Source organism: Alosa sapidissima, chromosome 1, assembly GCF_018492685.1.
Source record: "Alosa sapidissima isolate fAloSap1 chromosome 1, fAloSap1.pri, whole genome shotgun sequence".
NCBI lineage: Eukaryota > Metazoa > Chordata > Actinopteri > Clupeiformes > Clupeidae > Alosa > Alosa sapidissima.
Window position 1 is genome coordinate 35205043 of NC_055957.1, and position 144179 is coordinate 35349221.

The 144179-nt window shown below is 41.4% G+C and overlaps 4 protein-coding genes and 3 long non-coding RNA genes across 13 annotated transcripts in view; 5 read left to right on the top strand and 2 right to left on the bottom strand.

Moving 5' to 3' along the window:
- Positions 1–9667: 9667 nt before the first annotated feature.
- LOC121681455 lies at positions 9668–22465 on the top strand. Its single transcript, XR_006022149.1, has 3 exons — positions 9668–9680; positions 18755–18759; positions 22259–22465. It is a non-coding gene; the product is annotated as an uncharacterized LOC121681455 (long non-coding RNA).
- Positions 22466–26740: 4275 nt separating this feature from the next.
- LOC121681291 (DELTA-sagatoxin-Srs1a-like) lies at positions 26741–33113 on the top strand. Its single transcript, XM_042060984.1, has 3 exons — positions 26741–26843; positions 26967–27040; positions 32535–33113. Exons 2-3 carry the CDS (start codon positions 26976–26978, stop codon positions 32950–32952), a joined length of 483 nt encoding a protein of 160 aa, XP_041916918.1. The 5' UTR covers positions 26741–26843; positions 26967–26975; the 3' UTR covers positions 32953–33113.
- A 4593-nt stretch (positions 33114–37706) lies between these two features.
- Positions 37707–39728, top strand: LOC121717064. The gene is made up of 3 exons (XR_006033805.1): positions 37707–37928; positions 38056–38152; positions 39095–39728. It is a non-coding gene; the product is annotated as an uncharacterized LOC121717064 (long non-coding RNA).
- A 7136-nt stretch (positions 39729–46864) lies between these two features.
- On the bottom strand, positions 46865–81608 carry LOC121713528 (SLAM family member 7-like). 4 transcript variants are annotated; one of them, XM_042098209.1, is made up of 7 exons: positions 81541–81608; positions 49123–49428; positions 48461–48706; positions 48248–48367; positions 48127–48164; positions 47824–47907; positions 46865–47155 (listed from the first exon to the last, which is right to left on the bottom strand). In XM_042098209.1, exons 2-7 carry the CDS (start codon positions 49379–49381, stop codon positions 47048–47050), a joined length of 855 nt encoding a protein of 284 aa, XP_041954143.1. In that variant the 5' UTR covers positions 49382–49428; positions 81541–81608; the 3' UTR covers positions 46865–47047. The 4 variants fall into 4 exon arrangements, with proteins under 4 accessions (XP_041954143.1, XP_041954151.1, XP_041954130.1 ...); XM_042098217.1 differs by lacking the exon at positions 81541–81608 and adding an exon at positions 61866–62048 and having other exon boundaries at positions 48461–48535; XM_042098196.1 differs by lacking the exon at positions 81541–81608 and adding an exon at positions 61866–62043.
- On the top strand, positions 67357–69937 carry LOC121713555. Its single transcript, XR_006032851.1, has 3 exons — positions 67357–67435; positions 67859–67863; positions 69844–69937. It is a non-coding gene; the product is annotated as an uncharacterized LOC121713555 (long non-coding RNA).
- Positions 78505–109785, bottom strand: LOC121713543 (CD48 antigen-like). 4 transcript variants are annotated; one of them, XR_006032849.1, is made up of 9 exons: positions 109661–109782; positions 94487–94795; positions 84415–84678; positions 83517–83645; positions 83413–83441; positions 83255–83296; positions 83037–83129; positions 81505–81608; positions 78505–79890 (listed from the first exon to the last, which is right to left on the bottom strand). XR_006032849.1 is itself a non-coding variant. In XM_042098230.1 (8 exons), the coding sequence occupies exons 1-8, from the start codon at positions 109713–109715 to the stop codon at positions 79819–79821; spliced, it is 981 nt and encodes a 326-aa protein (XP_041954164.1). In that variant the 5' UTR covers positions 109716–109783; the 3' UTR covers positions 78505–79818. The 4 variants fall into 4 exon arrangements, 1 of the variants encoding a protein (XP_041954164.1); XR_006032848.1 differs by having other exon boundaries at positions 81501–81608; XM_042098230.1 differs by lacking the exon at positions 81505–81608 and having other exon boundaries at positions 83413–83450; positions 83538–83645; positions 109661–109783.
- A 25054-nt stretch (positions 109786–134839) lies between these two features.
- The window catches only part of prmt9 (protein arginine methyltransferase 9), a 14911-nt gene continuing 5571 nt past the window's right edge, over positions 134840–144179 (top strand). Inside the window, exons 1-9 of the mRNA XM_042077586.1 lie at positions 134840–135125; positions 135351–135550; positions 137413–137561; positions 137797–138033; positions 138270–138437; positions 138882–138984; positions 140153–140262; positions 140495–140687; positions 142042–142225. Coding sequence (XP_041933520.1) covers positions 135353–135550; positions 137413–137561; positions 137797–138033; positions 138270–138437; positions 138882–138984; positions 140153–140262; positions 140495–140687; positions 142042–142225 — 1342 coding nt within the window. The 5' untranslated portion in view covers positions 134840–135125; positions 135351–135352. The remainder of the gene's footprint in view (positions 135126–135350; positions 135551–137412; positions 137562–137796; positions 138034–138269; positions 138438–138881; positions 138985–140152; positions 140263–140494; positions 140688–142041; positions 142226–144179) is intronic.

The following is a 144179-nucleotide window of genomic DNA, read 5'->3' on the forward strand; positions in this document are numbered from 1 at the left end:
TTATAATGACAAGCGTGTAAACGTGCAGTAGAAAAGCATGCTTGTTGCATTTCAATTAAAGGAATGGACAACATTTCCAGTTTTTCGGTACTTACCTCCGAATACGGTGTATGTGCAATTTAAAGGGCCAGATTCGCGCAGATTGTTCCTCTCGATCGTTCACTCCCCCTTACCAAACACCACCCCCTCCGTTTACCACTGTCCACCCAATCTCCCTTCTCCCCACCACTTGTGACAGCGTTTTCACACACAAACTTGCTTTTCTCACACATCTGCGCAGAGAAAACCATTAATTTCACAAACCGCAATATGCAATATCTGGTATTGACCCAGGAGGGCGCCGTTACTCAATATCTGTTTCTCAGCAGCTTAGACAGTATGTGCCTCTGTAGGTGTTTTCGTGAGTATAGATGTAAAATGGGGTGGGTAAAAGACAGGCTCTAATACAGTATGTCATTCAGTTCATTAATAAATTATCTTACAATAGCCTTTTTAATGTGTCATATATGTTGACACAATTTCATGCATGATCAGAAGCCCTCTCACAGTTGAGTGTAGAGGTCCCATAGAATTTTCAGATGGCTTGTTGTAGGCCATCATATCAAAGTTATGACACTCTGTGCTTGGGAAATCTTTGCTTGACTAAAGCTGCTGTGTGGAGTATAATGTTGGTTGATCCACACTTTAAGGGGGAAAGTACTCTTTGGCACCTGATCAAACATCTCCTAAGACCTCCAGGAGGAACAGGGGCAGGATTTCTGTGATGTCTTGTGATAGACTGGAAATATACAGTGCTTCTACAGATGGAGCACTAGAAGATGTGTTAATCTGGTGGTCAATTTCATACAACTAAATATTATCACAGGTAACTCTTTCTGTATTATTAGCAAAACTATAATATTTGTCTTTGCCTCTTCTACAATAGATAATCCAGAGGTCACATTAAAGATGGCAATGTTTTGCTCGATGTCTTACAAATGCAAATGCATGATGTGTTCTTGCAGTTCTAACATGGGTGGTTAACTCGTGTGTCAAAGATTCTGTCCATTCTAATGTTCTGATGTTTCCATTCTTGAATTTCCCTTTGGGGATCAATCTATCTATGTATCTATCTATCATGTTCTCATAATCTGCTGCTCATTTAAGTTTAAGTTCATTTATGGTGATCAGAGGCACTATAGTGAGGGCAAAATCACAAAAACATGCGAGATGGCATTCTGACTTTTGTCGGACAACCGGCATCTCCACAGTAGATGTTATTTATAGCGAACACGAAGAGGAGAGAATAGCTTCTACTGCATTGGCCTAATTTCCTGTGGAGCATGATGAAATTATGCTGATGCCTATACATTTCTATTTCTCCCTCCCTTTGAAGTCCCTCTCACCAGCAGCAGCAGCAGTGCATCTCGCACAGGCTGAGGAGCTGCAGACACTGCATTAATGCTGACACAAAGCCCAGCTCACAACACAACACTCTGACAGAGACCCCCCCCCCCGCAAACAGAGTTTTTAAAATGTGATGAGGTGGAGATTTTGTTAGGCAGCCGACATCACAGTAGCCTATGCACAAACTTGCACCTGCGCCAAAAGTGTGACCTATGTTTACACTTTCATTTGGCTATGGTGATTATGGATGCATTCAGAGTACAGTAGCAGTCACATTTATGTTGGTGCAAACCCTTTTCGTCTGTTTGCATTTGCAGATACAGTTCACAGGTTTAGAAGAGAAAGAGGAAGTGATTTGTTGCTGTTGTTGCTATTTTCGGGATTGTGATTGGCTAACGTGGGCTTGAGCTTCTCGTTACACTGTTTGGCATGCTCTTGACGCCATATACCCGGGCCGGGTAAGTGTAAACGAAAACGTTTCTGGTGGTTTTTGTAGTCCAACGTTATGCAATCCAATCTTTTTATTATTTCATTACTCCCATTATGGTCAAGTAAAGTCCTTTCTAGAATGGGTCTCTCTCGCTCTAGTATATTCTTAAGAGGCACATTCCATACACTTTTGTCTTTATCTTCTGCCTGTCTGTATCTATATCCATTCTTTTTCACTACTGCTTTCTCTATGTGTTTGTTTCTCCCATTTTTTTTCTGTTACTCTATCCATAAATTCACTCTTTTCTTTATGCCTGCTTTCTAAGAGTTTCAATTTATATCCCTTCCATGTCCTCCATTCTGTTAATTGATTGTTCAACCTGTCCCCTTCTTCCTCCATGTCTTCTCTATCATGCATTTTCTATGTTCACTCCTCTCTTTCCCCAGAACCTCCCCCACTCTGTCTCTATGACATCAATCCTTCTCCAGCTTCTCTTGCTCACACTCAGCATCTCTGTATGATCTCTCTTTTTTCCTAACTCCAATATAGGACGAGTAGGTAACCAATAATGTTAGGCCTCAAGGCACAATGAAAGGAGGACTTAACCTCTATGCAGAGACTCCTGTGTTTTATCTTATTTTCAAATTGAAATGGGGAAATAATATGTGTTTATGGTTGTAAACACTACTGCTTTGTAAGCAGTGGACCTAGGTATGACTTCCAGTAAGGACACCTTTGTAAATCACTGAACAAAATATGGTAGATGATCTATATTCAATTCTATCTTTATTCCAGACTTACAGGAGGGTCCATAGCAATTAATGATTGAAATGATTACATAAGATAAAATCATGTCATAATACTAGTAAAATCATGTCATAATACTAGTAAAATTGCTAGTATGCAGATGTAACAGCCAATAGGTACATATACTGCAATCTGTTCTAGGGCAATCTCTGTTTCTCGAGGTTACTGAGTACTGTCGGTAGGGGAAAAAAAACAATCGGTACTACACTGAAAAAAAATAAATCGCTGGATTTACTTGATTTTATTGTGTAGTTCGGTTGCACATGAATGAAATATCTAGAATTAGTCCAGCATTTCTCTTTCGGTTTACAAAATTGATTCATGCTGTGATAACCCAATTTGATCAAGTAATTCCAATGAAATTGATATGTGAAACAGACTGTGGGAGGTGGAAGGGGTTTGAATGCTGTCCAGCAGTATGAGTGGAACGTCGGAGGGATAGAACCGGATCAGGGTTCAGACTCCTCCAGGGGGTACACGATTGGAAAATCTTCACCTGCTGCTATAGTGGGTGCTATTTCGAATTCGTCATTTCACTCACACTCAGCTTAAATCCGCTGCAGCCAGAGCCGTATATGGAGAGCCATATATGCGGCTCTGGCTGTGGCATCGCTGGTGTAGACTGCCCGTTCGGCGATCTGTTTGGCAGATAGCTAGATTATAAATAGTGAATAAAACAAATGAAAGCCTAATTTAAGGTTACTCTGATTTTTTTGATTATTTTGTTGTTTTTGGATTTGACATGGCTGATAGGCCTATATTAATTAATGACTGTTAATCAATGCCTTGGTGCACAGAGACAGCTATTAGGGATAATGTAGCCCAAGACCCTTGGGCTACAAAAAAAAACATTAGGCCTGATATTATTTGGAACTAAGTGTCAGACACACACACACATACACACACCCCTAGCCTACACATGTAAACATGTATATTATCTGTAACATGGGTAATTTATAGAACTTGTTTCAATTTATTTGAACTTGATTAGAACTTGTTTATTATTGACATTTTTTTCAACCTTAAGGTAATTAAATCATGGGGCAACAATATGGGCTGTTGCTGAGCGACACTCCCATTGAGATTGGGCAACATAATTTCTATCTGAACGATCTGGATACTTATGGGCAACAAGACCATCCAATCAGAGTGCTAGCAATGAATCACATGACCAACCATCTCTGAGCTTCTGAAATGTTCAATAAAGATATACCAGGGTCACGATAGTGAAGCGAGGGGAAAAGAGAAGCTTCTTATATCTTTTTACTCCACTAAGTGTTTATGTTGAAACCCAAAATGGACATTTTACTTCATCAAATGCTTAAAAAACCAACTAATATCTGTTTTACTTGCTAAAGTTGTTAAGAAGACATTGTTTTTTCCAGTAAACTGTTAGCTGCCATTACTCCATTTAGACTGAATAGGATTTAGCTAAATAGCGGTGGTTTTGCTAACAAAGTTGCTAGTTGTCTGCTGCCCTCATTGCACTGTGTTGCCTAAAAATTGCCCGGCCCCGGTGTATCATTAGCTATACAGTTAACAATCACAGCTTGAGTATGGATGCAATATCTCATAGCCTACCTAGAGGTTGTCTGACCCTGGTGAGTGGCACAGATTCTCCAGTGGATGGACGTCACTTCTTTTGGTTTTGACGCTAACTAAATGGTGCATGTTCCCACGGTGATCATGATTGCATGAAGACTCATATGTAGCCTATATGATATTTTATAAACGAATACAAATCATCTTTTCTACGTTCTGTTTATGTTTATGTAACCTATAATTTTTCTGAAGAGGGAAAAAAATAACCTGACTCTCGCCAGATGAATTTCGTTCCGCCTAGCTCCACTCATCCATCTGGGACCAATCCATTGGAGTGTTGCTTCAGAAGGCTGGGCCTAATAAAAAAATGCTTGCATATGATTGAATAAGCCACTTGTCCGTCATCTATTGACGTGCTACTTCAACCACTCACATCGAAGCCAACCCGTGACGCTGATAACAGTCTCACAGTCGCTTCTACGCTATGTCACATCTATGAAACTCCCGCCCTGCGTCCTGATTGGCTTTACCATAAAATCGGGTGCAGAATTCACTCTCAATGGAAGAGGTCCCAGATGGATGTGAGTGAAGCTAGGCGGAGCTAAGCGGAACGAAATTCATCTGGCGAGAGTCAGGTTAGAAGTTAAAAATGGTTAAAAATGCTTCAGATGAAATAATTTGGCGGACCCCCTGCAGTACCTCCACGGACCCCCGGTTGAATATCACTGATGTAGCCTATAACTTCATAAAAAGACATTACACAAAGTGTCTTTTCCCTCCGCTTCGCATCGGGGTCCAGTTCGTCCTGTTGGGGCTTATTTTCCCGATAATGACAGGCGTTCTATACATTATCCCACTTATTATACGGCTACTTGCCAAAATGAGAGAAGACGCTTCGTGTAATGTCTTTCTATATGTATTTGTTACCGTTTTCATTGGCTTATGTCGTGGAGGTGCGACTTCCCCCTGTATATTCACTCCAAGTGGGCCTACCAACTCGAGTAAACTGGCTATTTATATTTATTCATAAACTGGCTATTTATATGACCAAATGTATTTGTTCAACTTTATGAAGTAGAATTACGCACTGCTACTTGGAACGTAACACATTTTTGTTGGCAGGAGAGGGAATGACAGCGATTAACAAATTGCACTTGTTGCTGGTTACCAATAAATACTATATTTTTTTTTTGCAAACAACAAAAACAGAAAGAATGGAGACAGCAAAGCTAGAGATGGGCAGGAACAAGGTCAATTGGTAGAAATGCTTGTCAAAACGTTAGGAGCTGGATGTGTGGATGAATGAAGCACAAGTAGCCTTTGCTTTACTAGGTCATGCACACTGTTTAAAGTTAGGTAAACTACAAGTAAACCAAAGTTAAATTTAGCTTTTTTAGGGCTGGATAAAGTTGACCAAATGGATATAGGCTGTTAGGCGTGAATAAAGTAGGCTACTTTGTGGCTCCAACCCTTCCAACGTTAATGGGGACGAATGTTGACATTTTCCGTATTTTGCGTGACAAACCCGGGAAGTCTCTCTTATTTTCATTGCTCAATGTTGACAGAGCTATGGAATGAAAGAGAACGTTATATGGCGACAGAAATCAACAATCAAACAAGCCACTGATTTTTTTCTGTTTTCATTAATACAAAAGATGGGTGACCCCCTCCCCCCCCCCCCCTCCTAGACAAAAAAAGTTAGGTGACCCTCCCCTCAACAAAGAATAAAAAGACATGACTCTCCCCTATTTTCCTCCGGTGGCCCCGTTTATAAATAACGAACAGTCCCTTAACGAAATTGTTTTGTCATTTTTTTCATTAACAAAATTAACACAGCAGTGCAGCAGAAGGGCCTGACTGATACTGGTACACCGACAGTGCTTCTGGAACAGCCAGAAGCCGACACCCTCCTTCGACCAGTCCATGGCGAGGCACGTTGGCTTGGACTTGTCAAAGATGCAGACACCATGCTCGATCTCCTGGACAATCGCCTCCTTCGACTCGCGGAATATGTTCTCCAGCCCTGGGGACCACTCAAAGCGTACCCCACTCTGCAGGAGCTTACGGAATGGCTGCATACGTTCAGCCATACTGAAGGCGTAGGCCACCTGGTTGACCAGTTCGAACCACGACCTGACGTCAGTGTTGTTACGAGGTCGTGGAAAGTCATGGATCGCCTCCAGGTAACGGCTGCATGGCCGCAAGTCAGTCATGGTTATTGTGACGCCTGCAAAGTCTACCGTGGGTGCGCTGAAGACGGGTTGAGGATGATTCCGTTCCGGCCGCATACATCCAGCCATTGTATCACCTGGAAGTAACTTCTCGCTATCACCCGCACACCGCACTAAAATGACGTATTTAGCAGTCAAAATCCGAAACATGTCCGGGGGGGGTGGAGAAATCGTCGGACATCCATTATTTTTGTTATTCAGCACCCCTGGTCAAAAATAGGTTCCCGCGTGCCTGTGTACAAATACATTTGCAATTTGATTAAATGAATGAGAAATCCAATTCTGCTGTGAACAATTGCCAAGTAGTTTGGTCCGGTTTGGTGAGGTTTGTCCGTGTTATTATGACGCGCAGCGAAGCGGCGGTCATATAGGTTTAGTCAGATTTTTCTTTTTTTTTTTTTTTTCTTTTTCGCATGCCCAAATTTCCGTCAATGATTCCCGGGACACTGAAAGACCAGGGTACACGAAACTTGGTGGGCATGTAACCCCACATGGATAGCATGGAACCATCGTTTTTCGTTTTGATCTGTAGCCCCCCCGCTGGACTGGACCCCCCGAAAGGAGGGTAGGGCAGACACAGTTTTCTGTGAATATCTCAAAAACCGTAGGGTTTAGGAGGACCATTTTTTTTTTGTATGTTGATCTCAAGGGGCCATGTCAACCCATTCCATAACCACTCATTTCATGTATAGCGCCACCTAGTTAAACACAAAAAAGTAAAAATGAGGTGTTGTAATTGAAGGTATCTGTGACCTAACATAGTCAAAACTGCACGAAATTGGAAGTGTAGGATCATTATGACACCCTCTGTATGCACGCCAAGTTTTGTGGAATTCCGTTCATGGGGGGCCACACAATAAATTAATTTATGTTACTATACACCAACTGGCCTGTAGGTGGCCGGAGACAGTTTTCTGTGAATATCTCGAGAACCGTAGGGCCTAGGAGGTCCACCTTTTTTTATGTATGTTGGTCTTAAGGGGGCATGTCAACCCATCCCATTACCACTTATTTCATGTATAGCGCCACCTAGTTAAAAATTAAAAAGCAAAAAATTAGGTGTTTTCATCACAATATCTCTGGCTGACAAGGTCAAAACTGCACGAAATTAAAAGTGTAGGATCATTATGACACCCTCCAAATGCATGCCAAGTTTTGTGTACTTTCGTTCATGGGGGGCCTTACAATAAAATAATTTATGTGTACATTTAGTGACGTACACCAACAAGGATTCCCGGGACACTGAAAGACCGGGGTACACAAAACTTGGTGGGCATGTACCCCCACATGGATAGCATGGAACCGTCATTCTTCGTTTTGATCTGTAGCCCCCCCCCCCCCCCCCCCCCCCGCTGGACTGGACCCCCCGAAAGGAGGGTAGGGCAGACACAGTTCTCTGTGAATATCTTGAGAACTGTAGGGCCTAGGATGACCAATTTTTTCCGTATGTTTGCCTCCAGGGGTCATGTTAACCCATTCCATGTGCACACATGTGCATAAACAGATACACACGCACACACATACATTTACAGTAATCATACGTATGACCAGTGGTGGAATGTAACGAAGTACAAATACTTCGTTACTGTACTTAAGTACATTTTCCATGTATTTGTACTTTACTTAAGTAGAATTTATAGTGCATACTTTTGACTTTTACTTCGTTACATTTTACAGCAATTACCTGTACTTTTACTCCGCTACATTTCTACAACACCATCGTTCCTTTTTACGATACATTTCAGATTTTTTTTCTCTCTGACAAACACGTTTGTTTTACCAGGGGGCGGGGATGCTATTCTGCATTCGGTAGGCTATATTCACCAGACCCATGGCTACACTGGACATGCAACTGTGTTCTGTGCCTTTCTCTGTCTGTTATCTGCAGCGTTAGGGCCTCCTCTCCGATGAGATTGCTATCCGCGGATCAGCGATGTTACAGGCTATGCCCATGCTTCTGTCACACGTCTGATCATTTGCGGCACAAATGAATGGTAGACTATTATAGAACCGCTGGCCGAAGAAAACGTAGCATTTTCCAGATTAGGAAATATTTCTTAATTGTGTGTGATCAAATAAAGAGGCATAGCCTACAATTGGGGGGTAGAAATGTGAGCGCTCATTCAATGTCTATGTGCGTCTGCACAAGTGAAACTGAACCTAATCATAAAGACACCTTTCTAAGCAACTTTTCTGTTCAATCAGCAGAATTGGCCTTACGATCCACCAGACGTTTCCCTGGTCTACCCAGTTAAACTTCAGGTTCTCGTGTTTTGCTGAATGATATACTCAGCAGATCACCCTAGTAGATAACCAGAATTACAGTCTCTAGAATTGTAGGTCAGAATGTAAACTGGGCCACAGATGGTAAGCACAATTGCATTAGCTTAAAACTATCTAGTCGAGTATAACCTAAAACTAGCTTAATTGAAATGCCACAGCCCATACTAATTTTTCTTTTAGAATATAGATATTAAGAGAATACATCATTATGCAAATACTTTTACTTTTAATACTTAAAGTACATTTAAAAGCAGGTACTTTTTACTTTTACTTAAGTAGGGTTGTCATTGTGGTACTTTTACTTTTACTAAAGTAAATATTTCTCTGTGTATTTGTACTTTTACTTAAGTACTAAGATTCAGTACTCCCTCCACCACTGCGTATGACACATACTCACACAGTAGACATATGTACGCATGCATGCACATGCACAAACACACATACGCAGGCAAACACACAAGCACGCACATACACACACACACACACACCCACACACATAAACATAAATTTGTACACGCACACATGCACACAATTCAAGAATTTTTCCTGTCATCTACTCCCTGAATTTTTGGTCATTGATACCCGGGACACCGAACCACCGGGGTACATGAAATTTGGTGGGTATGTAGCCCCACTAGACTTTTACGGAAAATTTTCATTTCGTCCCCGGGGACCACCACCACCCCCCACCCCGCCCTACAAGGACTGTAATTTACCGCAGCGAACATCTAATAAGGATAGGACGATGTTCACATGAAGTGTAATTCCCATTTCTTCTTGAAGCCGAAATAAATCTGAGGATGTTTATCGGACATGCTTGGTTTTTACTGCAGGTACGTTAATCTTGTAATATCAATAAGGACCTAGGTAATGTTACCATTAGCGTTGGTTGAGTGATGGAGGCATTTGATTGATTGCATTTGTAGAAAACTATAAATGCGGTTATACCAAGCAAATGTATAGCAGCACTGTTTGTATCTTTCGACTGTCATTTATTGCACGTGCTACAAAATCATTCTGTGCAATGGAAGATTTACCAACGTTACACCGGTCTGATACAGTTTTGCCTATACATGCGTGAGACTGAGACGCCTGTTTATTTTGTTTTAAGTGCGTGCAGGGTGTGAGAGGGGAATCGATGTGCTTTGATTACAGCTTGGTAGTTGTAGTCTGTGAAATTAAAAAGCACGTGTGTGTGAAGTATCCAAACAATGACACCTTCATTTCATTATGGCTGCTTTAGCAAAACACCTTAAGCTACTGTGTAGTGGGTCCCATTTAGAAGTGGCTACTTCATTCGCGCTTTCCTTGACTCATGGAGCTGCGTGAATGTTATTATTACAACTTTTCGCCACGATATGACCGTTTAAGTCCGCTTGATACTGTAAGGCGTAAGCCATTGGTTTCCAAAGGAGATTTTATTTGTGTCGCCAGCATAGCCTATTGACAATTTATGTTGTAAATAGGCCTACCTTATAATCCTACCTGTAGCTTAGGGAAGCTAACAGCTTTCTATTAGGATCTAGTTTGTTAGTTACCGTTTTGTCATAACTCCCTGATGCATTTTTGCATTTAGAATAGCCAGAGCGTGTATATCTCAATCGGAAAATTAAACAATATCGGGTGCCTATGGACTAGGCTGGGTGAACCCAGCCTGATCTGCCCGCTATTTATTTTTTGATTTCTTAAAAGATTGAGCTTGGTCTGATGAAAGCCAGACTAGCCATGGACCTCAGTTAAACAATGCAAGGGAACATGAATCAGCCTATATTTGCACGAACAATAACGGACAAAAGCTCTTCAACTTTGGCCCGTTAAAATGTGTATGAACAGTCTAGCGACGCATTTCATCAAGGCCCATTTGGACATGTCAGTTATTTGCACCACTGGTTAGATGTAAAACAGCATTTCGTTTCAGACTAGGCTACTGTTACTTAATTTGTGCATTAACAATAACATTTCAGACTACTGTTACTTAATTTGTGCATTGACAATAAAGTATTACATGAACTAAAGATGACACAAATCTTATGTAGAAGAAGAAACATTCACAAAAAATCCATCCATCCAAAAATGACCTTTGTTTTTGATAGCTGTTGAAAACGGCATGGAACTGACAGAGATGTTTTTGTTTATAAATACATAAAAAATAAATAAATAAATAACATTATGCTGATACCTTTTGCTTTTCCCAAATACAATGTAGCCTACAGGTGTAAGTGACCTATTTCACCTATTTCATTGTCCCTATTTCACACAAAGCTCAGCCAAGGTTGTTGCCTACTACTAAACCAGGTAGTGGGGCAGTTAAGCACAAAAATGGATCACTTTATGATAAAATCATCAAATGCAGTGTTGGGCAAGTTACTTCAAAATCGTAATGTATTATGTATTATGTATTACTTATTACTGTCATTTCAAAGTAATTTGTTGCTTTATAATATTAATGCCTTACTGAATTGTAAGGCATTACACTACTATTGTATTACTTTTAAGTTACTTTTACCAAAATATCTAGAAATATGGATTTGGAAATGCAGTTTTATTATGCTCAATGCAGCTCATTGCACTTCTAATGGAGGGTGATGTGGTATAACATAATGACTGAGCTAGGCAAACAACAGTAGAATGCAATAGGCGCAGTGATGGCTCATGATGCAATACAAGGAACAATCATAGCCAGAATGTTGTTAAAAGCAGACAAAAGGTCGAAGTCTGGTCAATTGTGATAGAAATGCTGTAACTTTAGGCTTAGGCCTACTCATTAAAATCAACAGAGAGCCCACTACCTGTATATTGTAACCCAAAACTTAAAGACGTGTCAAGATAGGCTACACAGTGCCGCTGCTGGCCATTTTGGTGCCCTAACTGGTGAAATAAAGTATTAACCTAAGTATGTCATCATATGGCCAACTATAAAGATGTAATCTGCCTGTTCCCAGGGATGGGTAGTATTTCTGAAACATGTAATATGTATTTCAAATACAAAATAGTATTTTGTCATTTGTATTTTATTGGGTTGAAGGAAATGGCTCTGTATTTTGTATCAAAATACTTTATTGGTGTGTATGTATTTTAAAAATACTGCAAAATACTATATGTGAAACACTAAAAAAGCAGATACTACACACAGGTGTAATGAATAATTGGTAATTAGGCAACAATGGTTTATTTTTATCGCAATCAGCTAATGTGAGAACAGCTGTGTTCAAAGACACTCACAGCTTTTCAGTGACGGCTATTGTTGAAGCATCAGCTCTGGTCTGAAGCACTGGTGTGAAGTCATACGCAAGTAAAGATGAGCAAGTTTACTTGTGCAAGTTCACATAAGGACACCGACAAAGGCAACCATGTCCTATTGTCTCCATGCCAATCTTTAACAGAAAAAGTGTCAGATATCTCAATGAACCACAATGACATCAATAGATGGTAAGGTGTTGAGTGTGTTTGAATTCCCTTCCTTGTAGCATCCTTTTCTGCATTCCACAGTGGGAATTCCCTTCCTTGTAGCATCCTTTTCTGCATTCCACAGCTAATTAAATAACAATTATATTTCCTTATTAGCTGCATACTTGAGGTTGGAGATATTAAGGTATATCAAGTTTCTCACATACTGGAACTTCAAGATACATAGCCTTATGATTTTCTTATTCAGTTCTGCACTGGACATGAATTACGAAATTCGGCACAGATACACAATTATGATTTTGGCCTATTGATTATAATGTGGTTAATTGAAAGCTCTGTCAGTCGTTAAGCATCATCTAGATGACTAAATGTAAATGTAAATTCTTGAATTATTCTTCTGATCACACTGATGACGGGCCAAATTGTATTGTTTTTTACTGTTTTAATAGGCTAAATGTTTGGGATAAAAAAGCTTTTTTTGCAGTGCTTCCATACTTCCTTGAAAAAAGTATTTTGAGTATTTTCTAAAATACAAAAATACAGTATTTTATTTTGCTACATATGGTTACTGTATTTTGTAGTTTATTTTGATAAATTAAAAATGACGGTATTAGGTATTTTATTTTGAAATACATTCTGATGTATTTTTGCCCATCCCTGCCTGTTCCCAGCATTAGCACAACACTTTGCGATGGTTAGCTTGAATAGGCATAATTTATCCTGGTGCAACACACACCTTGCACGTAGCTGTTCGCTTATTTCCTCTGTGCACGAAGTTTTTGTAACCGAAAGTAATGATAAAAGGCACAACTCCGGGAGGACTTCTTGTTGCCATGGTCAATGTATTTATGTCTGTGAGTGTGCGCACATAGCGCATGTGTTACATTGCACATTAGCACAATGGAGAAGTTTGCCTCGAACGTCGACTACTAGGCTGCAGCCTTCCATGCCGCTTCATTGCTGGTTGCCTTTCCTTCCACTTACAGTGGTGTAGACTTAATGCAAATAGTTTGAGAATAATGGCTACGATCTTTGTCTGTAAAAGCAACATTTTAGTTATTCTCACTGCTTGAAATGAGAAGTATAGCCTAACCATGTTACAGTAGATCTGTTGCATGAATGGCAGAGATAACTCAAATTCCCTTTCTACAGTCATCTAAACATATCAAACATATATAACTAACATATCAAAAAGGCAGAGGTGTCTTTATAAGGAAGGAAAGGCAACCAGCAATGATGAGAACCATTTAAAGTCAACATACAATTTCACTATGGCTATATTTTACTATATTAAGTTGTGAGTGACCTTTGGCATTTGGGGCCTACATTGTCCCATGAGCCATAACTGCAACCATTATAGTGTTCTTTTAAGCCTAGCTCAGTCATTATGCCATACCACATCACCGCCTGCCGTGTAATGAGCTGCATTGAACACATGAAGATCTATTGAGAACACCAAATCCATATTTCCTGTTATTTTGGTGAAAGTAATGTAAATGTAGTGTAATGCCTTACAATTCAAGGACAGTAATATTGTAATGTAACAAATTACTTTGAGATGACAGTAACAAGTAATAAATAATGCATTACGCTTTTGAAGTAACTTGCCCAACACTGCTTACTGTATCTCCAATAAAGTTTGTTCATTTTGGACCATCTGATCTTTTTTCTGTGAGTGAAAGTGCTTAGTGTAATATCTTTAAGAAATTTGAAGAATAGCTAATAAGTGTCTTGCTGTGCACATAAACACTTACACAGCATTACATAATGTAGACCATTACTTCATAACCTAGTCTAGCCATTGTCCACTAGCTTGTGCTGCATTTCAAAGAAGAATTTCCATTAGGAATAGACAAACAATCAAGTTTCTTCGCCAATCCCAGTTCCACAGTTATTTATTTAGCCTTAATATTGATCAAAGATGAACCCATGGGCCACACAATATCAACACATAGGTAAGTAACATACAGGTAACGTCTGCACTTGTTCAGGCTACATTGACAAGTCAATTACCTTTTGAATGATGGTCAAATTAATCACTGCATTGATCTGGGTGTTCCGTTCCTGCAATTTACCTCAGAGTGACAATTTCACAGATTGAGTGACAAGAAAGATACGACATCATTATCACATCCAATTAGCATCGAATAAACAACTGCCCACCAATCAGACACATAAACATCCATGAAATTACGTTTTTTTTATCGTCTGTTTCTGAGGATATAACGTAACATTGATACAGCGCATTTCCATTGATCTAGTAGGCTAATAGGTTGTAAGATACATTAATACCAAACATCGGTGTACATGTGTAACTCTTTTATTGTCAAATCCTTGATTTTAGCACTGTTAGCTCCAAAGACGCCGGCTTTTACAGCGTCCAACCTCAAGTATCTTGTCGCTCTTTCAGACAAACTGTGGCGCTGTCAATGACGTTTACTGTTTGACGACGCTCATTGGAGGGATGGACCGCGGCATGGAAGGCTGCAGCCTAGTAGTCGACGTTCGAGGCAAACTTCTCCATTGTGCTGCACATTATGGCAAAGGGGCCATGCTGCTCGTTATATGTTTCACAAAGTATATGTAGCAGTAAAATAAAATAGAAATACATGAATAAATTTAGATTAAAAAGCAATAATTGCATGAAATACAGCTTGTTCAGGAGTCTCGAAGCTTGAGTCCGAGTCAAGTCTGAAGTCTTTTGAGTGGAGTCACAAGTCAAGTCTGAAGTCACTGTTTCTGCAACCTTAGTCCAAGTCCCCATCTTTTTTACATTTCTATCCCTTCTTTCTCTTTAATTCAAGTTCACAGCACGAAGCTGACATGAAGAGCATTTATGCTTTATCAAGAATCAAAAAGATTAGCGTGGCACCGCTCTAGATGTGTCATTAAATGAATTGTGCTATTTCACGATGTATAGAGATCGTTCGGTTTCAAACACAAAGTGCACTTAACTGTTCTTCACATCCTAGTTGTCTCTGACAAATTGAAAATAATGAGCGTATAGGCTTTTGTCCATCGAGTCAGTTGCAGCCAGCCACAGTCATCTTCAACCAGTAACAGGAGATACGTTCTGCTAGTTTGCGAATATGTATCAAAACATAACACCACTTAATTTCAGGTTAAAATGCATTGTAATGCGCATTACTGAAGTTTGTACTGAGTAAAATATTACCCAATTGTTTTTTGTAATGCCTTACATTACCGCGTTACAGCAAAAAGCAATATATTACAGTAATTACATTACTTTTGTAACTTGTTACTCCCAACACTGATCAAATGTGGTATGCAAAGTCACAAAGGGGTTCTGATCAGATTTAGAATCATAGTTGCCTCGGATTTGGCCCCAGCCAATTTTAATAAATGGCCAACAAATGGGTTTTGTTAGGTGAAAAAGGGATTGAAAGCAGGAACTAACAACGAATACGGTTACTTATTTGACCATACATCTTTGTCATTGTTCACACACTCATAAACATCAACATTATTTAAATATTATTTATATATTTAAATGATTAAAAATAACAAATGTATACAATTTGGCCCCTGCGATACCAAATAGTACTGGATGTAAGTTAATGTAGTGTGATCAGAATTTGTGTTCATTCGCCCTGTAACGAGTCATTTAACCATATACCGATTTACGAAGATGAGTAATTAACCCGAAAACGTTGCCTGGTGTCCCTTTAAGAATAATTCAAGAATTTACATTTAGTCATTTAGCTGACTTTTATCCAACACTTTCAATGAAGTATCTTAAGTTCCAGTATGTGAGAAACTTGATATGCCTAAATATCTTCAACCTCAAGTATGCAGCTAATAAGGAAATAGAAGCTGTTTAGACAAGCTGTCTAGATAAGGTGAACTTCTCCCCACAGTGGAATGTAGATGCTACAAGGACATGAAAACAAACACCCTCAAAGATTTACCATCTGTTGATCGTTGTGGTACATTGTGGTTCATTGACATATTTTTCTGTTAATTATTGGCATAGAGGCAGTAGGACTGGTTGCCATTGTCTGTGCCCTTTGCTCTGTGAACTTGCTCATCACTGCAATACCGTGAACCATTGATTCCTAATAAACAATTAATTGTAGTAGTTTTTCAGTGTGCTCACACTCCACACACTCACTACATTAACATGTGTTCTTAGACAATATGTTTCCCCACATCTCTGAAACCAGTTGGAGCAGTTTCATGTCTTGAGATTTCTTGAGATTGTTGAGATCCTGTTTGGGCTGTTTTTAAATTATTGGGCCAAGTTTCATTTTACATTTCAGTTGGACTAGACTGCCTGAAGCTATTTGGATAATTAATTTGGATACAGAGATAACATCATAAGTCTTTGGAAAAAAAAGACCTATCGCTTAGCTAATGCTAAGCCCTGTCCATCAAACACAGATTAGGCAATAACAGCAGCATGCAGACATCTTCAGCCTTTTTATTTGCCTCATTCACACAGCGACCATGTGTACACCAAAAGGAGGCTATGGGGTACAATGACTAACGTGTTCTCGGCAATTACTGGCAGATGCATAGAGCTCAATAATGAAATGGTTTGTGTACCACATAGCCTAGTTTTGGTCTACAATGGCCACTGTGTGAATAATGTGAATAGAGATGATTATATAGAGATGTAAGTTGAAAACAATGGCAAAACAATATGCATGGGATTAATGCAACACTGATATGTGGAATGTTTGCTTTCAGTCTTGTATGATCTCTCTGTAAATTAGGCCTATATTAAATTAAATTCCTTCCTCCAGACTCTCCCCTATTCTAAGCGCATTTCTGACTGCATGAAAACATTTACTGACATACTGTAACCTACACATGGGCATCGCCATAGGTAATCCATCTATCAGATTTTGTGTTGGTTCTTTTACAAAAATGCCAACACCCAAAGCCAACTGGAAAGAACAAAAGCTATTTTACCAGTTTTATAGACTTGCATGTATCCTATCATTATTTATAGGGTAAGGCTATTTGTACCCCTGGTACTATTAGCAGTGTATGCTATTCGTACCCTGGTGCAATTAGAAGTGAATTCTATTCGTACCCCGGTGCACACAGCAATGTGTCCTATTAGTACCCCGTCTGGTACAAATATCAATGTATGCTATCCGTATCCCGGTGCACACAGCAATGTGTTCTATTAATACCCCGCCTGGTACAAATATAAGTGTATGCTATTTGCACCCCTGTGCATTTATTCTGGCATATTGATCACAATGTAATAACAAGCAACATGTTTTTTTGTTGTTACGTAACAGGGTGTGAATACCTCAGCTGTGTAATAGACACTCTGAAAAAGGTATGCTGTTTGCATCAATGTATAGTTAGAAGTGGATGCTATTTGTACACTTGTATATATAGTACTGTATGCTTTTTTACACCCTGGTGCATGAACTAGCTAATTGTTGCAATCAAAACTTCCGTTTGAGAACTGATTTCTTGTTCAAATTGCAGGGCTTCTCTCCAGAGACGTTGGTACACACATGCACACTCACTCTGCCAAAATGCATTACACGAGAATTGAACCACGGTCTACCCACATGCTAACCCATGTCTGTGACCACTGCACCATCTTTATCCACAAGTAGATTGCGTTTGCAGGTAAACTTATAGTTCATAGGCTTGAATGTCATATTCACAAAATTTCTGTTAATTAACAAACTGACGGTTGCATGTGTTCACTGAACCAAGATAATGAAAATAAAACATAAATTTTCAATCTAAAACTTATTATTAGATATTAGTACCGAAACCTTTCAGAATTCTTCACTTTCTGCTGACGAAAAAACGAATGTCCGCGATGTTTTTTGTGTATGTGAGCAACGTCTTTTTGTTGTTATGTCAGGGGAGCTCCGCTGTGTAGCCAAGGCTATTCGTACCAGGGGTGTAAATAGACACTCCGTTATTTTTATATGGTGTTACATTAAATGTCCCATCAACAATTGATGGGAACATTAACGGATCCTAATATTATGCAATGGGCTCGTGTCTGAACCAGTCCTCCCCAAACTACACAAAACACATAATTAAGTAGTGATTTTTTATATGAAACAATTGAAATAGTAATTCTGGAAAACTACCAATGAAATGATCGGTTTCTCAGTCCCCACCAAGAACCACAGGAAGAAGAATCAGGACAAGAGGTAATTTAAATTATATATATATGCCCATAGCCATAGGCATTTCTTCCACAAAAGCAGGACACCTCCCGTGTGTTGATGACTCCAGCTTTTGTGAAAGTTATTTGATGTATTTTCATGGTTCCAGGAACAGTTTTCAGGTTGGGGGGAACTAATTCACAGCTGGTCTTTATTTTCTCCTCTGACACTTGGTACAGAGTCACTGATGATTTATTCTTCAGCTGCTCATACAGAGACTCTGCATCAGGAATACTGGTCCCATACGAAACGATTCTGTCCGCAACATTCTTCAAGGCCCCACCTACTCCATCTGGTGCACCTTTGCCATGTGATGCCTCAGTAAAGTTCCAGGTCACCATTGAAGTCCATGCATAAAGGGCAGAGTGGAGGCTAGATAGAAAGATGTTTTGTTTCTATACTGGGAAGTTGGGCCATCTGAAATGAAATGTACAGTAGGTTGTGGACTTCAGGATACTTTCCTCGTATGTATCTTAGCACTGGGTCAAGATGAGCCCAGGTTGCCACTGCATCGTGCTGTAAGCAGTCTGAGAGGGATGCAAAGGCTTCCACTCTGCCCCTACTGAGATAGTGTGGAGGGTTACCTGATCATTCCCAGTTCCAAAATGGGTGTCTTTGGCATATTTGCAGCTGTAATTTTCGCTGTAATCCACATGCACAGCAACAGCATCATCTGTCAGGGTATCTTTCATTGCTTTCAATGTCAAATATTGGTGCTTGACATTAAACATGTGAATGGCAAAACCTGGAAGGTGTTCTCTTGTTAGGGCCAGCAACCGCTCAATGGATGAGGTATGCTTTTCAAGGAAGGTTTTCTTTGTCTGCCTTTCCTCTGTAGATCCATCCTTGAGGGTCTTTGTTACAGTGATAGACCTTGTGATCCACTCTTGCCAGATGACAGTGTTCCCCTGAGTAGAGGATCTAAGAATGTAGGAAAGGTCTTTTCGATGCATTTTTGACATCTGCCATACATGCAGGACATGTTGCCAGTGTCACACACACTGGACTGCACAAGATCCTCTGGGCTTGATGTTTCAATGATTCCCAGTTGTTCCATTCTTTTTATTTTAAAGGCAATGTTCTCGTGCATTTTACATGCACACGTCTCTCTGTCTTTAACTTTCGGCCTAATAATCCAAAATGGCCTCAATCTAAAGAACTGAGCTTTGGACACTGTTTGCTCAGGATGTTCAGCAAGGAATCGTCGATGGAGTTTTGCCAAGGTGTCTGTGAGTGCTCTTTTTCTATAAATTTGTCCCTTGCGACGAATCTCTCCAGCCTTGCCATTTATGACAGTCGAGACATCATCCCGATGTAGGAACATGCTCACAACCTTGCCAAGTTGTTTCCGCTTGCTATTGATGGGCAGTCTCTTTTTAGCCTCTCTGATCCTGGCCCTTTGTGAAATCTTTGCTGGTAGAATTACACTTTTTGGTCTAGCCTCCAGCCTTCTAATTTTTCTGTTTAGTGACAGCAGTTGTGTTGTCTTTGCCCCAAGTTTCTCCTCAACATACCTTAACTTTGCTCTTAATTTGGCCATAATCTTTGATGCCCGCTCTCTGACTGGCCGTATGCCTCCATGACTGGCCGTATGCCTCCATTGGCCCTGTCAGGTCTAAACTTTCTTCTGCTGGTGTTCTGTTCAGATTTTCATTATTTGTTTCCAGTTCCTGTCTGTTGGTTTCTTCATTTGCAAAGGAATTTTCTGCCTCACTTAATGAAGATGCTGGGGTGAGATCAAAAAGTGCTTGCTCTTGCTTTTTTTTTTCTGCAATATTTTGTTGAATTTTTCTTCCATTGTATTTTTTTTCTCTCATGCTATCTACTGGTGAGGTCCTGAGTAGTCTTAATTTTACCGTCTTTACGCTTCCGATACCTGGAAAAGGAAAAATGAATGAAAGGTGAAATGCAGTAAGCCCTGACATAAATACAATAGTGTGTGATTGTAAACATGCGCAATGCGCATACACATGTCTGTGTGTGAAAGAGAGTGAGAGAGTATTTGACTGTGTGAAAGAGAGTGTATATACAATACATAATAATTATGTCAGCCTGTGTGTGTGTGTGTGTGTGTTAGGGCGGCACGATATTAGGAAAACATGCGATATGCGATAACATTATTGAGTCCTGCGATAACGATATAACTTATTAACGATATTTAATTTAAAAAAATAATAAAATCTCCATTCTACTTGCTGCTAGCATAGACTGTAGGGTTCGGGGGGGGTGGGGGTAAATGTATACATGGATTTCTATGCAACATCATGAAAACATGTGTGCGCAACTAAGAGGCAGAAAGCACCATAGAACAGCATAGAGCAGTGCTCTCCTTGAATAGAATAAAATGAGTTGTTATGCTGAAAACTGCACCAATTCGAAATCACGATGGTTAGAGAATGTTCAATATGTTCAATATCCCTAAAGGAATGCATGTCTTCACCAAAAATGACAAAATACAATGTTATATTAATAAAGCAAATGAACAGCAAACTCTGAAATATAGCCTGAAATTAAATGGTAAATCATTGAGACAACAGGGGTATACAAAAAATTCCGATTGTAGCTTACAGCAGCCGACTATTTAGGTTAAGTTTATAACATTGTGGACGGCCACCAAGAGTCTTCTGCCCCATGGCAGCGCGTGTATCTAGTTTTGTTGGTAAACGAGAATCCCGTGTATAATTACAGAAATAAATGTATAATTTTCTACATAAAAAATATAAAATATTATGTAGCCTAGGCTATATATGGCCTGATGAAAGTGGACAGGTAAGAGACCTACTGACTAGGCTATCGAAGTTGTGTGGAAAATCCTCCCAAAAGACGGATAGACAGCCAATCTGAACACTTGTGCACCAACCAGCGGAATATTCCACATTGCCAGCCTTCGCTGGGCCTAGCAAAAAAGCTACTTAGCATAAGCTGTATCGCGGCGGTCACTCATCTAAAATCTTAAGTATCCCAGTCTGTAACCTCATACGCTGCGCATCCCACGCTAGGCTACGAGGGCAGCGGAAAGTAAAAGTAAGGGGCTGCGATCGCACAGTCCAACGAAGTAGGCTAAACAACTTTTACAAATAACGAATCCTGATTACCTCTCTGCTGCTGTCTGGGGCTTTTGCTAAATGCAAATCATGAAATACAAGCCTTACAGACAGTGAAAGACATATCTTCTGATCCTATAACGATAACGAAAGATTGTTTATTTTAACACGGTGGAGAAGGACGCATTTGGCGCTGTGTTTGTAACACGTCATCCTTCATAAAACCAAAATATTTCCATATAACAGACGTGCTTTTCCTTTTAGTCACCAATCCCTCTTCACCCAAGTGTAACCTACCTTGCTCGACTCACTATCTTCAGCCATCACGACTTAGCTCCCACCAACACCTAAAACACCGCGCACCTAAACTGGTAGGGGATCAACGGGCTTCTCGGGCAGCATGACAGCATCGGTTTGGTAAAATATGTTGACATTCAAAAATGTAGAAAATGTATCGAAAATTAAGTAATCTTGGCGGTATGTCTATCGCAAGCATTGATATCGCAATAACGATAGATTTTAGATATATCATGCAGCCCTAGTGTGTGTGTGTGTGTGTGTGTGAGCCGTGGCCTACTGGTTAGCACTTCGGACCTGTAACCGGAGGGTTGCCGGTTTGAACTCCGACCAGTAGGCATGGCTGAAGTGCCCTTGAGCAAGGCACCTAACCCCTCACTGCTCCCCGAGCGCCGCTGTTGATGCAGGCAGCTCACTGCGCCGGGATTAGTGTGTGCTTCACCTCACTGTGTGTGTTTCACTAATTCACGGATTGGGATAAATGCAGAGATCAAATTTCCCTCACGGGATCAAAAGAGTATATATACACTTATACTAGCCTGTCTTTCGCTGATGCCCTTTTCTTTTCAACTGATGCTTGCCTGTAACAAAATACACAATAGCCATCTTGAATGTAACATTTCGTAAAAAGACATAGAAACACGTTGTTTCATACAGTGTTTCCCACAGAATTGAATTCTATTTGCTGTGGTAGGTTTGCAGAATTAACTCGAATGCAATAGTTTTTAGCAAATTAGTGCAGCGCTGTTATGATTTTAATCAGATTTAAGCACAATTTAGTAGAACCCGGAAATTCATTGTGTGGTGGTCAATGTTGATATTGTGGTGGGCCGCCACAAATAAGTCAATGTATGGGAAACACTCTCACAGTAAAATGATTTAATATTAAATTATATTACATTTATAGTAGGTGGCCTGTACTGCATTCACACAGTTTTTTGTGGAATCACTACATGAAAATGAAAAATTAGTGACCCCTGCTGGGGGGGTTGTAATAGCTATTTCGTTTACACAATCTGTTCAAGAAGTGTTTAAGGCAAATATCAACTTATATTGAAATGAGTTTCATGAGTCTTCATAAGTCTCATTACCATTAGTCTCATTCTCATTACCGAAACATTGAGTCTCTCCACCGCAACAGGCCCTCAATTGTTGCAGTGGATGAGTGACCTGCTGCAGTTACACCCATTCTCAAAAAACCTGACTCCGACCCCACATCACTAATAAACTACCGTCATATCTCCAACCTCCCCTTCCTGGCCAAGGTACTGGAAAGAGTGGTGGCCTCACAACTACACACCTTTCTTAACCACCTGTATGAGCCCTTTCAATCTGGCTTCCGCTCATGTCACAGTACAGAGACTGCCCTTCTACGCATAGTTAACGACCTCCTCCTGTCTGCTGACTCTGGTTCACTTAACATTCTCATTCTCCTTGACCTTAGTGCTGCTTTCGATACCATCAACCACAATGTTCTAATCTCCCGTCTGTCTGCTATTGGTGTTTCTGGCACAGCCCTCAATTGGTTTCAGTCATACCTCACCAACAGAAAGCAGTTTCTAACACTTGGTCCACATCAGTCCCCCAAGTCCCCTGTCACTCGTGGTGTCCCCCAGGGTTCTGTACTTGGGCCCCTCCTCTTTCTCATATACTGTACATCCTCCCTCTTGGCCAGATTATTCGCAGCCACGGTCTCAACTTCCACTGCTATGCAGATGACATCCAACTCTATCTTACCACTCCCTCTCCCTCTGACCCCCCACCACGCTCCCTCACTGAATGCCTCTCTGACTTAAAATTATGGATGCAAAACAATTTTCTCAAGCTCAACACAGACTAAACCGAAATTCTGCTGATTGGCCCTAAAAGCATCCTCACCAAATCTCCCCATCTCACTCTCAACATTGATGGCTCATCTGTCCACTCCACCCCTGTTGTTAAAAACCTTGGCATTCAGCTTGACTCCTAACCTGGCAATAGCCAGATGAATTTCGCTCCGCCTAGCTCCACTCATCCATCTGGAACCGATCCATTGAAGTGTTGCTTCAGAAGGCGGGGCCTAATCAAAAAATGCTTGCATATGATTGAATAAGCCACTTGTCCGTCATCTATTGACGTGCTACTTCAACCACTCACATCGAAGCCAACCCGTGATGCTAATAACAGACTCACAGTCGCTTCTACGCTATGTCACATCTATGAAACTCCCGCCCTGCGTCCTGATTGGCTAAACCATAAAGTTGGTTGGAGAAATCACTCTCAATGGAAGAGGTCCCAGATGGATGTGAGTGAAGCTAGGCGGAGCTAAGCGGAACAACATTCATCTGGCTAGGGTCAGGTTACTTGACTCCACCCTTAGCTTTGATCCTCATATCAAATCACTCACTAAGATTGCTTTTTTTCACCTCCGTAACATTGCACGCCTCCGACCCTTCCTCTCTGCTAGTGATGCACAGACTTTGGTTCACTCTTTCATTATGTCCCGTTTAGATTACTGCAACTCACTTTTCCTTGGTCTCCCCACTAAAACCCTTCAAAGACTACAATATATTCAAAACAGCTAGCTGCAGCTAGGCTCCTCACCCATACCAGACGATCAGCACACATCACCCCCATTCTCCATCAACTCCATTGGCTACCAGTTCCGTCCCGGATCAAATACAAAGTACTACTACTCACCTTCAAAGCCCTCCACAACCTTGCTCCCCCCTACATCTGCGACCTCTGACCAAAACCTCTTGGCTATCCCCCGCTCCAGACTCTCCACCCTGGGTGGCAGGTCCTTCAGTGCCTTGGCCCCCAAACTCTGGAACTCCCTCCCCCAACCCCTTCGTGCCTGTCCTTCTCTTCCTTTCTTCAAAGCACATCTCAAGACCTTTCTGTTTAATGATCACTTCTCCTCCACACCCAACACATAGTTCATACAGATAACTTGTCTTTGTTGTATTGTTTTGTTTGTTTGTATTGTATTTCCCTGCCTTTGTCTCTGTTGTATTGTTTGTTTGTTTGTTATTGTGTTTCCCTGCCTTCCTACTATGTAAAGCGACCTTGGGTTTGAGAAAGGCGCTATATAAAATAAACGTATTATTATTTATTATTATTAAACATTCTTGCTAACTGTGGAAGCACCATGAGGGTTAGCTAAACTTTCCCACACTTTTTACATTTAGACCATAATCGGGTATATAATATTACAAAATTAAAACGCCAAAATTTTTTAAAACTTCACAAACTCATGTTTCGGTAATGAGAACAAAAAAGGCGTGTAGGTACTATGACGAACAACATTTTAACTTTTACCTGGAGAGAAAAAATAAGAACTGCTTACCTGGTAGCCATCTTGAGTGTCACAGTCAATTATGTCCCTTCCAACAAAATTCCTTGAAAATGCAAGTTCCTTGAGGACTTAAATAATGATTGAAAATTGTTGCGGAGGATGAGAAAATTGGTCTTGGACACATTTATATTCCTTATTATTATCACAACATTTACCAATGATCACCAAATATCACGTTTCTTTACTGTAAATGTTTATAGAATAACATGCACTAAAGCTTTTTCTTTTTTATATTTTTTAATTATTAATATTTCCATCTCAAAGACCCCAAATCCAGTCATGGACATGTTGCGGTAATGAGAAATTTCCCCTTAAATGTGGAAAAAACAACAAAATTGGTATTTATGATAATACTTGAAATCATGTGCAAAATAGTACATGGAAAGATGTTTATAACCATATCCTTCTTATTTTGATAGCATTTACTTTTATCGTCAAAATGCTTCATGACACCTTATGAGTCTAATTTCGCGAGAATGACCCACACACCACACAAATGCACATACACATGCACACATAAACACACACACACACAGGCACGCATACGCATGTGTGCATGCACACACATAAACACACACACACACATTAGCCCCCTAACACACACAGACACACACTCTTACAGAAAAGCAAACTCACACATGCACACACTCATTTACATGCACATGAGTTGCAAGAGTAGGAGATGGAGACAAATTGGCAAGCATGATTTATTTTTGTGGAGAGTGTTTTTCTGAATGTGCAGGACTGAGCAGCGGTCATTTTTTAGTTATATTGTTTAGTTTAGTTTAGTTATAGTTTATTGCTGGCGTTACTCAAGTTCCTCTGTGGGTTTTAGCTACAGAGGATCTGACACAAATACTGACACATCGTGTTCAGAGCTCTAAATTAACTTTTTTGATCACCAGCTAATGTGACAATCAGAATTTCCAAAAAAATAAGAGCAATTATGAATGCCACTGAATGCATTTGATCTAGCAACAGCATAACAACCACCATAACTACCCTAGCAACCATGTCAAATACCCTAGCAACAGCCTAGCAACCACTTCCACTGTTACAACCTTGCAACCAACATAGCAACCAATGAGTCTAACCTAGCAACCAGCATAGCAACCACCACAAGTAACCTAGCATCAGCCTAGCAACCACCTCAAGTACCCTAGCAACAGCCTAGCAACCATGTCAAATATCCTAGCAACAGCCTAGCAACCATGTCAAATACCCTAGCAACAGCCTAGCAACCACCACAACTTCAACCTAGCAACCACCATAGCAACCAACAGGATTACCTAAGCAACCAGCATAGCAACCACTTCATTTGGCATAACAACCAACATATGTACCCTAGCAACACTATTGCAACTATATCGGCATTATTTGTTTTTACTCTGTATGATATTTTACATCATATTTTTTGCATTTTCATGCACAGTATTTCCTTCAGGAAATGCTTTTCTAGTTGATCATCACTACCCTTAGCAATGAAGGTGAAATTGATTTAAACAATCACTTTCAATACATAATAAGTTATTCAGGGAATTTCAGTGACACATTACTGGTCCTCTATTTATGTTTATGTCTAAGGGCTCATTACGTGAAGATAATCACTCACACTTACGCACTCACACTTACTGCACGCACACACACACACACACACACACACACACACACACACACACACTGGGTAATAAGACCCAAATACCTTGGACAAGGTACCATGGAATAAAACATTCCATGGTACCTTGTCCAAGTATGAGGTGGAGTCACACCCAATCATCAGAATATAAAACTTTCAGACTGTATACAGCTGTTGCAGTCTGCAGATCAGCTAGAGCTCAGAAACTCTCTTGACATCATCCCATAGACACAGATTGAAGACCTGAACCCCCACCCAAAAGGCCTGAAGTAAGTAACTCTTTGCTGTAATTCCTTGTGGGGTTGGTCCACTAGCATTGCAATAAATGAATGGATAAAACTACTTTGTGGAACAAAAACTTATTCTGAATGTTTGTGCTGTTTTTTGCACAGATTCAAAACATGGGTAATCGCCAGTGCAGTGTTGAGATTGAGAACACCTCTACTTTCACCCTGTGCAATGAGATGTAAGTACAGCTCAGTCTTTGGGCTAAACTAGGCTACAGCTCAGCCTGCATGCTAAACTACACCTCAGGCTGCATGCTAAACTAAAAACAAATATTTGAGGAAACTGATTATAAGTTATAAATGGTTATTGACATAATCAATTTAAACTAATAACTATTTGAGTTGAGTACTAGTGGAACAGGAATTCAATAAAGATAGATTCTGGGAGTCTACATTCTCCTGATGGTTGTTAAGGCTTAGGAGCTCACTATCCAGACTCCTGGGGGTATTCCAAGTACGTGGTTTAGTGATAAACCTGGATAAGTTAACTCAGAGTAAGTGGTAAACCTCCTACAACAAGAGCCCTATGGTCATACGGCTCTTCTATTAGGAGGTTTACCACCTACTCTGAGTTAACTAACCCAGGTTTGTCACTAAACCACATTGGAATACCCCCTGATGGTTGTTTATGTTGGGGTTTTTGTTGTAAACATTAGCTAAAGAGGTCTGATTCTAGTAAGGTAATACTAGTTCTCTAGTGTAACTTACATGTTGCTTCCATCTTTGCCCATTTAAAGAGATCCGGTATCTTGAGATTTTTCCTATGGGAATTTTGAATTATCACACTTGTTAAACTCTGGCGGGGACGAAGAAATCGGAAATGTATGTTTACTCTAGACTTTTGGGTAACACTCCATAATAAGGTGCCATAATAAATAGCAAACTAGTAATTACCTACCCCTTTGTTAATATTTGTTAATTGTTACTAACATATCTATTTGGCACAAGTTAATAGTTTTTTCATCATCAATTAAATATTTGTTGTTTGCATCTATTAACTAATATTGTATTAATATGTGTTAATAGTTAACTAAATGTCTTTTTGGCACTAATTAACAGTTATTTCTTACATCATTTAAATGTTAAATGTTTATTTACAAACTATATGTTAATAGAAAAGTTAATGACGGAGCTACCTTGACATGCCGCCACTCTTGTCAGTGCAGGAAACGCTTGCAATAAAGTTGGTTAAGCTTAATTAATATATTAGTAGTATATAGCTATAAGCGTGGGGCCCCTTATAATAAAGTTGGTTGAGCTTAGTTAATATATTAGTAATATATAGCTATCAGTATGGGGGACCCTTATAATAAAGTTGGTTAAGCTTAATTAATATATTAGTAGTATATAGCTATCAGTGTGGGGCCCCTTATAATAAAGTTGGTTAAGCTTAATTAATATATTAGTAATATATAAATATCAGTATGGGGGACCCTTATAATAAAGTTGGTTAAGCTTTATTAATATATTAGTAATATATAACTATTAGTCAGACGGTGAAGGGACTGAGACTAAAACTGGCTTATCACATTTATTCCTTTAGGAAAAGTTAAAACAAAACATGCCTTCAGGCACTGGCATACATAAAACAGCATCTGCACAAGCAAAATAAAAAGAAGTAGTTGAATGGGCTATATTACATGCATGATTCCTATACCATCACTGTCATTCCTACTAGCAAGGGAGACGTGCGACATGGAATGTTCAGGTGCACAGAACGAGTTTATTAATATTCTGAGACTCACTAAACACTCACAGACAGCGGCGCCGGAACGAGTTTGAAAGTGGGGGTGCAAAAAAAAAAGCTGGTTTCGGGCTGGGTTCCCCGAGACAATTTTGAAAATTCCAGAGGCCAACTATTCACGCACGTTTTCACGTGGGATTTTACGATATAAGATAGTCTAATAATAACTAGATGTAACGCAGAGCGGTACAAAATATGACCGCCGCCCAGTCCAGCACATTTTTTCCACAAAAATAAATCACGCTGAAAGGCCTATATGATTCTGTCTCAGTAAATTGCATTATCCACACTCAATTCTCATTGGTATCTGCTAGACAACAAGTACCAAAACATGAGTTCATAGATTTCACATGTAAAATTCATTTTATACAACCCCACCCCATCTTGCCTGTTCATAATTCTGAGAAATTCTTGTGTGCGTGATAGGCCTAATGATAATTTCAACTTTCTTTCATTAGACAGATGCAGTTTTGTTAAGTTCGTGGATGCATGCTTTAATGATCATTTTCAACTTTCTTTCATTAGACAGATTTCTGGTTCAGTTTATAAAAATGTAAAGTTTAGGAAACAGACAGATATCAAGGGTTTAAACCGATTGAACATGTCTGTGTCAATGTGTGTGTGTTTGCGCTCGCGCCCACCCGCGGAGAGAAAGAGAGAGAGAGAGTTCATGTTAGGCTACATGATGTAGCCTATTACTTGTGTTTTACCTTTAAATACATCAATAAAGAATTAAGGATATTTTTGTTTATTTATTTAGTAGGCCTAGCCTATGTCCATGAAGCTAGATTCAGATTCAATTAATCCAACATAGCGAGCCAAGCCTATATGTCAATATAAGTCAATATGAACTACAAAAGATAGCCTAGGCTATAGGCACATTGTTTGGTTTTTTTGTCGGGTCGGGTTCGGGTCGTTAATCAGCGCATATTTTTGAGGGTCGGGTGGGTGCGGATGTTAAAAAAACCTTAACCCGCGCAGTGCAGGGGTTCCCAAACTTTTCAACCCGCGACCCCCAAAATAACCATGCCAGAGACTGGCGACCCCCACTATCCCTGGATGTGACTCAAAAAATAAAATAAAATGTGCGCACCGGCCATACACAGTAGACTTATCCAAACACGGGCTTAACAACAACACAAAAGAACAGAGCAGCCTGTTATGATTTTACATATAGAAATTTCTATATGATAAAAGCAGAATACCTTAGTCAAAAAATAATATCCATGTAACATGAGTGCACATTATTGCTGTCGTGCAAACCTAACTTTGAAACATTACTTTAATTTCCATTTCCAGTTTAACAGAAGAATATCTCAGTCAGGGTAATATCCCCTGTTGTAAACATATGTACATTATTGCTGCGCAAATTTACATTTTGGCAACTATGTTTCAGCATTAATCTCATCTAATGAGATGGATGCGCGCTATGCGCGGAACACAGGAAGTCCATTCTTGGTTTAATTGTGGAGACGGCCACACGGAGATCATCCTCCACATTTAGACGCGATCTGTATTTGTTTTTAACATGTCAGTGCAGAGAAAGTCTTTTCGCACAGGTATGAGGAGCCAAACGCCGTCAGTACGTCCATCGCGGCCTTGAATAGCTGTGGATATTCCCTCTCGACTGAAATCCAGAACTCACCAAGTGTCTTGGAATTAAAATCTGTCTTTAAAGTGCAGTCAAGTGACAACTCTTTTATTTTCCCCAAATTTATTTGATTTATGGAAATCATTTCGCGACCCACCCCTCGGCGTCCCGCGACCCCCAATTTGGGAACCCATGCTCTAGTGCATAGACATAGAGTTGCTCGTAGGATAACCCTTTTCCTAGACCAGTCACCTTTGCAGGCGAAATATCCGATTGGCTGAGCATGACATCATGACCAAGAGGCCAGACTAGAGCAGGGGTAATTAAAGCTACAGCGCTGTAGATCTAGTTCATGCTCTAATCAATGCGATGCCGTGTTGGTGTTGTGGTCAACAACTGCGCTTTTTTTTTTTTACCCCCGAAAAGTGGGGGTGCTTCCGGCGCACTTGCTCACAGACGTAGACCATACGGAGGTAATGCATAAACATAATGCTAAACTAAATGTACATTCATTTTCTGCTAGACTGAATTGCAATTTCCATGAGCACTAAGCTAAACTACACTGAATGCATGGAAAGTTGCTAGCGGAGTTTACAGCTAGTCACGTTAGACTCGTGTGTATGAACTCGTGGTCATAATGACAACGTTAATACACGTTCTCTAAGTTGCTAGAATTGCACCCAAATCCTAACAATACATGTAAAGTAATATAATACAGGTGGTATATCGAAGTTTTCAACTTAAACAACATTTTACAGTTACAAAATTAAAACAAAGTGGAGAGTGCTTTATACAGTCAACCTACCCAATCTGTTACACCCCCTCCCCTGAATTTCACCAAAATCAAGCAGCAACCAAATAGTACTTCCAAAGGCAAAGAGTTTATCTAGCTTTTCTGATTAGCTTTCTGGAGAATTTTTGGAATATGGCTTTATTATCTTGTGGGGTGTATAAGGCACCCTACTGCCAGTGGTTGGTTGTGTGAGTTTGCACACCTCTTCTTCCACTTCATCCATATTGGATACCTTTGTGGTTGGCTGTCCTGTAATTGGTGACCCTCTGTCTAGTGTTTGAAAGTAGTGTACAATAATATGTCATTAACTTTTATATTAGTATATAGTTTGTAAATAAACATTTAACATTGAAATGATGTAAGAAATAACTGTTAATTAGTGCCAAAAAGACATTTAACTATTAACAAATATTAATACAATATTAGTTAATTGATTTGTTAAAACATTAACATACAGATTTTATGCAAACAACTAATATTTAATTAATGATGAAAAAACTATTAACTTGTGCCAAATAGATATTTTAGTAACAATTAAAAAAAAATATTAACAAAGGGTAATTACTAGTTTGCTATTTATTATGGCACCTTATTATGGAGTGTTACCGACTTTTGTCCTCTGCCTTCTAGTGGATACTGTGATCTTCGGTATGTTAAGGCAGCACACATGGATTTTTGCCACCCCAGAGCTAACATGCAATGCAACTTGTCTTACAGTAGGTAGTTAACCTAAATTAACACCCGGATCTCCTTATATGGGCAAAGATGGTAGCTTTGGTTCCTTTTTGCAGGCAAACTTCAGAGGTCTGTCAAATGCTTGTCACATGTCCAGGACTTGATTGATAATGGATTGTCTTGATTGATGAACTTCTATAATATATTGGATGAGTAACTTGTACCAGAAAAATAAATTGTTATACTCTGACCCACATAGCCTTTCTGCATTTATGGACATCATCCTACTTTATGTAACGGTGTTGTACCGCAATGGATGACTGGGATTAGTTATCACAGCAGTAGAAGCTAATCAACTGAAGTGGTGTCTGTGACAGCCGAACTGACTATTGTATTATATAGCGATGGGCAGTTTACCAACTGTGGTCTATACTAACCAGCCCCAAACCCATTGCTCTGTAGCTCAGGATTTGGATAAACTGTTTAGCACACTAGCAAGTTTAGCAGTTCAGGTCAGCACTGTAGCCTCTGGTCCACCAACATTACATTATTCCTAGTCACGGGTAAGTAAGCAGGTGATGTGAGGCATTTTCATAAGCTGTATTGTCGGTATATCAGCCACCTACGGATAGTAACATTGAAGTGAAACTTTTCCATATTAGGCAGAGTAGTATAATCAGTTACAGTATATATAACAGTATAATCAATTATATATTCAACATTCTCAAAAATATAAAAAAAATATTTTCAACAGTGCGTGGAGAGCTTCACCATTTTCTTCAACCACTTCCAATTCCTTCGTTGGTTCTGAAAAGTGGTGCTTACATTAGCCACAAATGTCTGTGATTTGGCTGTGTCTTTTTTGTCCAGGTCTCACTCTATCAGTGGATTCTGTGATGATCCTCTGCCTCCAAGAATCAACCAATCTGAAACAGGCAGTGCTCGCTTCGTCAAGACTCCCGACACAGCCTGTGGGGCTGTGGGCGTCTTCACCTATGACATCTATGATAAATCCAAAAATCAGAGCATCGGAAAAATAGCTGTGATGTTCTCTAATCCGCATGACTTTGGTTCCTACTCTAACTGGTACGCAGTGGGAGTGTTCAGCATGAAAAAGCCCTGTGACTATGAGCTGTATAACGAGATGTATTACGGGAGTCAGACGACATTTGTCAGGGGTCTAGCCTCTAGTGGCAGTCTCACTTACAGGAGCTCCTCAGTGACCATTACTGCCAATATGTCGGATAGCTACAAGCCTGTCCTCAAGATCAATGTCTACAACAACTGACACCAGGGGTGCATTGAAATTCTAGCATCAATGCAGTGTTGAAACACCTATGGCGGTAACAATAATTTCAGAGCAAATTAATTAAATGTATAGATGAAAATTAGCTATGGTGCTAACTCCAGCATATTTACATTGTGTACTTGTACTGATGCCCATCAATATGCACCGTCCCTATCTAAATAAACAATTAAAATAAATAACAAATACATTTGAATTCAGTACCAAACAAATAAATCCAATTTGAAATTATGCTGTTCAGATTCAGTTTTTCACTGCAATGAACCATTAGAGCCTATAGGCTATTTTCAGTGTAATTTTACTTTTACCTTTAATTTTAAGCTCTTATCTTAGTAATTGTGATGGCCATCTATATGCTGTATCTTGGGGGTTTTTTTTCAGGACAGTCTGGGCTAACCATATATGGGAAAGTATAATGTGATGATATTTGCATATGTCTTATGTCAGCCTTTATATCAAGAAAAAATAATTGGTGTGATTATTTTTTTTTTTCAAGTTATTGCATTCATTTCACCAGGAAGCATGCTGAAATCTTGTCACGGAACCATTGGATGAAGAATGTTATACTCGTCTGCATTTGTGACCTGAAGCAGGGCCGGAGTGGGTCCACTTTTCAGCCCGGGACTCTCAAGACTGACCCACTTTTTCCATGGTGGTGGAAATTGGATAAATGAAGCAACATTTGTTATTAATGCTATGGTTCAACAAATAATATAAAGGTTAAATAATAATTCACTTAAGCTGAGAAGTTAACAAAACAGATTCTACTATTCCACAAGGATAGGTTGATAAATTAACAAAAGCAGAAAGAAAGAAATAAAGCATTTGAAATGTATTCCACCCTTCCACAAAGAGGCATATTGAACTAGTTTACAGTTCAAGTACAATGTACAGTTACATTGTGAATAGCACCAACAGCATCTACAACATAGCCGCCAAAGCAGTGCACTGGTTTCAGCCACTTTATCTATGACTGTATCGTTTCTTGATAACATGAGGATTTCCTTCTCTGTGCACATTAACATGAAAGCCTGACTCAATAAGCTTTGTAGCCTATTCTTTACAAATTTTAAGTTTGAGAAGCTTCTCTCATATGCAACCTGCGTGATGGACAAAGTCAACCAAAATGCTTATATGCTAACCCAACGACATGATAAGCATCTGTGAGGAGGTTACTGTGAGAGTATTAAAGGGACACAAATGGCACAGCTTTTGCAGGAGGAACAGGTCCTGCTTTCAAGCTCCATCTCTGGTTCTTCCATATATGGCAGTCTGCCACTGTCCTTCTGACCTTCTTTTGTCACCTCACTACATGTCCTGACAGAATAACCTTCAAGAGAGGAATTTTTCAGTCTTGCACTGGTGTGCCAGTCTAGACAGCTCAGTTTGTAATGTGCTAACATTAGCTCTGTCATCAAACCTAAGCAGACATTTGCTGATTTCCTGGAGTGCTGAGTTAGGGACCCCATTTGTATCTGTATTTCAGGAAAGTTTTTAGGGTCAAGACAAGCAAAATCTGAGGCAAGTTTTGCATTTGCATATGCAACCTGCCACAGTGTCCAGAATAACATTATGGACTTTCGCTTCAAAGGCACATGAGCGTAGGTTTGGTTTGAAATGTGCTGGGGAGAAAGACGCATTCGGAAGTGTATTTTCAGAAGTGAAAAGTGCTGGGTACAATGACGCGCATTCATTCTTTCCCCCTTTCGCACAGGTCATGTTAATTAATAAAAATGTAGCCTATACAAAAATGTGATGATGTCCGACACGTTTTATGAAGAAGAAAGGCAAGCCTAAGTTTTCCAAAAGCATTTGACCAGGGGCATCACTAGACCTTATTCACTGGGGCACGTGCCTTAGTAAGTCTCCAGTGCCCCAGTAAAATTCTAGCGCTGCTCTCGCTGGAAACGGCATTCATAAGCGCATCTCGTGCCTGCTTTAGTCATGACTCGAGCCGGTCACTTACCAGCCAATAAATATAGGCCATAATAGCCAATCAGGAAATAGCACCTCTGTAGCTGGGTAAGATTGAACGCAACCACCAGTGAAAATCGTTCACATGATTCTTCCGAGTGTTTCATTGTACACACAGTGACGGACTGGACGGTCTGGCATTTGGGCAGATGCCAGAAGGGCTGCGGCCTCTCGTGGGCCGTCTGGGCTGGCCAACCACGGGGCGGCATACTTGTCAGGTTCGCGCGGCCCCTTCATTGCAAGGCCGGTTCCACATTATCTCTTGGCCCACTATCAAGCATCAATAGTGTTAAATGGCTTCAAATCAGCCATTTATTTCTAACTCTCTCTTCCTTCCTATGCAATGGGAAACTGATCAGTATTTATACCATATATGATCCTCTATACTACAGTCATGGTGACCCTCAATATTTACATCAGTCTACATTCTTTTGCAGCCTTATTCAATCAAATGTTTAAAAAGTGCATTGTTTGAAATTGAAATACAATAAATATGCCTGTATCTTTTATTTTATTATTGGTTTACAAAAGTTATATAAAGCAATGACTCCTGGGAATTTCAAAACCGAATGCGTCTACTTCCTTCAGCATGGGGAATTGTATGTCGATCTAGCATGCTTTGATCCTCGGAATTGTCCCCTTATAAAAGCTAATAAACTGCCCCCAAATGCACTTCGAAACATAAGTGAATGTCTGCTTAAATTTAGTGAAGATGCTACGGTCAAAATCTACAGTCGGAATTGACAACTCGACTTTGTTGATTGTCATTGTCAGACTTTGATGATGCTGCGGAGATAGAGGAAGATACAGAAATAAACCTGGTGAGCAAGAAATGTGCTACCTGCAAGAATTGTGCAATCTGTTGCTATTTCCTTCTCCAGCAGTTAAACCTCTTTACCTGTGCCTACAACAATATATGGTTAGCATATAAATTCCTACTAACATTGCCATGTACTCAAGTGGCATGCGAACAGAGTTTTTCCACTCTTAAATTCATCAAGAATTGCCTAAGGACACGATTGTCACAGGATAATTTGGAGGCCTTTATGCTGATGGCGACAGAGAAATAGGTTGTAATGAACTTGGATGCTGATGACGTGATAGACAGTGTTGCGGAGAAGAGCAAGCTCCTTCGCACCTTGTTAACTGCATGACGTTAATTAAGACACGTTTGTGGAGCGGCTGCTCTGATTATCTATTCTAGGCTATTCTTTTTTCATTTTCATATTGCATTCATTTTTTTGGAGTTGTGCCAGTTGTGCATGTTCTTGGTTCAGTCTTTATGTTTATTAAAGTTAGAGTTCATCACCAATGGCATGCATGTGAAGTTATATCTGTGTGTTGCGGGCACGTGCACGCGTGTGCGCGTCCCCGTGTGGGCCGCTGGTTGGTGAAAATGCCAGGGCCGTTTTTTAATCCCAGTCCGTCAATACAGAGTGGAAACCGCTGGTGCTTGTCACATCACTTTGAGCACAGAGTTAAGTCGTCCCCTGTTTTAATGTTACAACAAATTCACAACTTGTTTGACAGAAAAAATGACAAGTTGATCACTGTTAGAGAATGTTGTCCACATAATTAGCATCTGTTTTTCAATGCTTTTTCAAAGCGTCATAGTAGTAGCCTGGCTAACGTCAGACCACAAATCTCATTAACTCATTGAATGCCAAGCTGTTTTCAGGAGCTTTGTCCTAGAGTGCCAGCAATCTAGACCATTGTTGATGATTTTTGTTCAGCCACAGCATATTCTGTGTTATAGCTATGGACACATACAATGGCTCGTTTAAAAGGTGAGACTTTAAGCTCTCGGTGGGTGCAAACCGTGTATTTCTACACGCCTCTGTTCTTGAGAAATCCCAAGCTAAACAGTGGCTAGTTTTCATCAAAATCGTTTTTTTCTAGAAATGGAGATATAACGTCTTTCATGAAATATGAAGTGTTGCTACTTACTTGTGTAAACTTTCCGGGAAGTGATCAGCGAGACCTGGTGAGACTGCCACCAGATAGACCCACGAAAATGGCCTGGTTTTGACCTGACATGCATGCGTCACTGATTCGACCCAAAGCGGCAACCGAGTTATGATAAAATGTCCAGAATGTGCGTTTTCATGAGTTTTCGATCGTCATATATTTAATTTCCATTAATCACAGAGTGTCCAAAATCACATATAAGGTGTGTTAGAGTGTCTAGTTTCGTAATTTAAAAAAAGAGCTAAAAACTTAATATTACGTTTTTGGCACTCAACGCATGGGAAGGAAAAACGTAATATTACGTTTTTGGCACTAAATGAGTTAAGATGGGGTCTGGGAACTAGATATTCATTTTCTCGTATTTGAAACGTGGTTTACGAATGCCCAGAGCCGTTTATTTGCCACTCCGAATGTCTATCAAATCCGTCTGTACATAGCTCATAACGGCTTCGGTGTGTCGTCATCGTCTTGCTGCCCTCCCTCGGTTCAGTGATTGGTTCCTTCGTTGAGGTAAAAACGAAGTCCATAGAATCCAGGCTGCCTAGCAGCGTGAATAAAATAGTGCACGTAATGGCCTCCTTACACCAAAGAACTTTGACAAGATTTGGGAAAGATTCTTGAAAGATTGGAGTCTTTTGAGTAAAGCTTGAATGGGGGCAGGGCCGGAGTGGGGCCACTTTTCAGCCCGGGAGTTTCAGGCCCAAGACCGGCCCACTTTTTTAGTGGCGGTGGAAATTTGATAAATAAGGCAACATTTCAGCTCTTACTATCCTGTATAGTTTTTATTATACACAGTAAATTCACCAGTGTCAAATATGCAGTGTAAAAGTACATTTACTCTTTCCGAGCAATTACAACAACACATAGTGTAAGATACTTTACAGTGTCAGTGAAAAATCACTTAGTTGAAAGATGTAGTGTCAGAAGTGCTCTGGAGAGCTCCGCCTACTTTTTTCTCAGTTTTCAAATGAAGCAGAAGTTTTCCAGCGCCATTTTTTCCACCTGCAAGGATTTCGGTAAGTGTCTCCTAATCACATATTAAACGAAAAATTCACGTTATTTGAATAGAAGTCGCATGATATAATGACTTTGGATTAATGTTAATCTTATACTCCGGCTTTGTCTTTGGTCTTAAAATAACAGATTTTGAAGTGCTTAACGTTACCAATGCGACTTGATGGCTAACATTTGTTGAACGGTGCAACAGTCCACCACAGGAAAATTATCTAGAAGAGCTAATGTAAGATTATATGTGTTATGTTACATCACATGTAGCGACAAGTTAATGCAGCCTAATTTAATAGTCCTTCAATAAATCCCCCATGTTGTAATGTAATGTTGTAATATGAGGCAAGCTAGTTGCTAACTAGACAATGTTAGCATTAACGGTAGAGATAACGTGTAACGTTAGAGGGGTGATCAGATCCTGTTTGTTAACATTCATGGTTTAGCAAAGGCTGCACATGAAGGGAGTTAGTTAAAATAGCAAACGTTAGCTGTATTTTAAACTAAAAGCCCGGGCTGTCACGTAAGTTTAATGTTGAAGTAGTGTGACATTAGGCAAACTACGTCTTATTAGACCAAGCCAGTCGAGGTAATCATAACCTTGTGATCAAGGGCGTCAGTTTGTTTTTAGAAGTGGTGGGGACAATAACCATAAGCTTGAGTGTGGTTTGAAAAGTTCTGGGTACCCTTATGTAAGCTATTCATCCATTCAACGCTGCATTACAGTATGCTCTAGTGTTGCGGGGGTTAAGGTTTTTAACATCCGCACCCACCCGACCCGTCAGGAGAGACGATCCGCACCCACCCGACCCGATGCGCTGACTAACTACCCGAACCAACAAAAAAAACAACAACAATGTGCCTTTAGCCTAGGCTATCCTTTGTAGTTCATATTGAGGTAGGGACAAAGTTTCTTATTAACTAAACACTGAAACAAGAAGAATTTGCACTGTAGGCTATATGCTTCAACAAAGAGTTATTGCTCTAGGCTTGGCTCGCTAGCATGTTGGATTAATTGAATCTGAATCTAGCTTCATGGACATAGGCTAGGCCTAGGCTACTAAATAAATAAACAAACTGAAAGATCCTTAATTCGTTATTGATGTATTTAAAGGTACAAATCAAGTAATAGGCTACATCATGTAGCCTAACATGAACTCTCTTTCTCTCCCCGCAGACAAACACTGTGTGGGAGTGTTTTTCCCCCTATATTTGCAGGATCGACAGACACAGAGGAGGTATCAAGTCAGAACTGCAAAAGACACAGCGGCCGAGCCAGAGGTGGCCTACCCAGTCGGACACACAACCGGACACACAGCAGAGCAGTTCCAGGATTTCGGCATCCACGCAAAAGCTATATTCCGGGTGGCAGATTTGGTCTGCACCCGGCAATGTGAGTAGCTCCTTTTTTTGCTTCGAACAACAACGTGTATTAGCAGTGGTAGTTTGCTCCGTACTGCCAAAAGTCTCCTTTGTTTCAGCTGAGCGATTACATCGCTGCTGGTGGTCGGGTGGAGAACTGAGTAGCCTACGATCTGTGGAGGACTTACGGGAAGGTACCGAGCGATTGGAACATTTGTGGGTTGCCGTGCGGATGACTGCTTGGCTAGGCTAGGCCGGAGAACACTGAAGCTACTAACTCGCCTGCTGCTTGCTTGCTCATTTGTTTACTGCTGTGCTGTGCTGTGCTGTGCTGTGCTGTGCTGACTGGGGACTGCTGTGGGGCGTCTGGCGCTGCTGGTGGCGGTATTACTGGCTGTAGTCTCTTGTTTTATTACAGTGTTGTATTGATGTGCATTTTAACTGTGGATCCAATGTGATTGACTTTGTGTTTATTTATATTTAATTTAATAAATTTGTAATATGAGTCTGAGCCCCTTTGCCTCCCTGATTGATTGCACTGCCTACTGCTGTTTATCTACTGCTGTTTATAAAGTACTTAGGACAAAACCTATATTGCTGTCTGGTCACGGGCAGCCTTAAGGCTACTACTAGTCTGGTGACATACAGATCTTAAGAACTATTTCATTGTCTCTTTGGCATTTCACACACAAATCAGCCAAGGTTGTTGCCTACTACTAAAGCAGGTATTGGGACAGTCAAGCACAAAAATGGATCACTTTGTGATAAAATCATCAAATGTGGTATGAAAACTCACAAAGGGGGTCTGATCAGATTTAGAATCATAGTCGCCTCGGATTTGGCCCCAGCCAATTTTTAAAAATGGCCAACAAATATGGGTTTTGTTAAGTGAAAAAGGGATTGAAAGCAGAAACTAATACATTTACATATTTGACCATAAATCTTTGTCATTGTTCACACACATTGTTCACACATTATTTAAATATTATGTATATATTTAAATGATTAAAAATAACAAATGTAATGTAACAATTTGGCCCCTGCAATACCAAATAGCACTGGATGTAAGTGTGTAACATGTAAATGTTCATGTAGTGTGATCAGAATTTGTGTTGTCAGAATTAAAGGGACACCAGGCAAGCCTGATGCTTTTTATCTACGAAACTCCCCCTTCGCTCGGTCTGAAGCTCTTTTCCTTTTCTTTGCATCTTCCGTCAAGGGTTTTCGCTGCTTTTTCGCCGGCTCTGCCATTATACACACGTTTGCAACAATTGCTAGCGTTTAGTTAGCCTGCCTCTGTGCTGTGGATGCAGGATGTAATTGATCCTGCTTCAGTCGGCGGGTAGGATACACTGAACTTGCAAGCGGTATATTCTTCCTACAGGCAGTAGGGGCGGACGAGAGTCTTCATTCGCCCTGTAACGAGTCATTTAACCATATACCGATTTACGAAGATGAGCAATTAACCCGAAAACGTTGCCTGGTGTCCCTTTAAGAATAATTCAAGAATTTACATTTAGTCATTTAGCTGACTTTTATCCAACACTTTCAATGAAGTATCTTGAAGCTCCAGTATGTGAGAAACTTGATATGCCTAAATATCTTTAACCTCAAGTATGCAGCTACTGTAATAAGGAAATAGAATAGCTACAGTATTTAGACAAGGTGTACTTCTCCCCACTGTGGAATGTAGAAAGGGATGCTACAAGGGCAGGAAAACAAACACCCCCAAAGATTTACCATCTGTTGATCGTTGTGGAACATTGTGGTTCATTGACCTATATTTGTGTTAATTATTGGCATAGAGGCAATAGGACTGGTTGCCGTTGTCAGTGCCCTTTGCTCTGTGAACTTGCTCATCACTGCAATACCGTGGACCATTGATAATAAACAATTAATTGTAGTAGTATCTAGGCCTACTGTTTATTTTTTTCTCACTCACTACATTAACATGTGCTCTTACACAATATGTTTTCACACATCTCTGAGAACAGTCAGAGCAGTTTCATTTCTCTATTGTTGAAATTGTTGAAATTTTGAGTTTCGGGCATGAAGAATCACAACAATCTTGTTTGTGCTGTTTTTAATCATTCGGCTAGGCCCAAGTTTCACTTGACATTTCAGTTGGACTGCCTGAAGCTATTTGGATACAGAGCCAAGACTATCATAAGTCTTTGGGGAAAAAAGGCCTATCGCTAAGCCCTGTCCATCAAACTCAGATTAGCCAATAACAGCTGCATGCAGACATCTTCAGTCTTTTTATTTGCCTCATTCACGTAGTGGCCATGTGTACACCAAAAGGAGGCCATGGGGTGCACTGACTATCATTAATGTGTTCTCAGAAATTACTGGCAGATGCATATAACACAACAATGAAATGGTTTGCGTACCCCATAGCCTAGTTTTTGGTTCACAATGGCCGCTGCGTGTATAATGTGAATAGAGATGATTATATAGAGATGTAAATTGAAAATAATGGCAAAACAATATGCAGACTGAAATTAAGAGAGTTTCAGGAAAACGACCAAGTCCGAGTGAAAAATTTCAGGGGAGGAGAAGAGAAATGGACTGCCGCTACTGTCATAAAGCGCTTAGGTCCTGTGACATACCGTGTCTGGGAACGAAACAGACAACGATCCGTTCATGTCGACCTCATGCTGTGGAGAAGAGGAGAACTTGAGGAACTGGAGCCATGCACACTGTTTGAGGACCAAGACCTTACCCCAGTGGTTCCGCCAGCGCCTGACCCAGTATCATGTCTGGTCTATTATTAGGCCTACCTCTTTTCAATCCATTATTATTAGATATTTTTTTTGTAAAGAAATAGGCCTACATCTATCCCTTATGTTATGCCAACATATTTAATTCACCTGCATATAGGCTACAGTAGCCTAGATAGAGGATTATTGACATCTGCTGTTGTCAGTGTGCAGGCTATCCCTTAAAGGCAGTTTAAAGGGATAACCAAAGTGCAGTTTCCTACCCAAATCTAGAAAGTTGCTAGGTCGTCAATAGTCCAAAGAAGGCCCCTCAGACAATGGCAGAAGTGTTCGTCATGTTATATTTTTTACAATCTATGGTTATGAGTTGATGTGCCATCAAAATGTTTTTGGAGACGTAATGTTAAGGTCGAATAACTCTGTCACTTTAGCTGATGAGCTCTCACCCCTCGCTGCCGTTCGATGCTTTGCCCATGAATGAAACATGAATGAAAGAGAGATCAATGCAAATTCGCTGTAAACACGTTTGAGGCTAGAATAAACAAAATCCCGGACGACTTTGAATTAAATATGTTGGCATAACATAAGGGATAGATGTAGGCCTATTTCTTTACAAAAAAAATATCTAATAATAATGGATTGAAAAGAGGTAGGCCTAATAATAGACCAGACATGATTGAATAGATATACGAAAATGGACAACATATCCACATCAGTCCCCATCAACACAACTGTTTTCACAGGTCAGGATTATTAAGCTCCAAAACAGATTGTTCAAAATTATAGAGCTAGGCTACTGTAAAAGATTCAGTTTGTATTTTCAGAAACACCTTGGATCAAATTTAGAGATATGCAACATTAAAGATGGGTTGCCATCCAAATATATCTTGCGTGTATAGAGCTCGCTTTTATTGTGATTATTGTTTTTGCACATTGAAAACTTTCAAGTGTTCAAAATAGTCTTTTGAGGCAGTGTTTTTCTGTTAGTGTTGGGCCGGCCAATCAAGCTCATTATCATACATAGTCACCATGTCTGTTGACCCCCCCCACTGAAGTGTCCTCTTTTTCACAAACCCAAATCTGGTCACCCTAACAGCCTATTTGTTACCGTTTCATCGTGGTTTTTGCTGAGAAACAAATAGTTTGCAACAACACACGCTGAACTTGAATCAAACATTCTTTAGAACACAGCTGATCAACCATCTGCTTTCACTTTTTTTTCAGTAGTTGCGGAGTGAAAGACGTGAATTAGAAGCACAAAACCCATTTTCTTTGACAGCGGTCTGTTATCGAGAATTATCAGACCTCCAAACGTTGGGATGGCCCATTCAAGTGAATGGATCATCTGCAGCATTATAAATTAGTGTTATTAGTGTTAGCTGTTAAAGTTACCCCCCCCGCTTTGAAAAACACATTTCTGACGCAGGTGCCTATCTTGCTATTGGCCTTTGTTAAAGACATATTTGCATATTTGATTTTATTATGTTTGGGATCATTTCAAAGAGGACAATCTGGGCTTTCATTCAAGTCCTTTTGTGAAGACTTTTTTGTTCCCAGTGATGAAGACTCATAGGTAGCCTATATGTAATTTTATCAACGAATATAAAGCATCTTTTCTACGTTCTATTTATGCTTGTTGGACATTTTTAATTTTTGGAAGAGGATGCTGCACATGACATGTTCCCAGTGATGAAGACTCATAGGTAGCCTATATGTAATTTTATCAACGAATATAAAGCATCTTTTCTACGTTCTATTTATGCTTGTTGGACATTTTTAATTTTTGGAAGAGGATGCTGCACATGACATGTTCCCAGTGATGAAGACTCATAGGTAGCCTATATGTAATTTTATCAACGAATATAAAGCATCTTTTCTACGTTCTATTTATGCTTGTTGGACATTTTTTTTTTTTGGAAGAGGAATAAAATGCTTCAGATGAAATAATTGGAGGTGAATTGTTTGGTGGACCCCCCTGCAGTACCTCCGTGGACCCCCTATGGGTCGCAGACCCCAGGTTGAGTATCACTCGTGTAGGCTATGTCTATGTAGGCTATGCCCACCAAATCTGCCTCTTGGATGCTAGTTCAGTTAGTCCATAAAAAACACTGTATGGAAATCAGTGCTGCCACCTACTGTGCTGGAGTGTCACACACATAACTACCTTAGATGATATAGTCAAATAAAGTTTACCTGATTTGTTTAGATTCAGTTGACACTGAGTGCATTTACATTATGTTTATGTGTTTTGCATAAATACATGTTTTACTTAATGCATTTCAGTTACAAAACTGTTTCTTAATGTTTATTAGGACCAAGAATCTTTTTTTGAGTGTAGGGACAAGTTGTCCTGACTCTATGAATGCAAATAGCAAATTAATGAGTGTAAATATATTTATTTAATTTAAGACAACACTAAACATGTTCCATGATTGAGTACTGAGTGGAAGATGAGCATAAAGTAGGTTTTAATTGTTTTGAATTACAGTAAACCATAATCTGAGCAATGCTTAAAATCATGAAACATGCATGTAGCCAAAGTCCTTTTAGGCAAGTCCCTCCACTCGGCGGCCATATTGCAACGCTTTTTGGGCACTCATCGGGCATCCTATTCGGCAGAAATGCTTAACGACACCAATCTTGCTCCAATGGCGAGTTGACAACACATGATTGGCACGATGTCTTCACAACACACCATATGATTGGCTCAATGTATTCACATGTCGACGTTTTGCCTAGGAAGGGGTGTGATATGTGTAGACAACGACCATATTGGCGTTACAAACTAGCCCCATGCATTTCTATGGAGGATTTTTTGAGTGCTGTGTCTCCTCATTAGAAAGTCTCTGATGTAGCCAGCCAGGGAGAGTACAATAAGTACATAGCGCCTGTAGAGGGCAGTGCTGTCACAGACGTTCAATTCAGTTAACTCTCTTGACCTTCAGAAACCCAGTATATCTTTCAATATATGTCCATATATGTCAGAGACACATAGCATCAAAAACAAAAGTCAATAAATAAATGCATAATTTAAGATCAATAAAAATGTAGAATTTAGAAATGTGAAGGTACAGTAATATATAAATGTTGAAATATAAAACAATATATTAGCTTAAAATAGTCATAAATATTAACACAATGATTATTTAAAATGGTTACTCTGTATTCAGTATAATCATACCAGAAGGGATGACAGACTTGGAATGGATAGCAGAAGGGATGAAAGCCTGATGATTTGATTTTCTAAGAGGTGCATTACACCGCTGGCCCATGTTCCACCCGGATTCCAATATCTCCAAATGGCCTTTACATTACTCTTATAATGATCTCATTACATTAATGTACTCATTACATAACTGTCTTGTCCGTCACAGACGTCCTACTTAACCGGCAAATAAATGAAAGGGTTAAGAGACTTAAGGTGGTTAGATCAGTTAAAAAGAAGGCACACTGCCTCTTACACCACTTCCTCTTTGTGTGTGTGTGTGTGTGTGTGGGAGGGGGGCTATAAGACTGAACTGAGGTGGTTGAGGGAGCTGTGTCGCTAGTTTAGTACACCATAGTGGAGACAAAGGTCCAGCTAATGTAAATCAGGACAAAGGGGTCCTCTGGTCCGGGCTGGGCCCACTGAAGATGTGCAGTAAATACATATGAGTCTGTGAACATGTAATAGGCAGAGGCTGTGCTGTGACAAAATTGATCAAAAACATCATGCGTCTGAGGTCAATTACCAACTGAGTATTTGAGGGGAAAGGCTGAGCTGCAAAGAGGTGTTTAAACTGAAAGACAGAAACGGAACAGATGAGAACGGCTGCTGCTTATAGGTTTCACAGGAGGTGAACTTGTGAGACTGTCCTGTTCAGCTAACCAAAAGACAGAGCTGTGCACTTTTTACAGACACAGGTGTGAAGTGAAAGCGTTAGAAAAATAAGCCAAGCAGTAGACATCGTAAACAGTAGACACTGTTAACAGCCACCCGATTAAGATAATGGACATTGCTGTACCAAAGTCCTGCAGTACTCCAGACCCCTCTGAAAAGAACATATTTCAAAAAGTTCAATTGAATTAAAAAATGTCTCTCCTCAAGGCTTTTTCAATGCTTATCTGTACCCTAATGTTGGTGCAGAAATGTTTATCTGTGTCTGATGCACATCCTTGTTTACTGTTGGATACAGGATAATCCCCTCCCATTTTGTTATTTCTCCTGGAAAACTCCCGTAATTTGCATAACCATCAAACTTAATTTTAAAATCACTGATCCGTTCATTTTTTCTGTTAGTCTGACATTTCTCAGTTTGCCAGATGTATGTGTATGAAATACACCCTACACATACACAATCACACTTTCAACTTAAACCTTTGTGTCATAAAACCTGTCAACCCAAAACCCAAATAAGGAACCAGGTGCACAATGCGCAGCCACAGAGTTTCGCAAGTAAATTTTGTGATTAACACATCACCCCCCCCCCCCCCCTTTTTTTTTCATATGCAGGACAGCTCAATGTGCTTTGCAGTCTCAAGCTTGGCATGGGGTACTTTCCATAAGATCATCTCTCAGTGCAAATCAAACAAGCTATTAGGCTAACTGAAATAAAACCATGCCAATCTCTAGGTATGGTGAAGGATATGTGATGATGTGGGGCTATTTTAATTCCAGGGAAGGCCAAGGGAACTTTATCAAGATGCATAGTATCCTGGATCCATGAAATAACTGGCCTTTAAAAATAAAAATCTGCCTGCCCTTATGGGAATTTAACATAGGGGTGTGAATACTTATGACCCCTGTATTTTAAGGAAGAACATTTATTTACGATACATTATTCATTCACACAGAAAATTGGTATCCATAAAGGTTGGATATTTCCTAATTTTTTTACTTAAGGCATTAAGATCAATTTCCAAAACATGATTTTATATTCCTCTTTTTAGTCAACTTTAGCATCCATAGTAATAATACAACATATATAACTACATCCAATAGTATTAAACATTATGGAAATAGAATTGATTATGGTAAAAAGGCATTTAGATAAACACTGTTTTTACATCTAGTTCAAAGTAGCATAGAGGCTGGTAGGAGAGGTGTGGTAGGCATGATCAGCTGAGGCAATTTGTGGTGTCTGCTGCACAGTGCTGTAGATAGGGTTTGCTGCAGACTACAACACAAACACAACATCAGCAATGAGTAATTTAGACTACATGGCAATTCCACGCAAAACTGTCACATCTATAACGCCAACTAAATACCATGTGTATTGTATACACATGGTACAGTATAGTGGTATTGTATTGTGTATGTGCATTGTGTTGACGCTATGGATGTGACAGTTTTGCGTGGAATTGCCCTACAACACTCACAAACATCAGCAATGAGTAATATAGACTGCAACACTCACAAATATCAGTGATAAATATTTTAGACCACAACACACAACCATCAGCAATAGCTAATTTTTGCATAGGCTAAAGAGGTATTTTTTTAAATGCATCAACATCAGAGCTTCTTAATTAAAAACAGTTTTATGTAGTCAGAGATTTACTAATAAAATCACATATCCCAATCTGTGAAGCAGTGCATGACCACTCGTATGCATGGAAAAAATATAGGCATATGATAATTAACACCTGGCTAAGGCTTTACTAATGTGTGTGACAATCATCATAATCAGTAACTATAAGTTGTTGTGCCTTGGCATTTTGGTTTGACCTTTGGTGTGCCTTAGCCCCCAATATTTAGACAACGTCTGATTCATTGTGTTATTCTGAAAGTTGCATGAAAGTTATTCTGTTTCAGTGTGTTTGAAAGTTATTCTGTTTCCTGCACCTGAGAATAGGGGCTCTCCACGGCTGAGGCTGCCTGCACAGTGCTGTAGACAGTAGGATCTGCAGAGTGTGGAGGCAGAGGAGTCTGTACACACACAGGACACACACATACACAGTATTAGTGTGTGTTAGCACTGAGGGAGAGGTGCCAGAAATCAGGAACACAGGACACTTTAATGTAATGGCAGGAGATGGAATGACTTTCATGTCAATAACTCTTTTGCTATCAAAAGTAGGGCTAATTGTATTTTATACCTTGAGTCGAGAACAATGACATACTCTGTATGATTTACAGTTTGATTACCTGTACTGAGGCGTACTCTGATTGTATGTCAGCTTCAGCTGTAAGAACATGAACAAGGTATTCCCTTTATTTCTCTGTTTTCACATCCCAAATGAAAGTGCAAGTGATTGTTAAGCAATACCTGCTTTCTGTCGTCTCTTTATCCAGTGAACCAAAACAATGGCCGGCACAACAAGAACAAAGACACAGAGCACAATAAGCAGGATAACAGTTCCGATCTCAAACACTCTCACCGTCTGATCTGAGGGGGATATCAAATGTAGACATTGTCAATCATATGCACAGTAATTAGCCAGAGATGGCAAGAAATATTTAGACCGTGAACACATCCTACCACAGAGAGTCTTGATTTTCCTGGTAGCGTTTCTCCAGCTCACTTGATTGCTATGGTTACAGGTGATGGTGTCATCTGTCACAAAGAGGGTGAAGGTTGAGTCAGGGGAGGCTTCTTCCTCCGGCCAGCAGATATTGTTACTGCAGCTGATGTTCAGAGAGAGGTTGCGAACTCTACAGGTCAGTGTCACATTACAGAGGTCACTGCTGGACGTCTGAGACAGGATGGTCAGGACGGGAGCAGACACTGGATCGGAACAGCAAGCACACGCACAGGCACATATTTAAGTATACGTTTATATACTCTTTTGATCCCGTGAGGGAAATTTGGTCTCTGCATTTATCCCAATCTGTGAATTAGTGAAACACACTCAGCACACAGTGAGGTGAAGTACACACTAATTCCGACACAGTGAGCTGCCTGCTACAACAGCGGCGCTTGGGGAGCAGTGAGGGGTTAGTAGGTGCCTTGCTCAAGGGCACTTCAGCCGTTCCTACTCAGGGTTCGAACCGGCAACCCTCCGGTTACAAGTCCGAAGCGCTAACCAGTAGGCCACGGCTGCCCCATCTCTCAGTACTTACAGAGGCACATCCTGTTCATCAACACTCATTTAGGATATATTAGATACATATGCTGGAAGATGCAGAAAGTTTCAGTCTCACCCTGAACAAAGAGATGGAACTCGGCCTGAACTTCTGTCTCAGCACTGATCTCTCCTCTGTAGAGTCCACTGTCATTCTTATGCAGGTTCTTCAGCTCCAGAGAGAAGGTCCCTTTATTAAACACCACTCTGTCTTTATGGGTGAATACTGTAAGAGTGTCTTTGTGGGGTACATATTTCATTATTTTATGTTGGCCAAAGTGCCACTGAATGAAATCTATACTCTCCCTCTCCAGCTGCTGGTGTTGCTGGAACTCCATAGTGACAGATCCTCCAGTTTGTCTGAACACAGAAACAGGAGACCCAGCTGCGAAGGACAGAAACACTTTATTTGCTGTTTTCTGATGTGTGTGTTACGGTAAGACAAGGTTACAAATGCTAGACACATTGCTTCATGTATGGGTGGGGAGGTGGTAGCATAGTGGTTAGGGAGCTGGGCTAACTTGCAGTAGCCTAGCCTGAAAAGTTGTGAGTTCAATTTCCGGCTTTGCCGTTGTGCCTTTGTACGCGAGAGCACAATGAAATTGTCTCTGCGAGACACTCTGGCAAAGAGCAATGATGCACGTTACTTTTTCCCCTTGCATTCCGGGGAACCAGCTAAACTGATGAAGACAGCGCTGCAACGTTGGAGGACAGTACAAATTGGTCGTGTTATCCGATTGCGTCGAAGTCCGAAATCATTCAGAGTAAACATGGTCAAGGGTCTGGGCACTCACCGTTCGCAGTGCTCAGTCCGAGGGGCGGGATAATCAGTTGTCTTTCAAATTCCCTCTACATGCAATAGGACAGCGGCAGTCCCATGCGTTTCCCACCAGCGGAGCTAGTTGGCTAGTTCAAATGTTTGCCAACTTAATAAAAGCTTAACTCGTGTCACACTGTTCGCCAACAGCAACATCCATCTTATTTGTTTTCAAGTAGCAGGGAATTCAAGCCAAACCGTTGCAACTCTGCCATCAATCATTATGTTAAGCCCACCTAACGACTCTATACGCGATTTCATTGGCCTGATTAAGTTTCGACTTCTGGAGCTCACAAGCCAACGGAGAGTTGCTAGACTAGCCCTGGCTGCCGCTAGGGGCGCGTCTAGATTTCTAGGCTATTTGAGCAAGGCCTTGTAATATAATTGATATATCACTTTGGATTAAAAGTGTCTGTTAATGAATAAATTAACAGCTTCAATTAAAAAGAGTACAATGTAAGGATTGGTGCTTTCCCCCTTAGCAGTAGGTTCTCTGTGAGGCTGTCTGCTGCTTTCTGATACATCCGGCCAACAGCCTGTGTAGACCTGCTCTCCACCTGTTACCTGGATGGGATGAGGGTTTGGCTAACCTAAACAGGATCCTGAAAACTGGTGCCAGTGTTGGTGCCCCTTCAAAGTCCAGAGGAGGGCTAATCCTGTGACCTAACTGTCTACTACCACAATTCGTGGAGGTAAACCCCGTTTTTCATGTTTCCCATCTCCATCCTGTGTGCAGCTAGCCTAGAAATCTAGACGCACCCTAGCAGCAGCAAATTATATTTGCTAAATTATATTTGCTGCCAGGGCTAGTCTAGCATAGCCTGGCCTTGGCCTGTCTACGTACTTCCGGTCGATTTATTTTCCTTACAGTACTCTGTCTGGAATAGAGCTGGTAAGTCCCGCCCTTTCCGCTATCCCCGCTGGACCTCTAGATTGAAAAATCGTTAATGCAAGTGAATGTGAGAAAATAATTATTTTCTGGTCCCGTTTGAATTTTGCCATGAATGTGAACATATGTTGTCTCTGAATTTTTAATATAAATGTTCGTGTTTGGAATACATCAACGTAGGGAGCAAAAAGGGCTTATACTTATGCAATCTTTGAGCAAATGTGAATAATAGTTTAGCCTATTAACAGGAGTGTCACGAACGAAGTCACAGTGGAGTAGGATTATCCCCACTACCCGCCACTAAAATTATTAAAATGTGCTACTGTCCAACTACTATCGATGATTAAAATGTGCTACTGTCCAACTTGATCTAACTACACTGTGTAGCCTACATAATCTGTAGTTTTAATTTTAATATGTAGGCTACAGATATGTAGGCTATATTTAACATTTATTTTCTATTTGGTCTGTTATGAAATTATGCCCATTTAAACACAGCTCAGTTTTAGGAAACTTAAATACATGCATGCTTAGCATTTTGTGAAAAGAAATCATTAAGGCTACATTGACAAACTCTTAACCGTGAGCTGCCTGTATATTCTTTGATTCTAATATTTACAGATAGCGATGTAAGCACAGCTCAGTTTTAAGAAATGCAGCCGAAAGACCATGTTGAATTTTGCTATAATTTTTTTCAAAACCGGATTACTCAGGAACAGCTAACTATACACGGGAATGCATTACACCGTTGTGTTCGGTAAGGTCTGCTGTTTATTCTGATATATGGTTTGTCATGTGTTGGGTGAAGAGTGTGTAGGCCTAACTACGATATTCCACCGAGACGAATGGATGTGGAGATGGGCGCAGAGAATATTATTAAATCGTATGAAGTTATTTTTCTCGCAAACTGTTTATCACAGCAAACAGTGGCTAGCTAGCACCGTTTAAAAGCTGAGAAAAGGCTCTTTGTGTGATGAGTAGCCTACTTCTCGAGGAGTTCAACAGAGAAGAATGGGTGAATTTGGACGCACTTCATTAGTGAAGTAAAGCTGAAGCGCTGCATGCTGCGCAGGAGACTGCGGCTCACTGGTAGTTATTATAGGTAACTTCAAATCAGCGAGATTTACTCTTATAGGCTACTGCACATTACAAGATCTGTACGAGATGATCCGCAGCACTGAAGTGAGAAATGATTTATAACTCTTTGTGTAGCGCATGTGAGCGCTTTTCCCCCATTTCAACCTGAATATTGGTAGGGACATGCAAATCTACGCCCCTGGAGACACTGATGATGCTTCGATCAAAGTTTCATGTTGTGTCGAGCCTTCATGTTTGAAAAATAGCGATTTTGACGCGATTGTATCAAAAAAAGTAGTGGCCCTATAGGAATCCCATTCAAAAGGTAATTTCACCCGAAAACGACAACGCATACAAGCTTAAAAGTGGCGCGTACTTATGGAGTACTTATGCATTTACATGAAGGTTTGAATTGGGTACATTCACAAAACACTATGATGCATTTTGGCGAGAGTTAGGGACCGTTCGTTATTTATAAACGGGGCCACCGGAGGAAAATAGGGGAGGGTCATGTCTTTTTATTCTTTGTTGAGGGGAGGGTCACCTAACTTTTTTTTGTCTAGGAGGGGGGGTCACCCATCTTTTGTATTAATGAAAACAGCAAAAAATCAAAGTGGCTTTTTTGATTGTTGATTTCTGTCGCCATATAACGTTCTCTTTCATTCCATAGCTCTGTCAACATTGAACAATGAAAATAAGGGAGATTTCCCGGGTTTCTCACGCAAAATACGGAAAATGTCAACATCCCTCCCCATTAACGTTGGAAGGTTGGAGCAACAAAGTAGCCTACTTTATTCACGCCTAACAGCCTATATCCATTTGGTCAACTTTATCCAGCCCTAAAAAAGCTAAATTTAACTTTGGTTTACCTGTAGTTTACCGTGTAGCCTAGCCTAACTTTAAACAGTGTGCATGCTTATAAAGCATACTTGTGCTTCATTCATCCACACATCCAGCTCCTAACGTTTTGACTAGCATTTCTACCAATTGACCTTGTTCCTGCCCATCTCTAGCTTTGCTGAGCTCCATCCTTTCTGTTAAAATAGGCCCTATTTATTGGTAACCAGCAACAAGTGCAATTTGTTAATCGCTGTCATTCTCTCTCCAACAAAAATGTGTTACGTTCCAAGTAGCAGTGCGTAATTATGCTTCATAAAGTTGAACAAATACATTGGTCATATAAATAGCCAGTTTATGGTCTACAGTGTAGAGTTGGTAAGTTATGGTAGGCCAACTTGGAGTGAATATACAGGGGGATTTCTTTGGCTCTTAGCCTGGCAGGTGCGCACGTAGACATAGCCTACGGCCGAACACTGCAAGCGACAATGAATCGTGCTCTCACGACAACCACGTCGTTAACTTAAATAGGCCTACTGTAGGTTAACATCACTCTGAGTTCGCATTCAAGCAAGCAAAATGATGATTTGAATACATCAGTTTCTCTGGAAGGGCAAGGGTTAACAACAGGACAACACAGAGACAGGCCAGAATGCTAATGTTATGAGTATTACAGTAATATGGGATATTCCACGGGAAACTATTAAAACGGCAAGACAGCGGGGAAAAGTTAAAATGATAGGCCTAAACCCAGAAAAAGTTTTCATGTTAGGTATTTTTCGGTCCCTGTGATTATTTGTGAAATTGTGCAAACGGCCTTTTCAAGTCATTTGAGAAGGAAGGAGTGTAGCCTGCTCCCAAATTGACGCTCGTCTGAGAAATTGAGTTTTGGATAATGTTCAGCTTCGGCAGCTTTGCAATGACTGAGGAAGTCTAGAGACGAGTCCATAGCAACAAGTTCATGTGTTGAATTTGTTATTACCCAGTGTGCTTTGTTGAATGGTCTCAATGTTTTATTGTTTTATTTCATGTGAATACTTACTAGAGGAGTAACTTATTTCAAGTAGCCTAGGCTAATGCAGTTGCAGGAAGTGTGCATTTAGTTTCCATGCTTATTGTGTTTCCACAACAATGTTAGTGAATAAATCTACTGAAATGGCCACCATCTTGGTGAAGTGTGATGTGTAAGATCAGAAAGCAGAGGGTGAGTTTAGAACGATAGCTTACGTCGATGTGTTTTCATAGCGCTTTATTACGTGAGCGGAAGGTATCGACAATTGGCCGGGAAGGGTCATGTCTATTATTAAAACACTGCTGGAGGGTCGTTGAAAATTATTTTGCAGGCAGGTGAGGGTCATGCAACTTTTGATTGAAGCACTCAAAATCCCTCCGGTGACCCCGTTTATAAATTACGAACGGTCCCTTACGCAGATGAAACGTGTGATTATTTGCTGATAAGATGCACCTGTGCTTGTTATGGGCGTGCTGAAGAGAAACTTCTCTGTATAACGAAACGGCGGTTATTAGTGATTGGTTCAAACCGGTTCAAAGGAACTCCAATGATTTTAAACCTCAAACTGTGCCCTCCCACCCGAAAATAAACGTACGCCTATGGATCTAGGCCAGACTCTCTGCGAAGTCAGGTTTCCAGGCTAAGTCTAGCAACTCTCCATTGGCTTGTGAGCTCGACAAATTAAACTTCTATCAGGCCAATCAAATCGTTAGGGATGGGCAAAGCGAGGCTTTATGAAACACTGAAACGTTCGAAGCAATTGTGCCGAATTGTTCCGAAGCTTCGAAACAATTCCGACAACTCCGAGCTGTTTAGGGTGAAACAAATCTGTGAAATGCTTCATATTGGAGATGTAGTCTTTGAAGTTTGTGGCTTGCTGTGTTACCTGTGTTCAGTCTTTGTCAAAAGCTAAGCAGTCATGCCCTTGGTCAATTACTGGATGGGAGACCACATGAAGTGACAATAAAGAAATTCTTATTGCTGCCGCTAGTGTTCTCTAAATCACTTTCTTCTTATAAAAACTCTTGATTTTTGACCATTCTGAGAGTTTAGTTGAAACTGTGTGGTTAATGATGAAGTAAGAAAACATAAACAGGATCTGAACTACGATCTGAAACAATACCTTAAATCAAACGAGGATCGAACCACATTTGAGCAGCCTGGGCTAGGCCTACCGTGCAAAAAAACTCCCTCACTAACCACTACACCATCATGGTTATTGCTTAAGAAAAGTCTACACTGTTAATTGAATGCGCGGACACGCCTGCCGACACCGGTGAAATGCACCGAAGGTTCACTTAACTTTGGTCACATGACATGGGGATTTTGAACAATGTTTCGAAGTAGTGGTCACATGACATGGCTGTTTTGAACCACGTTTCGAAGCAGTGTTTCGAAACACTTCTGCTTCGAAGCCTCGACACTGATTCGAGACATCGGTTTCGAAAGTCACACCCATACAAATCGTGTATAGTCATTAGGCGGGCTTAACATAATGATTGATGGCAGATTTGCAACGGTTTGGCTTGAATACCCCGCTACTTGAAAACAAATAAGATGGATGTTGCTGTTGGCGAACAGTGTGACACAAGTTAAGCTTTTATTAAGTTGGCAATAGTTTGAACTAGCCAACTAGCTCCGCTGGTGGGAAACGCATGGGACTTATAGCGCTGTCCTATTGCGTGCAGAGGGAATTTGAAAGACAACCGATTATCCCGCCCCTCGGACTGAGCACTGCGAACGGTGAGTGCCCAGACCCTACATTTTAATGTGGGTCTGGCTCGTCAGGCTAGTGTGCAGCAGTCCTCTAGCCCCAGCCACTAGGCAACCCTAACCCAACCACACCCAAACCTGTACAGCTTCTGATGGATTCAGCATTTTGCAAACATACTTTGCATTTCTCACAACTGAACAACAGACAGTAGCAGAGAGCACTGCAATAAACTGCCATCAGAAGACATAGAAGTACAACGAAGTTGGGCTAATCAATGCTACTTGACCAAGTAATCAATTTCACATTGAGAGGACAGATCAATTATGAAAAGGGTCAATTTAGGTCTCTTAAAGGTGCTCTAAGCAATGTTGGTAACGTCACTTTTGCTGACATTCAAACAAAACAGAGCGCTAGCTCGCCCCTCCCTCCTCCTCCCTCCCATGCAACTGAAACTTTCCTGAATGTGCATCTCGTCGGTGATTGGCTGGAACAGTTTGTTATGTTTCCTGGACCAGGCTGTTTTTGTTGCCGTTTTTGGAGCCTGGGCTGTCCACAGAGACCACGTTTTTTTACAGTGTATTCAGGGGACAGGCAGCTAGCGGATGGTGAGGTGATGCTTGCTGTATGTGACAAAAAATGTTTTAGCTAAGAAATCACGTAACAAAATGTGAAGTGAAATATAAATAAAATGTGAAGTGAAAAATAAATAATGTAGGCTACCTCTTGCGGCCCACCTGCAACACCTTAATGGCCCACCAGTGGACCGCGGTGCACACTCTGGGAAACACTGAACTAGACATTGATAAGTCAGATGTACGAGGAGGAGATGGGGTGGATGTGGGTTCCAAGAAGGCTTGCCGGCAAAAGTAGGCAGGATAAGGCAACTTCAATAAGGCGCCCTGAATGATCTCCACTAATATATAATAGCAAGTGATCAGCTGGTCAATCCGCAGAACTAACGCTATGCTCCATTTGTTCCACTGGTGATCATTAAAAGCATCTCTGTTTGGGCATCTCTCCCATTATCGGAGTATTATCAGTCCAGATGCCGTTAACCTTTCATTACAGAACGGATATTACATTACTGGCCTACCAACTACCAGGCTATTCTCATTTTGTTACTAGAGGTTGAAATCATGCTGCTGAACATCGCGCTTGGATTGTCTGAATACCTTACATCCTCTATGCTCTAGTATTCTATTCTAGAATAGCCCTACTTGAAAGGTTCATAGAACAGCTGAGAGAAATGGTCCAGAGGAGCTAGGATTGTTTGGTTATCCTGTCTGAATTTAGCCTAGGCTGGGTAAACCCAGCCTGATCTGCCGGCGATTTCTTTTCGCCCTGCAGCTCAGGCTGGAAACCTGTACATCTTTCTCTCCTGTTTCCCTTACAATTTTGCGGGGACCAATGACAAACTGGCTTATCCACCTGGCGCGCTATTGATGGGTTTAACACGATGACGATAGAGAAGTGACGGCAAAGTCTCTCTCACGGCCGCCAATCCAATTCCTTTTAACCTCTTGAACGCTGATCAATGAATGCTATGGAACGTCACCTATTTCCAGTCTTTTATGTGCATGTGTCACTTAATATTCATTTCTATACAAACCAAGATGGCGGATCCCTAAAGAGACGCAAGCACCCACCCCATACGTGTATCTAAATTAGCTATGTACCAAAAACAACATTTTACCGTGACTCGAAGAGCTGTAAACAGTGTTGTAATGTTGCGTGTGTAAATCCTCTTGGACCTCCAGTGGAATTTTGATTTCACAATGAGAATTCTCTAGCCTGGAAAATCCAGACCCTGGTAATCTAGAAAAATTAAGGGTCTGGCCACGAATGATGAAAATGGCCCAACGGCACCAAGCATGCATTTGAAAATCTCACTGCACACAATTGGATAACACTACGGCCAATGTTTACTGACTGATTTCGGACTTCGACGCAATTGGATAACACTACGACCAATGTTTACTGACTGATTAATTGCAGCGCTGTCGTCATCTGTTTAGCTCGCTTCTGGCCCACCTATATCAGATACACCGATGTGATTGGTTCCTCGCGATGCAAGGGGTAAAAGTAACATGCATCATTACTCATTGCCAGAATGTCTCGCAGAGACAATGCAAATTGTGCTCTCGCGAGAACTCTGGATTTCCAGGGTAAGAATTCTCGGTCTAACCGCTGATGTGCCGAGTGAGTGGGCGGAAATAAGGCACCCACTAGCCCAGCATCAAACTCCGAGCACGGTAAACAAAATCGGATTTTTAAGGCAGTAAATGCTCCCGTTAAGAATCAAACCAGATTTTGTTGAAATCTACACACCTATGGCTACTGAAAAATGTTAGGTTAATTTACCAAATGTTATTTTGAAGTATTAAAAAAACTTTTCTTTTCTATTTCTTTCTTTTAGAATTTTTGAACGAAAGGGGCGGAAATTGGTACTTTTACAAACCACCAACATGTTTGTTGACAAGTTTCCTGCCTGAAGTTTTTGCGTCGCTCTGCAAACGTCACCCAGATCGTTGGTCTGATTGGTGAATCACTATCCAATTGTGTACAGAGTCATTTGAACTTTGCCTGTTGATCACGCCTCCTGTGCAGTAGAAAATACATAGCAGACTGCCCAGACCAATGTTCAATCTTAAAAGTTTAAGATTGTCAAGGTAAAGTCTAAATTTAGCCTTGACTTGGTTTCACAAAAGAGAAGGTACACAAGTTACCATGGGAATTTATTCTGTGCAGTGCACTTAGCCTGGTCCGGACCAGGCTAACAGCCAGCCTTAGTTAGTTCTAATGTTTATCGCTACGTGTTTTGGATCAGTGTCAACAAGTACTTGTCTTAAATATCTTTATAAAACAGACTTGCTGTGAACTGCAAAACGAATTGCATATAGTGTAGCCTTCAAAAATATGCTGCCCGTTGTTCCACTTGGCTGTCAAGTGTTTCAACGTATGCATGGTACAAATCGGGCAGGGAAGTTATTACCTTTTCAACTGCATAATTATGCACAGAACGGATCGGGTAGGCGGTATGAATCGGATACTGACAATGCCTACTCTCACTTTTTTACAGAAATAGCCCTGTTACCCCATTCAAAAAAGAAAAAAAAATGCATTGTTATAACTGTCATTGCATTGTTATAACTTGTCATTTCTGCCTGTTGAGCGTATTGCTGGGAGTTGTGTGGTTAACACATCCACTGTTTAAGCAAGACCAAAGGCCACAGTCATGCCAGCATGACAGTTCACTCCCCCTGCTACCCTGATTTGCATTTGTATAGCTCACAGCATTTTCATTTACATGTTAAAGCCTCCCCTAGAATTAGGAGGAGGGGGGTCATGGGGGGGGGGGGGGGGGCAACTGCCAAGCAAGGCCCACGTCAATTTCTGACAATTCATGGTAGTTTTCGGCATTGCCTGCAAACTGCCAGTGAACAGCCATTAACCTGAACTTCCACGACAATCTACAGTGCCGCATACTGACGAAAACCACACTTTTCATGCAGTGTTAGTCTATCAAAAGCGGTTGTTGACTTTGTGTGAAAGATGCTATTTTCCATGTCTTTTTTTATTTCAACTGTGGGTTCTTTGGAGGAAAAACGAGAATGCACATGTATCCTGAATTACCGTTACACCTGGCTTGACTTAGTCGCCCAGCTCGCCCCAGTCCTACTTCTGGATTGGTGTTAATGAAACCTGTTGAGCTAGGAATACTAGGTCAGGCCTGGCTTTATCACGTATCTTTCATTCAACCTTTATTCATTCTCGGAGGTTCATTGAGGGTAGTCCTCATTTTCAGTAAAGCCAAGATTACAGTAACAATGAAATAGCAAAAGATATAGTATAATAATTGTGGTAAAAAGTATAGGCCTAGGCCTATAAATAAAATAAAATAAATAATAGGATAACCTACATAACATTATAGACTAATCTTAGATATAAGATATAAAACTATTTATTAATTCTGCCTTTGTGAAATACCCCTCTGGGATGCTAATGATCTTGGTAACTCACAGCTGCCAAAAACTGACATTCAATAAAACATAGATATAGTTTGCATTCCATCAACTTGTAATGGATATCACTTAACAGCTTCTACAGGAGACTTTATTGTAATTTTTCCACTTTTCCCACTCTTGTAACAAACATACTAAGTCCAAATGTTCCTTCCATCTGTGCCAAGATGTAATACCCTGCCTCTAAATTGTGCAACTGTACGAAAAGCATGTGCATCTATTCTTGCAGGTAACACTTTGAGGTTTCTTGTGGACTATTTAGATTGTATGTCAGGTGTTCTGATATAGACTGACTACACAAAATATGGAATAATTACAAAAAAGTCTCTATTTTTGCATTTACTTTGTTGGTTCAATGAGTGTGAGATAGACTATACATCTGTACAACTAATATTGGATAATACAACATGAAGATTCAATTTCTATGGATTCTTGTGAATATTTCAGTACCCAATATGTTGCATCTACTTATTGTGCTGCAGCTACACTGCAGCCAGAAGTCAGGGTAGCACCAAAAGCGGAGGGAGGAGGGGGAGGGGGGCATTTTGGATCAAATTTAATTGAGACATAATAAGATTAATCTGAGAATGTAAAGCACTATACACTATACCAGTGGTTTTCAAAGTGGGGGCCGCGAGGCGGTGCCAGGGGGGCCTCAGCAAGTTGGAAGGAAAAATAAAAGCAACAAATAAATACATCTGAAAAATGTAAAATATACCTATTACTATGAGGGTTGTTACAATGTCATTATAATAATTTGTCACATTATCTGAACATTATATTTTCCATGATTATGACTGGGAATAATAGTAGATAACTCTCATATAGCAGAAAGCCCCAAATGCAATTTTTACACACTGTATGCTCCATCGCGAAGTGCTTGTGGCTAAAATAATTATTAGGATTTGCTTAATGTATTTTTACATTTGCTGTAGTATTGTCGATGGGTTTAATAACACATCAAGGCGGTCCTTGGCCAGAACCTAGTAGTATTTGGGGGGCCTTGTCATGGAAAAGTTTGGGAACCCCTGCACTATACAATCACTATACATTGTCATTTTTGGATTCCCAAGAGTCAAAGCTTGGAAATGGTGTATAACATTACTATGCTACATAGCAATATGGTGCATACAATTGATTTAGAATGTTGGGGGGAGGTGTGTGTGTGTGTGTGGGGGGGGGGGGAACCGTCCAGCCGGCGGGACACTGAAGATTATGTTTAAAGAAACACTTTTAGCTTGAAGCAGCAACTCCTTAGGAGATCTTGTATGGAAAAACTACAGGGAAATATGTATGAGTTTTGCCACATAGGAACTGAGAAACATGACTGATGCAGTGACCTTTTCTCCCAGTGGCCAAGGGAAGCCATGCTTCCTCTGTATTTATCAATAGCTGACATTTGAACAAAGTCCTCTTCAGGTGTTTGTTGACAGCGATGTCAACGGACAGGAAACTGGTTTACCGACTTAAAGTAAGCCAGAACACAGAGCCCATTTACCATCAAAAACAAAATCACAAATCACTAACAAAACTTCACCAACACAACAGCCTTCAAGAGCATTTCACTGGGTTGTCTAGCATGCACCTTCCTTGATAGGCGTTTCATTGAATTAGGCCCATGACACCTCCAAAAGGCTCAACGGTGATATCTGGCATCCCAGATCCACCCCTCTCCACACTCACAATGGGCTCTTTACCAACAAATACCGCCAAACTTTTTGGACAAGAATTGCTAGCTTCTTGGTCACCTCTGTACGTGCGAAAAATTAACTCACCATTTATTTTAACAATATCATCACGCTATATCATTGGTATGAAAGAATATATTTATTATTAATTTAGGCTATCCAGTTTAACTCTAACTGTTTATGATCCAATCAGCAACATGTACACACAAAATGCAAACCCTTGATCAGGGCATCCATGTAAATATTTATATACTGTATTTGACTTGTTAGGAAATGTATACCAACATCACAGTAGCATGTGGATAGATTTCCATTTAGTCATAGAACCAATCAACACAGGGGTGTGAACTATCATGTGAGTTAATAAGTTGAGTTGGGCTCTGCTAAATATTCTCTCAAATGAGGGTTTCCCCCAAAGTTGCTGTCACCTTTATTCATGCTATTAATACATTGAATTGAATTTGCTTATGAGATCTAGGCCTCTTGGGTTTAGTGCCTTGTGTTTACAATGTTAGAAAGCAAGCTAGGTACCGCAGAGTACATCAGTATTTTACTCTATATCTGAATACACTGATACAGCAGATTAGTTAAATATTGAGAATTGATTCACCCAATCCAAGTATAACCATTCTGATTACAGAAACATACATCTTAATGTGAATCTATACTAAACACTATTTGCAGTAGACCTAGGCTATCTTATTATGTAGGCCTACTAAATATAAATTCAAGCTAAATCAGCTGTAAATTAAAGTATTTTGTCTACCTGTGTGATGAAGAAAGACCGCCTGAACCACCAAAAACCAAGGTGATCTCATGCTTCTGCACACCATAGTGCAATGCAGTAAACTACAGAAATGATCAGTCCTCAACATGAGTTCTATTTCCTTCCTGTAACATTGTGGATTCACAGATCACTAAGGTGTTGTTTCAGGGCTCATATTTATTCTGAGAAAAAGGAATAACCCATAACGAAACACAAAACACATCAAAAGTACACAAAACACATCAACACAAAAACTTCTTTAACTCTCGCCAAAATGCAACCTAGGGTCTTTTTGTGCTCGCCGCCATCTTGCCAGTCAAGAAGTGAGTTGTTTAAAACCTTACTTTTTAGTAAACTGTACATAAACATTGTTCTCAATGCTTGAGTTCATGTGTAGAGACACTGGTGATCCTTCGATCAAAGTTTGATGTTGTGTCGAGCCTTCAAAATAGTCATGCATCAAAATAGTATTGCCCCTACAACTCCAATTCAAAAGGCCATTTGACCCGAAAATGACGATATGGTCAAGCTTAAAAGTGGTGCTTCCGACGTAATTATGCTTTTAAACGAAAGTTTGACTCGGGTACATTCACAAAAAGACCCTAGATTGCATTTTGGCGAGAGTCACGCTTTAAAGGTGCTCTAAGCGATGTTGGGTAGCGTCACTTCTGTTGATGTTCAAAAACAAAACAGAGAGCTAGCTCGCTACCCCCCCCCCCCCCTCCTGTGCAGTTAAAACTCAGTGTCTGTGTGTCTGTGAACTTTAAGTACAAGTTCTACTTTTTGTCTGACGACTCCCCCCAAAACATTGGCTAAGTCTTGTTCCCCCTTCTCTCCATATATGGCAAAATCTGGTTTCACTTTGGAAATTGTTGTGAGATAAGCAATCGAGGCAGAGGCAGAAAATGTCCACACCCCCAGTTTAAGAACCACTGCACTGCACGCACTGCACTGCATATGTAATAATATTGTGACACTGATATATACTAATAACGTGACTTAGCCAAACCCGATGAAGCACCCGGTTCGGTTCCCCTGGAAATCCTGTTTAATGTACGCCATTGTATTGAAGTTTACATTCATTCATTTAGCAGACAGTCCATGGGGGTAGGTTTAGATCGGGCCATGGTGGTCAGTATTTTGAGATGACAAAATTGTTCCCACCAATATTTTAGTGAACTTCTTTGTGCTATTTGGACCGATTCCGAGGCACAGACAGTAAAAGAAATGCTGTCATTTGATTGGCTGAAACCAAATGGGAGGTTATCTGGTTAATTTGCTTTGTGGTGGCACCATAGATATATATACTCAGGGTGCGATTTGTGTAAAAAACCAGAGGGGGGGATGATTTTGAATAAGTTTGTAAACCCCCCCCCCCCCCCCCCCCCCACCCAAAAACAAATAAAAAAGGAACGAACGATTCATAGCCTAGTAATGTCATGGCTAATAATACTACCCTATATTATTTTTGCACCTTTGTAACATTTTAGTTTACCGTGGTGTATGACTTTAAACAGCGAGTGTGCTTGGTATGATGATCAGCTCCTCTAATGCAGGGTAGGGACTACGTTTTGACAAGCATGCAAATTCACCTTGTTCTTGCCCCATCTCAAATGACTCCTCTACTTTTGCTGCCTCCATCCGTTCTGTATTTGTTGTGTAAAAAAACGTTGTATATGATGGCACTGAAGTCTTAAGTTAGTGAATTGGCTAACAGTGTTAGTTGGTAACCAAGTAGCCTACACATTGCGCTACACGCTGTGTAGGCTACGTGCATTCTCTCTCCTGCTGATTTGCATTCAGTAGCCAAGTGCGTAATATTGCAAAAGTTGAAAAAATAAATGTGTTTATTGTAGCCTACAGAAAATAAATAGCCTATCATACTGTCAGTTAATTGCCTACATTGCAGTGAAGAGTTTGGAGAGTAAAGTTATAGGGCAACTTGAAGTTTATGAAAATAATTTACGAACCAGAACATAAAGACCATGAAGCTTCTATTTCTTGCAGCTGTTAAAACACCCGCTAGATAGTTTAAATACCCACCAACATTCGTTTTTGCAGTACAGATTATTTCTAAAAGTTATTTGTCTACTAGGGCCTACTGGCTGATTTATCAAATGAGTGCTTTCTCGTTCGTCCTCCGCAAACTACAGGTATTTCGGTAGAGAGCCATTGAATAAGCGATGCCAAGCCATTTCTGTAACACTTTTTGTGACATTCAGCAAATATCTCCTCATTTAATGTAAGTTCTACCAGAAAGACTCAGTAGACAGAATAGAATCAGTTAACAATTTAATTAGTAAAGGAACGGCTTGGATGCAAGCATGATAGAGTCCTGAATAGGTAACAGTCTTTGGCGTAGGCCCCCGTCTCGGATCCGTCCAGCGATGAGCGGATCTCGTCTCCTGCCGATGGATGAAGGCAGGGGCGGGGAGCCTACCCCCCACGACGAGACGGGGACCAACTGGTGGCGGTGGCTGAAGGAAGATGATGTGGTAGGCAGACCGTGCCCGATGGACGTGGACTGCTGGCAGAGGTGGCTGGAGGGGAGGTGGAGGGGACGTCAAAGTCAGCGTACTGAGAAGCAGAAGCAGTGTTAGGTGGTACATATTTAAAGAGCCCACTGAATTCCTATAGGCTAGCGCTGATTGAATGAGTGAATGATCAGATTGCAGGGCTTTCCAAAAGTAGGCAACGCCAAGATTGGCTCCGTGTAAGCATGGGAGGAGTAAGCTACACTACGAGTCTTCCTAGTAGAACTTTCGCTGAAGCTATCATTTCTACCAGAAAGACTCAGTAGACAGAATAGAATCAGTTAACAATTTAATTAGTAAAGGAACGGCTTGGATGCAAGCATGATAGAGTCCTGAATAGGTAACAGTCTTTGGCGTAGGCCCCGTCTCGGATCCGTCCAGCGATGAGCGGATCTCGTCTCCTGCCGATGGATGAAGGCAGGGGCGGGGAGCCTACCCCCAAAAGGATGAGTGATGCCCGCCAGGGCGGTGACTCAGTAATCTGGTTCTGAGAGGAGCAGAGACATTAGTATACATACAAGATGAATTAAACAGCATGACTGGGCCGGGGTGAAGACGTTGTGCCAGGACGCCGACAGAATTTTAAAGTAGCTAGGTGTTAACCATAAACCTAGGGTTGTAGTGGGGCCCGCAGCATGCTTTCGCTTTAGTGGGATTTAGAAGCTTGACGAGCTGGGCAACCAGCGTCTAGGGCAACCTAGACCAATGCGGCAGCCGGGCAACCGGCATCCAGGGCAACCTGGACCATAAGCACTTCACGATCTGGGCGCCCAGTGACTAGCAAGCTAGTACATCGTGACGAGCCAGGCCACCGGCATCCAGAGCAACCTGGACTTTAGTGCTTATGCGAGCTGGGCAACCAGCATCTAGGGCAACCTAGACCACGAGACGTGCCGGGCTACCGGCGTCCAAGGCAACCTGGACCATTAGCTGGGCAACCAGCGTCTAGGGCAACCTAGACCAACGTGACGGCCGGGCGACCGGCATCCAGGGCAACCTGGACCGAACTGGGCAACCAGCGTCTAGGGCAACCTAGACGAGCGTCACGAGCCGGGCAACCGGCGTACGACGCGACCTGAACCATGAGCTGGGCAACCAGCGTCTAGGGCAACCTAGACAGACATGACGGCCGGGCAACCGGCATCCAGGGCCACCTGGACCAAACTGGGCAACCAGCGTCTAGGGCAACCTAGACGAGCGTCATGAGCCGGGCAACCGGCGTCCAAGGCAACCTGGACAGTGAGCTGGGCAACCAGCGTCTAGGGCAACCTAGACCAATGTGACGGCAAACAGGTTAAAGCTAAAACAATTCTCCCACAATGCCAGTGCAATTAAAAACAATTTAGAAGGTAGAGCACAATAACGAAAAGTGCATCAGTGAGTGCCGGTTTTACACAGTCAAGAGTCAGTTCTAGACAGGTGATAAGTGCTGGGATTAGGAAGGCTAGTTTTAAGCCGTGCTACAAGAGGAGATATCCTCGAAAGCGCTGGCCTTCGGGAGATTTGTGAAGACGGAGGGATGACCCCCCTCCAGTATGAACTGGAAACATGATCCACACGATTGCGTGATTCCTTGAACCGGCACTGCCATCCCTGTAAGAAAGTAAATGTTAGTGTGATATGTGGAACTGCTTCTCCATTGACGAACTGCATCCCCTCAACGGAAGAGGGGAGGCATGATGCACCTGCAGGGGTTAGCAAATTAAAGATTGGGAGGAGAATGTAAAAGGAACTTGCACGTCCTCCCTGGCGCGATCACTTCGGGTGAGCATATCTGCCAAAAACAAAACAGCCAAGGCAAAATAGGAGAATGGAAATTAGAGTATACATTATTTGCAGAGGATCCTGCTAAAACGGCAACTCGAGTCAGCAATCAATGTGACTGATGGCGTGACTAGATGGGCTGAAATCACATGGACACGCAGAGACCCGTTGTGTCTAAAGAGAGTGCATGAAGGGCGCGGCGTTGGCCTGAAGGAGACTTGAGTCTGCCAGTGATGATGGACCGCTCCGTTTGACCTGCTAGAAGGAAGGAGTGGTTAGACAGGCGACATGTAGCATCGTCATCGGTAAAACAGTCAGCCAACGGCTACGTTGGTAGTCGTGATCAATGAACTTCCAGCATAGGCCACCATTTAAACCACAACTAGCGAAATGTAAAATTGCCGACATAATCATGAACAGCCGGTAACCATTAACACCAATATATGGAGTGCTGAAGCGACCCACTGGTGGGCAGTGAGCAAAGTGAGGCCTGCCAAAGAATTCCTAGGAACCCAATACACGATACGGAATCAGAAAAGACATTTTAAACATACAAAAGACGCTAGAAGGATATGTTACATACACAAATGACACAGCTTCTTAATTAAAAGCTCAACCATGTGGGCATGAGCCCACTGTGGTGTCAGCTCATGAACACTGACATAATACGGGCATTGAAAAGAAAACACCTATTATTGCCTAGATAATAGCTTGTGTGACACTGGCAATTGATGACCATGGGCCAGCGTGCCGTCATTTTGGTTCGAGCTTTGGTGTAAGACCCCCCAAAATTGAGAGCCCAGATAGCTGAGAACGTCGGGGACGTCACGGCATACCTGGGACATCACAGATCAGCGGTAGCTGAGAGTAGTTTGAGCAACGGCAAGTGCATGCAGAGAATCACCCGAGGAAGGCCGTGTAGACTTCCTACCAGAAGGTATGGGACGCAATCCCAGATGATTAAACGAATGCAACGATGAACTGGCTTCCCGCAGCCATGCACAAGGAGTGATACCTGAACCGAAGGTCCAGCAGACGAGTAGCCTAGCCTAAAGCCTATGCAGCCCAACGAGCAGCGAGGCAAATTAAGAGGCTACACAAAAAGACAATTGGTTTGACGACGCTCAACCAAGGTAGACATCGAGATAACCACAGTGAGTGTAGAACATCAATTAAACAGGTCTCAATACAGGGTTGGGTTCAACGGCAGCGTGGTGCAGGCCAGCAATTTACAGCACAAATCGCAAGGATTATAAAATCAGCAGGAATTATGTAAGGATACAAGGATACAAGGAAGTTTATTGTCACATGCATATAGTTACTGGAAGTAAGAAATGCAGTGAAATTATGTCTGGTGTCAGCCTATTTGTGCATTAATGGGGGGGGGGGGGGGTAAAAAGTGCAGTAGAAGAGGGGTTTAGTAGATTAAGTGGCAAGGGCTGCATAAAAAAGGTGGGGGAGGATTGGGATTGGGTGGGGGGCACCAACAAGGAGCACCCAAGAGCAACAGGGGCAAGGAAAAACTCCCTTACCAAGGAAGAAACCTTGGGCAGATCCACGGCTCAAGGGGCTAACCCAACTGCCAGGGGTCTTGGTGTGTGTGTTGGGGGGATGACAGGGGAGATGGGATAGTGTGCTGTGTATGTGGGGAGAGGGCAGTGTGCAATATGTGTGTTGGGGAAGCTTCCTCATGAGACAATGTGCTGTGTATTTGGGGGGGGGGGGGGGGGGGGGCAGTGTGCTGTAAGTATGTTGGGGATGTGTGTTGGAGAAGCTTCCTGATGAAATGTGCTGTGTATGTAGGGGGGGGGGGGGGGCAGGGACTTACTATTGCAAGCAGAGTACTGTATGTATGATGTATGTGAGTGATGACAGTGAAGATGTGTGTGTGGGCGGGAGGGGAGTGGAGCAGTGACTGTGTGTGTGTGTGTGTGTGTGTGTGTGGGCAGTGTGCTGTAAGTATGTTGGGGATGTGTGTTGGAGAAGCTTCCTGATGAAATAATGTGCTGTGTATGTAGGGGGGGGGGGGGCAGGGACTTACTATTGCAAGCAGAGTACTGTATGTATGATGTATGTGAGTGATGACAGTGAAGATGTGTGTGTGGGCGGGAGGGGAGTGGAGCAGTGACTGTGTGTGTGTGTGTGTGTGTGTGTAGTGTGTAGGTGGGGGCAGTGTGCTGTAAGTATGTAGAGGATGTGTGTTGGAGAAGCTTCCTGATGAAATAATGTGCTGTGTATGTAGGGGGGGGGGCAGGGACTTACTATTGCAAGCAGAGTACTGTATGTATGATGTATGTGAGTGATGACAGTGAAGATGTGTGTGTGGGCGGGAGGGGAGTGGAGCAGTGACTGTGTGTGTGTAGTGTGTAGGTGGGGGCAGTGTGCTGTAAGTATGTAGAGGATGTGTGTTGGAGAAGATCCTGAAGACAATGTGCTGTGTATGTAGGGGGGGGGGGGCAGTGTGCAGCAAGTATGTAGAGGAGGCTTACTGTAGCAAGCAGTGTGCTGTATGTATGTGAGGTGATGACCGTGATGATGTAAGTGTGTGTGTTGGGGATGGGGGTGGGGGGGGGGGCAGAAAAGAAAGGCTAGGCAATCAAGGACATGGGTAGATGGAGGATAAATCAAAAATAATAAATAAAAAGTTCTATGGAGATGTACAAAAGTTGGAGAAAGTCAGATATGTGTGTGTGTGTGTGTGTGTGTGTGTGTGTGTGTGTGTTGAAATAAGAAAATAAATAAAAGGTCTGTAGCATAGGGAGAGGGATGTAAAAGTGCTAAAAGTCTTGTAGGTGTGTGTGTGTGGGGGGGGGGGGGGGGGGGGGGGGTCATGAGTGCTGAGTAGTGAATGAGTGCAAAGTCAGTATAGTGTGAGTTCAGAGTTGGGAAATGTTTGAGAGTTCTGAGGAGTGAATGTGTGCAAAGTCAGTATAGTGTGTTCAGAGTTCGGATGGCCTGGGGATAAAAACTTCTCCTGAGTCTCTCAGTTCTGGCTTTGTGACTACATAGGCGTCTTCTTGATTTCAGCGGTAGGAATAATCCATTGTTAGGATGAGAAGAGTCCTTCAGAATCTTTTGGGCTCTTAGGAGTACTCTTCTGGAATAGATATCTTGTAGAGCAGGGAGTTGAGTTCTTATAGTACGTTCAGCTGAGCGCACTACTCTCTGCAGAGTACTACAATCTCTAACTGTGGAGTTCCCATACCAGGTGATGATGCTACCAGTTAGAACACTCTCAACCGCTGAAGTGTAGAAGGCCTTCATGATGGATGTAGAAACTTTGAATTTCCTTAGCTGACGAAGGAAGTAGAGTCGTTGTCTGGACTTTTTCAGAACATATTGAGTGTTAACAGTCCATGTTAAGTCTTCAGTAATGTGGACACCAAGGTATTTAAAACTCTCTACAGGTTGCCCGCTGATCATTAGTGGGGTGTAACTGTAGTTCTGCTGCTGCCTTCTGTAATCCACTACCATTTCCTTGGTTTTATTGATATTCAGTGTCAAGCTGTTAGATTGACACCACTGTGCCACCTCATCAACCTGATCCAAGTACAGCTGTTCATTGTTGTTACTAATCAGGCCCAAGATCACTGTGTCATCAGCAAACTTGATGATGGAGGTATGACTACTGTTGGCTTTGCAGTCATGTGTGTATATGTTGTACAGCAGTGGACTGTAAGGAGGCTTAAGTGAAAGTTAAACCGTGTCAGACAAGTCAGTTTGTTTGCTGCCCGCCGAATATCGTTGGCAAGCAGGTTGCATGACTGTGGGTAGAGTGTAGCCCAGCTCGAGGAGCTTGGGAAGAGAGCACGATAACCTTACCAACCAGACGCTGAAGCTTGAGAAATTGTTGCCGAAAACGACATGGGCCTGCAACAGAGTTGCGCGAGGACGGCGACCCGGCAGTAGGCTAACGTGAATTGAAGGCTGCAACAGCGTGAGCATGACTGGCTCCGATATGCAGAGATTAGCGATGAAGCGACATGCAGTGGCCCTGACTGAAGGAGGCACAGGTCTGAACAGCGCAGCAAACGAGCGCGGTAGGATTGTAACAAGTAACGCCACTGAGGGCAGAAGGGGCGATTGTAAAAATGCAGAGAGCCCAGGTCCACGCGGAAGCCTGAGCTAGGACGTCAAAGTCTGCTTCTGAGAAGCAGAAGCAGTGTTAGGTGGTGTAGCGCTGGACATTTCTGCAGCAGTCTATCGCGTTGTCACAGTCACCAAAGTGGTTAACTAGCTAGCACTTAGTGGCTAATATTCACGGGAGAAAAAGACCACCATCCTCTCTTTGGTCTAGGAACTCATACACTCAGACCGTTTATTCTGCGCATGCTCACAATAACATCCCAGTGCACGCAGGCACGCACATCACTGCGTAGGCTACTTTAACATGGCTTTGCCACTTATATTATCAAATATACTTAACACTCCCACTCAAAGACATGTTTATAGCATTCTACAGTGGTAAACAAAAACCAACAATACATCATAACTCCAAAATAAAACATTTTGCATACTGACAGTACTCTAAAAACCTTCAAAAACATTTACATCTGCCAGTTCACATTATTCTCCAAACAAATATCCCTTGAAGTTCTCAAATTTAGCCTTTGTCACAGGCTTGGTAAGGACATCAGCTACCATGTCTGCAGTAGGGCAGTATTCTATAGATATTTTCCCCTCTGTGTGTGCAGACCGTACAAAGTGATATTTTATATCTACGTGTTTACTCCTCTGTCTGCATACAGGGTTCTTAGACAAAGCTATCGCCCCCTGGTTGTCCTCATATATTTTAACTGGTATATGCTTGTTACTACTATCTATTCCTTTAAGTAGTTGTACAAGGTACATACTCTCTTGAGTAGTGGCTGCTAGTGCCATATACTCAGCTTCACAGGTGGATAATGCCACCGTTGGCTGTTTCCTACTCTTCCACGATATAACTGGACCATTATCAGTTAAGCTGAAACAGTATCCAGTTGTGCTCCTCCTATCATTTTTATCAGCTGCCCAATCAGCATCACTGTATCCCTCAAGCTGTAGGCCTTTCTCACATTTCCGGTAGTGTAGCTCTTGATCTATAGTACCCTTTAAGTACCTCAGTAGGTGTTTTGCTGTAGCCCAATGCTGTTGCTTTGGTTCTGCTAGGTGTTGTGATAATTTACTAACAACCCAGCTCAGGTCAGGTCGAGTACATGTCATAATGTATATCAAGCTACCTACTATCTCTCTATATCCTGTTGAGTCAATAACTTCACCCTCATTGTCAAAGTTTAACTTTTGCTCACATGGGGTGGATCTCGGTTTGCATTCAGACATTCCAAATTTCGCCAACATCTTCTCTATGTGTCTCTTTTGAGTCATTTTGATCTCTCCCTCACTCTGTCTAAAGTCAATACCCAGGAAGTGTTTAATTGGACCCATATCTTTCATCTTAAACCTTCTCTTCAACATTTCTTTTACATCACTGAGTAAGGTGTTGTTACTCGCCGCTATGATTAAGTCATCTACCCATACTAACAAAATCACTTTCTCATTCTCAGATTCTCTGCTGTAGACACAATGATCAGCATCATTTTGTACAAAACCATTCTCTGTAAGGTGATCATGCAGTAACATGTTCCAGTTACGCCCGGACTGTTTTAAACCATACAATGACTTATTGAGTTTACACACTAAGTGTTCTCCTGCTTTAGACTTGATCTCAAAACCTTCCGGTTGCTCCATATATACCTCACAGTCCATTGGAGCATGGAGGTAAGCCGTTTTTACATCCATTTGGTGTAGGGTAAGATCCTCCTGTACAGCCACCTGCATCAATGCTCGGACAGAGGTCATGTTGGCTGTTGGTGAAAAGGTCTCTTTATAGTCAATTCCTTCCACTTGACCATACCCCTTTGCAACATATCTGGCTTTACAAGTCTCAGATCCATCTGGGCTTTCTTTCACTGCATATACGACCTCCCACTGCTTGTTTGCCTCTTGGCAGTGGTGTCAGAGTGAAAGTCTCGTTCTCTGTCAAAGAGTTCATCTCCTCTTTCATCGCTTCAGTCCACATTTTTGACTTCTTAGAGTCCATAGCCTCTTTAAATGTCTTGGGTACACCATAAGCCACTCTGTAGAAATAATCTATATTTTCACTTTCATCATTATTACACTCAGCTTTACACTGGTACTCCTTAAAGTATTCTGGAGCCTTTCTCTGTCTTGTAGGATACCTTCTTTCTCCCTGTTCACTCTCAGTACTATCTGTCTGGGTCGGGTATTCCTCAACAGTCCCCTCAACATTGGACTCTTTACTTTCCTTAGGCTGTCCCTTACTCTGGTTGACTATCTTTGGTGGTGTATCTCCATAACTCTCAATGTCGTCCCCTATGTCACAATCTGTCTGAGTCTGGCTATCTGCGCTACCTTTGGTGATGAATTTTACCAGCCTATGTTTTAGGACTTTTCCTGTCTCAGGATAATACACATTATATGCTGGACTATATTTATCATAGCCTACGAAGATCCCCTTTTCACATCTAGAATCCAGCTTCTTCTTATCCTGCTTATATACATAGCATTCAGAGCCAAATATCTTCATGTTGGATAGGTTAGGTGTTTTTCCTGTGAAAACACGGTAAGGTGTCTGCTCTGACAACGATTTGAGCTGCTGTCTGTACAGCATATGTCCATAATTGCTTTGGGAGGTTGCTCTCCAATAGCATGCATCGTGACATCTCAAATAAGGTTCTCCAACCTCTTTCGGCAGTTCCGTTCTGATGAGGTGAGTAGGGTGCACTAGTCTCGTGCCTTATCCCGTTACTCCTAAGTAGAGACTGGAACTCCTGCCCGGTAAATTCTGTACCGTTATCAGACCTTATGCACTTTATCTTTCCATATGGAGCTACGTCTGCAATGAATTTTTCTGTAGCTTTTGTCGTGTCACTCTTTGCTTTGATAAAGTATGGAAAAATCATCCCACTGTAATCATCAGTAAATGCTATTGCATACCTGTATCCATCTTTATCTGCTGGTTCTGTAGGGCCGCATAGATCTGTGTGTACTAGCTCTAGTACGGTTGTTGCTTTAGTGTCTGCCTGTCTATTTCTGCTTTGTGTAAACTTTCCCTGTGTGCATATTTCACAGTTTTGATTGGACTTGTCATGTTTCCCTTTTATAGTCATCCCTTTAACCACCTTTTCTAATCTTGCAACATCATCAAAATTACAATGACCAAGTATCCTATGCCACGTTTGAATGTCATGACAACCACACACTTCATCAACATTTTCATCTTCTACAGTGCTAAGGTAATACAGCCTACCATACACATCCATTTTGAACTTGGTACCGTCCTTGTTGACCAGCCAGTTATCACCGTCCTTGAAGTGCATCTCGGCTCCATTTGCTGTAGCTGATTTGACTGAAAAGATGTTTTGTGGAAACGATGGGATGTACAGTGCTTGCTTGAGCCTTGTTTTCACTTGTCGTCCCTCGCTGTCCAGCAAGTAGATTTCGGCATCTCCTCTCATCTTCGCCATCCCGCTCACCTTGGTTCCGTCGGCAGGCTCGATCATGTGATCCTCAGGCCTGAAGCTCTTGTCAACTGTTTTGAACTTTGTAGCGTCGTTGATCATGTGTGATGTGGCGCCACAGTCGACCATGAGGCCTTTCTTGTTTCCTCTTTGAGTAGGACAGTCACTCATCTTGAAGAAACAGAAAGATGTAGGCTCTGCCTCTGTCTCTCCATAGGCTTTCTTCACATGGTCACGGCCTCGTCCTCGACCACGTCCCCTTCCTCGCTGTGGTGTGTCCCACTTTCGATCATCTCTTCTCGCCTGGGATTCATCAGGGCACGTCCTGGCCATATGCCCCTTTTTACCACACGTGTAACACTCGATATCAGCCAAATCCATTTTCTTTCCTCTCCCTCTTCCACGTGACCTCGTTGCTCCGCTAGTCTTCATCACATTGTCTTCCTCTACACTTACGTCACTCTTCCCATATTTTTCAGTACTCTCATAACTTCGCAGTTTCGTTTTAAACTCGCTGAACGTCACAATGTCATTTGTCTGGGTGATGTGCACGACGAACGGCTTGTATGAATCAGGTAGCCCCTTTACTACCATGGCTATCTGAAGCCCATCACTAATATGCTCGTCTGCTCTTCACAATAACATCCCAGTGCACGCAGGCACGCACATCACTGCGTAGGCTACTTTAACATGGCTTTGCCACTTATATTATCAAATATGCTTAACAGGTGGTACATATTTAAAGAGCCCACTGAATTCCTATAGGCTAGCGCTGATTGAATGAGTGAATGATCAGATTGCAGGGCTTTCCAAAAGTAGGCAACGCCAAGATTGGCTCCGTGTAAGCATGGGAGGAGTAAGCTACACTACGAGTCTTCCTAGTAGAACTTTCGCTGAAGCTATCATTTCCTTCGGACAATAGGCCTACAGTACGTTCTACTCTACGTGCAGTACAGTCCTCCATATCAGTTGCATCAGTTTTCTAATTTTGAAGGTTCTAAAACATTATTATGCTTCACTGAATCCTTCTCGTTTTCTTTCATTTGTCCAGCTAACTTTTCCATTGAAACTAGCCATTTATGATGTATTACACACTCGACATTCTGAAATGTCCTGCACGATCAAGGCTAAATTAAGTTATCACGCAGCCACTTTGTCAGCAGCATGAGTGCTGACGGTGACGGTGCGTTTCTGATGTCAGATTATTATGTAGGCTAGCCTACTAGACTGTTCTCACGTTGCAGCGCTTTACTTATATGAAGTAGCATTAATCAATATGAGGGGCAGAGGGGGATAAATGTTGTCCCCACTGGGGATAAAAATAATTTAGCAGAGGTAGGGATAGGAAAACCAGAGGGGGGGAAATCCTCACCACCCCCCCCTACAAATCGCACCCTGTATATACTAGCTTCTATAATCTTTCAACCAAGGTGAGGCGACATGTTGATTGTCTTTCTCTGATGTTATGACCTGTTTTAACAGTATAAGTAAAGATCATTTTCTTGTAAACAGCAGTTGTTTGGTGGCGCAAGCAGGTAGATGCCAGGACCGCTGCATCCGGCAAAATATTCTTTGGTCACCGCTATTTACCGATTTACACCTCCCATTGACTTCCATTCAACACATCAAAACAATATGTCAATTATGTGCACCAGATTACACCAAATGTAGGTTATTATCAAAGTGAAATGGTTGCTGGCACAAGTCAGTGGTGTTAGTTTGAGCACATAATTGACATATTGTTTTGATGGCAGGTTAACATGCGAGTAGCTTAATTTACAGTATTAGCGGTCCAATTCCCACATGGATTTGATATTCCTGTAGCGATTGATGACACACATTGACAAGGCAATGCTTTTTTATTAAGTCAGAAGTTCATTACAAAGGGCAGGCAAATTGTTGGGTAGGGTACCACAAGGGTAGCCGCTAACACACACACACAATACATAACACTTGAATTGAATAAGATTAGACCGTTAGCATATAGCAGAGATGTGTGTGTTTCACTAATTCACGGATTGGGATAAATGCAGAGACCAAATTTCCCTCACCGGATCAAAAGAGTATATATACTTATATTTATATACTTATATACCTGCCAAATCCCACTTTAACCACTGATGATACAACACAATTTATAAAGGAACAAAGTTTAAAATGAAAAACACAATATGTCAGATAGATTAGATGAATAATTAGTGGGAACAACAAGATTTTCTACCATAATTTCCTGTTAAAATAAATATTTCATGGCGCTACTTTTGCCTTTTATCTATTGTGCTGCACACCCACCAGGTGGCGCCATTTCACTGCTTGCTTACATCCAAATAAGGATTGCACCGAAGTGCAGTGCCATGAATGCAGTGCAGTGAGGGGAGGTGGTTGAGGGAGCTGTGTCACTAGTTTAGTACACCATAGTGGACATGACACTCCAGCTAATGGGCTAATCTAAAGCAGGACAAAAGAGCCATTCGACAATCATTTAAATGTCAGTCAGCAACCGTAGGATGACATGCAGTGTATTTTTCATTTTTTCCAAGCTGTATCTGTGAACATGTAGCAGGCAGGGGCTGTGCTGTGGCAGAGTTGATAAAAAATATCATATGTCTGAGGTTTTTCTCTGGTAACACTGGATTACAAACTGAGTATTTCAGGGGAAAGGAAAGACACAAGAGCTGTGCAGCAACGAGGTTGTCAGTGCCTGATCCGCACCACCTGTCCGATTTATTCTGCGCATTCGCATAATTACGTATTAGGATGTTCAACAATTTGCCTGCCCGATTTGTACCACAAATGCAATTTTTAAACCATAGTAAAACATTTGGTGGCCATGTGGAACAACTGGCAGTTCACAACAAGAGTCTGTGTTACAAACTATTAACCTACTATTGTTTATGTAATTAGTGTCTACCCAGACCTGGTTGGGTGTTGCACTAGGGAATCAGCTTTTAACACGTATAAATCCTTCTTTACGGAGCAGAATATAATAGAAGATGCCATTACAATGCATTACAACGCTCCACAGGAAATGTGCACAGCCTTTCGTGCACGTAGTCTATTTCCTGTTACTAACCACTAGCTCGCCACAGTTCTTAAAAAAAGAGGTGTAGGCTGTTTACAGTCACAGTTCTGAAGGTGTGAAAGTCAGGTGTGGAAATGTGAGCAAATAAGCCAAGCAGCAGATACCATAAACAGTCACCCAATGAAATGTTTTTTGTAAGATTATGGACGTTGTTGTATTAAAGTCCTACAGTACGTAACACCAAACCCCTAGTTATGTCAAATAGGACCAAATAAAAATATAATACGGTTGAATTAAATTCAAAAGCGCTCACCTGAGGCATTATATGGTGTGATACTATATATTTAAAAGATATAAATGATTATGGTAAAAAGGCATACAGTAAATAAACACTGTTTTTACATCTAGTTCACAGCAGCATAGAGACTGGTAGGAGAGGAGGTGAGATAGGCGTGATCAGCTGAGGCTGTTTGTGGTGTCTGCTGCACAGAGCTATAGATAAGTAGATACATATAACTTTCATTGTGTACAGTTGGGATAAGTCACAAGAAGTTTGCTATTTACAACAGCAACATGAGGAGAGGGGAGGAGAAAAAAGCAACCCCCAGACTATGCTCCTGTGGGGAGTACAGTGTGGGAACAGGGAAAAATACTTCAGCAACATAAGCACATAGTCAGTACACTTTACAACATGAAAGACACACGGCTTGCAACAGGGGAGGGAAGTGGAGGGAGTCCAGTGCAGGCAAGCAGCCATCCGGTCCTGTAGCCATTTTCGGTGCTGGACACAGACCCGCTTGACAGACTGGGGGTACAAAGCGGCGAAGGCGAGGGATGGGGGGTAGTGGGGGGTGACTGCATGTCTGTATATATGTTTAGGAGTTCTTGTATGTGTAGGCCTGGAGAGTCACTCCGCCTGGCATCACAATCTCAGTGCCTCAGTCTGCAGGATTGTCATAGCGATAACACAGCAAGTTTCTATGGAGACAACCTTGATCAGGTCCCAGATAGACCACAATCAGCAGGAGTCTGTAAGAAGTGGAGGAAGGAACGCAAGAGCGTCTCACTGCAGTGCTCTTCCGGGGGAGTTGTTGTTCCAGCAGTGGCCTTGGCCGAGGCCAGTGCTGGTTGAGGGGGGCCGACAGCAGATAAGATTGTAGTTGTTTGGTCTTGGGGCATTCCAATTTACACGACTACCCTCTTAGTCCATTCTGGTCCAATTGCCTTTGTAAAGCAGTGAGCTTCTCCATGATGTTATCCAACCTAGTATCCATAAAATCCATCCTGGTAAACATCAACTGCTTGATAGTCCCAGTCTGGGTGCCGACAGCTCTGCCCACTGTTTCAATCATGACGGGCAGCCTTATGGGGCTTTGAACAGCTGTCACCGTTTTCTGAATTCCTTGATAAACCAGGACCATGCCTAATCCAATCAGCAAAAGACCTGTTATCATGGTTCCGAATAGGTAGATATCTTCAATGTCCTTCACAGAAAGAGCTGCCAGGCACATTACCCGCCACTTCTCCCACGCGTCCATCAAGTAGCCAGCTGCGAACGTTGCGGCAGGGCAGTCAGGTTCCCCCCAAACCCAAGCTTCTCGTCGAGAAGATGGTGTCAATTGCGTTGAGAGACCAGTTGATCAAATCCATGTTTTTAGTTTGGAGAGCAGTGAGAGTCTCTCAAAGTATGAGACAGTAGACTAGACAAGATATGGAGCAAACCAGGGAAGATTTAGGGGAGGAGAGGGAGAGAAAATGCGACCACCTTCGTTGAGAGCCAAGAGAAGCCTCAAGAGAAGCCAGGCCTAGAACTGTGAATCGAAACACTCCAACACCGGTATAAGTAACATTGTGTGTTAAGGGGGAACTCGTACAATTTAATGAAGCATTTGATAACACACTGGATAAACTTGAGGAACGTTCGATAGGCTACTTGCCGTTGCTCCATGACCTGGCAGTGTGTGCATCCATGGCAAGCAGATTTAACGTTAATAAGATAAGGCAAGCCATCTGCAATTAGAATTATGCTTAGAAGCAATGAAACTACAGACTACAGACTTTTCACTTATTGGTGCATGGAAAATATAAAATAAACAATAAACTCCACATTAATTATTTTCTTTTGGTTAAAGTTGTAGCAATTGTACGCTTAGCAATTATCTCCTCATGATCCGCTAGCTGCCCATTCCATGAGTAGGCCTACACTGTAAAAACAACCCAGTCTCTGTAGGCAGGTTCCAAAAACTGGGAACAAAGTGGGGGCAGCCTGTCCCCCAATGTTACACCCCACCTTTACGTTGCCCTTTAGCGGTGAACAAAAACCCACCACTGACCCCAAATCCTAATAAATAACAAGAACACCTTTTAAAATGTACCCAACCAGTGGGATTTATTACATCAAGATACACCATAACAAAACACTACATAGACATGACACAAAGTCCAAATCAAAAGACGAGACAATATCCCAGGCTGAGAGACAGCAAGACAGCCAGCAGTCCCCACACCAAAAGCCTCTCTTCGGGAACTGGATCCTGGAGCCTTTAACTCCCAATGAATCACCAAGCCAGGTGCTGCCAATCAAGGTCGTTACAAGCAGAGCACCGGAGCAGAGGTAGAGAGGAGGGGAGAAAACAGGGACAAACAGCACTGGAACAAACATACATCATACAACACATACAGCCGTAACACCCTAACAAAAAAAAACGAAACCCTGTGTGGAGTACCGAAGGAAGGGGTGAGCTAACTCTCTGGTGATCCTTGGTTAAAATATAATGTACGTTGTTTTGTACGAAACAGTCTGCTAACAAATTTAAATATAAACATAAAAAACAAGACTTCCTGCGTAATTGCTGACTGTACCTTCAAAGCACACACACACAGTGGGCACATACCTTCCTCATTTGACAAGACACAATTAGTTCAGAGATGAACACACATAGAAAAGGCAGATCACACAAGAAATTAAAATTATATCAATTATCAATATTATATCAATCGTGTGTTGCTCTAAGACATACTGTAGTTCTATGTTCCCTGAGAATTCATGTCCGTTATGAGCTTCATTTAAAAGAGTTAATTCCCAAATGAAGGCTTTATTGGATAAGTATGCTCTATTGGTGTAATCCGCTCAAGCTGTGTGTGGCCAAATGTTCCACTTGTCTGTAGATGGGGTTTACTACACACTGCAACACAAACATAAACAGCAGAAATTAAAAAAAGCATGTTTAGTAAGTATAAGTCAATTTTTGTTGATTCTTTTGAGTCAATTCTTTTGTTGATTTTGGCTTTTGACTTGCTTAAAATGAGTATTATAATTTAATTTTGAGATAGAAAAGTAAACATGAGTAAAAAGAAATGCTTTGGCTAGGGTAATTCACAAAGCAGTATTTACCTCTTTTAGAACTGTCCAAAAAAACAGCCATCCCCTAAGAAGATGGCATCATGTCATATGTTTCATATATGTGTCATATATTTTGGAATTCATATTAAGTTCATATCTTTTTAATAATTCATATTCTGTGATCTGCATAATTACTAATACCCAACTAAGTATTTCATAATTTCAATATTTCATATTGATTTGTAAACTAATAGGCTACACTTATCTTTAATGTCATTACATTGTATTGGTGGTGTGTAAGTCTAATTGAGTGCCTGTCACTTTAAGGACGTGAGAGTAACCTAATTACATTTCTGAGTGGATTGGAAGGCTTGCATCTCACTGTTTTCGGCTACGATTGGAAATATTTTTTTGCATAGTGCATTAGAATATGTGGATGCAATTAGGGATGTTTTCTATGTCATTAGTTAAAATAACACACACACAGAAGCGCACATATACATAAAAACAAACTATGCACACACTCATTTACATACACAAAAGTAGGGGATGGAGTACTGTAGGAGATGAGATGAATTGACGAGCGTGATTTATTTTTGCTAAGAGAATGTGCAGGACTGGCTGGCGATCATATTGTGTACAGCTCTCCCTTACATCTAGTTACTGTTTGCATAATGTCATTTGGGGTTATGGCCCTGTACTGGGAGCTCCTTGCCATTCCGTGTGCAAACATGGAAAGCCTAAGGCAGAGAGAGCAGCCAGATAAACCCCCCATAGGGTACAGAACAGACCAGACATCAATGTCAACAACTAGACATTGATAAGTCAGATGTATGAGGAGATGGGGTGGAGGTGGGTTGCAAAAAGGCTTGCAGAGAAAGAGTCAAAAGTAGGCAGGCTATGGCAGCTTAAAAAAGGTGCCCTGAAGGATCCCCACCATAATAACAGTGAGTGATCAGCTGATCAATCAGCTGGGCATGCCAGCTGAGCAGTTAGCCAGTTGTTGGGCGTGATTCCGTTGCCTGCCTGAACTACTGTAACACTATTCTCCATTTGAGCTTTTTGTTGTTGATGTAAAAATCTGCATGTATTACCTTATTACAATAATACCGTTATGAAGGAAGTAAAAGAAAATGTTCTCATATTCCCCAGCTTTCTAATTTGCTTTATCAGTATAGACACTTCCTGGACTCCATAGATTTATATCTGAAAATGTAAAACCGCTTAGTACACATAGACCTAAAACAAGATGCAAAACCAATAAAATAATACCTGGGCAATTCCACGCAAAACTGTCATATCCATAATGCCAACTAAATACCATGGCATTGTGTTGCCGTTATGGATGTGACCGTTTTGCGCGGAATTGCCCACCTTCAAATGTATATTTTGTGATGGTAAAAAAGAATGTTATTTTTTATATCCGAATCTATGTATATATTTTACACACACCTACAGTTTTTATGACACTGAGAAGTTATGTCTCCCTAACCACAGCATTAGTCTGATTCACTGTGCTGTACTGTAGATGGTGACATCAGACTCTTGAACTGGAAATTTCTGTAGCACAAGAGCACAGTAGCACTGTGAGTGATGTTTCTGAATGTTTACTATAGAACCAGAAATCATTCCCACTGCTCAATATTACAGTTTTTCTTGATTGCTTTGATGCAGCAGTCAACTCAAACTCCACATTTTCAAAACAGTTAACAGACTGGCCGAAACAGTGGCACTCATGGTCAAAATACTGCAAAAGACTCTAACACTCCCAAAACATTTAAAACACGCAGCAAAAGCAGATTTTGCCATCAAACGATCGTTTTGATACCTGTGTCAACTCTGACATCACATTCTCAAAACAGTTAACAAAAGCACTCTGGACAAAATGACAGATTTTGCTTGCAAAAGGCTGTTACTCTCTCAAAATACTTAAAACATGCAGCAAAAGCAAATCTTGCCTTCAAACACTACAACTTGTTGTCAATTCAAAAACACTCTTTAATCAATCATTACACACTGGACAATAAAATGCAAAATCTAGTTCTCAAAATGAGAGCATTTTTGCTACAGTATGTCTGTTCGATTACTTTCTCATTTTTCTGGTATCAGAAAAAAACTGTGAAAAGACTGTATGAATAAAAAAATTATGTATTCATTCCTCCCAAGATGTAACTGTCATTGACATGTAAGACATACAGTAAACACCAAGATACAGTAAATCCCATTAAACTACAACTTGTCATTTTTCATCCAAATAGACCTACAGTAAACACATTTTGTACTGTTTCTCCACCAAATAGGCAATACAGTACTTTGTCTAAATGTGCATTAGATCCATACTTGCAAATAGCAACACAGAACAGACATATCTTATGTACAGTATTATTCATCTGTATAATGAATGATTGCTGATTCAAGAATTGTGCAAAAGAGTTACACACAGGTGTATCAGAGATTCAGACTTATGCAAGGAATCTATACCACCTGTGAAAAGATGTTTTCCTTTTGTTTAGCATGGAAAAACCAATAGAGTTTGGGGCTTTTGAATGACGCCTGTGTTAACTGTTTAGCAAAAGGGTGTGAGAACTGTGTGAACCCAATGCAAATGTGTGAACACATTTGCAAGAGATGACTTATGCTGTGCAAAGAAAGTGTTCATGAAGACCAAGTGGGTCCCAGTTTCCTTAAGCAGGTCAAAGCAATTGAGAAAAACTGTAATCCGATGGAGTAGGGAGTCTTTGAAAAAGATCAAGTGGATCAGTTTCACTGGGAAGTGTATCAAAGCAATCGAGAAAAACTGTGATAATCCATTTGCTGGAGTTGCCCTTCTCCTGGTGCCTTTTGTTTACGTTTGATGTTTATGAACAACTATTACAAACCACTGATGATATTCTTCTTACCCGAGAAACTCTATTGGTGTTGTGGGCAAGAGAAAATTTCATAGTTTAACTTTAAGTTGTTCTGCACAGATCTGCAGCATGTCCTTACCTCTTGGTTCTCACCAGCTGAGACAGGCTTAAGGGGGTGCACTACAGTGCTGTAGAGTGTGTTGGGCAATGGCTTTGAGGTCAGAGGAGAACCCTGTAGCACACACATAGCAATATAGCTTATTGTGTTGTGGTAGGCCTATTACATGTACAGTATATGTGCATATGATATTACATACACTATTTACTAATTTATGTATTTGAACATTAGATATTAACCTGATGTGCTGCTTCTCCTCCACTGGGTGTTTTTTGTTGACGCTACAGATGGACAGACGGAATACAGAAATTGACAGCATGCAGCTCAATAATAGGAAAGAAGTCATATTTTAATTGGCAATGAATAATTGTATGGACCTGAGAAACATTTTTGTTACCTCAACCGTGGCATACGTGGTTTGTGAGGAATATTTTTCTGTAAGAACATGAGAATGTGATCAGTTCTCGTTCACAGCTGAGATGAAAGTCAAAGTTAAAGTAACTTCTATCTGCCTGCACGTACTTGATTTTCTCCACCTCCATACAGCCATAGAAAGAACACAGATGAGTGCACCAGGTACAACAATCCCAATAACCATGTTTGAGTTTTCTGAATGAGCCACAGTTTGTTCTGCGAAGAAAACAAATTATCATTATCATGTCCGTCTTCAACTTTGCCCTGACAGATGGTACAGCTGGTACATCAGTGTTTATACCGGATCTGTGTTTGCATATTTAATACGTTTCATACACATGTTTCAACACTGCATTTCGGTCGTTGCTTTTACCTTACCATTACCTTACGCATGCCAGTTATGTAGCCTATCCACCAGCTGCCTGCCTGCAGCCTAATTCCAAAACTCCAAAGCTGCTTGCTGTCAGATTTGGTTCCGAGGGCACAAGTTCAGTGTATCAACAACACTCAATAACAGTTTATGTGATGTGTTTCAATTAAATTCCCAACAATTTCACAACAGCTAGTTCTGGAGTAGGCCATTCAACTAGCCCGCTTGCTTACGACGAGACTCAGGCTGCGCAGTCGGCACCCGCTTCCTTATTTGGGTTTTGGGTTGCCAGGTTTTAGCCTATGACAAAACGGTTGAAATTGAAACTAAGTGATCGTGTATGTGTAGGGTGCATTTCATACACAATCTGGCAACCTGAATGGATCAATGATTTTAAAATGAAGTTTGATGGCCATGCAAATTACGGGAGTTTTCGGGAGAAATAACAAAACTGGAGGGTGCTGGGAGATGACCTTGAAATACGGGAAAAACGGGAGTGTTGACAGGTACTGTATGCTTTAGTGTGATATGATTATATAAAATAGCCCTCATTTTTACAGTGAGACTAAATTAAACATGTTCCCATGTCTAAAGTGTAATCCATCTCATGCTTACCTTCATAAAAAGGACACAGTAGTTCAATCTGTGTCTTGTCAGTTCTCCAGCTCACTGTGTTGCTATAGTTACAGCTGATAAGAGCATCTCTGACAGAGAGTGAGAGGGTGGAGTCTATGGAGTTCTCTTCCTTTATAGAGCAGGTTCTGATATCACAGGTGGAGTTCAGAGAGTGGTCACGACCTCTACAGGTCACTGTCACATTACATGAGTCACTGCTGGACCAGTTAGAGACAACAGACAGGACGGGGATCTCCACTGGATCTGAAACACACAAAAATGTGTACACACACATCCACACAGGCTAATTAGCAAACATTCAATTTCTCGAAATGATATATAGTTGTGCTCATAAGTTTACATCCTGTACATGCACATGCTAAAATTGACTAAATTCAACTTCACCATACCTAGAGATTGGCATGGTTAGTCAAGTTGAGGAAAACTGGAGACAGGCTATGATATGAAGCTTAAAGAATTATATAATCAGGCAGTATAGAATGCAACATGTTAGCCTAACTTAAACATGCTTAACTAGTGTCAATTTAAAAATCTAGGCAGTCTCTATGCTGTTTTCATTGACAGCAAGAATCCGCTTCGTTCGTTGTTTTAAATAGGCTACGTTGTTTGTTGCTGCTACCCACATTATCTCCAGTGGTTCAACAGTTTCACTTGCGCAGATGCGCACAGACATTGAATGAGCGCTCACACCACTACTGCCTAATGCTATGCCTCTTTATTATTAAATTAAGAAATATTTCCTGTTCTGGAAAATGTCCGCGGTTCAATTATACCATTCGACTGTGCCGCAAATTATCTGCGGACAAGCAATCTCCTTGTCGAGGAGGCCCTAACCCTGCAGATCATAGACAGAGAAAGCATGCTCTGGGAACAGCACACAGTTGCATGTGTAGCCATGGGTCTGTCTACACGGAAAATGACAAGTGTCTTGGTGCGACCGCACCCCCCACAGCTCAACTTCCAACGTCACTGATTCCGACAGATACGTCCGACACTTCTGCTTTTTCTCTGGTGGTGGTGGAGCTGACCAGACATCTGAGGCTTCAGGCGTTACCGATTTACCATCATCCATCGCATCTGGCCTCTGAAAAAAGCTTTTAAGGCTAGTCTGCCTGGGCCTGGCCATGTTTCAACTGTCTCACTCATTCATTCATTGTTTAACAGACGTTTTAAGCGTGCGCTGTATTTGAAATGCAGCATATGCATGTTGTTTAATAACTTTCAAATGGTAGAGCCTGTTCCTTTCAAGCAAATGTGGCCCCCGTAAGTCTAATGCAGTGCTGACTACGCCACCCCTTGGACAGAACTGGTGAGAGCAAGGGGACTCTATTTTACAAGGAAGCACACACAGGCTTGGTTTAACAAAGTAGAAAAGATACAATCTTTATTTTAGCTAAAAGTGAGTCGCTGTTGGTTGTCGATAAATGACACACAAATTCATTTAAAGTAGTGCTGTCAGTTAAACACGTTATTAACAGCGTTAACGTAAACCTATTTTAACGGCGTCAATTTTTTTATCGCGAGATTAACGTTCTTTTTGGTGTAACAAACGTTTTTTCACATGCTGTTGCAACAACTAGTAAAGTTAGAACAACTACAACACCACATCGGATCTAGCTAGACCGGAAACTAAACAATACGCACTGACAAATGGAATGGAACGTTGTATGTGCTGCACGTACACGCCCCCTTTTAGGGGAAAGATGACTGATATAATGGAAACCTATGCTGCATCAAAGTGAGGAGCGAAAAGGGCTTATAGTAAACGTACTAAATCTTGAAACAAACGTGAATAAAAGGCACAAAATAAGGTTGGTGTAAGAGTTATCTGTGTGTTTATGGGATTGATGTGACCATGTTCCTATGTTTTGCTCTTTCCAGTTTACTAACAGGAGTGTCACGAATGTATCGATAGCAGGGCTCTCAAGTGTCACGCATTGAGCGTGACAGTCACTCATTTCGGTCTTTTGTCACGCACTCCCGCCACACATTGTATTTCTCACACAGAAAAACGATTTATAATATTTAATATGCCGCAGCGCCCAAAAGGTCTCTGGTCGCGCCGCTCTCACTATGGAACTGGCAAGAATCAAGCACGTCCCACCTGGAGTTCTTAGTCGAGCCTGCCACTTATCAGCCAATCAAAAATAACGAAAGGGGCTACACAATAGCCAATCAGAAAAAAACACTATTGTATCTAAAAAATCGTATCGTATCCTGAATTGTTCACGTGAATCTGCTAGTTTCCAAAGTTTTGTTAATCTTCAGTAGGCGGGTCAATATAGGGTTCAACGTCAAAAAAAATGATACAAAAGGTTTTTTCATGGATTCTGGTACTGTTGGACATGCTAAATAACATACTAAAAATCTAGTGAAATCTGACCTTGGGAAAGGGGTCATTTTCAAAATGGCCGCCAAAATGGCTGTCAAGAGGTTAAAATGGCTATATCTCAATTACTATTCAGCCTACAGGGGTGAAATTGATGTCAAATTGTGATCATATTAAACAAGAATATGATTTTAAATGGTAATATACAGAGCAAATGCAATACAGCAGTGTTTCTTAAAGTGTGGTCCGCAAGCTAGCCCAAGTGGTCCGTGAGCAGACGTAGTAAAATATAATATAGATGAGTTGTTTGCAATATTGAACCAACTTGTATGTAAATCCAAACATTTCTGCAACACTGCCTATGTAAGCCATGCCAGTTTAAATCATATGAATTCTCTGACACAATAAGCAAGGTGCAAATACAATCAAAGTGGTTCAGTGAGTAGGCCTATTGTGTAATTTACTATTGAAGTAGGAGTAGGAGTTTTTTTTTAGCTAGGTGGTCCGTGAGCCTTTTTTTATTGATTAAGTGGTCCTTGGTCTGAAAAAGTTTGAGAAACACTGCAATACAGGATTATGAACCATCTCCATGGCATGAAGGAAGATAAGACATGTCTTAACTGGTGTTATATCTCATCTGGAGGTTATATGCTTTTAGAAAATATAGTTTTGGGTGTTTGATTTGTTTTGCCTGGACAATATAGGCTAAAATGTATCCCCTTTACACTAGTTTCGCCTATACAGAATAGAGGGCAATGCATTGTTCATGGCATGGAGGAAGATGGGACATGTCTTAACTGGTGTTTTATCTCATCTACAGGTTATATGCTTTCAGAAAATATATAGTTAAGGGTGTTTAATCTGTTTTCCCTGGACAATATAGGCCAACATGTATCCGCTTTACACTAGATTTGCCTATACAGAATAGAGGGCAATGTATTGTTCATGGCATGGAGGAAGATGGGACATGTCTTATCTGGTGTTATATCTCATCTGCAGGTTATATGCTTTCAGAAAATATATAGTTTAGGATGTTTAATTTGTTTCCCCTGGACATACCAAAATGTATCAGCTGCACACTAGATTCGCCTATACAGAATAGATTATGTATTATGCAAAATGTGGTGGAAGATGGGAATATAAGTTGATTGATGTTATATTTCATGTACAGGGTATATATGCTTTTATAATATATAGTTCTGGCTGTTCTATGACTTTGGTGAACCATAACCCATGCATAGGCATGCATTATATATGTGTGTGCATCAAATACATGTTGGCATCTATCATAAGGGGGGAGCTAATTAAACTTAATATTAAACTATATATATTAGTATATCAGAAATAATTACTATATCATTATTCATCATCCATCATCCTCCAGTCCTCTGAAAGGAAGTTGTGCAGATTGTCACATTGTTCATTTTGACATGTTCCACAAGCAGCAGTGAAGCGTAATCCGTATCTACATTAACAGAAGAGTGTCTTGCAGAAATGCACACAGTTACAGTGGATAACTTTCAAAAGCTGTGAAGCTTACTAGCAGATTCAGTTAGAGGGAGACGTTCTAGAGTCACAAATAATGACACAAAGACAAACTTCCTACTCAGGGTGTTGTGCCGTAATGTTGTAAGAGAGTCTGTGGACTTCCCACCAAAAAGTACAGCCATCACTTGGTATCTTAATTCACCAATCACCTCTGTTGTCTGATTGGGAGTAGTGAAGGTATAGTGAAGGCATAGTAAATACATGACTGAAGGAAAAAATCTCCTCTTCTGGAATGCTGTCTTTTGCTGACACCAAAGATCCTAGAGATTAAAGTTGACATGATATTTCAACTTTATTCTCAAAATGTTGTGTTTAATGTTGACATGTCGACTTTAAACGACATGTTGGGTTTGGCTTCTCATCATGGCAAAAATATTTGTCTTCTTCATGTGTGGCCCTAATAGTCTGTCGTATATATGTGACTGAACTGACAGAAAGTCGTGAGAAAAAAGTAGAATGAAATGATGTCTATCATTCTCTATGCTTTAAGTAGACTGAATTGGCAGCATGGTTGGAAAGTTGTGGAAAAGGAGGGACTAATTACAATTCAATAGATTATAATTAATTCATGACCTCTTGTTACGCCACAACCATCCGGTGGCGCATGATTTAATGAAGGATTGTGTGACCTCTAAATCTGATTAAACACGAAAAACACTTTCCTAGGCTGAATAATGCGTCAGATATAGCCAAAATTAGCTTCTGGTGGCCATCTTGGACGCCATCTTGAAAATTATAAGTCTTTAAAAATGATGAACGAATACTTTAGTGTGACATATGATTCAGTAACCACTAAATCTGATTAAACACGAAAAACACTTTCCTAGGCTGAATATGCTTCAGAGATATCCCAAATTAGCTTCTGGTGCCATCTTGGACGCCATCTTGAAAATGACCCCTTTACTGGGGTCAGATTTTACTAGATTTTAATATGTTATTAAGTAGGCTACATCTAAAGGTATTATAATCAGTTGAAAAAACTTTTGTATCAATTTTGCTTTTAACTTTGGTAACACTCCATAATAAGGTGCCATAATAAATAGCAAACTAGTAATTACCTAACCCTTTGTTAATATTTGTTAATTGTTACTAAAATATCTATTTGCCACAAGTTAATAGTTTTTTCATCATTAATTACATATTAGTTGTTTGCATAAAATCTGTATGTTAATGTTTTAACAAATCTATTAACTAATATTGTATTAATATGTGTTAACAGTTAACTAAATGTCTTTTTGGCACTAATTAACAGTTATTTCTTACATCATTTAAATGTTAAATATTTATTTACAAACTATATGTTAATAGAAAAGTTAATGACTTATTATTATTTAACTAATTGTTATTAAACTGTGCTTCTGCCTATCCCAATATGAACCACTCCCCATAGGACTCTTGCGATAGATAGATAGATAGATAGATAGATAGATACTTTATTGATCACAATTCAAGAAAAAAACACAGAGCTACCTTGACATGCTGTCAATCTTGTCAGTGCTGGAACCGCTTACAATAAAGTTGGTTAAGCTTAATTAATATATTAGTAGTATATAGCTATAAGCGTACATACATATAAGCCTACATACTTTGGCCAAATAACTTTCAGAAATAAGAAATAATACTTTTAGAATAACTGTGTGATGTACTGACACAGAGTTACAGAGGCTAGAATATTGTTTTCTTTTTCTACCGGATAACAAGCATCTCTGAACTGACCACATTTCAGCCCTTTAGGTCTTGACTTGATATGACTTACAAACACAACTGAGCCCTAGCATCAGGTCTGGTGAAGCTGTGTGCAAAAGTAGATCAATATAGAATGACAATATGAGTACTTTAGACCATTATTTGCCAAGGTATGCTCATGCGTTTTGTAAAATGCCCTATAGAAACTTTTTGGTTATCTAAAATGCATACTGACAATCAGATGCTTACTGCATATTAGAAGAACCCCTTAGAAGCATAATCTTGGCCTCAAATTAAAGCTAACACTCTGAAGTTTCATGCATTTGGTGTACTTCAGGGGTTCTGATATGGAACGACTACACTAAATATGGAATAATTACAAAAAAGTATAAATCATTAAAATTTCTATTTCAATTCAATTGGTGTGTATAACTAATATTGGATCAACTGTTAACCGACACATCTGAAGACATATTAATAACAGCAACAAAAACACTAATAATACTATTATTAATGAAACACCCACATTCCCGCAACCCGTATGACCCGCTACCCCTTTGACCCCCGGACGGGGGGGCGTCGACGGGGAATGTCACTCTTGCCTGTCCTCAAACTTTAACTTTACTCTTAACTTCCTAAACATCATAACATCATAAACTTACTAAACATAAGTCACACATTCATTCTATCACTTGTAATATGAACGTAGCCTATTTCCTACAACTAGGTGAGATAATTGGCTATGTTATACAGTTCCACAGTTAGCTAGCTAGCAAGCTAACCGTTTTGCATGGGATATTATGGTAAGTGTAGCTACATGCTAAATGTGTACAATACATGGGGTATTGCAAACGAATTAGGTTGGTAATGTACATAGTTTCGACATGAGTAAGTTACATGAACATAATTCTTCATAACTGCCGTGTTAGTAAAATGATTGAATGTCCTGTGAATTATTAACTAGATGTAACGTCAACGTGTGATTACTAGCTGTTTCCCATTGGAATCAATGATATAATGTTAACATGTTTTCCGCTAAAATGGGGTGTATACAGATACAGATTAAATGTATCTTTATGATGATGCGCCGTTAGTAGGCTACGTAAAGGCATGCTGCACACACTTGGTTGGGCTTACGAGCCGGACAAAGAGTAGTAGCCTAGGCTGACGCATTAGTTGTGTGCCGCCAAAGATTTTTTCACCGTCACTTGTTCTGTTATCAACATACCCCTTTGGCTGCTACTATTTGCGATGCACTCTGCTTTCGACATTCATTTACATTAGATTCCATTCTTTTCAATACAACTCCGCACACCAGCATTGCACTTTGCCGCCGTGTAAATCACGATTCAGTTATATTTGGTCGACGCTGCTCCATAAAATCCATTGTTCATCCAGTGTTTGCCTGTTAAAAACTTTGGCGTTGATGTGTGTGGCAAGTGACAGTGCACCATAGACTGTAGGCCTATAAAATGGCAATGCACTCATGTTGAAAAGTTCCTTATTTTCAACTGAACTCAAAGATAATGAATATAGTATGAATACAATATTTTTCTGTTTTGTTATGCCCTTTTAGCCTAGAAATCTAGATGTGCCCCTAGCACTGACAGGGCTAGTCTAGCAACTCTCCGTTGGCTTGTGAGCTCCAGAAATCGAAACTCAAACAGGCCAATGAAATCGTGTATAGAGTCGTTAGGTGGGCTTAACATAATGATTGATGGCAGAGTTGCAACGGTTTGGCTTGAATTCCCTGCTACTTGAAAACAAATAAGATGGATGTTGCTGCTGGCGAACAGTGTGACACGAGTTAAGCTTTTATTAAGTTGGCAAACGTTTGAACTAGCCAACTAGCTCCGCTGGTGGGAAACGCATGGGACTCCTAACGCTGCCGCTGTCCTATTGCGTGCAGAGGGAATTTGAAAGACAACTGATTATCCCGCCCCTCGGACTGAGCACTGCGAACGGTGAGTGCCCAGACCCTACATTTTAATGTGGGTCTGGCTCGTCAGGCTAATGCCCTTTATAATGTGTGTAGGCCTACATTTTGTGCATGCACTTCTGCGGTAGCATTTATTTCAGTTTATATCAGCTATATTTCTGAAGAATATATTGTGTTGCCTCAGGTCTGCTGCACATCTTTTGAAATTTGATTTGAAATAATCAAATAGACCTACGTCTTAAAGTTCAGTTAATAAAGTAACTTGCTTTGCTTTCATTTGAATCCCAATCAAGATACACAATAATTGCTTTATGGTGATTAATTTTAACCATATGATATAATATGTGATTAATTGTGATTAACTATAGGAATTCAGCGATTAATCGTGATTAAAATTTTCGTATTTTCGTTTGACAGCACTAATTTAAAGACATAGGGATAAGCCATAGGAGGGTGAGCCACCCGAATACAAGCTTGACCAGGCCTAGGTTTCAATACCACACGTGAGCTAGGGCACACCACGTTAGAGTAGAACAAACACTGCAAACACAGCCTACAATACCTTGTAACCATGCTCCTTGAGCTGCTTCAAAAGATGCACACTTCACAGCATTACACCGCACACAGTTCCAAATGGGTAAAACGTGAAACACTTCAAGGAAACCAGGCCACGGGTGGGCTAGTCTATTCTATGGGCCCAATCCACACCGAGGCTATTACTAGGGAGGGGAAACAGACACAACAAAAAAGAAGAAACCGCTAGCCGGTGGCTACAATCACTTCATTAGCACAAATCTCTTACAGTCCACCGGCAAGTGGAAAAAAGAAAAAAAGAAAAATAAACAAAAACGAACAAGAAGGCCGATCTAAAAAGCAGCACCTGCACATTCATACACATAAAAACACATTTTTTTACCGCATTAGGTGACGTAGCAATAAGGGGAAAAGCGAGCGGGGGGCAGAGAAGAGGGAGGTGAGGGAGAGAAAAACAGAGCGCCTCAAACCTACAGGCCACAATCCACCCCCTCCAAATGAATCGGCGGCCCGATGATTACACCTCTTGCCCGGGAGTCTTCAACCTCTCTTCCTGATGGACCACCCTCTATGCCACTAGTCAGTCAGGGTAGATGGTGGGGATTGGAATGCTGTCCGGCCGTAGACCTCGCCAAGCGGCGCAAGGCCACAGTGTTGTTCTCAGGCACCTCAGCCATATCCTCAATGTCCATTTCCTCCGACGCCGAGGTGTCGATTGGAGGAGGTGCAGCTTGGGGTTCTTTTTCCGCACCATACCAAATGATCACATCTCGGCCATCACCATCATCCCAGGCAGGAGGGTTTTTGGGGGATCTCCTCTTCCCGAGCTGCACCAGGGACATCACCGGGTCTGGGCCTCAATCCCGCAGGGACGACGCGCATCTCCGAACGATGCACCTGTCGGACCGGTCCACCCCCAGAGTGTATACGAGCTGGGGGACCAAACCTATGGAACCATTGCTGCACCAAGGCCCTGGTCACCTTGAGCGCTTTTTGGTCTTTAGTAGGGACAGCCTGTGAGTACTTTGTGAAAATGTCTGTGAGGATCAGGACATTCTCTCGTCCATCACTGGCTGGCTCTAGCAGAGTAAAGTCGAGCGCTAGGATTTCATTTGGGCGAGTGGCTTGCATCGTGCTCCAATACGTACAGACTTTGGGCTAGACAGCCTTCACCAAAACGCATCGCTGGCACTGCTGACACCACTGTTCGGCATCTTTAGTCATACTGTACCAAAAACATCGGCTCCAGAGTAGCTGGAGTGTTCTTTCTGTGCCTTGATGCCCTTGCTGGTCGTAGGACTTCTGCTTGCAGGCACTGGGGCAGCAGTAGCTGGAGAGTCTCCGGACCTCCCCCTGGTGCATGAATCAGGCGGTACAGAACTCCTTCTTCATCAACTAGGCGGTCCCATTGTCGGAGCAGGGCTCTGCTGGATCTGTGTATCGCTTCACGCTCTGTTGCACCTGGCCTTCGCCCTTCTTGGTAGTACTTCCTCACGGGCCACTACTCTCTTACTACTTAGTAATTATTCGAGGTCAAGTTCTTAATTTATGTAGTCAGATTAATCATAGTTTCTCATAATATTTACCACTGCCTCAGCATGTTCTGTTCTGTTCAAGACATGTTAAACCTAACATTTTACAAAGTCATACTTTGGTCAAAATAACAAAAGGATAAAGCACCACAACACTCTTTCCAACCCTGTCTCTGTTCCTTAACAAATGAGCCTCTTGCACAATGGCAAACTTCTGTTTTTCAATGAAGAGTGGTGACTCGGTTGAGATGAAATTGCGATGGATTAAACAATCTTGTAGATGTGACAACACTTTAGCCAGTGAAGCTGAATGGCTTGCTAAATCACATGTTTTCAGGCCTAGGCAGTCACAAATAAACAACTGGCTTGTGCTATTTTGATGTGTTGCCCCCCAGATACCCAAATACATGTGTAAAGGCAAAATGTTAAATTATTTTTCATAATACAGCACATTCTGTTTAAGACAATCATGAGTCTACTCACCCAGCACAGAGAGTGTGTGCTCAACTATAACTTCCGTCCCAGCACTGATCTTTCCTCTGTAGAGTCCACTGTCACTCTTCTGCAGGTTCTTCAGCTCCATAGAGAAGGTCTCCTTATTAAACTCCACTCTGCCTTTATGGGTGAATACTGTAACAGTGTCTTTGTGGGGTACATATTTCAATGTTGTATTTGGGCCATATTCCCAAAAAACAATATCTATCTGCTCCTTCTCCGGCTGCTGGTGTTGCTGGAACTCCAGAGTGACAGATCCTCCAGTTGGTCTGAACACAGAGGACTTAAGAAACCCAGCTGTGGAAGACAGATATGAAGAGTCATAGTGAAGTCACAATATGGTACATTACAACACATTGTTAGGAATTAGTTTTAAAGTTGGGGATATTGAATGATAAAGAGTGGTAGTACTAATTATTATTACCATCGCTTAGCGTGGTCATATAGTTGTCAACGTTTTTGGTCAATGCTTCAGGGGTCACCAAAACACCGGGGAACATGAACATAATAAGGTGCCATAATAAATAGCAAACTAGTAATTACCTAACCCTTTGTTAATATTTGTTAATTGTTACTAAAATATCTATTTGGCACAAGTTAATAGTTTTTTCATCATTAATTAAATATTAGTTGCTTGCATAAAATCTGGATGTTAATGTTTTAACAAATCTATTAACTAATATTGTACTAATATTTGTTAATAGTTAACTAAATGTCTTTTTGGCACTAATTAAGTTATTTCTCACATCATTTAAATGGTAAATGTTTATTTACAAACTATGTGTTAATAGAAAAGTTAATTACATATTATTATTTAACTAATTGTTATTCAACTGTGCTTCTACCTATCCCAATATGAACCACTCCCCTGGACCCTTACAATAAAGTTTAAGCTTAACTAGACTGCATTTCCGGCGGGAACTGCGAAAGTGTGCTTGCCCTGGTCCGGTCACCAACGTGAGCAGACAGTGACATACGCTATGTTGAACCTGGCTTGATCCAAGCATTCTAACAGTGCCTTTCAGTGTTGGAGCAGTGGCAATACCTCAAAAGCTCTATTCAACTATTGCCTTGTGGGGTGAATGCGGTTCGTTGGCTTTTACCTGTGGCCTGCCTTCGAATTTAGCTTCTATGACTAAAATCAAATCAATAAAATAAAACAACAGCAGTGATTGGCTGCAAAAATAAATAATGTCACGCGTCTTGCACCTCTCAAACTGGGCTATCAGGTAACCTAGAGAAAAATTAGAAATTATGAAATATGACCAAGGCATTAAAATGCTGCTTGTTTGTCAGGATATTTTTTCACTGATTTATTTTAGAAATATGAGCTATGAGTGTGAATGTTATATATTCCATCCCCTAATTCTGTTTTACTGGTTTATTTGACAAATAATCTATATGGATTTGCTCTATAAAGACCTTATGTCTTTTTGGGATTGTTTTGAGAGCCTATTGATGTATCTCAGAATAAAGGAATGTCCACAACATTAGTGATGGGGTTTTTTTTTGTGTGTAAATGTATTTTACTTAACTCATTGAATGTAGCTGGATACTCATGAACGCATGTCTCTAATAGCCACAATAGGAGTAATTTTAGCAACACCGTATTTTGTGTGCCCCATAACGACCCAGTGGATCATGAAAATGTGCCAAAATTCACATTCCTTGCTTGTTGTTGGTACATTAATCCCATTCAGATTGCCACTTATCTGAGATGTAAGAGTTCAGTATAGGTTTAAGGTCTGGGGCAGGGATTTGACATTCTGTGACTTCTTCATTGAGGGCTTGCTTAGCAGCACTGTCCGCTTTCTCATTTCCCCTCAGACCAACATGGCCTGGGACCCAGCAAAAAACTACACTCAAGTTCTGGTTCTTTAGACGTTCTAGTTGATCAAGCTCAGCTTTGGTTGTACTTTTTGCGTGACATTAAAGCCTACTGGAAAGATTTTTAATTAAATCCCTCTCACCCATAGTTTTCTATTTATTTACAAATGTACATAGGCCTACTGTAATTACATTTATACATAGTTATTCATCCTGCACATAAACTTATTCTTACTACTCTTTAATGTTGTTTCTGTACTACAATGACACAAACGTGTCTCTCTGAAGCTCTGTTCTAGAATCTTTGCTCTGAAGTCTGTCCCCGTTGCTAAGCAACATCAAATAAACGAAATGATAGTCTTTCAGTATTAAATGTGTGCGTGTGCTTCCGAATGGATGTGTGTGGTTTGCAATTAGAATAAACAAGAAATAACATTTCCAATAATTTCCCATGATAAATTACATAATATTTGCACCTTCCTTACTTGTGAATCTCACACTGTATAGGCTACACTAGTGAAATGTAATACAACGTTGCCACCTAGCGTTCAGATGTCGTTCTAGGCTATTTAACATTAACGTGACATTGCTTGTTTATTCTTTCGTCAACTCCATGCTTTTAGGAAAACAATCTTTTTATCATTCCCTCTTCAATGAGCGATTACCAGCTCGTTTTTGTAACAGAGATAGCTGTTTATTGTCCCTAGGTTTACAGAAACACCTATTCATATTAATACAGGAAATCAAGTTAACGCTGCCGACCACTGTTTGTCTATTACATGGCCCAGAATGCCTTGCATGTCTTTACAACAAAACAACCCAGTAAAACCTCATTTCCCGTAAATATATGAATTTGCATACTTGTAACATTTTTAATAATACTCTCCCATAATGACATTTAACAATAAGGAAATTTTTTATTTGAATACCGTCAATGTGAAAACAACTATTATGTAAGCTATATATAGCTACTGTTCTCCTAGGTATTTCAGTTCGTAAGTCCATACTATCCCATGGCAGAGCAAGGATTTCATGATTGGGCAAGGCTGCCTAGAGACATTGTGGCTCCCCAGAGAGATTATGCATACTTGGAAGGCATTGTGATAGCAGTACAACTGAAAATGTGAAAGGTGATAGTTACCAAAAATGGATGGGTGGTTTGCCAAATGATGGAAACTTTTGGAATATTTCTTTTTTTTTTTTTGCCTATGCACCCTCACACTGGAGTCCCCAGTTCATATACAAAATTTGGTATCGATATGTGACAGTGTTCCTGAGATATGGACGACTTCCTGTTTCGGAGCTTCGCCGCCGATTTCGTTTGGCTGTGACGGGCAAACGCTTTCGAAAATAAAAAATCCTTCCGCTAACATTTATGAGGCTTGGTCCAAGGATAACGTACGTCAAGTTTCGTGGCGTTCGGACCAAATTTTTGACCTGTGAAAATTTAGTTTCGCTTTCTGTTCAATCCAATATGGCGGACGAACGGCACGCCCACCTGACGTCATCTTCGCGACCAACTTACACCGGTACTGACCGGACGTTTTAAAGTTGGAACGGTGTCTCTGTCTCAAAGGGCCTAGGCGCTAGGGCTGACAAAATTAGGGAGACGGGAAAAATAATAATAAATATAACCGCAAGCGGTGATTTACGGGGTCCGAGCAAAACGAACATGAGGTAGCATAGCTTTTTAGTTTTACATATGCTTTGATTGTTTGGGCCCAATTGTTCAAAAGAAACGCGATTGGATTTCGGTTATCGGATTTCAGTTACCGGATTTCGGCTATCGGATTGGATCAAATCTTGAAAATGGCTTGTTCAAAGGGAAACAAGGATCCTGAAATTGGATTAGATCACATAATCTATTCTTGGTTTTGATCTGGATAAAACCTTCACTTTGTGTTGTTCAAAACTTTTGAGTTGGATTGGAATAAATTTGATGCATAAAATTAGGATTACCCTGTGCTGTAACGTTATAGTGTGCTAACCTCCACAACCTAATAGTATTCTAAAAATACCCTATTCTAGTGTGCTAACCTCCACAACCCAACAGTATTCTAACAGTAGTATTCTAGTGCGCTAATCTCCACAACTCAATAGTATTCTAACAATACTCTATTCTACAGGACTATGCATTTGTCATGGATAAGATGAAGCGTCTGTTAATGGAAGGCAGTGTTTCCCACAGAATGGAATTGTATTTGTGGTGGTAGGTGAAGGGGGGTGGGGGTGGGTTCTGTGTTGGAGTCAATAAGATGAACAACCTATAATTATGCAGTTATACTTGCCTTGCACGACAAGTCCTGTCAAGTAGCTGTAACGTTATAGTGTGCTAACCTCCACAACCCAACAGTATTCTTAACAGTATTCTATTCTAGTATGCTAACCTCCACAACCCAGCTGAAGGAACTGTAGGGGGCGATGTGGGTCGAGGTAGAGTGAGTGTGTGGCGAGCAGGCAGAGCCTCGGTCAGAAGGCTCAATGGTATGAAGTGATGACACGGAGATGGCAGGTTTCGGTGCAACACAAGTGAACTTTATTTGAGTTTCAATTCATCTGTTCTTTTGTTCTTTACTTGTATGTGTGCTGCATCAAAGAGCAAACAGAAAATGGAGTAATCAGTGAAATGGGGTAAATCAGTACAGATCCCAACTCACAAACAAACCAATTGACATTTGAACAATAAACTGAAATCATATGGCTATATAAGGTACAACTAAACAATACTTGACATCCCAAGTCAACCAACATCACCTAATCATCTCTCACATGGGACTCCAACACACCAAACCAACAAACAAAGACCTTAACTATACACATGATGGCAGAGCTACTCTACAAACTGATAAACATCACAAAAGTCATAGTGAGGGTCATTAAAGTGATGACTTACGTTAACTCAAAGACGCACACAAAGCAGGACACACTGGAGTGCTGAGTTGAGATGAACAAAAGAGTGAACTGAGGGCGAGCAAACAATTTATCCTGGTCTGAGCCCCTGCTCCGGAGCTACAGGGTTTCCCAGCAGGTAAACTGGGTGTGGTTTGGTGACAGCCAAACAATCCAGCAATTTCTCCACAGCACCTCCTTACACTGACAGACTTTGGAAAGATTTGCAAAGATTTGGAAAAGATTTTTGAAAGACTACAGTCTCAGACCCTCTCACATCTAAAGACAAGTAGTAGAGTTTTAAGTCACAGACTATGATTTTGCAATGACTAGGGATCTTGCAGGGTCACTATTTACAAGACTGCAACACGATTCCTTTAAATTATTACCCATCGTGCAATAGATAAACAGGAACTGAAAATGATAGCCTACTAAACTCAAAGTCGTATTTTCGTGTTTCTGCAGCATTGTTTCATGCGTGACATCCTTAACCGATACAGAGTTGTTCTGTCAAGTGGAAGAGCCGACTAAATATGTATAAGAAATGACAAATATTATAAGAATAACAAATAATTATAGGCTACAGCTGTGTCGGAGTCAATAAGATAAACAGCCAATAATTATACAGTTACACTACAAGTCCATATTGACAAGTAGCTCTAATGTTATAGTGTGTTAACCTCCACAACCCAACAGCATTCTAATGTAGTATGCTAACATCCACAACCCAACAGTATTCCAACACTAATGCTTCAAGTGGGATTTGAACTCTCAACCTAAGGATCACCAGTACAAGGCATTATCCCACTGAGCCAGTGTCAATCCTACATGTTGGCCAGTCACATTCACATGGTGAAAATGTGTGTTGGTAAACACACAAGAAAAACTCCAAGCATACATTTGACAATAAAATGAAGGGCTTTCCTAAAAGAATACACCTGAAATCTTTTTGAAATTCTGGGGCAATTAGACATTTGTAGAGAAGAACACTAATGGATGAAATATAAATATGATAGACTTAATGACGAAGGAAAAATAATGAACAAAGAAGTTCCCCTAAATGTCAGAGTGTCTCGGCGTTCTGATTCTTGGCAACTAATGACTGTGTATGTTGATTGCCTGATGTCATTCAGGTGCTGTTCAATGGTGTGAATCTTCAATAACCAATAGTATTCGAGCTAGAGCCTAAAGCACTACCAGGGATTCGAACTCTGAACCTAATAAACATCAGCACTAGGCATTATCCCACTGAGCCACTGACAATCCCACATATTTGGCAGTCACATTCACATGGTGAAAATGTGTGTTGGCAAACACACAACATCAAGAAAATTCCTAGCATACATTTGACAATAGAATTAAGGGCTTTATAAAAAAGAGTACAGATCTGAAAATGTGCACTGTTAATGGTATCCACATAATGATGGTTGTATGGTTGTTCTCCAAGGGAAAAAAAATACTCATATAGGAATATAGGTGATATAGGAGAAATGGGCTGAGTGGTCGAACTTTATTGGCCTATATCTCTGAAATGGAAAAACATATCCAAATTCTTTTGATAACTTTTGTGAGGCTTGGTCTAAACATTGTCTGTGTCTTGGTCTAAACATTGTCTGTGTCTATTTTGAGTCTAGGTCAATCTGGTAAGGAGAAATAAGCATTTTTGACAAGAGCGCCACCTTTAGGTGCAGTACCCCACATTTTGGGTTATGGGTAGTGGGGGGTACTGGTAACAATACTTGAAAATGTGAAGTTTCTAGGACTTACGGTTTATAGGAATATAGGTGATCTAGGAAAAATGGCCTAAGTGGTCTAACTTTATTGGCCTATATCTCTGAAATGGAACAAAATATCAAAATTCTGACTGATAACTTTTGTGAGGCTTGGTCTAAACATTGTCTGTGAGAATTTTGGTGAAGATTTGATTATTTTTGAAGAGTGTGAAACTTTTTATAATGTTTAGCTTTTCCATGAAATTGTGTCAAAAGTAAACATTTTTAGACCATAAGACCAGGGCCAAAAAGATGCATCTGAGTTTAGAGATTAATATTATGAAAGAATTTTGAGTCTAGGTCAATCTGGTAAGGAGAAATTAGCATAATTAACTTTTTTTTCCAACAGCGCCACCTTTGGGTGCAGTACCCCAAATTTTGGGTTATGGGCAGAGGGGGGTACTGGTAACCATACCTGAAAATTTGAAGAGTTTTGGAGTTAAGGTTTAGGCTGCAGTATGACTTTTACAGAATCTTGGCCAAAAATGAACGGTACAGAAACAATAGGGGTCCTGCAGCTACGCTGCTCGGACCCCTAATAAAACTTAAGAAGAACAATAAGTGTGCTGCTTTGCAAGCACACTTAATTAATATATTAGCAGTATATAGCTATCAGCATGGGGCCTCTTATAATAAAGTTGGTTAAGCTTAATTAATATATTAGTAATATATAACTATCAGTATGGGGGACCCTTATAATAAAGTTGGTTAAGCTTAATTAATATGTAGGGCAGTTCCAGCGTTATGGATGTGACAATTGGACTCATATTGGTAAACAAAATGCCTTAGAGTGGGGGCAAAATTAGTATCAGTGAATTCATTTGCATAACCTTTAATGGAACCTCTGTCCTCTGAATACTGAGAAATCCTCAAATTTCATATAATCAATTTCATCCTAAGAATACAAGGCATTTTATCAGCGTTATGGATGTGACATGAAATGGACACACTTTTGTGAGAGATTACAGGTTTTCTACAAACTCTGTGAATTTTGAAGGAAACTGCCGAAACTATGATATATGTAGCATGAAGGAGACTTGAATGAACACAAAAAGTGTGTTTTTGTAACTATGCGTCATTTTCGTAATGCATTATGTAGGAAAAACTGGCGTAATGGATGTGACGGTTTCACGTTATGGATGTGACGTGTCTGAACCAGTCCTCGACAAACTACATAAAACACATAATTAAGTAATGAATTTTGATATGAAATTTAAATAGTAATCATGAAAAACTAGTGATGAAATGATTGCTTCCTCAGTGCCCACTAAGAGACACAGGAAGAATCAGGACGACAAGTAATTTAAAATATAAAAAATACATTTATTTTTTTCTTTTACCGTCATCAATTTTGGTCAGTGATTCCCCAGTTACTGAAACACCAGGGAACATGAAACTTGGTGGCCACTCTCTTAAATAACTAGCCCTACCTGAACCGTTGCACCCAAGATGACAAAATATGTATAGTATGTCAGTCTCAAGAGCCCGCATCAACCTAACCCATACCCACTCATTTGTGATTTGCACACATAAAGTACATGTGCACACACACACATGCACACACAAACACACACACACGCACGCATGCACGCACAGTCGCACACAGACAGGCAAGCACACACACATAAACACATACAGACAGGCAAGCACACACACACACACACACACACACACACATACACAAACACACACACACATGAATGCAGACACATAAACACACAAACACAGGCACGCATACGCATGTGCGCATGCAAACACACACACACACACACACACTTATAAACAAAAGCAAACTCACATATGCACACACTCATTTACATGCACATGAGTTGCAGGAGTAGGAAATGGAGACAAATTGACAAGCGTGATTTATTTTTGCGAAGAGAATATGCAGGACTGAGAGGCGGTCATATTTTGTACCGCTATGCGGTACATCTAGTTTATTGCTGCCGTTACTTATGTTACTCTGTGGGTATTAGCTACAGAGGACCTGACACTTCAAATGCTGGCATATCGCGTCACATTTAAAATTAAACTGTGTTAAGCAGACGTGAACGGCAGGCTGAACAGATCTGCAACAGAAGGAGGTTGCTATGTTAACTCCAGCTGCAAAGTCAGCCATCTTCACCAGCTAACACGATAATCCAGTTACTGTACAACAACAGTATGACAGTTACAGGAAGATAATCGCTCAGATTTTCGTTATTAGGCCACTTGAAAATAGGCTATGGCTAGGCTAATCACTGGAGGTATTTTATTTTGTTTGTTTTGCTAATGGTTAGGCAAGACCTCCCTGTGGTTTTGATCAACCTAATAATCTTTGAAATGTCAATTGTAAACACTAAGGTGAAATGCGTTTAAACTGACATGCCACCAGAACAGACGTTTTATAGGCTTTGAGGTATAATAAAGTCTCCAGTCTTGTAAATTCACATTATGTAACATCCATAACGTCACATCCATAACGCACCATTAAAGGAGAATTCCGGTGTGATATTGACCTAAAGTGTATCGAAACATGATACCGAGTGTGAACGTATGTCTCATAGCCCATCTCGGCTTGTCCCCTGCACTCCAAAATCTGGCGCTAGTTAGCCGATGTTACCAACATCTTTTTCAATAGTGGTGCTTTGGCATCGGGCTAGCCATGCAAATAAATCACTGTTTTACACCCATTTACGAGGCTCAATGTATCTCCACACTTCATTGGTAGACTTCCGAGGGCCCTGACATTTAAAACGAGACATTGAGAACTTTGAAAAAGCACTGGTAGTTTACTTACAAGACGATTTATACAGACAGTATCTTCACGAAGTTTAGCGTTTGCAGCCATCTTGAATTTAGTCACGATAAGTCGAGCAACGAGTAAGAATGAACAGCTATGATAAGGGATCAGATTCCAAAAATAATTCAGTGGAAATGCATGGATTCCAGTTGCTGCTACTGGAAGAAACTGGAATCCATGCATTTCCACTGAATTATTTTTGGAATCTGATCCCTTATCATACCTGTTCATTCTTACTCGTTGCTCGACTTATCGTGACTAAATTCAAGATGGCTGCAAACGCTAAACTTCGTGAAGATACTGTCTGTATAAATCGTCTTGTAAGTAAACTACCAGTGCTTTTTCAAAGTTCTCAATGTCTCGTTTTAAATGTCAGGGCCCTAGGAAGTCTACCAATGAAGTGTGGAGATACATTGAGCCTCGTAAATGGGTGTAAAACAGTGATTTATTTGCATGGCTAGCCCGATGCCGAAGCACCACTACTGAAAAAGTTGTTGGTAGCATCGGCTAACTAGCGCCAGATTTTGGAGTGCAGGGGACAAGTCGAGATGGGCTATGAGACATACGTTCACACTCGGTATCATGTTTCAATACACTTTAGGTCAATATCACACCGGAATTCTCCTTTAAAGGTTTTAAAAGCAAGTAAGTGGCACAATTTGGTCATCACACTTTACATTGATATAAATCAGCTTTGCACAGACACTATGGACATTGTCGCATCAACACTGTATGTGTAGCATAAACTTTTCCTATAAAACGTTATGGATGTGACATGGCCATGGAACTTGCTGACTTAAAAACAAAAGCCTTACAAATGTAAGGAGTTGTGCACTTAAAGGCAAGATGAGCATAGACATTGCTCTACCATTCCCTTGTCAATCTGGAATTTGTCAAATGGCACAATTTGTTTGAACCTTGGGTCCATTTATCCACTTTTTAAATATGTATAATATTACCATGTGAAAAATGTTGTTTCTGTATGGTTGCACACCATATTTATGATGTAAAAAGAGTGTAATTCTCAATCAAATTCAATCAGATCAGTTACAAACAATAAAATATAGATCTAAATGAAGATTTTAACAACAGTTCTATTTGCGTATGCACAACTTTTTTTTCCATGGTAAGGATGACCTTTGCATGGAATTGCCCAGTATATAACTATCAGTATGGGGGACCCTTATAATAAAGTTGGTTAAGCTTTAAGTAATATATAATTAGTCAGACGGTGAAGGGACTGAGACCAAAACTGGCTTATCACATTTATTTCTTTAGAAAAAGTTAAAACAAAACATGCCTTCAGGCACTGGCATACATAAAACAGCATCTGCACAAGCAAAATAAAAAGATATAGTTTAATGGGCTATATTAGGTTACATGCATCATTCCTATACCATCACTGTCAGCCCTACTAGCAAGGGAGACATGGAATGTTCAGGTGCACAGAACGACAGTCAACTCATATTCTGAGACTCACTAAACATTCACAGACGTAGACCATACGGAGGTAAATGCATAAACATAATGCTAAACTAAATGTACATTTATTTCCTGCTAGACTGAATTGCACTTTCCATGCACACTAAACTAAACTACACTGAATGCATGGAAAGTTGCTAGCGGAGTTTACAGCTAGTCACATAAGACTCAATGTGTATGAACTTGTGGTCATAATGAAAACATTAATAAACTTTCTCTAAGTTGCTAGAATTGCACCCAAATCCTAACAATACATGTAAAGTAATATAATACAGGTGATATGTCGAAGTTTTCAACTTACAGATACAAAATTAAAACAAAGTGGGGGGTGCTTTGTACAGTCAACCTACCCAATGCAAAGCATACCGCTTCTGATCGAGTACGGCAACAATACAAGGACAAAACGCAGCAGAGCTGCAGTATACCGTTTCTCCAAAGGGGGCTCCAAAACACCAATCTCAATAAAGCTGCTGAATTACAGCGTAAATCACATAGGGCCTACAAACACTAAACTACATTTCTAACTCTGTTACACCCACCTCCCCTGAATTTCACCAAATTTGAGCAGCAACCAAATAGTACTTCAAAAGGCAAAAAGGACCCTACTTTCAAACACTAGAGGGTCACCAATTACAGGACAGCCAACCACAAAGGTAGGATGAAGTGGAAGAAGAGGTGCGCAAACTCTCACACAACCAACCACTGGCAGTAGGGTGCCTTATACACCCCACAAGACCATAAAGCCATAAACCATAAATTCCATAAATTCTCCATAAAGCTAATCAGAAAAGCTTGGACCACATAACCATGTTACCAAACGTGTGTATGACCTCAACTCTAACTATGTCTAATCATGAAAAACCTGAAACACTGACCTGCAGATAGCCTGCATAGACGGATGTGTGTGTAGCAGATTGGGCTACACCCTATTATTTGGCTCCTTTGCTTCTCCCCCTGTGCTGGATTGGTGTGGCTGCGTTCATCCTAATTACGGGGCGGACCTTGGCAGACTTATATCTAGGAACGCAAATTGCTACCTGGATGTGCTACTTTCTCTCTTTCCCGTCTTCCGGGGCACATAGTAGTTTGGCGTGGATCACAACTTGGCTGGTGAAGCCGCCATCAAGTGAATGCTTTCACGAGTAAGGTAAGCTACCTGACGTTTATCTGTGCTGGCTGATCTAAGCGTGCACGATTGCTCTTACATCCAGTATATCTCCACTTCCGTGTTGTAGAGCTTGGTCTGTTCTGTCGGCGTTGAGGCCGGTGTAGCACTGTTGAGCCTGGTGTCTGCCATAAAGTAGCTAGAGGTAGGCTTGTTTATTTTAAACCCATTTCGTAGTCTAATTGATCTCCGTTTGCAAACGGCAATCCTAATTGCCTCTAATCTGTTATTAGCAGTGTTGTCGGAGCTAACGCAGCTTCCCCTCCCTCAACTTGATGGTCAGGAACGAAATCTTTTTAACTTGGTATGTTTGTGGACAATATATTAAACTGTTAAAGGCTAATTTGCTATCTTTATTGTCCGTGATGGTAGTCTGTATACACTTGTTGATTTCCACAGATATATGAAGTCGGCCGGCATCACCAAGTGTCTCCACGCCACACGCGGCTGCTGTTCTGTCTCTTATGAAGTTTATTGCGTCCTCTTCAACCCTCGGTTTGACGCTGGGGTTATTGTGTAACCTACTGGTTGTTGGTCCTGTCCTGGTATTGTTTGTCGTACCAGTTGGGATTGATCGTGCATGGGATTCATTTTGACTTATCTGCATAATGCATGTTTAGGGCTGTCTGGCCGTGTGATGCATGCTTTGCATGTTTGATTGATTGCTTGCTTTTCTCTGTGTATTTGCATGTGGTTTATTATGTTCTACTCCTGTGCCTTTCCTTTTTGTTCCCTGTTAATGCATGTTTAGAGCTGCTTTGTGCTGCATGCACATTTGAGTATTTGCGGGGTTAACTCACCTGTATCTTACAGCCCCTTAATTGTAGTGTTGCATTGTGGGAACTGCTGTGCATGTGTGTGGTTGTTAGTGGTGTGTGAGCGTGTATTTGTGTGCAGTACCGTTATTCCCCCCATCGCCGTGACCAGGGCGGTTGCACTGCTCCAGCTTGACCTCTGGGGCCGTCAACATCTGTGAGACGGCCGTTCCAGCCTCCAGCCCCACAGCTCAAAAGCTAAGTATAACCATACCGGCTAACGCTAAGTTAGTGTGATTGTGCTACCCACAGTTCTAACCATAGTCTCTCCCCCTCTCTCCCTTGTTCTCCTTTGGACAGGTGCGGTGTGGTCCAAGCGAGCGGCAGGCTCACCCTCAGGTGGTGGGGTCCCTTCACGTTTCCTGTAGCACACCTCGGGTGTCACTCCTTAGCTTTGGAGTGCAGTGTGATTGCAGTGCGAGTGCAGTGATTGCAGTGTGATTCTCACATGTGATGTGTGGGTGTCTTCTGGACCGCTTCCCCCCCCCCCTGTAGTCCTGCCGGTCGTGGTAAGCCCTCGCCCTGCTCCGTTTTCCCTTTTCTTGAGATTGCCCATAGACCTTGTGTGCCAGCTGACGTGCAGCCTCGCTGGTCACCGTATGTACGGTATGGTGTGTATGTGTGTTGTTGTGTCTCTCATACTGGTATCTTTCAGGGGAATTGCTGAGACATTTCCTCAGAGTTGGGTTTTTTTATAATTGTAACTAAGATCTGTCAATAAAATGTATATTTTTGGAATCTAAGTCTCTAGCTTCTCCTGAGTTTGAACCTGTTTGACCTAAATTGAACTCAAAGGGTTAGCATTGGCTTAAACTATTTCCTAGGGGTGAACCCTCCCCCTAGGTGGCGTTGTCGTCACTACATTATACTAAATTTCTCATACCACTTGCCACATGTGTGAACAATATCTTGTCTTGACATAGTTTGAATCAGTCTGTCAACTGGCTTGAGAATGCGACCAAATCTAGACGTCACCTGTGCGGATGTACTAGGATTTTCAGACTGTGAGACATAAGCTACTGTATCAACATTGTTCAACATGGAAAGAAAGTCAAAATCTCGCAAAAGAAACTCGAGATCTCGCAAAAGAAAGTCAATATCCCGCAAAAGAAACTCGAGATCTTAGAAAGTCAAGATCTTGCAAAACAAACTCGAGATCTCGCAAAAGAAACTCGTGATCTCGCAAACCTAGTCAGTGTTTGTCCCAAGTACATACCTTTTCTCAGTTTTTTTTTTTTACCTTCGTTTTTTTTTTTTTTCATGTCACCTCCCGGGCTCCGTACTTCTTCCTCTCTTTGCCTTTAATTTATGTTGTTGGGGGCTCACCTGTTGCCCAGTGTTTAACTGATTGTGGAGTTTACAGTGAAGCACCTTAGTGTCTTTATACCCGATAGCTCTGTATAAACAATTGGTTCATGGGTGTGTATTTTTGGAAGGTACAGTGCCTTGAAATTGCAAAGAGGAGACATTATCTGAGCTGTTTGTGTCTACAGTAGAAAAATGTGTTTAGAGTTTTGTAAATCAATGTGTGTATTGTTTTGCAAAAAGTGTGATACTGATAATGTGCTGGGCTGATATTTTGCAAGTTGCTTTTGTAAGTTTTCGCTAACTGTGTAGGTTACTTTTGATTTTAGTGTTTAAGCCTTTGTAAAAAACTGTAAACGCTACATTAATGTCAATTCAGGTTGCTGTTTACACAGTTACATTTTGTGTATGTTTTTTTTTTATGAATTGAATTCTGCAGTGCCACTTAAGGCAGTGGATCTCTGACCTCTCACACACACACACACACACACTATATAGATTTAACCTGGGCTACATATATATATATATAGTATAATGTGGTTTGTTGTAAGATTACATGTTGAATTTTGTATGAATATGGGTCGCTATAATTTAACAAATTGAAATATATATAATATTTATAAATATTGTTCCACGTGCCCCTTTTTCAATTTGAGCACCTGGCACCTCCAAAGGTCTCTGCACGGACCTGAACAGGGTCACCATATCTCAATGCTCCTATGGTCATGAGGATCCGAAAGCTGTCACTTGGTTTCCCATTTTTAAACATTGCAATAACGGGGGCAACCAGAGTCAGTGGAACCGAAAAATAAACTTGGTGATCCTTGGCAAATTAATCACATTCTAAAACCACCTCTTCCATAAAAACACTGTCAATTCTTGTCAATTACAATGTTGTTCTGCTTTAGGCCTGGTGCTCAGTGTTCAAAGGCAATTAGAGGAAAACCAAAACACAATAAATAAGTAGATACCAGCATTTGGATGGGAAGGAAAGAGGCTAATCTAAAAGAAGCATCATGCATCCTCGAATCAATGGCCTTTGTACTGTGTACTTTGCAACACCCCAAAATTAAGTGTAGCCTACCCGCTAATGTCAACCATCAGTTAGTTAAATGTTTCTACCTGTATGAAGTGCGAAGGCCAGCTGAAAGAAACAGCACAAAATCCTCATCGACATTCTGAACACAACCGTATACTAAATGTTGAAGAATTGTTTCCTGTAAATGGGGGTGGGGGAGGCGGGAAGATATGTCAGTTGCAGTAAGCCGGCAGTGGTGTGAGAAGAAACATTGGCCTACTTTTTTTCATATGTTTTTCACATGTTCCACATCCTTTCCCTGAGTGATGAACATAGGCTATGCCTAAACTCACATGTTACAGGGATAGTCTTTGTTTAGGGTGTAGCCTATGTTTTCAAGTAAAAGACAAACATGTTGCTGTTGGGTGGAAGCCTTGTAATCGGAACGCACCCCTTGTATCTCCAAATCCATGAATTTTCAGGAAATGGGGAAAAAAACACTTGAATTTTTTAAATAATCCAACATTGCGTCATTAAATTTATTATTTTTCTTTTTTTGGAGATACAAGGTTTCCACCCGCCTGGGCCTAACAATATGACACCACAATGTCGCCACCTGGCGGAGAGTAACAGGAGTGGCGTTGTGGTGTTGTTATTGTTGTTAAAATGGCGACCGGAGGAGAGGCCCCCCCGAGTCTTGGTACCTTGCCCTGTTGGGATTTGCAGAACATTTTAGGACATCCAGCCCCCCGAAGATTCGTCTTTGCGTGCATTGTCTCCAAGCCGTTTTTCAGTTCATGCCGCCGCAAAGGGTCAAAGCCGAACTCATTTTCAGCTGGGTTCTGTCTTATATCATCACACTAAGAATAGCGAGCTGGCCCGGAATCACTTGGAAAAAGACACAGGAGAGCAGGCCTATGGCTGGTCCTGTTGTGCTGTCCTCCATGTGAACTCTCTGTGTAAAAGTGTTACTCGTAATTAATTAACGTTCATATTACTTGGATATATAGTATTGGAGGAAATAATTAAAAAAATTATTAATTATTAGTCTTTAGAAATAGGGGAAAGACCAAACAGGATACAACAAGGATCGAGGAGAATCGAGGATTTGAAAGTGCTTTATCCTCAATAAAATATTGGTCACAGGATGGTGACGCGCTGTTCGGGGGGAGAGAAGTTGAGATGCTCTGCCAGCAGTTTTGCATCGATAGCCCGCGGAATGTCATCAGGGCTTTCAGGGAAAGTGTATCTAGTTGATCATTGGTTACTGGGTGTGGATGGTCATCATTGCAATATATAGCATACTTTAGCGCCGAGTCTTCTACCCTTGTTGGACTGTTTTGTTGGTTCCCCTGTAGGCTACCTCCTGTTTTCCCGGTCTGTGTGCGCGTGTGTGTGTGTGTGTGTGTGTGTGTGTGCGCGTGATTGTTTGTGTCTCCCGCTCCCTCTCTGTGTCATAGAATGTGTCAGTACCGATGTGTTTTGATTGGAGGGAGGTGTCCAGGGGGGAATATTTAGGGTTTCAGATAGATATTCAGATGTGTCAGTCAGAAATCACTAATCATTCCACGCTGTATCTAGTTGATTATTTATTACTGGGTGGTCATCATTGCAATATATAGCATAGCCTAGGCCTACTATATATGTTTTTATTTCGGCCTATGCGTAGGGTGTTTGTCTAGTTTTTTTCGATAATTTGATAATGGATAATTGCTGCTTTTTTTACATTTTACACCCATGCAGTGCCGTGTGTTACAAGTTCTGAAGTGAATAAACATTGCCCTGATGTACACACCGCGTTGTTTAGTTTTTTTTAGTTCAGAGCTATGTACGCAGGTTTTTTTTATTGTTGTTGGTCCGTAACCTCAAATCCCCGTTTTGAGTCGCCGGATCCACCCCGCCTTTGCGCTCCGGCACCTCCCACTTTACAAATTAAGCACTGACTGTAGCCTATAAGCTTCGTACATAATGTTAAACATAGTTTTGGATTCAGTGGCAAGATTTCTTGATTGTACAGTGCCTGTCTCTCAGTAATGTTTTAAAATGAGAGCTTCGTCAGATGGCAGTAGGCTACTTTGTCGGCAGTCTTGAGAAATTCGCTTTCTAACAGAACATAAATATGCTGCCCAGAAACCTCGTGAATAGTTCTGATTTTTTTTAACTACACTAACGAGGTTGAAATATAGCCTTTGTCTACAGCATCTCCTTAACAGTAATGTTAACAAAATGACAGCATTCATATGACAAAGGAAAACGAATTCGGTCACTCAAGACAGATAGATAGATAGATAGATAGATACTTTATTGATCCCCAGGGGAAATTCAAGACTGTGCCACAGCAACCAGTGTAGGCTACAGTCCTACCCAATAGGCCTACTTGAAGCAGATAGCGTTGTCTGACGGTCGAGTGGGTTAATGCACGTATTTCCAGAACAGGTCTGCAACTTTCAGGCAGTTCTGAGTTTGAATCTAGGCAGGAGTAATGATGCAACGGTTTTCCTTTAGAAATCTTTTTTATTGAATCGAAGTTGTAGCCTACTACAGACATTCGATGAAGTGTTCTGCAATGAGTCTGTTTTTAACCCAACTAAAAGATAGCCCAGTAAATTAACTAAACTTTTCCCAGTAGCAAACAGTTTTTTCTGGAGGCTACTTTGAAACTTCTGCGGGGTAACGGGAGCATATGTTTTTAAAACATAGGCCTAACTTGCATCTTTCCATTCCAACCATTATTAGGCCTAGGCCTATTGTTATCATTTTTTGCAAGGTGTTGCTCCTGGCAAGACTTGTTTATAAGACGTTTGGTGATTAATTGATAGCTGTTTTGGGACACGTTAAACTTTCTTTATACACGGGTTTCCCATTTACCGACAAAACTAGATGCGCGCGCAGCCGTGGGGCAGAAGACGCTTGGTGGCCGTCCACAACGTTATAAACTTAACCTAAATAGGCGGCTGCTGAAAGCTACAATCGCATACAAAAATGCATACAACACAGAACCCGCTTCTCGCATTAGTCACTGACAGTAGACACGCTTCCAGCCTAATGACTTTCACACATGATTTGAATGATTTACAGTAGGCCTAGACACATCAGCGCTCCACGTGTAGAGACTGTGCAGAATACAATGTGTGAATGGTGCTCAATGATTTGCCAATAGCCTATAATAGTCTTCTGCTGGGTTGCATGTAGCCTACAGTTTTACTGTACATGTTTTCAGCCTTTATTGGTTAAATGACCATTTTTATTACGAAAATATTTCTTAACTTCAAAAACTCAGTGTCTAAAACTCAGTGTCATTCACACTCAACCCTCTTGACGTTTGGTGATTAATTGATAGCTGTTTTGGGACACGTTAAACTTTCTTTATAATGAGCGCATAAAACGACTTGTTGACGTTTTGGGACATTAAGCTATGTTAAGCTTTTTCACATTAAGGATTGTATGTCCTTAATTTATTTATATATTTAGGCTACTTGCGCAAACCCTGGATACTTTTATTGCCACACAACAATATTGGTAGTATTTGTTACATTAGCTTCAAAAAGCACCGCTTCAGAAAGCTGCACTGCTTGTGAAAGAAGGGGGTGGGGGAGGGGAGCTTGCAGCCAAGTGTCAGAAAAATGCATGCAACACAGAACCAGCTTCTAGCATTAGTCACTGACAGTAGACACGCTTCCAGCCTAATGACTTTCACACATGAGGCGTGCCACATCTGGAAAGCCGTCTGGCCGACAGAACAGCACAGCTTGCAGCAGAGAAAGCTCGAGTAGCCGAGAGAGACGCCGAGAATGATCGGTTGAAAGCGGAGGTCAACAACCTCAAACGAGAGCTTCAACAACTCAGAGAGACCAGCCACTTGGAGAGCCACAGAGACATTTTACAGGAGATGAGAGCTGGAATCAGAGAACTTCGGGCGATGCTACGTGAGCAGAGAAGTTATTCGATGTCTGAGAGACCAATCCCCAGGTGCACCTGGACACCAGCTCCAGAATCGCCCTCCTTGCAGATGTCTCCATTGGCCCTCTCCGTCACACTCAACGACAGCATCCAAGTTCCAAGTTCCTAGATGTAGGTACCGAAGACCACGACCACCAAGATTCACCAACAGAGCTATGGCCAAGTGGGCAGATACGGATGCCTGCTCTTCAGGTCCATCGTCACAGAGGAACACTATAAAGCCTGGAGCAAAACCACCAACTGGGATGGATCGAAGGGCAAGCGAGCACTGCCACAGAATGTGAAAAAATTTGTGGTCTCAACACTGCAACGAAAGTTTCCTGCTATGGGGAGGAGTGACCTGAAGGACTGCATCAACAAGATCAACGAATTCCTCCGCACAACACGCAGATCTTCCCAGGGATTCAACGTGCTTTAAAAGAACCATATGTAAGATTGTGGCCAAAACTGGTACTGCAATCACTTTCAAATTACTGTAGAGCGGTGTATCCCCTCCCCCTCCCCCCTGACTCGAGGTTGCCAACCCGGATGCCGAAACACTACTAACTTCGTGATTAGTACATACAGTAGGTGGAGGGTGGCGCATCAGGCCAAAACACAACATGACATGACAAAACACAACATCAACATCAGTTGAGGGCTGCAACTTCACTTTTTAAAATGACAATATCCTGGCCGGACTACTGTTGTCAGTGATATAAATATTTGAAATGAACATGATTTATTAATGTCTAGTGACCTACCAGGGCCATTTTATGATTAATTAAAATACATTTCTTACATACGGTTCCTTTAAATGTAGACAGTAGAATGTAAAATGTAGACTGTTTATTATTTCAATAAATACGTTTTCTCTGAAGCACTTTCCCGACTTCGTCTTTCTATAGGCTAAGCATATTATGGAGATAGGGTAGAAAACTGGATTTAACTAAACAAATGTAACTAAGTAAACTGATTGTTTACTCTACAGTAGGCTATGTTGTCCCTCTCAGGCTGTACAGTAGGCCTATTGAAAGTAGGCTAATGAGTTCAATAGACACATTAGCGCTTCCATAATGACTTTCACAACTGATTGTTTAGCTTAGGCCTACTCTACAGTAGGCTATAGGTTATGTTCCCCCTCTCAGGCTGTACAGTAGGCCTATTCAAAGTAGACTAATGAGCTTAGACACATTAGCGCTTCCAGCCATAATGACTTTCACACATGAATGATTTACAGTAGACACATTAGCGCTCCACGTGTAGAGACTGTGCAAAATAGGCTACAATGTGTGAATGGTGTTCAATGATTTGCCAATATAGTCTTCTACTGGGTTGCATGTAGCTACATGCTTTCAGCCTTAATTGGTTAAATGACAATTTTTATTCCGAAAATATTTCTAAAACATCAAAAACTCAGTGTCGTTCAGACTCAACCCTCCTATTGCTTGCAGTTTGTTAAATAAAGCGCTGCAGATTACATTATTTATTTCTGATTAATTGCGTCTTTCAATGTATTTTGCAACATGCTTGTTAGGCTGGGCTACTGTCAATGTACTTGTACAGGTAAATGTTCAACAATTGCTGGTGTACAGGCTATAATCAATTAGCTAAATAATTTGTTCAGCTGTTTAAAAATAAATTTGTGCTACATTCAAACGCAAAAAGGTGCTTTGATATCTTTTTCGTTTGAACGTCGGCAAGCAGGCATGCTGCGGTTGCAATAAATGAGGATAATTGGTTTTATCTGCGGATTTATTTTTTGCATTATTTTGAATGACTCAACAGCACGTCTACTTTTTTCACACGCATCGAAGTTCTAACACACAATCCCCTCTCGCTTTCTCTCTCTCCATCCCTGCGCACAGTGCTTTCTTAAAGGAGCTGCACCATGTTACAACAATTGCATCTACATTTTCATATTAGAATGTTTTGTCAAGTGTAAGCTTAAACTACCGTGATCAATTTAAGTTCCCGTGCCCCCGCTGAAAGTCTCATGCGCTTATCGTTACACTATCAAATCTATAAGTAACCGTGACAAATAGGGTATAAGATATATAAACTCACACTATTGTATTATCATATATGTTTGGTAATAGCTCAACTTTCTCTGATTGTTCTACTGACTTGGACTGACTTGGAAACTGCGTCATGGAAGCAGTAAGTCAAGTCGCATCAAAAATAGTAGTGGCAGAACTCCCAAGTGACACCTTGTGGTTGTTTGTGTCAACTGCAGTTTGTGCCATTTCTGCTGAGAAAATGTGGTGCGTGATTCATGAAGGAACCCGTCCAAACTTAACTGGGAACCACTGTAGCAACTCTGGGAGGTACTGATGCCAACGGCTCTGCTTCTCAACGGTTAAAGTGCGCAAAATGTCCAATAGAGTCTGATTCATCCGCTCTACCCTCCCTGCTGGGTAGTACGGCGTGGTCCTACTCTTGGACACCCCATAGAGTTCACACAATTGTTGCATAATGGCCGATTCAAAATTGGGCCCCTGGTCAGCATGCAGCCTCATCGGACACCCAAAGGGGAGAATTACAGAAGACCACAGAGCTCTGGCGGTGGTAAGTGCAGTCTGGTCACGAGTGGGTATGGCCCAGGAGTAACGGGTAAAAAGATCAGTCACGACCAGGATATTTTGGTAAGTGTCTGCCCATTGATAGTATATATACTCTGCATTAAAGCTTAGAAGACACTTGTTACTGGTTACTTGACTCAGCAACTCTTTGTTGTACGACTCAAGAAACTTCTTCAATCAGAGATTGCCTCCAGCACCCTGACAACTTTCGACTGCATTATACTCTACTCAACTCTGTACACTTGAATAAATATTCAAAAGACAAAACTCTTGGTTCAAAGAAGTTTTCTCTGGTTTGACTCAAAGAACTTGGTTTTAAGTTCTAGTTTATACACTCATTTCTCTGAAAACTACACAAATCCAACTAAGGCATAAGGTAAGTTCATTCTATTAACCCTTTGCAGACCGCGCCGAACATTCCATTTTTTCATACTCGATGGCCTTATGGCACAAAAAGGCTTATTGTGTGGTTATGCTACATGACAGAGACATATTATTTTAAAAATATCTTTAAAATTCAACCCCAAAAAACACAAAACTATCAGTTTGTCAAGATTAATCTCATTTTTCCCCCAATTTCTGTTGTAGATAGAGAAAAACTTAGAGTGTATGAGAGATTCACAATGTTGTCCTCTACACAGTGATAAAAACAGAATCAATGTATCACCTTTTGTTCAAAAGTTATGATAAATTTATTAGACCTTTGCAGACGGCACAAAACATTCCGTTTTTTCATACTTGATGCCCTTGTGAGACAAAAAGGCTTATTGTGTGGCCATGCTACATGACAGAGATAAGATATACCCACCATTGTAATCAGGAGAACTAGCCCTTTAAAATGGTACATATCATAGTTAATAAGTTTGAGGGTAACACACTTTGTTTTTAAACAATACCTTCAAAATTCAACATCAAAAAACACGAAAATATCAATTTGTCAAGATGAATCTTACTTTTCACCTAATGTCTATTGTAGATATAGTGTGTGAAAGATAGACAGTGTTGTGTTCTCCTTAGTGAAAAAAAACAGAATCAATTTATCACCTTTGGTTCAGAAGTTATGATTAATTTACTCATAACTGCAAGTCGCAGTAACAAGTAGAATTTTTAAAGAGTAGGATGTTTTCCTTTCCTGGTTTGACATCTGACCAAAAATACACAGATATAATGGTCATGTAACAAATATAAGATGTTTTACCATAAAAACAAGATGCATAGCTAAATATAGGATGTCTTACTGTACTCTGAGGAGGCAACATCAATTGTGGGGAGGAAAGATAAAGGCTGAAATAAAGACTAGACAGGTGGTAACTGCTTCTCCGTGTGCTTCATTCTACTATGAAAACAAGAATAAGAGACACTGGCACATGTGTTAGGTTTACGAAAGAGGAAATAAATAATTTTATTTAGATAAGTCTTTAACAATTTCATTAAATAATCAGGAACAACAACTTCAGGTAAATAACATAAACATATGTTTACAAACAAGCAGTAACTATTAGAACTACAAGAATGACAAGATAACAGTATAACAAAGATCAACAAAATACTTTAACATGATGAACAAAGCATCAATTCATATTATAGCATAACAAAGCATCAATTCACATTCACACATATAAACAATTAAAACATTAGAAGAAATTCAATACATTTAACAACCATACAGCATATAATTCGATACAATATATAATTATCAATATAATTTGCCCTACACATAAGGTGATTCACATAAGGCATTCACACCAGATCCGTGGTGTGTGTGTTGTCACAGCTGTGGCGTGTGTGTGTGTGTGTGTGTGTGTGTGTGTGTGTCCATCTAAGCCTAGCAGACGATGAGGTGTAAATGCTACTGGAGTTGGTGTCCCTGTCTGTGTTAGAAGGATAGGCAAAGTGTATGCTTTCTACCTGACATGGGACTTGACCAAGCTCAAAATAAAGAAATTGTCAGATAAGAAAATTAGAAATTGAATTACAAATCTAAGCAAACTATTATCACTATAATCCCTGTCATTATTGTTATAAGCAACCAGAAATGTGCATACGCCCAGTTGGGCGAACACACACACACACAAACATGCTTACCCATCTGAGGATGATGGGAGATTACTCTCCTCCTCTAGCACATCATTGTCTTCCTCTTCATCCAGAAACTACCCGTCCATGCCATCGTGGTCCTTGGGGTCATGTTTGCCATCAGCAGTCGGCTGCTTTCACCTCAGTTGCACGTACTTCTCTCCCTCCATCTAAAATAACAAAAAATCACAGGTCTGATAGTGAATAGGTTGTTTAGTTTTATTTTAAATTACTTCCACATAATCTTAATCACCACCAACCATGACTCTTTTCACTAAAAGTATTTTTGTCATTAAAGGACTCCAATATTGCTTGGAGAGGTAACATTAGTCTCAGAGCTCACTATAAGTGTTATTGCCTTGGCTAAACCATACATAGCATACCAGCTTACAAGCAAACATTGATTCATGAATCAATGAGTCAGGAGATATGACAGAAAACATCTAAACAGCGAATGCATACACATACACACCGTACATAGGCTACTGCAGTTGCGTAAAGACAAAACACCCCCTTAGAAAATTATATGTCGACGAGTAGGCTTGGGTGTATGAGCTCCCATCATAGTTAGCCAACCAAAAACCTCATAATCGTAGCAGCCAACCTTACAGCCTAAAAGTTAAACAATACTAAGACACATTTCTAACAAATCTTCAGTCGTGTATTGATGAAAACAGCAGTCAATGAATAAAATCCTTACGTTACACCATCGGTGATCAACACACTCACGTCGGTAACATAACATTAACGTTGTCATTCATGTCAGATGTTTCTATCTAAGTAAGCTAAGCAACTTGGCTACAAACAACTGTAAATTGTGCTATACATATTACGAAGGAATGAAAGGTTTATTTGACAATAAAATACCGATTAGGTGTACTTGACATAAAGTTGCCAGTCATGAAGCAGGGGAGTGAACTTTATCGCGACTACGCGTCAAGGACATGTTGCAGCCTCTCCTGATGCTAACGTTACCTAACTTAGCTAGTTTTCTGTATCATCAGATGACCTCCGCAGAAGGAGTGGCAAATTGCTGGAAGAAACTACAACCACATGTCGGTGTGGCCTAGGGAAGGGGCAGTGGGAATACTCCCCGCAGCAGTGGCAGCTCTGGAAATGAATTCTCGAGTGCGGGATCAGAATCATGCCCAGCCCCTGGGAGAATACATAATGACGCAGTTGGCCAGAAAATCAGGCTGGATAAGGCGTCAGGTCAGGGGTCAACTAAAAAGTATGGCCACTGAGGCAGCAATAACTAAGTCACCTGACAAAACTTGGGACTGGGTAACCAGTGGAACAAGGGTCAGGAATCAAAAACCTTTCATGAAAACAATTAATGAAGCCATAGTGTATCTCTGGGGCTCAGATAATGAACAAAAACCGGCCTGGGTAAAGGTCCATGTCAGGAGAGGGCGCTACTACCCTCGTCGACACTATGAGGAATGGGAAACCCCAAAGCCAGTAGTAGCAAAAAGGGTGCCCAATATCCTCAGGAAAAGGACAGAACCAACACCTGAACCCCAGCTCAAGCCCATAGAACTAGAGGGGGAGGGGTTTGCTCATGATCCAATTTGTTCTACAGGGTTTACAATATACCTACTGGCAGAGACTGGATACAAGGTCCACTGGGCATCAACACGCTTTATTGGACCCGGCCCAAAACCAGAACCCACTGAGGAAGACCCATCATGGATGGACGTAAACAAACTAAAGGAAGACGTCCGCCAATCCATGGTGGCCAATATCTACCCTCCACTCCCACAGATAAGATCAGGAACTCAGACCCTGCCCAGATGGGTCCAGCTTTCCCAAGACAGGGAGCAGGCCCAGCTAGAAGCCATGTTGATGGCAAACGAGTCGCTCTAGTAGAACTGGGGCAAGAAGAAGCCAGGAAGGCTCTCCCAAAACAAGAAGGGCTTAAAAATAACCAAAAGAGAAAATGGTGCTGTAGCAAGACACGCTGCTGCACTTTTAGCCTAGGAACCCTAGGGGCCTTGGTAGTCATGGTCTGGCTACTAGTGCTATGGGGAAGAATAAAAATTTATGATATACAAATATCCCAGAAATGGCACACTAAAACAGGAATAAAGACCTGGTTTTTCAACAGAACCCTTAATATTCCTAACCATGGTATAGTCTACAGCTGCACAGGCCAGGATCTGGCCAAGCAGCAAAAAGAAATGACAGACAAAGGGGATGGGAAATGCCCCCACAAACCAGAAAACAGAAATGAAGAAAATTGCAAAACACCCTGGGAGACTTACTTGAGAGCACTCTACCCAGGCCTAACGGGGAATGAGATCTGGTTCTCCAAAATGAATAAAACAAATACCTGCCCAGAAGGGACTCAGGACTGGTTAGGCTTCTCACTGTTCCTGGGTAACAATGCCAGCACTAATGTGAGCATAGACAAAGTGTACCAGGTGGAGGGAAATTCAATGAAAGTACAGTTGAAGGGATTCAAAAAACACAATGCTACTTTCAAATGTCTGGACGGACAAATAAAGGTAGCTAAATTCCACCCCTGGGCATTGGGGAAAGGAAGAGTCACTCTACTATCCTACTCCAACTGCACTCGAATAGAAGGAGGTTGGGATGTAATCCCAGTATGGGGGACTCATGACGAACTCCAAAAATATACCAAAAGAATAACCCTAGTCCAACGAGAACCACTGAATCCCGAGGACTTGTTCCAGGATCAGGAAGATCCTGAGAGCAAAGGGGAAGAAGAAGGAAGCCAGGGACTACGCGTATGCACAGAAAAAAACGCATATGACGGGTCCCCAGGGGCCAATGTATGGATAGGAAGCAACCATAGCTCTAGCACAAATAAGAATTGAACAAAGGACGGGAAGCCCTTTGTCCCTTCAGAAAGAGGAAATGTAACCAAGGAAGATGGTTATGTCATGCTGAAAGACCTATCCTTCGAAGACGAAGGCCTATATGCAGTAACCTATGATAACGGGACAGAATACTATATATATATATATATATATATATAGTATTATAGTATAGTATCTACTATATAGATATAGTATCACTTGAAAACTAACTAAAATGGCAAGCAATAATAGCAGTAATGGCAGTGCAGCGGAGGAAAACCCCTTCAACTTTCAGGTAGACGTCTTTGCATCTATACCTAAACTATTATTGTTATTAGGATTTAGTTCTTGCTTGACTGGCAATAATGGTTGGGAACAAGGAGTAAAAATATTGGTCTACTTGTTGGTAGGAATAGGGAAGATGATATTACTGAAATTACCAGGAACACCTTTGCTGTTATTGCCTCTGTACTTAACCCTTAGAACCCTAAGCTGTTTTTAGGGCATTTTCACTACCTTTATTCATAAGGATATATTCTGGTCATTGTAAGTGCCACACACACATATTATATATTGTTTTTTTCAGCAGAGTCTAGCCTATCCAGATCTGCCATCATTTCATGTATTAGTACTAGCATTGATTTTATTTTGATTTTTAAAGAATTAAAATATAAAAATCATATTATAAAAATTCTTATATTTTGACCTGTATCTCACCACAGCAAGCTCATAGCTCTACATGCATTTCATGTGTGTGTAGGGCAGACTGTCCTGAAACGGGCAATATAATTGCCATGTTGGAGGGATACTCTGGGGCTGAGCAATTTACAGAAATATGTGGTGTGTGATTTACGGAAATAAATGCCATTTTTTATTTAGCGATGAAAAATGACCATTCTGCGCTCCATATCTGTGACACGAACTGATCTGACCTGACTTGACCCAAGTTTACCTGTTAGCATGTGTGACTATGGTGTATGCACTCATGATGATTCTCAACTTTTTACTGCATTGCCATGAACAAAGTAAAGGCAAAAAAGGTGTTTCTTTGTTGAACAAATTGGGATGCAATGTGAGCGTTGAATTGGATGCCATGCAGGAATTTGCTAGGATCTCAAAACCGGATTATGAACATGTTTTGCCATAGAGAAACACACGATAGCGTTGGATGATAAACATGCTTTGCCACAAAAACAGACAAAAACGTGGGGTTAGTCCAGCTATATGAAGTTATTATTTTGCTGTCACTTCATCTATTTTATAACCCAGAAGGATGTATTTGGTATCAAATAATAGCTCTGTGTCTCCTCTTTCATCTAACATACGTGGCATATATATCCGATCACGGGTCCGCGAGTAATTACTCCGAGAGTAATGGGTGTGCAGCGTTGGTTTGTGTACATGACGTTAATATTTTGCAGTCACTTCGTCTGTTTTTATAAGCCAGAAAGATCGATATCCATGGTACCAATGGATAGCCCTGTTTCTCCATGACTACCTGCCATTTCTATGCGATCACGGGTTCGCGAGTAATTCAAACAAGAGTAATGGGTGCGCAGGTGAACGCAGAGAAGTATAGACTTTAAATATGATGCAATTTTATTTAATTTCATGATTTTTTTTTAATTTTCATACTTGATCGGCTGTCAGGGTAGTATTCCTCGGTGTAGGTGTTGGCCTTCACCCAGTCGTCTTTGAAGAGTCGATACTCTCTTGTTACGTGGGATCCTTGGAGAAGGGAAGTATATTTCTTTATACTCACGCCGCACCTCCTCGATCTGGCACTGCTGGTTTGGGTTGTCTCGATCGATGATCTCAAGCCAGAGCACTGATCGCCGCCCCATTGTTTTCCATAAAAACAAATGGCAACGATTGTGCCCAGGCTGGGTTGAGGCTGGAACCCGGTCTGCATCCTTGGCCCAGATCAGTTTGGACTCTCTTTTGTTTTTTTGCAGCTCCCCCAGACTCTTCCTGAGATCTGTGGATTGCTTGTTACTCACCTGAGCCCAGGCCACGTAGTCAATCTTTTCCCATGCTACGGGGCCCTACTGGCTTAGGTTTTCAGGCATCTTGTAATCTGGTCTCTCAGGATTTCTGTTCTGGGAGTAATAGGTATTGTTAGGTTTGGCTGGAGGGGTCTCAGACCAGGTCCCCGCCGCCTTTTTGGCTTCCACGAATTCGTTCCATGTTACCCATGTTCTGCCTTTGGTGGTGGTCGTCTTCACCCTTCCTCTGTGCTTAGGGGGCCGTTCCTCGGCCACCCCCTCTGCTGGTCTTTTCCTGGAAGGAGAAGAAGGTGACTCACCCTGGTCTGGTTGTTGCTTGGTTGGGGATGGGGGCAATTCCCCGTCCTCCAAACCATTTTGGTTCCATTTTTCTTCTTCGGGAGTCAGCCCCCAGAGTACCTCTTCGGGGTCTGGGCTTGGCTCAAAAGCATCTGGGTCAATTATATCTAAGTCAATGGGCATATCCATCGGCCCTTTCTTTTCTTCAGGTGTGCCAAGTTTGTTTAATTCTTCTATCAGCTCTTCTATTTCAGCGTTACTCGGGTCGTCTGTTTTCAACCCATCTAGTAACTCAACAATGTCTCGAGAGGGCGGATCTTCCTGACCCGCCTCTCTCGTTTTCTCGCTTACGTTTAGTGCCAAATTTGGTTTAGATCTAAGGGGCTTTCTAATTCTTGTTTTACCATCTCCTCTAGGGATTGCGTCTCCCAGTTGTGGGAGGGAATTGTTGGGCTGTAGGAAGGTGGGTCAACCTGGTGTTGGGCCAACCTGCCATATCTATGCGATCACGGGTTCGCGAGTAATTCAAACGAGAGTAATGGGTGCGCAGGTGAACGCAGAGAAGTATAGACTTTAAATATGATGCAATTTTATTTAATTTCATGATTTTTTTTTATTTTCATACTTGATCGTACAGACAAGTGCATAGTCTCTTTGGAAAGCCCCACTTCTTCTCTGTCATAAAATAAAGGTTTTATCTCGTTGTGATGAACAGTCGCGGAGCAATGTAACATAGAAGAAAGGGTGTGTTTTTTGACGCACTTTGCGTCAATCGGGTTCTAAGGGTTAATTAAAAGAAAAAGTAAAAGAAATAGTGCTGTGGAACAATCTGGCAGCACTGGCCGGGATGTTGGCCAGCTTTGAGTTAGTTATTGTACATACAGTGACCCGCACCATGGAAAAGTGGCGTTGGGTAGCCCTAGGTATAGACATAGCGACTCTGCTGATAATCCTTGTACTGTTGCGGGGCTACACACTAAGGTTAGCCCGAAAACGCCCAGCGTTGGCGAAGCAAGCTTTAAGAGCAACCCAAGAATTGACCATAATCATAATATTAACTGCTTTACTCGGAGTCACTGACACGCCACAAGGCGACAAAGTACTGATTTGTTATGTTTATTACCTCTCAGGGAAACGAGAGTGCAGAAGGACCCGCAGCACCAGTGGTAGTTCTGGTGGTGAATTTGCCTAGAAATAAATATAAAGAATGGAAAGAGAAGGTCAATGCCAGGATGGTAATGACCTACTCACATGATCTGGGTATGAACCCTGGCGGGGAAATCGCAAAACTATACAATGTGACTGATATACTCACGGAAGATGAGTACAGAACCAGTGCCTATAACAGGCGGGAATTAACACAGATTGAACAAAAACTGATTACTGTCTGCAGGCAACAGGAGGAGGCCCGAATGGAGCACACCAGGTTGACCCAACTCCGGCAGAGGCAGAACGAATGGGGAGACGCACAATGGGACGGGCAGTCTCAGGTAATGAGGGTGCCGGAGGAGGTTCAGTGGTCCCCTTACAATGGGATCAAGCAGGAAGCGCCACTGGAGACCAATCCGCCGGCACTCCCTGTAACTCACCCACAATGGGATTGGGTGGTACCGGTGTCCCCTTCCTACAGCCCAACAATTCCCTCCCACAACTGGGAGACGCAATCCCTAGAGGAGATGGTAAAACAAGAATTAGAAAGCCCCTTAGATCTAAACCAAATTTGGCACTAAATGTAAGCGAGAAAACGAGAGATGCGGGTCAGGAAGATCCGCCCTCTCGAGACATTGTTGAGTTACTAGATGGGTTGAAAACAGACGACCCGAGTAACGCTGAAATAGAAGAGCTGATAGAAGAATTAAACAAACTTGGCACACCTGAAGAAAAGAAAGGGCCGATGGATATGCCCATTGACTTAGATATAATTGACCCAGATGCTTTTGAGCCAAGCCCAGACCCCGAAGAGGTACTCTGGGGCCTGACTCCCGAAGAAGAAAAATGGAACCAAAATGGTTTGGAGGACGGGGAATTGCCCCCATCCCCAACCAAGCAATAACCAGACCAGGGTGAGTCACCTTCTTCTCCTTCCAGGAAAAGACCAGCAGAGGGGGTGGCCGAGGAACGGCCCCCTAAGCACAGAGGAAGGGTGAAGACGACCACCACCAAAGGCAGAACATGGGTAACATGGAACGAATTCGTGGAAGCCAAAAAGGCGGCGGGGACCTGGTCTGAGACCCCTCCAGCCAAACCTAACAATACCTATTACTCCCAGAACAGAAATCCTGAGAGACCAGATTACAAGATGCCTGAAAACCTAAGCCAGTAGGGCCCCGTAGCATGGGAAAAGATTGACTACGTGGCCTGGGCTCAGGTGAGTAACAAGCAATCCACAGATCTCAGGAAGAGTCTGGGGGAGCTGCAAAAAAAACAAAAGTGAGTCCAAACTGATCTGGGCCAAGGATGCAGACCGGGTTCCAGCCTCAACCCAACCTGGGCACAATCGTTGCCATTTGTTTTTATGGAAAACAATGGGGCGGCGATCAGTGCTCTGGCTTGAGATCATCGATCGAGACAACCCAAACCAGCAGTGCCAGATCGAGGAGGTGCGGCGTGAGTATAAAGAAATATGCTTCCCTTCTCCAAGGATCCCACGTAACAAGAGAGAGTATCGACTCTTCAAAGACGACTGGGTGAAGGCCAACACCTACACCGAGGAATACTACCCTGACAGCCGAAGACCAGTCACCTCAGCACCAACCGAGGGTGACTACAGGCGTCATCTGGCTAAACTCACTGCAAGAGGGGGTGTGAACGGGCGCCACTTTCAGCACTGAACCAGATGGAAGGAAGCCCCCTGTGTGTGCAGTGAGTCAGAAAGGGCAGGCCACGGGATTGGCTGTTAGAGCCACCCACCAGCCCATTGATAGTATATATACTCTGCATTAAAGCTTAGAAGACACTTGTTACTGGTTACTTGACTCAGCAACTCTTTGTTGTACGACTCAAGAAACTTCTTCAATCAGAGATTGCCTCCAGCACTCTGACAACTTTCGACTGCATTATACTCTACTCAACTCTGTACACTTGAATAAATATTCAAAAGACAAAACTCTTGGTTCAAAGAAGTTTTCTCTGGTTTGACTCAAAGAACTTGGTTTTAAGTTCTAGTTTATACACTCATTTCTCTGAAAACTACACAAATCCAACTAAGGCATAAGGAAAGTTCATTCTATTAACAAAAGGGTCTCCCTTTAGGTATTAGAATACAAGTAAGCCCTCAGTACCACTAGGGACTGACCAGGTATAGGATATACCAGGCCCCAGGCTTAGGACTGGGTCACTCTGAGCGCCAAAAAGGAACAACGTGCAGAACTAAGTCAAAGGTTAAAATACTTAGGTATCAACTGAGTAATGAGGTTTAACCCCTAATTTGCCGGAACAATAGGCTCCAGTAAACAGGTATTGAATAGCTCTGTCAAATAACTTCACTGGAGGTTTTGTCTAACAAACCTTAAGATACTCCTACATCTCTGGTTTCTCCTGAAACCCAAACCCGAACCGCATCACAGATAGAAAGTCCATAGCAACTACCTCTAGGGGAAAGGACGCAGGTATGGGATGGAGAGGGGCTTTGGGCATAGCTCTGTCTTTTTGGATACTACATGTTGCACACTTCTGGTGCAGCTGACATACCTCAAACTCCATGCGGGGCCAGAAGAAGTGCCGGCGGAGCCAGTGTATGCTCCACCCCGGCATGTCCAGCAGCTTGGTGGTACATTTCCCATGCGTCCTGCTTCTTGGCTGCTGGGCACACCACTTGGAACACAGGCTCCTGAGTTTTTGGATGAATGAGGTGGCAGCAAAGGACTCCGTCCCACAGTACCAGGTGGCCCCTCTGTCTGAGTAACAGCTTAACTGTAACAGGAAGTATTTGTCGCTCGGAAGGTGTTGGTGTACGGCCAGAGAGGACATACTTGGTTAGATGTTGGAGGTCCATATCCGCCTGTTGCGCCTTCTCCCTCTCCCATTGTGGTAAGGGGACTGCAGCCTCAGCCGGGGACGATAGGGGCTCCATGGACAATAGGCAAACATTAGACAGCTCAGAGGGAGGGGGCCGTGCCGGGGCTCTAGAAAAGGCATCGGCATTGATGTTCTCGTGGCCTGAGCGATATTTCACCTCAATCGTACGCTGCCAATTGACTAACCCACCTTTGCTCTGTTGCCCTTAGCCGGGCGGAGATGTGCTACTGGGTTATTGTCTGTGAACACTAGGCATTTAGAGCCCATCAGATAGCTCTTACATTTTTCGGTTATGGCCCATTTTAATGCTAATAGCTCTAATTTAAAAGAGCTATAATTAGAGTAATTTCGCTCCATAGGATGTAAACTGCGGCTGGCGTATGCCATCACACGCTCCTGCCCATCCTGCACCTGAGCCAGCACAGCACCCAGCCCCTGGTTACTGGCGTCGGTGTATAGATGAAAAGGAAGCGTGGTCGGCATACGCCAACACTGGGGCTTGGGTCAAGACCGCCTTCAACTTGTGGAAGGAGTCCTGGCAGTCAGCGGACCACTGGATAGGACGGGTTCCGGTCTTTTAAGCTGCAGGGACACCAGTGAGCAGGGAGTTGAGAGGGCGAGCAAGTTTGGCAAAATCCGCGATAAAGCATCGGTAGTAGCCGGCTATTCCTAAGTACGCACGAACCTCACGGATGTTAGTGGGGGCTGGCTAATTCTGGACGGCTTCAACTTTTGCTGGGTCAGGCTTTACCCCGTAACGAGTTACGACGTGGCCCAGAAAGTTGACCTCTGGCTGCAGAAAGATGCATTTATCGGTGCGTAGCTTCAAGCCATGCTTGTGAAGGCGTTGGAAGACTAGCTCTAGATGGTTAAGGTGCGTGGTAAAGTCTGACGAGTAAACTATGATGTTGTCCAAGTAAACTAACACCGCCTCACCTGTAAGGCCACTCAGACAGCATTGCATTAAACTTTGAAACGTTGCTGGTGCATTGCATAGGCCAAAGGCCATACGGTTAAATTCATACAAGCCGAGCGGTGTGGAAAATTCGGTCTTCTCACGATCATCAGGATGGACCTCAACTTGCCAATATCCGCTATAGCAAGATCTAGGGTTGAAAACCATTCGGCTTTAGTAAGGGTGGTTAATGTCTCCTCGATCCTGGGTAGCGGAAATGAGTCTTTGTGTGTAACAGCATTCAGTTTTCTGTAATCTATGCAAAAGCGCCACTCACCAGATTTCTTCCGGACCATCACTATCGGACTTGACCACGGGCTTGATCTCTCACGGATAACCTCCTTGTCTAGCATATCGGCTAAGAGTGAACGCATATCTTTATACATGGCTGGAGGCAGAGGCCGAAATCACTCCCTAATGGGTGTTGCACCGCATCGGTTCTTCCAAAATGTGCCTCCCCCTTTGCAAAGAGTATGCTCCATTTAGCAAGTAGGGAATGGAGCTCACTTTACTGTTGTTCAGTGAGGTCTCTCCGGTCGGCGATTTAGTCTAGCGAGTGGGCCGGTGGCTCGTTGTTGCCCACTTCAACCATCCAAACCTCCACAACTCCCTCCTCATTGGCCGTCAATGACAGGTCGCACTGGCCATGGATTGCAGCTTTATCCAACCGGCATAACTGGCCCAGTTTCTGATGGTGGGGACATCATAAGGGTTAACCCTCTAGGCGCCACTGTCGAGTTTACTCGACAAGATGCGGTACTGAATAAAACGGCCGATTTAGTCAAATAGGGTGTCATATTTCGTTCGACATCCACTCCACTAGGTGGCAGACATGTCATACGTCATCCCCGAGTCCGAAAAAGGTCATGGTTTAAACAAAAGTTTTGAGCTACAGCGCATTGAATCAGTGCGTGCAATACCGGAGCTAGTGTGCGTGTGAGCCACTTAGTCAGAGCGATATTGTCAACGTTAGCGAGTATTTGCATTAGATTATCGTCTAATGGCATCAAAAAAGTTTACCTGAAATGAAGTGTTGGGTCTTCTATTCGCGGACCCTGATTCTGAAGGGGAATATCTGCCTTCAGGAAATGACGGTGATTCGTTTAGTGAGGCTTCAGATGCGTCCCTGCCTTCAATGATGCAGCTGGACAAAGTGAGAGTTTACTCCATAGTTTAGCTTACACCAAGCACAAACGTTGAATCGTTTGCCCAATGTCCCTGGTGGGAATAATGTTTCACGGGTTCGGAGTGTTCATCGGGAAGTTAGCAGGGTGTTAGTGGTGTGGCGAACAAGGCTGGAGGTAGCCTAATAGCGCTAGCTTCTGTCTTTTGCCTCTCCACAATCGCGGCGACAGTAACGTGGTAGAGCCTTTGTCTAATGCGACTGGGTATGTTAGACGAGGTCGAAGTGCTCATAGGAGAGTTAGGGGGAAACGTAGTGGCAGTGTGGGGAGTCGCAATGAGAATGACAGTAGGCCTAGTCCGAGCTGCGCAAATTCTCTCCACTCGGCGCGCGCGAGGCAGATCTGGCCATGCTGCTCGCATGGTGGAGGTGGTGACACGCTCTCTCCCTCTCCCACACACACACACACACACATTAGGTCATGCATAGTCTATCACAAGATGATGGGAATGCCGGCCCTGTATGGATAGGGATAGGGAGTCATTATCTCTACAGCAAAAGGCCTGCTACATAAAAAAAAAAATGTCAGCCATTTATTAGTAATGATTTACACTGTTGATTTGCTATCTATTTCCCTGATCATTTAGGACATACACTATGTGTTCCTTTTTGTGTGTTCATGTCCTTGTGATGTGTGTGTCTTTGTCAGCTAAGAAAAAAAACATCAACAAAAACAACAAAAAGAAAAAAAATACTAACATTGTCTCTTGTCTTGTCTCGTCATCTCACTCCTGATCTGTGCCTTGCCGTGGCAAATGAGCTTTTGAACTAAACAGGTCTTGTCTACTTTGTGTTTGTGTGTCATCTGAATAATATATATGTGCCCCATACATGGAATCAGAGTGCCTACTGTATGTAGTAAATGGAAAATCTCTACAGCAAAAGGCCAGTCTACCGCTACATGCATTTGGTTTGTTTCGGCCATTTATTAGTAATGATTTACACAGTTTGTTCACTACTTACTATTTACCTGAGCATTCAGTATTGTGCAATATGGCATACAGAAGGTGAGGGACATTTTGGGGGGAAAGAAGTGGTGCATTTTATCATTCAAACATGCGACTTTTCATGAAAATTCTATAATCCAAGATGGCCGCCACCATATAACGTCATAATATGCAAATTAGATATAAACATTTAATCTCTACATAAACTTTGGGTCATCCTTAATATTTCTCTAATTTACAGAAAGTCTCTATCTCTTATCACTTTTAAGATATAGCCTTTTGAAATGAAGATGTCAAAATTGATCGTTTCGGAAAAAAACCTCTGGCGCCTAAAGGGTTAAGGTTACACAGTCGCACAGGAAATCTTCCATTTTTTACCTCAACCACTGCACGTGCTATGCCAAAGGAGGAGGTTTCTGGTAGAGCTTCAACCAGGCCACAATAGGGGACGTCACTCCATTTTTGCCGAATACAGGCCCAGACGACAACCTCACTCCGCGCTGGCAGGCAGATCCTTCTTCGAGCAGCAGGCCAGATGTAGCCCACCAGTTCCTCGTGTTCTACAGCAGTGACCCACTGGCAAACAGAAAAGGCTCGGGTCCAGGCCCTCCGGGCTGGTGCATGGTGTGGGGAGGACAAAAAAGGGTCAGGTCTCGGGAAAACAGCATTCCAGCAAGCGCTGATAACATTCATGCCAATAATTAGTGTGTTTTGTCAGCCCACCCGTTCTTACAATTACCACCACCCGCTCAGGCACTTGGACACCTTCTATGACAAAGTCTAAGGTGGCATACCCCACATAAGGGATGTCTAAGCCGTTGGCAGCTTTTAGAAAATGTTCTGGATCTAACCCTACCTGGTGGGCGAAGTGTTGGTCGAACAAACTCTGATCCATTAATGTAACTTGGGACCCAGTGTCCAGCAACCCCTCTAATTTGCATCCATTTATACAAACAGGAACCGTTGGACACTGCCCCAGGAAAGCACTCTTGGCCCTTGCTGCACCAAAGTCGGTCACAGGCCCTGCTGCTTGGACCTCAGCGGCAGGGTTGGCTCGTTTAAAGCCGGCTGAGACTCAGAGCGGCTACGGCAGTGAGGCCCAATGTGTCCAGCCTGACCACAGCGGTGACAGATGGCCTTCAGAATCCCACATGAAGCGTGACTGCGACTGGGCCCGTCTACTTTCATACGATGGCATACTTTGAGCGGCCTACATTTAGCCCTAAGGGTTTCTGCCTCTCACTCCACAGCTCCTGCGTCAGCTCCTTCAGGTGGGCTTTCAAATCCCCCAGCAATTCTTCTTTAGCATCCTTGCTGTGCAGCTGTCTGTGCAGCTCCCGTAGGCGCAGGGCATAGGCTCTCAGTGGTTTGTTCGGCTTCTGTCGGCAACTGAAAAATTTAGACCGTAACACAGACAAAGGCAGCTGGTCCCCATACAGCTTAGCTAATTCAGCAAAGATTTTTGTAGCCTTATCCCCATCTTCCTCGTCTAAAACTAAGACTTCACGTATGGCTTCTCCGTATAGGGCCCCCAATAACAGACTAACAGCTTGGGTCTCATTAACTGCAGCTGCAGAAATTAAACTTGATATTTATTCTTTCCATTCTGCATATTTCATCCCTTGCGGTGACCCATCAAATTTTGGGACCCAAGGTGCCCCAGCAAAAATTGGCATCATGGTGAACAGGTTATGCAAAGAGAGAGCTAAGCAACACTAACACACCCTTGTATAGTGGCAATCTAAAGAGATTTTTTTTTTTTTTTAAATGGCCAATATCTCAGATCGATTCGTCTGCTGCCCACAAACCTTGCTCGCGGCACCAAAAATGTCACTAGGTCTATCGTCTTGGATTACCCGTGACCAGGTAAACCATTTAACAAAGTACAGGGATAGTGGTGGGTAGGCGAATGATTCCAAGACAAGGATTGTTATGTTTAGGCAGAAAATATTAAAACAGCATCACAACTGAATTAGGCATTTCAATTCATGGCAGTCACAAATTCCTAAAACAGTCTTCTCAGGTAAAAGCAATCAAAAGTCAGTACCGCCACTAGCCATTATGAGCGAGCAGGAGTTCTGTCCCCCAACAGAGTAGGCAAGCAGGTGGCAAGCAGAGCAGGCAAAGTCTGTGACCCGGAGGTATGACGAGCGCTCAACCCTCTAGTAGCCTACAGCAGCCAGGGATTCCGATCGCGGCCGCCCATCTGTGTTCTAGGATCAATGTGAAGTGAATGATGCAGTCACTCAGGGATCTCTGCCGTTGGTGCTGCTACCGTCCATAAACTCGATACTGTGGCCTTCTCTGCATACTGATAAAGTAGGAAAGCATCCCCCCCCTCACACACCTGTCCCAAATCTCATCTAACCAGCCACTCGCCAGGATTGGAGGAAAGTTAATGGGTCCATTATTCCTCATTATCAGTCAACATTGGGAGCACCGGGAAGGGGTAATACACAGCACACAAAACACACATGTGAATTGACACAGCACACAAGCAAAAACACAGCAAAATGATTCATAAACAACCAAAATATTCACACACGTGACAAAAGTGTATACATACACAATAAATTGGTAAAATGCATACAAAAATCAGTAAAAGAGAGAGAAAATACAAATAATCAATAGTATTCAAAAATGGTAAAGGCTCTCGCCAGTGTTTTCTCAACCTGGAAGAGAACCCCAGAGAGCTCTTAGCAGGGTTGACTAGAGGCTATAATGCAGTTCTCTGACAAGTCCAGTCGACACATAATTGTACATTTGGCCTCTGAGGACTGCTTTACATGTAGGCACATCAGAGAAAACAAACAGATGACTGGCACTACACCATCTTGGTACCTGAAGCAGAAGCCTCATAGCATCATTATAAGCCACAATAAGCCTCTGCAAACTACTTTTCTTCTACCTATACCACAGGTGAGCAGAAGGCTCTAAACAGAGACCATTTAACATTAAATGGGTGGTTCAGAATTTTGGACATAGGAACTAATTTCCAAGTTAGCCAGTGTGATATTTATCAGTGGAGACCGTTTTCAACACATTTCATCCAGTCCTTCTAGTTGCAGAGTTCGCTGGTGCTAGGCTTCAGGTTGGTGGCTGTAAGGGACAGGCTCTTGGCCTTAGGTTTACTCTTACCTATGGCGGGTGTTTATGATTCGGTGTGAGGCTCGCTGGGTGGACTTCTACTTGGCCAGTACATCCTGCTGTTCCTGGAGTCCCAGCTGGAAGCATGGGAATTTACTGTTACTTTACGAGGCATGGTAGCAGCAATAAAGGCTGTTTGTATCGGGGAGTACGCACTTGGATGCCCTTTCCAGTTCCTCAGAAATGCCCAGAGGTTCACATTGCACAATACTGGCCCTTCTATCCCACATTAGGATTTGGTTGTTCATTCCAGCTTCTGTCCTTTGGGCCTCTTGGCGATGCTGATTTCAGTGTGCTCTCTCCATTCCTGTTCACCCTGTACACATGACTTCTGCAACACAGAGTCATGCCACATGCAGAAGTTTTCGGACGATACATGGGGTGTATCAGGGATGGGCAGGAGGAGGAATACAGGAGCCTGGTGGAGCACTTTTAAACGTGACGCTAGCAGGTGAGATGCTGATGGTCTAATCTGATTCAATGATCTATGCTAGGCACCAGACTCAAAGAACAGCTGGATGAACTTGAGAAAGGTAAAAATCAATAGTTTAACTCAAGGGGAGGTGGGAAATGACTGTAATTCCCCAAATGGTGGATATCCCTTTAATGACTCGTAATAACATTTTAATTTACTTTCTTGATGTTCGGTAATAGATGGTCTACTTTGCATCAGCAGCAATGACTCAATGACTAATTCAAATGAATGATAAGAATGATTAGGGGCCACACTGAAAAAAGAAACCTGCTGGATTTATTTGATTTCATTGTGTAGCCTACATCGGTTGCACATGAATGTTGTGCCACAGATTTCACAAAGCATGGTTCATTTCAAAGCATAACATATAATACACTCAGCTCCAGATTCTACTGGTCTCTAAACTTTCTTTAAGAAAACTTTTGTCGACAACTTTTGTATTTATATTGTAAATACATGTATACTGCAGATCTGCCCTAGTAGTGTCAGATTTTAAATCTATCCAGAAGACACATTTTTATCAAATCATTTTTATTTTATTTCATTTTCAGTTTTATTTAATCTTATGTCATTTTCTTTCTTAAATTTGCTGTATAGCCTATATTTTATTTATTATATTGTCTTTATAGGCTAAATCAATTTATGCTCAATGCTTGAAAAGTGCTTCATCATCATCATCATCATCAACATTATTATTATTATTATTATTTTATTATTATATTAATATTATTATTATTATTGTTGTTATTGTTATTTTTATTATTGTCCAGGTGAGATTTTGGCTGTTGAAATGAAATTAGTGTTATTTATTTATTAGAGTCGGAACTAGTCACTGATTGAAATTTGTTTCTTTACGGATGTATTTATATCACGGACCAGTGAATCTTGCAGCTAGCTTGCATGCAAATAAAACTCATGCTGTTTCAGCCTTTTATTACCTGAATTGAAGAAGGTCCTACATAATACACAGAATATATTCATAACAAATGTCCGCATGTAGTCTTTGCAAACCATGCCCGATTTAAAGAGACAATGTTTGACCACTTAAACAGGCGACTGTCTTCTGTAACGTTAGTACATGTAGCTCTCTTGCTAACCTAGGCTAGATACGTTAAAGCAACCAGCTAAGAAGAAACATACAGTAAGTTAATTTATTGCATTTAGCTAGCAATCTTTATTGTAAGCATTTGGTTAATGACTGAGTTATTGTGTTGTGTGAGTGATTTGTTTCTGCGTTAACTGTCAGTTGGCGTTATAGAGTCGATGTGCAATCACGCACACGCACCGTTATTTGTTCGGCAAGCAATGCTAGCATGCGGCTGATTATCTATTCAGCAGATATTATTAAGATACCACATTTTTGCAGAAATGCCAAACGCAACGACGCGTCCCAAGCGGTCAAGACGCAGTCGGCGGGCCCCAAGAGAAGATTCCGCAAGGAATGAATTGGTGTCGCGATCCTTGGAGAGTGCTCAGCAGTGCCTTTATAATCAAGACTATGGCACGGCGTATGTCCACTACCTCTTGGTCCTTAATCTGGAGCCTCTGCTGAAAGATTTTGCAAAGGTAAGGTGTTTAAAAACCTAAATTGTCTAAAAGTTGCATCTTTGAAGGGCACCGGGTGGATTCAAAGGGCCCCTGCATGCAGTATTACCAGTGCATAAGTGCACTGCATGCAGTATTACCAGTGCATAAGTGCACTGTTTGTGCAGGTCTGCATAGAATACCTAAACAGCTCTAGTAACATATCCCTATTCATGTGTAGATCTTAATTTATCATACATTGTACCTTACGCTGCACTGAACAACTTTCTGGACAGTTACACTGGAACAACACTGGACAATATTTCCCCCCAGCTTAAAGGCACTTAATATTGGCATTATGGTATTTTCACACTGTGAGGTGGTCAGCGGGTACGGTTGAGACACACATTGTATTGATATTGTTATTACTTGAACATTCCATTTACTGTTCGCCATATCTATTCCTGAGTTGAGTTTGAGTTTTATTCACAATACCACTTCAAACATTACAATAATATAGTTGGGATGCAAAATCAATTGGGTAGAGTGAATGGGTCCCCCAAGGAAGCTAGGAAAGCTTATACTGTAGGTGGGGGCCCATGGTTCATGAAAGGGTAGTGGTACAGACAATGGTATATACAGTAACCACCTGCAACCAGATGATGATGATGAGTAAATGCACGCAAAGAGCGCACCAAAACACATAACATACATACTTAACATTACATACACATACAATCATACACATACATCCCAGTAGTCCATGAGAAAACAGTTATTAGTATATTAGATATAGGTTAGTAGGAAATTATTTTTTGGAGATAGAGGGCAACACCTTGAGGCCATCATCAATCCCGTTCCAGATCTGCGGCCCCCTACAGACAACACTCATACTGGCATGCACATGTCGGCGACATTTTCCTGATATGAGCGGTTTGATTCTCGTTTGATATGAGTGCTGGGGGCTGGAGATGGGAACAAGACTACTCAATCGAGAGTTCAGCCTGTTGACAATTTGAAACATAAGGCAGGCATTATGATATTAATTTAGCTCAGTCAGTCTTAGTAACTCAAAGCAGTGGAATAGAGGGTGGGTGGGGCAATTTATCTCTGGCCAGGACAGAGCCCGTATGACTTTCTTTTGCAAGTCTCACAAGATGGCTGGTGAAGGTGTTGCATCATATCAGCAGTGCCTTCCTGTGTCACATATTTTGTTCATGTAGTATTCCTTTTAACCAACGCTAATGTAAATGAAATGAATGAATTTAAATTACAAACACTTTGCAATTGCTATGTTTTTATTTATTAAATTTTGCAATGAACGGTTAGTTAACTATACATCATTAAAAATGGGTGTCTCAACTGTACCAGGTACTGTCTCAAATGTAGGCATACTCAATATGGGTACAGTTGAGACACAGTCGAGACAAAAATGCACTTTATGTTTATGAGCTAATTGTGGAAAATACAAATTACTTATTGATTGATAATATTTTAGTCTACAAACTAAGGAAATGGCATATGGAATGTCATGTGGAAAATCACTTCTTTTCAGTATCTATTTTGTGTGGGCAAAAAGTGTCTCAACTGAGTCTACCCATTATTCATGTTTTAACCAAAGAGCACCCAAATATGAACTTTAGCACCTCTTCTTGCATCTATTGGGACACCAATAAAGAACCTGCCATATGAGGGCAGCTACAAGGGCAATATCACGAGAAGTTTGCTATTTACAGTATATAAATATATCGCTCTAGACTCTAGAGTCAAAACCTGCATAGTGTACCTTTAATGGGCTGGCATTGTGGTGGCACCTTTACAGTATTGTGTACCTGATGGGCACTAAATGAGATTATTTGTCTTTCCTGCCACCCCAGTCCTCATCATTTTCTGTTGTCTTTTAGGAATCTTTTAGGTTTACTCTTTTCAAATGGGCAGAGGAGCTGGACTCACTGGGGCGGATTCAGGATCTTTTTGACTGCTATGAGCAAGCTTTAGAGTTGTTCCCTGTGGACGAGGTCATCCTGAATAGTATGGGGGAGCACCTCTTCAGGTAACTTTAACATTGGATATCACTTTGCCCTAAAGGGAGAAAATATGTACAAAATATATTATACAGCTTAGTTTGCCAAAGAGGACTTCCTGATCTCAAGTAAAGGGCGATAGTAATAAAGTAAAGCTAGGCGGAGAACTTTTCTCCAGAGATGGACATAAATCATGAGGCGTTGTATGCACATGGCAGTGTAAGGTAGCAAGATGAAATATTGACTTTGTTTTCACTGACACAGAATGGGCTTTAGAGACGAGGCTGCCGGCCATTTCCACAAAGCGCTGAAACTGAGACCGGACTTCCCTGAGGCCAAAGAGAACTTCTACCGTGTGGCCAACTGGCTTGTGGAGCGGTGGCACTTCCTGATGCTCAATGACCGTGGGCGAAATTACAAGTACCAGCTGGCCATCCAGAAGGCAGTGCGTGGGGGCTGTAGTACTGTGCTTGACATTGGTGCTGGCACGGGCATACTAGGGTTAGACTGAATTGTGCTACTCTGATTTGATTTGGTAATAAAGATATGTAGTCTCTCAACACGACAATGCTGCACTAGAAATTATATTTCTTTGAGCAGAAAGGACAATGTCTTTTTCATATCATAGACGAATGTCCTCACAGTAAAGTGGTGTCTGTATGTGTTTAAAATATATTTCCTTGTCTTCCACTACTGGGAGAACGTGTGTGGTACTGTAAAATTTCCTCTGCATTCAGGATGTGTGCTAAGAAGGCTGGAGCAGCTGAGGTGTACGCATGTGAGCTGTCCAAGACCATGTATGAGCTGGCTTGTGAGGTGGTGGCTTCCAATGACATGGAAGGCAGCATAAAAATCCTCCACATGAAGTCTCTGGAAATGGAGATTCCCAAAGACATTCCCAAAAGGTAGGATTTAGAGGTTCTATTGTCAGCTATGCGTAACTCCATTTCCAACAGTTTGAAAAATTCTAGTGGAGTTACAATGGAGTGGTTTATAAATGCTGTTCAGCCTGTACCATATCAAGAACACTACAACATACAGTGTCTTTATTGCAGCATGCACCAAAACAGTTGGGACAGACAAGCCTTTACTATATTTTACATATATACTAATGCTTTTGAGAATTTAGACCCGAAAACATCATTTTATTAAGTTTAGCACAAGTAAAAAAAAAAATACTTAGTTGTTGTTTTCCCTGTTTGGTGTCAGTTATGTTCAGAAAATATATTCTGCTCTAGTTGATCAGTTCTGTATAATCAACATAACTGTAGACTACATGTCATATTCATTTGTTACGATAGTCTCACTTCAACCTACATTCTTATGTTGTACTACTATGTTCTTCATAGGGTGTCATTAGTTGTCACTGAGACTGTAGATGCAGGGCTGTTCGGCGAAGGCATCATTGAGACTTTAATTCATGCCTGGAACCACCTCCTTCTGCCTCCTCAGGTAAACCTTATGTGCAGAAAAGATTAAAACACTGTGTGTGTGTGTGTGTGTGTGTGTGCGTGTGTGCGTGTGTGTGCGTGTGTGTTTGTGTGTGTGTGTGTGTGTGTATGTGTCAAAATGAAAATGGTTACCAGTGTCTCTTTCAGTTTGGGAAATTCTATTTGTAATGTTATGTGTGCCCATTCATTCATGTTGAAACTTCACTCATTGGAGAATGGCATAATACGTATTAGTAATAAAATGCTCTATTACACTTTATCCTGACAATTGAGTATTTCCATCTTAATACTGATAAGCCCAGAACCGTAAGTAGAGAAATGTACGGCTTTAGACAAGCCTGAGTAACAGCTCCATCTAGTGGATAGTTGGAGAACTGTAAAAGCATCCATGGATGCACTATTAACATTTAGTGTTTTTTTAAAAATCCTGTGAACCAAAAATAAATATATGAGTTTGTCACCAGCCAGACAAATCCAAATGAGTAGAGATAATATTGGCAAGTATATTAAATTAAGTGCATAGGAATACATGGCAGGACTTTAAATCTCTGTTTCGATCTCAACAAATCTTCATCAGGCCTGATGAAGATCTGTTGAGATTGAAACATTGCCTTTTTAGAATAAATAAAGTATTTCTTGGAGCCCATATACAGTGTGCAGACCATCTCCTTCTCTCTCTCTCTGACACGTGTTATCTGGCACCTGTTAAAACATATTTTGGATGTGCGCACCCGTTTCCACAAATACGAATGTACACTTTGTGAACAGAACGCTTCAGTTACATGCCTGGCGTAGCCTGCCTGAAAATCTCATCATCAATACCCCTTTTTAGGACTGGCCAAACAATAGCCCAAAAATCTGCTCCACAATTCAGTATCACACAGTTCACACTTTTCACTTGTTTTCAGGAATAGTTTTCTAACCAATACAAGGTGTTTCCAAACAAATCCCCCCATCTTGGTTTACATGGTCTAAAAGTATTTTAGCAGCATTTTTATAACGTTTATTTTTCTCTGCATTGACCGATGTAAGACTGCCTGCTGTACTAAAATACCTTTTTTCATTTGATAGTTAACTGAAATATTGAAAAGTGCATATTCTTGGTCAACAGGAATGTGCATTTGAAAAGATGTGATGCTGTAACTGAAGACCCTAAATGTGTCCTATAGAATTCCCAGGATTCCCCGACGAGCCCCTCGGAGACAGGCCGTGTCATTCCTGCAGGAGCAACCGTCTTTGGAATGGCGGTGCAGTGCCAGGAAATCCGGCGACACCACAGGTGAGTTGGAGTTGGGGGTGTCCGAGCCAGGAGATCCTGTGACACCACAGGTGACTTGGGGGTGGGGGTGTCCGTCCCAGATGTGAGCCAGTACTTTATTCTACTAGTTGATGTACCTCAGGTCAAAATCCTTTAAGGCAAGTCTTGTCACTTGGTGGCCATTTGGTCATCAGGCCCCAATGCTAAAATGCTGTGTGTGTGTGTGTGTGTGTGTGTGTGTACACGTATGCAGGCTTTGTGTGTCTGCGGTGGGTGGCCTTGCTCTAGATGCAGTGGGGGAGATCCACAGCCCTGTGAGCTGTTCGGCAGATGCAGATGACTCCACTGAGCCCTACACCACTGAGAGGCTGAGCCGGCTGCCTGGAGGATACACACCCCTCACCAGCCCGTTCCGAGCACTGGACATCGATTTCAACGACCCTCAGGTGCAGTTTACTGCTGACCAAACAGCTAAAGCAGCCAGGCAGCTACAGCTCTAGTAAGCAGAATTTAGGCATGGCTGCATGTGACATTTTTACAGATCAAAATTACTAACAGCTGTTTTGAGTTAAGGCTATATGTTTATTGTTAAGATTATTGAATAACTTCCTGATAAAAAAGACAAACCATTTTGGGGAATCATGTATCATCTCATGTATGAGATTTGCAATGATGTGACTCAACAGTCTTCCATCACTAGTGACATGCTCAAGTGACACGCTCTGTCTGCCACTTGTTGTCTGTAGCTGAGTGAAATGACATAAGCTTAAAGCTTTGATATATGTTTAGCCTATTGAATAACTTAAAGATATAGAAGACAAACTATTTTGTAGAAAGATGCATCATCATTTGAAAATTTCAACGATGACTCAGAATCAGTATTTGGTAGCAAAAGTGACCTGTCGCTCTGTCTGTCATTCTAGCTGTGTGGCATCCTGAAACGCCGTTTGGCTATTCAAAGTGTCAGTTTATTGCACATAATTTTTACGTTATTTTGAATAGCCACCGAGTACCCGTGTTTGTTGCCGTGTTGTTGCAAAATCCATGGAATCATTTTATGCAAGCAAACTGCGTACATGGAATCTTCATTGTTGACGTCAGACGTGATAATCATCCAAACATCTTGACCCGTGCTGTGCCCTGATTCATTGCTGCCAAAACTCTGCTTACCCTCTCTGTCTCTGGTCCTGCGCTGAAAACCAACCGTGTGCTTCTTATACCAATATATTTATCGATATCTTTTGCATTTCTTACCCAAACAATGTCAAACTTGGCACTGCACTTACTCGTGCCCGTAGCGTAGGGTTTCTCAACGGGGGCGTTCATACAACTTAGGGGGGCGCTGGGAACGTGAGTTTTTTTTTTTTTTACATTTGTCTAAATCTGCTTAATAATAAAATAGGCTCATAGGGACATTTTCTTATAATTCCAGAAGAAACCAAAACAGCACAGAAATGGGCTCGTTTTTTTATTCAAGCAATATAGCATGAGTGTGAGTGGCCTATAGCCTACCGGGGGTGTAGTGTTTTTTTTTTTTTTTTTTAATTGTGTGTGTGTGTGGGGGGGGGGGGGGGGGGGGCACCAGAGGATCAAAGTAAGGTCATGGGGGCGTTTTCTCAAAAAAGGTTGAGAACCACTGCCGTAGCGAGACACCTGGTAAGTTTCAAATTAATCAAGCCAACGGTTCGACAGATAATGTGGCACACACACACAGACCTTTTAAAAAGAATGCTCATGCTGTAACTAAACTTAATGTGATGTCCTAGGAAAGTAACCCCTGTGGCCTATGATCTCCTTTAGGAGTTGGAGGGCCTGTGCTCCAGAGAGGTAAGCCGGCTGAGTCTGACCGTGACCCAGGAGGGCGTGCTGGACGCCCTGGCTGTTTGGTTCCAGCTGCATCTGGATGAGGAGAACAGCCTGTCCACTGCCCCTCAGGAGAAGACGTGCTGGGAGCAGGCCATCTACCCCATCCAGGGCCCACAGGGTGAGACGCCTCCCTCACTGCCCACACCACACTGGGCTGCACCATTTGGGTTAAAGCAACACCAAAGAGCTTTTTGTTTCAGTGGTTCATCAACTCGCAACAGGGTGAATGGCACTTCTGCATTTGCTTCGCGCCCCTCTATTGGCTATAACCGCACTATGCAAGTTTGCCGCACTATGCAAGTTTGCCGGGTAACGGATCTGTAGTTCGATGGAATGAGACATACGAAACTACACGTTTGACTTGCTTCTGATGTCGCAATACCTCATACTTTAATATAATCATGCAACATACTCTACCTTGTCTGTGGACATCGTTATTTGCAAAGTGGGTGCTGGATAAACAAATAGCGTGCGTGCGACAGAAGAAAAGTGCTTTGGTGCTGCTTTAAAGATATTACGATTGCAATTTGATTTGCGATATAATTTTTGAAAGTCAAGCTTCAGTTCAATATTCAAAATGTTGCTTTAAGTTGGGACCACTTCTGTTTAGCGAGCATGCCTAGTGAACAGTGAACAGTATACCTGTTGGGTGAGCTTCACTACCTGTCACACAAAGAGGAAGACCTGAATATAAAAATCATAGATCATTGGGACAGAGTTGCAAGCTGCACGATTAATCTCAGCCTTTGCAATTAGCTAATGCGGTTTATGTTGAACACCAGAAGGCTACACCGGAAAGCAAGTCTGATTACATTTGTTTGTTGAGCGATAATGTTGATTTTGACACGTGGACGGCAAAAATAATGATAAATAAGTGTATATAGGTCAGGGTAGTCTTTAAGCTATATTGGAAAATGGTCTTCATATGCTTTTGTACAATGTACATGCGGATGTGATTAGACCTGTTTTCAGGTGTAGCCTTCTGACGTTTGGCATAAACCTCATTGCAAAGTTCAAATTGCGAGTTTGATTAAAAATCCATTAATTGTGCAGACCTACACTGAGGCCTGCTGCTAGCAACCACCCAATGCTGCGCTCTGCCCTAGTGCAGGCCATGAGCCCTACAAATGCCCTTTGGAGTGGAGACCACACTCTCTGGTCACTTCACCACTCCACACTGTATACCAATGAGTGATTTTGTAGGTTTTGGCAGTTTATAGGCTGTGGTGGAAGCTATACTCTTTGTTGAATTACTATTACTTTTTTTAATGCATGTTTATATGTAAAGCAGTTTGGGTGCCTTGAAAAGTGCTATATAAATGCAATGTGTTGTTCTGTGTATGTATACATATATACTGTACCTGTTTATACATACATGTTCTTTAAGAAATCTAGATGTTGCTGTTAACTTGCATTGAGCTGTAGTGATAGAAGAAGCCATAGAGGCCTAATGCTGCTCTGACTGGGCTGAACAGATGCTCATGTATTAGCCTAAGCTGCAGAAGATGAAGGCAAGCATTATGATGAAGGCTTTGATAAGGTTTCCTGTTTCCTGTCACACTCACACTAATTGACAGCGGCGTCATCAAGGGAATCTCTAGCAGCCCTCCTTCTCCCTCCCCAGCACACATGATCACTGACATCCGTTTTCTTCCCTCTACGTGGTGACATGTGCACCACCACTGCCTGTGACACTCTTTAGGGTTCATGAAATTCTTATGTGGCATAAATATGCATTTTCCACAAATGTTTTTTTTTTGCCACACACACACACACACACACACATACACACACACAAATACACACAGCACTGCCAGAATGCGAACAGATGTTATTCCTTAAGGAGTCGACTTTGAGTGCCCCAAATCTCATTTGCCTACAGCCCAGCCTCCCACCCCCCCTTTCCTATCTCTTTTATTGTCTCCTTTTGGAGAAGGCAAAGCTTCTTGTTCTGTGCCAGATCTAGTTTTTAGCTTCATGAATAAAAAGTTGCTGAAGAAAATCATCCTGGGATTTGTCTCCTCAAAGTTTGATAGTTAACCAAGATGTCACTTCAGGCTTGAAATTAAATT

Excerpts from the sequence above, each read along its gene's own strand:
- LOC121713543 (XM_042098230.1), bottom strand. The coding sequence starts at position 109,715 with ATGTCGATGAGGATTTTGTGCTGTTTCTTTCAGCTGGCCTTCGCACTT. Across the intron at positions 83,646-84,414 it reads ACTGTGTCCTTTTTATGAAG|AACAAACTGTGGCTCATTCA; the intron begins GTAAGCATGAGA and ends TTTTCTTCGCAG. Across the intron at positions 83,451-83,537 it reads ATGGAGGTGGAGAAAATCAA|AAAAATATTCCTCACAAACC; the intron begins GTACGTGCAGGC and ends ATGTTCTTACAG.
- LOC121713528 (XM_042098196.1), bottom strand. The coding sequence starts at position 61,974 with ATGTTGAGGACTGATCATTTCTGTAGTTTACTGCATTGCACTATGGTG. Across the intron at positions 49,429-61,865 it reads GGTCTTTCTTCATCACACAG|CTGGGTCTCCTGTTTCTGTG; the intron begins GTAGACAAAATA and ends TGTCCTTCGCAG. Across the intron at positions 48,368-48,460 it reads GAAAATCAAGACTCTCTGTG|ATCAGACGGTGAGAGTGTTT; the intron begins GTAGGATGTGTT and ends TATCCCCCTCAG.
- LOC121681291 (XM_042060984.1), top strand. The coding sequence starts at position 26,976 with ATGGGTAATCGCCAGTGCAGTGTTGAGATTGAGAACACCTCTACTTTC. Across the intron at positions 27,041-32,534 it reads TTCACCCTGTGCAATGAGAT|GTCTCACTCTATCAGTGGAT; the intron begins GTAAGTACAGCT and ends TTTTTTGTCCAG.